Raw genomic sequence first — 144179 nt, forward strand, 5'->3', positions numbered from 1 at the left:
TGACCATGAATCGCCTCTAACTTCACCCCTCAACACACACACAAACACACAATTATTTTAGATTTTCAAAAAGAAGACCAGAGGCAGGCATTGGTACAACAGATGTACAAAGCAGGATCTTTGCATCTATGGTTTACTGCAGACTTGGTCACGACCTTGCACTGTGCTGGGCATATGACAAGTGAAAAGAATGAACCTTCTCACGGGTGAGGGGGCTACCCTACCACCAGTTTATGGGCTGCAGAAGCTCACGTTCTGCCAAGTTCTTGTAATTCAGAAAAGGGAGGGGGGTTTCATTTTGCCATGGTTTTCAGGTTTTGAACCAAAATCTTACTGGCATTTCTACCAAATCACAACCCATGACCTGTAGTGTAGTTTTTTGGTGGAAGCTGTAATGCGTGTGCATGCTCACCCAGTCCTGTCCGACTCCTTGTGATCCCATGGACTGTAGCCCGTCAAGCTCCTCTGTCTGTGGAATTTTCCAGGCAAGAACACTGCAGTGGGCTGCCATGCTCTCCTCCAGGGGATCTTCCCAAACCAGGAATCGAATCCATGTCTCCTGTGTCACCTGCTCTAACCAGCAATACAATTGCAGCCAAACAAAAAATCAAAAGGAGAGAAATAGTGTTTAGATTTCCTGTTGCAAGAATATTCAGCTTCTGAAAAATGGGGTGTCAACTCTGAGCCTTCCTTCCCAGAGTCAGCATTTTCTCCTTGGAAATCAGATCTGATTGTTCAGGGGGTCTAAAGGATTATTAACCTGCTCTCCTAGGTTTAGGGGATACATGATAGGCATGGAATAAGTGACAGGCTAACTTCTGGATGCCAAAATTCTTGGCATGTAAACGAGAATGTACAGAAAACACAGACTCCACATACTCAAAGAATCTGCAGAAGCAAGTCCTGCCAAGAGCCCAGAGAACTCGGAGAACCTATAAAGACTGTGCTGGAAGCCCAAGCCAGCACTGCAGAGGTTATGGCTTCTTGCTCTGCGTTGAGTCCTCTGCCTTGTCTAATGTACCTAAGGGAAGAAAACAGTGGCTGGGTCATTTCTTAACAACATTAAAAAAACAAATAAGCTACAGGGTATCAATTCTGAGGATCTAATTAGTTTACCTGCAATAAAATGCCCAGGAGGTGCCATTGGTAGCAGTCCAAAGGTTCCCTGGACTTTCACACCCAGAGCGATCTCAAACTTAACACCTAGCCTGGAGCACAGGTGTATAAAGATGATTCAAGTGCTAACACAAATGCTGTTTTACACAGGGTCGTTGCTCAGCGGACAACAGTGTGATAATGCAAACATGGCATCTGCCACAGGAAGAAAGTGCAGTGCTTTGAGGACAAGAAAAGGCAGTTCAATTCACGGCCTTGTGTTTCAGGGGTATCAGGACCTTGTGGAGGACCGATTTTCCTACATACAGGAGCAAACTGAATACTGTCCCTTGTGGCTTTATTCTCCTTTCTAGTATTTTTTCATCCCTGCAGTAAATGCCTTCTCTATGAAGAACCGCTGGCTGATGGGGGTCAAAGGCCATCAGTAAGCTAGTGGCATTTCTTACACATATTCTGAGCGGGTTCGAGGGGCCCACTGCTGCTGCTACTGCTAAGTCGCTCAGTCGTGTCTGACTCTTAGCGACCCCATGGACTGCGGCCCACCAGGCTCCTCCGTCCATGGGATTTTCCAGGCAAGAGTGCTGGAGTGGGGTGCCATTGCCTTCTCTGAGGGGCCCACAGCGACCTCCAAAGGCAGGCTATCCAGGGAGATAGCCAGGCCGTGAGCAAGGAAGGTTGTCCATTAACCCATTAACGTTGCTCAGTGCCCATAAGGTTGTACCTTTATTAGATTAGATAACAGTATATATTATAGGCTAGGCTGTTAAGCAAATAAATACGGGTAAGGAAACGACAACCCACAAAATTACATACCTAGTTTTAACCACCACTCACCACTCTGAGTGAGTCGATTTTCATCCGCTTATGCAGGGGCAAACCAGTTACTCTGGCGCTGTCGGTTGGGGGTAATGACCCCCTTTACTCTTGCAAAGCAAGTAAGAGACAAACAGCAAGGAACAGCCACCCTCGGGGCCCAGAAACACTTCGGGAAGAGCCACTTGTTGGGGGTGGCGGTTTCCAAACCGATTTGTCGGTCCCACACCTCGAGTTCTGGAAACGGTACTCCGGCCTCGGGCTCCAGGTGGGGAGGCAGGACGTCTCGGGGAGAGAGACGCGAGGTGCCCCCGCCGCCCAGCCGAGGGGGCCGAGCCGCGGACAAGGGGAGTCGGGTCTCACGGGAGGACGAGGACGCCGCCCGGGGGCCCGGGAGACCCCGCGCCGGGACGTCCCCGAGGCGCCCCCGCCGCGGGCTTCCGCGCACGTGGCCGCGGGGCGGGCCGCGCTCCCCCTCCTCGCGGGCTCCCCAAGCGGCTCTGGGCGCGCGGCGGCGGCGGGCGGGGGCGGACCCGCGAGCAGGGCTCCTGGCGGCTTTCCAGGTCGGCGCACTAATACGGGCGATGAGGCTTCGCGGCTCCAGTCTGACTGACGCCGGCTGGGGCCGCCGCCGCCGCCGCCGCTGCAGCCGCTGTCTCGGTCCCCGCCGCCGCCGCTGCCGCCGGGCCCTGCAGGCGCTGGGCGCGCGCAGCCAGGCAGTGAGTGCAGCTGCTCCGAGCGGGCGGCCGGGGGACCCACCTCGGGGCGGGGGGCGGCCAGACCTCCGTGGGTGGGTGGGTGAGGGGGGGCGATGAGTAGCTGCGCGGGGACAGGTAAGAGATGCCCTCCCCGGCGCGCGCCGGGCGTGTGAGTGTCTGGACGCGTGTGCAGCGAAGTTTTTCTTCCACAGGGAAGGGTCTGGCGTGTGGCCGGGGCTCTTTGTGCTCCCCGTCCCTGTGTCTCCTTGGTGGGGCCTGTCTGAGGTGGGGCGGGAGGGGACGGCTCCGGGGAGACGGCCGCGCGGGCCGCCGGCACCTGGGACCTGTCAGCGAAGGCTCGGCCCGCCGGCGTGCGGGGCTGTGGCCCGGGGAGCGGGCAGAGGTGCGCGCTAGCCGTCCGTCCCCTCCACCCCTTCCCGCCCCCGGCCCGGGGACAGGCTCCGTGGAGACCCAGACTCGCAGCTGAGTAACCGTTTGCCGTGGCCGGAGGGCTTGGAGAGGACACTGGAGAAATCGGGGTGCATGCAGGGCAGCGAATGTGACTCAGCTGGCCTCCTCGGCCTCCTGTTTCATACCGTTTTTACTCTGCTTACCTTTGAGGCGCGCGAAATGAGCAAGGGAAAAAAAAGTTAGGAATGTTGTTCAAGTGTCTCTAGGCTAACGCTTGGATTGTGTTGGGAGCCGGGGTGTTTGTCTTTTTCCTTCGCCTGCCATTCGGTGCCAAGTCTCCGCAGAGGGGAGGGGGGCGAGGTGGGGAACAGATACAGGAGACGAAGTGACGCCAGCATTGTGATGGGAAGGAGGGGAGTGCGTTTTTATGTTTGGCTAATCGCTGACAAGTCTTCCCGTTACTATTCCTTCCTCCTCCCACCCTTGACAGTGGAAATTGGAAATGATGGTTTAGAAATACTCCGTTGACTTGTTTCTGGGCGGGAACTGGGTACTCGTGAGAAATAAGCTACAAATGAGGTAAAATCGAGTTTGGGAATGAAATTGCACGTAAATTCTTTACCCAGTAATTCACAGTCGGATACACACCCACAGGTCACTGTGGATGGCTTTGAACGGATCCAGTTTACAAGTACCATTTTCAGTGGCTTGCCAGATTTCTCGGATGATCTTTTGGAAGCGTTGCTGAACAGGAATGATAGAGGATAGCTGTAAATTCATAAGGCACTTAATAATGCTAGCTCCTTGGCCATAACTGAGCCAGACATTTGAGGCATCCTTCTGGGTGGGTGATAAATTAATCCTACAGCGTATCTTCTGCCTTGGGATTCCTGTCGCTGTGAGGGAATGCCATTGAATGTTTACATTGTAGAAATAGTGATCTATATTTAAAAAGGAAGTAAAAGTAAAACCCAAACACATTCTTCTAACTCCAGATAGACAGTTCAATTAGTAAGTGCCCCTATGTTTGTAGGAAACCATGAGCAAGATTTTGGACCGCTTTCAAGTTTGTGGTTATCCAAGAAGGACGCTGCAGATAAGAAAATGATGTAATCATTTATAAATAAGGAGTGTTTAAAATATATTATGATAGAAGTTGCAAATAACATATCAGAAAAGTAACTTTTAGTGACAATGATCGCCTTCATTGATGGCAAGACAACTGTCTTTAGCAGATAGCCTTCAGCCTGTTAATCTATTCTGACACAACCAACTCCCATTTTTATGCTTGACTGGCCATCTTTGTCAGAGCTGTTTTTTGCTTGGGCTCTGTGGTTTCAAGCTATGTTTAAGAAAATGCCAACATACTCTTGATCTGAGCAAACTCATTTTTATCAGTACAGCGTTTGCTAAAAATCAAAGATACAAACAAATTTTAGGCTAAACCTCTAAATACTTTGTAATTCTCACATCTTTGTTATTTGTTAAAGTCAGCATGAGCTATTTGACTTTGCTTCTTTTAAAATTTTCTTCTTTTTTGATGTATTTCCATTTAATGAGTAATCAGAAAATATTCACAGATGTCAACTACTACTCTCTGATTGCCCAAGACCATGCATGGGATGAGACAGAAAGGTTTTTGTTGTTAATGAAACATTGCTAAGGATTCTAGAAGTAATAAACAACTGGTAAATTTGTTTATCCTTTCTAATCATGTGGTCAGTTGGAGGAAAAAACTCTGTCCAGAAATTATTTCATAAAGATTAAAATAGTCAATTTCAATTTTACAAACAGTTTCATTCTTCTTAAAGAGAGTACAATTTTCCTTTGCTGTATTTGAAGAGTTGGTATTTAATAAGTGGTCACCATAGCACTTAGGCAACTAACTAGTTTATATCTGACATCCCCTCTGCAATAAATAAAACAGCAATTTCATCATGTTTGGCTTAAGTATGTTGGAAATAATACTTATACACAAAATGTACTCTGATATAAGGAAAGCTAAAAGTTATGAAAATGAAGAAGTGGTTTTTCTTAAATTTGGAAAACATACTACCTTGAATTTTAAAGCTCTAACGAGGCATAGTGCAGATTTTCTGCTCATCACATCTAACATTTAGTGATAAATTCAGAAGCGGGAAATAGTCTGGAATGAAACTATAAATGTAACAGTACATCGAAAGCATGAGTCTCTTCAAATAGTTGTAATTCTAGGCTGTTGGATTTATATTTCCTTGGTTACTGTTGCCAGTGAGTTGAAAAGTTATTCTAAAAGGGGGAAAAAAGCAAACAGTAAATTTGTGAGTGAATTTAATGGTATGAGCACGTTAGAACATTGACCTAGTGAACTGTCCATGACAAGAGTAGGGGCATAACAACAAGAAAAAAATAAATATCTTTTGGATATAAACTAACCTTTAAAAATAGTCCTATAAAATTATGTCTCTCAAGAAACGTGGGCTAACTAGAGTTAAGATTTCAAGATGTTTGTTAGTGTTAGAAACCATCAGACCCATAGAAGCTGAGTGTTCTTGCCAGTGGCCCACAGCCTGACACTTGCCACCCCAAACCACCTGAACAGCACCCACTGCTCTCTGTGTCGGCCTTGAGCTGACCCCAGACCAATTTCCAGGCTTATCTTCTCACTTCTTCCATATTTTATGCTGCAATTAAAATAAAGAATTGTGATTTCCCCTGCTCATTGCCCTGGCTTTCCGCTCCTCTGCACGTGTCCTCACGCCAAGGCCTAGATCGCCTCCCTCTGCCTCCTCACCTCTCGCCAGATCTACAGACCTGCCAGCACCTTCCTCATCTTTTACAGTCCTGTCCAGGTGCGTCTTCCTTTGACACCTAATGGCCCTTGGCATTTTGCACCCTTGTATCTTGCCTCTTGGTGAATTCCTCATTTGCTAATTTCGTTCTCCTCAGACAGTCCTGTCAAAACTTTATGAAGGAAGGGACCTTGTTTTATCTATCTTTTCCATTTGTTTCATGCCAACTACAGTGCCCTGTCTAATGCTTTGTCAATAAATATTAATTCAATGGCACGTCTTTCACTGAACCCATGGTCTGAAATAAAATCTGTAAAGGAGTTTCCTCTAAATGATAGGTGTTAACGGTCCATCTTTACGAAGCCAGTGTTGAGCTGGGGCTGAGGACTGAGGACCTGTGGAGAGACTGTGGAAAGTGACCCCACCCCCTACCCCTGGCCAGTGGAGCCTCTTTCTCCTGAAAATTGTGGTTGAGTGTTAGAGTCAGGAAAGCTTCTATGATACTCTTATTGCATTAGCAATTTTCCATATCAGATTCACTACACACACAATGGAAACCATTTAGCAAAGAAAAACCCAGATTTTTAATGTGATACGGCTACCACAATGAAACCCTAATTCGATTCCACAGAAAATTGCTAACACAATATGCTGACCCCCTTCCCCCACCAGCAGTAGCCACAGAAAAACTGTTTTTAGTGTATATGTTTCAAACTCTGCTCACAAAAGAAGCTGACTGCTGCTGAGATGAGCTTCTATTTTGATCAGGTTGGATGTAGAAGGGGTCTCATCAGGCTTGTCAGAAGACCTGAATCCCCCTTCTGTCTATTACTCATTACGTTACCAAAAGATACTAAACCCCGTCTTAACATGCATCACGTTCTGTTTAGTGGTTCGAATTAATAGAGTTAACATAATGTAAAAAATACAATTTGTATATAAATATCATGCCTGTATAATATAGTTGATTATACAGTTTTAATTGGGAAGTCTAATGAACTCAAAACCAGTTTTCTAAACTCAAGAGACCTGAAATAAAGTTTAAATGCAAAATTTAAAGTGAAAAATGCATGAATATTAAGATACAGATGATAAATGTGGATGTGCAGAGCTGTATCATGTCAGAAGTCCTAACCACCAAAGAGCTGTCGGTTCTCGTGCTTCATTCCCTAAACCATTTTTAATTCAAAGACAAAACTTTAATCCATGAAATCAGTGTAAAGGAGTTCTCCAAAGTCCTGATTTTTCCAAAAAGACAGCTTTTATTTTCTTTTTTGGTGGGGGCTAAATACTATCAAAATCGTTCTCTCTCTCCCTTCTGATTATCTGATATCACTGGTGGGGATTATTTTTATATATAAATTTCTCTTAGGGAAATTTAATATTTCATATCCGATGACTTCCTTCTTCCCCGTTTGTCACATTGCCTTTGAGGAACTGTACATAGGAAACATGTATTCTTCAATCACACAGTGGGTTTAGGGCTGCAGTTGTACAAAGCTGTCTCTGTTTACAAACACTGGGATTATCGGGGATGGCCATCTAGTTTCCTTCGCACTAGACAGATAAGAGTTCACATGTGCTCTAGGGGCCACCCAGATGTGTTGATGGCCTTGGGGATTCGTCCTGAAGCAAATGAGAAGGTTTGGAAGTGGTGGAGGTGTCAACACTCTGAATGAGCAACGGCTTCACCTGATCAATTCTGAGAGCACCTCCCCAGCCGGGTGGGCAGTGGGGGGCTCCTGCCTTCATAAACCCTTCTTAACCCATGAGATATCTTCTTCCGTGTAGCCTAATATTTTTCATTTTTTAATCTGTTAAACTGCTTGGAAGCTGATCGATTGTAGATTTGCTCTAGTTAATGTGTGTGTGTGTGTTTGTTTTTAGAAACTACAGTCCATTGTGAAATAGGTATTTGAGGCAGTTTATCAAAAGCCTGGAAGGACTTTGTCCTAAGCACTTATGGGCTTTGGAAGGTTTAGAGCAGATTTGCAGATTTTTTTTCTTAAGGAGAGGGTGATGGATAGTAGAGTTCATCTGAAGTGGTACAAGTTGCTTTCTGAGTTGTTTAGTTGCTAAGTCATGTCCAACTCTTTATGACCCCATGGACTATAGCCCGCCAGGCTCTTCTGTCCATAGGTTTTCCCAGGCAAGAATACTGGAGTGGGTTGCCATTTCCTTCTTCAGGGGATCTTCCTGACCCAGGGATCGAACCCATGTCTCCTATATTGGCTGGCTGGCTGGCAGATTCTTCACTGCTGAGCCACCAGGGAAGCCCTGCTTTCTGAATACTTGTATCTAATTTAATTGACTTGGTAGTACCACATTTCAGAAAACAACTCGGATAAAGATGACAAATTCCATCAGAATTCTCCATCTCTTGGTAGAATATTTAATATCTCCTGTTAATCACACTTCATTATAAATCCATTCATTCATCTTACCTTTTTATTTACTAAGACTCACACTTGACAGAATTGGAGTTCTGTAGGAAGAGTAGGTCATTTAAAAGCTGGTGCATTAGGACAGGTGCAAGGATTGGAGGCACCTGAGCTTGAGAGCAGAGAAGGCAATGGCACCCCACTCCAGTACTCTTGCCTGGAAAATCCTATGGATGGAGGAGCCTGGTAGGCTGCAGTCCATGGGGTCGCTAAGAGTCGGACACGACTGAGCGACTTCACTTCCACTTTTCACTTTCATGCATTGGAGAAGGAAATGGCAACCCACTCCAGTATTCTTGCCTGGAGAATCCCAGGGATGGTGGAGCCTGTTGGGCTGCCGTCTATGGGGTCGCACAGAGTCAGACACGACTGAAGCGACTTAGCAGCAGCAGCAGCAGAGCTTGAGAGGGTGCAGCAGAAAGCAGGTCGGCAGATGCCAAAGGTGGACATCACCTATTTGGGTTAGTTTTAGCAATATTAGAGGCCACCTGTACCAAGAGTACAGGTTGGAAGGACTGATGCTGAAGCTGAAACTCCAATCGTTTGGCCACCTGATGCGAAAAACTGGCTCATTGGAAAAGACCCTGATGCTGGGCAAGATTGAAGACAGGAGGAGAAGGGGACAACAGAGGATGAGATGGTTGGATGGCATCACCGACTTGATGGACATGAGTTTTACCAAGCTGTGGAGTTGGTGATGGACAGGGAAGCCTGGTGTGCTGTAGTCCATGGGGTCGCAAAGAGTTGGACACAACTGAGCGACTGAACTGAATCGTACCAGGAGTGGAGAGCCTCTTGGTGGGTTGGCCAGCGAATTTATCATCTCTCAGGACATCGTTTCTCTGGGGAAAGGAATTCCAATTTTCCGATGACCACACAGAAATGAATATGACTTGTTTGTAAAGTGGGACCGCCAGGGGTTAAAGACATGAGTGATTATTATTAATGATATGAGTGATTATTAGAAGCCAGTGAGTGTGAAAAATGAGAAAATGTGTTACGTTAAAAAGATATGCTGCCCCAAATGCTTTTCTTTCCCTTGTTGACACCTTTATATCATTCTTGCCCTATCTCCTAGTGAAGTGAAGTGCAAGTCGCTTAGTCGTGTCCAACTCTTTGTGACCCCGTGGACTACATAGTCCATGGAATTCTCCAGGCCAGAATACTGGAGTGGGTACCTTTTCCCTTCTCCAGGGGATCTTCCTGACCCAGGAATCAGACTGGGGTCTTCTGCATTGCAAGCGGATTCTTTCCCAGCTGAATTACCAGGGAAGAATCCATTTCTATTTCCTAGGAGTAGTTGGATTTCATTTTTAGGAGCAAAAGTTGAATGTGATGTTTGTCAAAGACAAACCTTTGTGTACATATATGCTTTCCTTAGGATTTATTATTTATTTTGTGTTTCCCAAGGCAGTTGTTAGGTGTTGGATGCTTGCAAACAGTGACAGATTGGTGCCTGGGTGTTATTTCAAAGGAGTGTTACCTTCTTTGTGTGATAATTGAACTACATTGACTGCAAACAGTCATTTAAAAAATGTTTTTAAATACTGTATTGATTATGTTTTGGGGTCTTCTTAAAATGTGATTTGTGGCTGTAAAAGTTGCTCTGGAAAGTGGGACTGACACATTTGGTCTTTCATTGAGTGTTATTTACTCTATGTCTCTTGTACCTATACTGCCTGTGAGGCCCCAAACCAGGCCCTCGGGACCATATAAAAAGGTGACCACATACAGTAACATAACAAAGTAAAACTCTGGTCTCCAGGACTTCTTAGCCTAATGAAGAGAGAGAGAGGTCAGGAAAGCAAATATCAAAATGTTTACCCAAGACCTTTTATACCAAAAATTGTCATCTGATTTTTGTATTCTGATTTCTCGCCTCTTTTTCTGGCTAAAATTCCATTGTAACTGTGTGTGAATTTTGAGTCATTCTTGACAAGGATAATTAGGACCACAGTATGGTCCTTACAGTCCAAAGCCCCATATAAATAAAGAAGGCTGAGTGCCGAAGAATTGATGCTTTTGAACTGTGTAGTGTTGGAGAAGACTCTTGAGAGTCCCTTGGACTGCAAGGAGATCCAACCAGTCCATCCTAAAGGAAATCAGTCCTGAATATTCATTGGAAGGACTGATGATGAAGCTGAAACTCCCATATTTTGGCCACCTGATGTGAAGAACTGACTTATTGGAAAAGACCCTGCTGCTGGGAAAGATTGAAGGCAGGAGGAGAAGGGGACGACAGAGGACGAGATGGTTGGATGGCATCACCGACTCCATGGACATAAGTTTCAGCAAGCTCCGGGAGACGGTGAAGAACAGGGAAACCTGGCATGCTGCAGTCCATGGGGTCACAAAGGGTCGGACATGACTGAGCAACTGAACAGCAACAGAGGACCGTAAGCAGAGATGAAACAGAAGGCATCATGGGAGTAGTGATGCTGTCAGCAAGTCCCTGTGAAAATCTAAGGATGCTGAGGGCATCCCTGGGCCTGGAATTGCACCCCTGTGTCTTTCAGGAAAAGGACACTTTACCACTCTGATTTCCCCCGTTATCCTCTGCTGTCTCAAGAGGGAGTTTGCATGGCCCCTCCTATAGGAAACCTTCCTCAGCCCTTTTAGTAACAGTTATAATAATGCGCCTGTCACCTGTCTGATGACAATGTGTTTAGATTTCTGTCTCCCTCTGAATACTGTAATGTCTAGAGGAAAGGTACCACGTTTTTATTTTGAGATACTCAGCGCCTGGCACCATGTCTGGTTCCTTATCACTATTTGATGAATTTAGTTCTTCCTTTGACCTTGTCCTTTTCTTTTCCCCTAAGATAGATTGGTGTTTTGTAGAGTAAAGGAAGAAAGCGTTTGGATTTTAATCTCCAGGCACAAGAGAACGATTCCATTTTAACCTTTGGTCAAAAGAGAAGTACTTAAGTGTTTGAACAGCTGAATCGCATACTCAAAGGGGTTTGAAGGAAGGTGAAGACCAGTTGTAGAGGCATGGTGCATGTGAATTAGCCCACATTAGGACCCGTGAAGCTGGTGAGTTGGTTGATACACCATGAATGCCTTGGGCCATTAAAAATCTGCCTTTCCCCAAACTTCAATGCATAACACACCTCATTAGTGATTCTCCTCTATTGGTTTTTAATCTCATCCTTCAGGCAGCCTGTGGCCAGGAAACTCAACCTCCCACAATACGCACACATCAATAAAACGTTTTAAATTTCCCACGCATCATTATTAAAAACACTTGAAATGATCTTCACAGACACTGAACACTTTGTGAGTATTCAAGTACAGGTTGATGTTCTCTGTAATGTCACCTTAAGTAGACAGATGATTAACCAGAACAGGAAGGAGGGAGTGCATTCTATAACTCTGCCTTTTGGAAGAATTTATTGTATCACATCAACAAAGCAGTTGGAGAAGGCAATGGCAACCCACTGCAATACTCTTGCCTGGAAAATCCCATGGATGGAGGAGCCTGGTAGGCTATAGTCCATGGGGTCACAGAGTCAGACACTGAGCGACTTCACTTTCACTTTCAGCAGTTAGACTAATAGTATACGGCCTAATAATAAAATAGTTACTATTAGTGATAAAACTAGAATTTACCTTCACTCATGCAACATTTATTGTAGTACAGACCTGGTGTGAAGCTGTCCAGACCACAGCCTGTGCCCTTTAGAAGGAGCTTGGCATCTCTGGGGAAAACAAGCAACAAATAAGGTGTCAGGAGTGAAGGTCAGTGTCAGGTGATGGGGAAGCCCAGGGGCGCTGTGGAGGCTGATCCATGTTAGTGCCCAGGCCTCAGGGATGGTTTCCAGGAAATCTTCCAGCTCGGTTTTTAGTGAGCAGAAGGCAGCTGCATACAGGCCTCCTGGGGAGAGGGAAGGGAGTCAAGGGCAAAGGGCACGAGGATTGTTGAGGCTGGAACATATAGTTGGGGAGGCCAGATTGTGACGAGCCTGATTTGAAACAGTGCCAAAAGCATCAAATCATACCCCACTCCACAGTAATATTTACTGTTATGTTTTTATATAAAATAAGTAAATACTTAGAGGAGAAATTTGGATAAAACTCTTTTTAAGAGCCAACTCACTGAAAAAGACTGATGTTGGGAAAGATTGAGGGCAGGAGGAGAAGAGGTCAACAGAGGATGAGGTGATTGGATGGCATCACCGACTCAATGGACATGAGTTTCAGCAGACTTCAGGAGGAGATAGTGAAGGACAGGGAAGCCTGTCCTTCAGCCATGCTGCAGTCCACGGGGTTGCAGAGTCGGGCACGACTGAGCGACTGAACAAGAAATTTTAAAGCACAAACAAAGCAGTTTTAATCCCCACTGCTGTAAACAGTTCCTGGCCATTTGGCTGCAGACTCACAGCAGGGTGTCACTCAGGACTGGGAAGGACATCCCATGAGAGCCCCAATGGGGAGGAGGCTGTCACGGGGGTGGGTTGCTGGGGGCGGGGAGGCACAGTCCATGACAGCTGCCTGGAGTGATTCGGACTCACTGAGGACGTCTAGGACGGGACATACTCAGTAGGGCGTGGCAGGGCCCAGCTCAGGATCTGGTGACCTGTGGATTCAGGAAGACGAAGGGATAGAATTTCTGTAGGACTGTTCAGGGTCAAGGGTGGCTCCTGGTTCCTAGTCTAGACTAGTGGTTAGAGAGTGGTGCTCCCAGCAGGGAGAAGAACAGGGCTTTAAGAGACCTGCTGCTGCTGCTGCTAAGTTGCTTCAGTCGTGTCTGACTCCCTGCGACCCCAGAGACGGCAGCCCACCAGGCTCCTCCGTCCATGGGATTTTCCGGGCAAGCGTACTGGAGTGGGCTGCCATTGCCTTCTCCGTTAAGTGACATAAGAGGGTCTAATTCTCTCTCTCTCTTTTTTTAAACATTAACTTTATTTTTAGAGCAGTTTTAGATTTAGTCGCTAACTCATGTCCGACTCTTGTGATGCCATGGACTGTAGCCCGCCAAGCTCCTCTGTCCATGGGATTTCCCAGGCAAGAATACTGGAGTGAGTTGCCATTTCCTTCTCCAGGGGATCTTCCCAACCCAGCAATCAAACCAGGGTCACCTGCACTGCAGGCAGATTCTTTACCAACTGAGCTATCAAGGAAGCCCAGGAGCAGTTTTAGGTTCACAGCAAAACTGAGTGAAAATTGCAGAGATTTACCATATATATCTGCTTGCACAGCCTCCACGCTGCTGATATCCTGCACTGGAGTGGGTACATTATCACCGCAAGACCACAGTTTACATCCAGGTTCACGCTTAGTGTTGTGCATTCTATGTGTTTAGACAAAAGTGTAATGACCTGCCTCCACCACTGTCCTACCCTACTGAACAGTCTCACTGCCCTGAAAATCGTCTGTGTTCTGCTTGTCACTTCCTCTCTCCAGCACCTGGAATAGATCCCATTTCTGCATTTGGATGTACTGCTCTGGGGGATTCTGGAATTAGCAGTGTGTGTGTGTGTGAAAGTGGTTCAGTCGTGTCCAACTCTTTGCGACCCCGCGGACTGTAGCCTGCCAGGCTCCTCTGTCCGTGGGATTCTCCAGGCAAGAATACCGAATACCAGAGCTGGTTGCCATTTCCTTCTCCAGGGGATCTTCCCAACCCAGAGATCAAACCTAGGTCTCTTGCATTGCAGGCAGATTCTTTACCTTCTGAGACACCAGAGAGTTAGTGGTAGTCATGTATTAATTTTTTTAAAACTCGTTTTTGAGTCAGCAGGCCCTTTCATCATGGAAGCCTCAGGAAGTAAAGGCAAGTGAAGCAGGCCTGCTCTGGTGGAAGGTGGTGTCCACCCGGGGCGGGGCAGGGGACAGAGAATCCTGCATGCCCCCCTCCCTCCCCTGGTGTCTAGCTCCTACCACTCCCCCTCCCCCCTTGTTGCTGTGTCCGAGGCTCCTTCCAGTCTCCAGAATCCTGAGGAACCCCCCTTGGAAACTGCACGTAAGCAGCTCTGCAGCTCAGAGGGAGGGGCTGGTCGTTCCCAGACACACTGACCTCAAACTCTTGGGCTTTTAGAGATCTGATGTCTGTTTCTTGATACATTTTTTTGCTTTGTTTTTTGTTGTTTTAGTTTTCGATTGTTTGCTTGTTTGCTTTGGTCCCCTTCCTCGGGGTCATGCTGCCAGCTTTGATGTCACTTTGCTGTCCTACCTGCTGGTAGCACCTCCTCTTATCCATTTGCAGTTCTGATTCGCTGTAAGCTTGCGAGTCCTAGAAACATGCTCATTTAAACCGGGTCGAGAATAGTAGCGAATAGGTCCTGCATGATCTTTTTTTGTGCAGGCTTGATAACACATGTGTTTTGGCAGGCAGGCCTCTTTTTCGCTTGTTGCTGCTTCTCAGTTATGTTTTGTACAAAAGCAATTACTGGATAGTCAGATTTTGTGCAGATTTCACTCCGTCTCTGTCAGCGTCCGTCTGTCTTCTCACCTTCCCTCTCCGTCTGATCCTGGAATTATATAAAAAGTATATATTATGGGCTCAAGAATTTCTAGACACCAACTTCCCTGGGTGAATAGTAGCAGTTGAAGCTGATTAGGAAGGAAATGATGTCATAATTTTGGGGGGAGGGGGGCTGTGTTGGGTCTTAGTCGCTGCATATGAGATCTTTAGTTGCAGCATGTGGGATCTAGTTCCCTGATCAGGGGATCAAACCTGGGCCCTCTTCATTGGGAGCACAAAGTCTTAACCACTGGATTACCAAGGAAGTCCAAATGCCATACATTTAATTCCTAATGAAATCCTGATATGAGATAGTAGAGATAGTATTTTTTTTAATGTGAACATTTATCTTCCTTTCTACTTTTTTCCATTTCTTTGTCTCAGATCCATTTCTTAGATTGTTTTTCTTTCCTTTCCCCCCATCTTTTGGACACCTTTTATTTCTATAATGAGGTATGCAGAAAAAATAAGCATAACTGTTAATGTAATAATAAAAAGAGTGTCCTTATATAGTTTGCAGTTTTCAAATTGCTTTTGTTCACACATCCTGTTAGTATGAAAGGTAAGGCTTACTGTTTCAGTTTTACAGAGGAGAAAAATGAGATCAAAGTGGTTAATTATTTAAAGGTCTCAGTTAGCTAGCAGTGGAGCTAGCATTCAGATTCAAGCGTTCTCCCACTAATTCCTGTGTTTTCAATTGCTTACATCATGTAGCCTCTTGTTCGTGGAACCACTGGTTAAATTGTGGGCCCTTCCAAACTTGAATAATAAGGTATCACACTTGTGGGATGGTGTACTTTATTTCCAACTATATGTGGACAGTGTAAAGGATATAGGTTGGAATGCTAGAAACTTATGCCATCATCTTCCCAAAGTAGTGTTGACATTCTCTTATAAATGTTGAGAATTGCTTGCTCTTAAAAGTGTTTGATCTTGCTCTTAATGTTCAGAATACTACCTAAAAAATGGATAGCATTCTAACTCTACCTTAAAAGTGACCTAGCCATTAGGTATGTTCTTTAGATTCCTTCTCTTAACCTTTAAAACAAAAAGGTAGTAAGTAACTTAGCCAGAAAAATCAAGTTTGTTCAGGAATAGCAGAAGAATTGCAATTAAGGACAAACAAACTATAGAAAATTGTAGGCAAGTCTGGAGACCAAAAGAGAGGAGCATTCTTTTATTGAGGAAATGAGGAAGTTGGGAGGGGCTGTTTTGAATGAAAGTTCATTGGAGGAGAGCAAGAGTTTGGGGTTGTGGCAACTTCTCATTGGCTGAGTTACAGCAGTTTCTCATTGGTTGGTTTGTTGCTGGCCAAAGAGAAAATCTTCCTTTTTCCTCCTGGGATATATAAACTAAGCTGCTTGCTGGTATGTATAAAGTAAGCTGCTCAGACTTCCTGACTCCATTGTGAATGAGGTTTTCTTTTACTCGTTTTCACGCCTCTTTGATGCTCTAATGCCTGTTCCACTTCCCTTTTATTTTATTTGGCATCAATAAAACACCAAATAGGTCATGGAATAATAATTCCATCTCCAAAGGAAATGACAATGAGCATCAATAAAAATGTATCTTGTCCCTTTAAAAAGTATATAATTCTAAATCTCCAACAATTCTAATTCCAAAATAATTCTGAGACTGAAATTTAGGAAATGATGTCTAACCAACATTGACATTCTAGCTGAAAAACCAGACTTTGAATACCAAGAGAGCTGTGTCTCAGGGATTTAAGTGAACATAGATCAAGACTTCTCAAAGGCTTATTATTAAGCTTAGGTTCAAATGACATCAGCTTACCTGAGTACTTTCCATCATGACTACAAGGCTGCCTGGTATAACCAACATCTTGGTTTAAGCGAGATACAGCACTTTTTGTTAGGACCTTTGTTTTGTGTGAAATTCAGTATTAATATCAAAAGAAACCAAGCTACTGTTGGAGTTCTATTTTAAAGTAAGATTGTTTGTATGCTTTATGCATTATTAGGTTTTGATATATTTGTGGGCTTTTATCAGATGAGGCTCAAGCAATCATTATGTCACTTCCTCTGAGCCACACTATACCCGATGATGATTAAAAATACATATATTTAAGTTAACTTCAAATATTCTTATTCTTAGGTGTGGTGTTTGTTGTGGTTTAGTCGCTAAGTCACGTCAGACTCTTTTGCGACCCCAAGGACTATAGTCCACCAGGGTCCTCTGTCCATGGTGTTCTCCAGGCAAGAATGCTGGATTGGGTAGCCATTTCCTTTTCCAGGGGATCTTCCCAACCCAGGGATCAAACCCACGTCACCTGCACTGACAGGTAGGTACTTTACCATTGAACCACCAGGGAAGCCCACTTAGGTGTGTAGTATAAGATAAATTTGTTTAACCCAATAGTCTTCCCATGCAGTAGATTCTATTATAGTTCTATTCCAGGAAGGATTATAAAGTCAATTTATGGAAGAATGAATTTCAAATCGTGTGAACCTCCCAATAGATTTGAAGTCATAGAGTTTCTGGAATATTAGTAGGTTTTAATACAACTTTACACATCAGACGTGATAGTGCATGAAAAGGAATTCATATTTCTGCTTTCTTTCAAAATGCTTACAGTTGTTGAATCTGTGAATGCTTGTATAATTTATTATGAGTGAAGAAGTTTTATGGTTTTCACTATGAGAATAACTGATTCCAAGAAAATAAAGCTCAGTAATACCAATTAAGGGAGTCCCAGGTGTCGCTAGCTATAAAGAACCCACCTGCCAATGCAGGAGACATAAGAGACATGAGTTCAATCCTTGAGTCAGGAAGATCCCTTGGAAGAGGGCATGGGAACCCACTCCAGCTTTCTTGCTTGGAGAATCTCATGGACAGAGGAGTCTGGTGGACTGCAATCCATAGGGTCTGAGAGTCAGACACGATGGAAGTGACTTAGCACACACACACACAGTATAAATTAGTGGTAAGTAAACTTGCCCTTGGTTGGTTTTGAGAAGGTAGATCTCGTTTTAAAAAAATAATCTCTCTAGAGATAGTTCCATATTTTCCTCTTATTCTTAGCATAGAAGGAAATGTTATTTTTAAAACAGTACTTTCCTCTCCCTGGGCCCAACTGCCACTGTCAGAGAAAAATTGATATGTTTATATGATTCAGCATTAAGTGGAAGAAAGGATCTGAAAGGCAGGCAGAATGCCAGGACTGCACAAAACTACAGCTGTCCTGCAGTGAGTGTGGCTATTGAAAGGTGAGGAACCTCCACAGTTGGGCCTGGGCTGTATATGAATATTTTCCAGCATTTTATGTTACCAGGAACCCTAGTTTCTTTCAAGGCTTCTATATACCAATGGCACATTATTTTTCATCTCAAAATTAGAGTTTTAAGAAACCGTCTAATTTTGGACTTTATTTGTAAAATCCCTTAAAGGTAGTGATGAAGCAAACTATCATAACATTTTGAGTAAGATTTTTCTTCTGATAAAATATACATAAAATTGACCATTCTGACCATTTCTAAGTATGCAGTTTAGTGGCGTTAAGTGCGTCTACATTGTGCCGTCACCACCACTCTCCATCTCCAGGACTTTGCCATCCTTCCAAACTGGAGTTTATTTAGTACTCTTCCCATTAAACAGAAACTCCCCTTTCCCCTTCCTCTTAGTCCTTGTAACTTCTGCGAGCTTGCCTATTTTATTTACCTCGTGTAAGTGGAATCACAAAATTTACTTTTTGTGCCTGGCTCATTTCATTAGCATAACATCTGTAAGTTTCATTCATGTTGTCGTGTATGTCAGAATTCCCTTCCTTTTAAAGGTCGAATATTCCATCATACACACACACACACACACACACATATACCACAGTTTGTCCATTCATCTGTTGATGGACACTTAGGTTCTTTCCACCTTTTGAATACTGTTAATAATGCTGCTACAAGCAATAGTTTGAGTACCAATACGTGTCTGAGTACCTGTTTTCAGTTCCTTTGTGTATGTACCTGGATTGCAATTACTGGCTCATATGGTAACTCTACGTTTAATTTTTGAGGAGCTGCCAACTGTTTTCCGTAGCAGCTGAGCCATTTTCCATTCCCATCAACAGTGCACAAAGTTTCTATTTTTTTCACATTCTTGCTAATGCCTGTTAGTTTCTGTTTTGTTGGTAATGTCTATCCTAAAGGGTATGAAGTGCTATCTCATTGTGGTTTAGATTTGAGTTTCCTTAATGACGAATGATGTTGAGCATCTTATCGTGGTGCTCATTAAGTAGCACCTTATTGGCCACTTCTATATTTTCTTTGGAGAAAGAAAATATTTGAGTGCTTTTCCCACTTTGAATTAAGTTGTTTGGTTTTTTATTGTTGTGTTCTTTATATATTCTGGATATGAATTCCTAATCAGATATATGATTTTCATGGAACATGATTTTTAATGGAAAGAGTCTAAAGAACTACATATATGTAACTTCTCCCTATTGTGTATATACTTTTCATATTTAAAATTCTGTGGAGTTTCATAACATACAGTCATAGAAGTAACAGAAATCAGATATTTTAAAAAATTCTTTGTTTCTAAAACCCACTAGTCTTAGATCTTAACTTCAAATGAATCATAATTAGTTTCTGGCAAGTATGCGAGATAACAGTCTGAGGTGTGATTGACATTCAGTGACACAGCATTTGTCCTGCAAATGAAATTTGAAGGGCCATTTGGTCTTTGTAGCTCTAGAAATTTGGATCACTGAAGAAAAACTAGCTGCCACCCCCTAAGTCTGTTTTTTTCCCCCTCAGTGTTCTCAAAAGCTTTCATCTGAAGCAAGAGAGCTGTCAAGTAGGTGCATTAGAAATAAGAATTTCAAAAACTTGGTTCTGGTTCTGCTTTTGACATAATTATATGTTGACAATTATTTTAAACCAAGTTATTGAAAATCCAGCAAAACTCTTAATTGAAAAATAAAGATTTTTTAAATATGTAAGACCTTTTGAACAGGATAAGGACGATAGTTTTAGTCTTACTTACATGAGGAATCAAAGGAAAAAACAAACAAACCCAAAACAAAAAGGCAAGCTCATAGATACAGAGAACAGATTGATGGTTGCCAGAAGTGGGGTGAGGGGCAAAATAGGTGAAGGAGGTTAAAGGTATAAGTTATAAAATAAATGTCATGAGATGTGATGTATGGCATGGTGACACATGATCATACTGTATTTTACTACATATTTGCAAGTTGCTAAGAGAGTTCAAGTTTTCATCGCATGAAAAAAATTATGTGACTATATGGTAACTAGACTTACTGTGTTGATTATTTTGCAATATGGACAAATACAAAATCATTATATTGCTCTCCCAAAACTAATATAATGTTATATTTCAGTTATACTTCAATTAGAAAAAAAAGGGATATTTTTGGAAGAACAGAGGAGAGAAAGGGGTAGGAATAGAGTAGAATGATCAGGAGTCAATGTCAAGAAATGAAAGTCTAGGTCAGCATTTCTCGGCCTTCTCTCTACTGCCTTTTGGGCTTGAATAATTCTTTGTTTATGGGGTGCCGTCCTCTGCTTATAGGATGTTTAGATCACCCTTGGCCTCTACCTACTAGATGCCCGTGGCACCTGCTCCCTCCTGTCTGGTCATGACAGCCAAAAATGCCTCCAGATATTTCCAGATGTCCTGTGGTGGCAAAATTCCCCCACCCCCTCCTTGAGAACTACTAGTCTAGGGTAGTAAGAGCCTGAGTTGAGTTCTAACAGCAGGATGTGATAAAAAGAGGAAAACAAATGGAATTTTTAGTAAACAAAATTTCCAAAAAAAAAAAAATTTCCAGTAATTAATATTTATTAAGCAGCTACTATTTCCCAGGTGCCAGCACTAGGTGACACAGTCGTTTAACACAAATACTAATAAAGTGTGTATTCAATGCAGATTTTATGCAAGGGATTGGAACTACAGAGAACAAGAAGATAGTTGCTGTCCTTAAAAGACTTCTTTAATAGAGAGACAGATGAACAAATACATTACAATCCCAAGTGAAAATACTAATGTGCACAAGCAACTGAGAAGAGAATTCTCTCAGGGAAGTCACATGGGCTGAATTTGAGGGATGAACAACAGTATTGCCTCCTGGAGTGGGTTTTGCAAATGAGGCAGTGAATTGCCTGTGGTCTTTTAGTCGCTAAATTGAAGACCAAGTGGACGCAAAGCTCTCTCCAGACTGTTACCTCTGTCCAGGGAATAAAGCTCCCGGAACATAATTAAACCTGGGATGACTGCCCAGGGCAATTGTACACTTTCTCTGAGGCTTTGAATAGAGCAATTAGCACCTGGCAAATCCCAGAGCTGTGCCATTTTAGTGACAGTTTATATACTTCACATATTGTTTTAAATCATTAACAGATAAAGAGGTGTGTATCTCACTCCCTTCATAAATCAGACACACTGCCAAATTATATCAACAACACCTTGTTGATTTTGAAAAAGTTAAATAAGAGGCATGTTTGCATCCTCTGGTTAATAGGTTCTTTATTAACTGGTAGGTGTGCTGTCTTGGAACCTGGAAACAGATGGGGCCGTATGGCTTAATTTTTTAGAATGGCAGTATGTTGCTTCATCTCATAGCAGCAGTATTTGCTGTTAGGTAGGAAAGATGCAATTATTCAGTGGCAATTTACATAATATATATTCAACAGTAGTGGTGGCTCTTCATACTTCCTTAATTATTTACATTTAAAAAATTTTACACAGCAAAAGGAAGCAATGAGCATCAAAGAAAATTGCCAAAGCGTTTATCTTAAACTGCACCACATATTTCAGCTCTGCTTTTTCTTCACTGGCTTCTGTCCCATTAGTCACAATAGTGTTCAGACTTGCTGATGTCACTGCCCACTTATTTAATTTAACTAAATGTGATAAATGTGTTTACTAAAGATTTTGTTCGGAATTTTTTTTAAAGGTCAATACGGTCCTTTTGCATTGCGGTGTATGTTTTCCGATATGATTGTAAAATTACATTAACTTATCAAAAATAATTATTTATGTACACTAAAAGCTATGGAGACAGCTGAGATAAGATGCAAAAGCTCTTTTTTCCTCTCAGTTCAGAGAGAGCAATTCATGGTTATTCTACTTCATCTTATCTGATGTCTTGTTTTTGAAAAATATAAAATGTTAATGTGATAGTAACAAAATGATTTTTAGCTTTAGTACATTTGAATTACCAAAGACTGACACATGCACCACGATGGCTGCAGCTCCTTGCGAGCCCTGGCAGTATGGTTTTGAAGGGGTTCCTCGTCACTGCATCCCAAGCTTCAACCACCCACCTTCCTGCCGTCTCAAGTCTGACAGGGCTTGTTCAACCATATTTTCTTCCTCTCTCCTCACACCCCCAGCATTTTCTCTGAGCTGTGGATGATTCTGTCTTCTCAAGACCGCAGTCATCCATTTAGCACATATTAAGCACCTGCGATGGGCTTCCCTGGTGGCTCAGTGGCAAAGAATCTGCCTGCATTGAAGAAAACCTGGGTTCGATTCCTGGGTGGGGAAGATCCCCTGGAGAAGGGCATGGCAACCCACTCCAGTATCCTTGCCTGGAGAATCCCACGGACAAAGGAGCCCTGGTGGGCTACAGTCCATGGGGTAGCAGGGAGTCAGATACAACTGAAGAGACTTAGCAGCAGCATCTAGCACCTGCTACATGCTAAGCCCCATTCTAGGAGTAGGGGGTACAGTTGGGAACAAAATGGACAAAAATCCACATCCTAGTATAGCCTGCGTCGTGGTGGGAGAAATGAGACAATAAACAATAAAAATCAATAATATACAAAACAATCTTGAAAGAGGTCAGCAAAGTTGGAGGACTCACACTTCCCAGTTTCAAACTTATTACAAAGCTACAGAAATCAAAATAGTGTGGTATTAGCATAAGGATAGTTAGAACAATGGAACAGAAATTGAAAGCCCTGAAATAAAACCAACCGTCTGTGGATTTATGGCTGGCTGAGTTTTTGACAATGGTGTTAACAGACCACTCCATGGGGAAAGAATAATCTCTTCAACAAATGGTGCTGAGATAACTGGGTATACACATGCAAAAGAATGAAGTTAGACTCCTGTCCCACACTACACAGAATTAACTGAAAATGATCAAAGACCCAAATTAAAAAGCTAACACCACAAAACTCTTAGGAAAAAAATGTAAGGGTAAATAATTATGACCTTGAATTTGGCAACAAGTTCTTAGATAGGACACCAGAAGCACAAGTAATAAAAGAAAAAGTAAATGAAGGGGATGTCATCAAAATAAAAAACTGTGCGTCAAAGAGCATTATCATGAAAGTAAGAAGACAATATACATAAAGGGAGAAATATTTGCATATCATGTAATCTTGATATCTGTATATCCAGGTTATATAAAGAATTCTTACAGGGCTACACAAAAAGACTCACAGTGCAGTTTTAAAATGGGCAAAAGTCTACAAGCAATAAATGCTGGAGAGGGTGTGGAGAAAAGGGAACCCTCTTACACTGTTGGTGGGAATGCAAACTAGTACAGCCACTATGGAGAATAGTGTGGAGATTCCTTAAAAAACTGGAAATAGAACTGCCTTATGATCCAGCAATCCCACTGCTGGGCATACACACCAAGGAAACCAGAATTGAAAGAGACAACGTGTACCCCAATGTTCATTGCAGCACTGTTTATAATAGCCAGGACATGGAAGCAACCTAGATGTCCATCAGCAGATGAATGGATAAGAAAGCTATGGTACATATACACAATGGAGTGTTACTCAGCCATTAAAAAGAATACATTTGAATCAGTTCTAATGAGGTGGATGAAACTGGAGCCTATTATACAGAGTGAAGTAAGCCAGAAAGAAAAACACCAGTACAGTATACTAATGCATATATATGGAATTTAGAAAGATGGTAACAGTAACCCTGTATATGAGACAGCAAAAGAGACACTGATGTATAGAACAGTCTTTTGGACTCTGTGGGAGAGGGAGAGGGTGGGATGATTTGGGAGAATGGCATTGAAATATGTATAATATCATGTATGAAACGAGTCGCCAGTCCAGGTTCGATGCACGATACTGGATGCTTGGGGCTGGTGCACTGGGACGACCCAGAGGGATGGTATGGTGGGGAGGAGGGAGGAGGGTTCAGGATGGGGAACACACGTATACCTGTGGTGGATTCCTTTCGATATATGGCAAAACCAATACAATATTGTAAAGTTAAAAAATAAATTAAAAAAAAAATGGGCAAAGGCCTTGAGCAGTCTTTTCCCCAAAGAAGATATATAGATGGCCATCAAGCATGTGAAAAGATGCTCAGCATCATTAATTGTTAGGGAAATGCCAATCAAACCACAGTGAGACAACACTTCACGTCCTCTCAAGATACACCGCATTCTTTAAGTTGATGCCAGTTTTTGAGCAGATAAACATGAATATATTTTAGATTTCCCACACTGTCGTAGATTTTTTTGAATGAGAAGTTGAACCTAAACAGGAAAAGGCTTTGTCGTAATATGGAATACTGTATGCAGCACTTTAAAAGAATGAAGTAGATTTACATAATGCTCACATAGAAAATGGGCTTCCCTGGTGGTTCAAAGGTAAAGAGTCCACCTGCCAATGCAGGAGACGTGGCTTCGGTCCCTGGGTTGGGAACAGCCCCCGGAGAGGGTGATGGCAACCCACTCCAGTATTCTTGTCTGGGAAATTCCATGGACAGAGGAGACCAGCAGGCTGCAGTCCATGGGGTCGCAGAGTCAAACACGCCTTAGTGACTAAATAAGAACAACAACATAGAAAAGACCCTTAAGTTGCAGAATGATTAAATGTTTTTAAAAATTAAAACGAATACTGTATTTTTTTTTTGTGAGGATCTGTCTGTATGTGCACATGCAGAGGAAAATATTAAAAAATAAGCCCAAAGGGGTAATAGTAGTTATACCAGGAAGGGCATGAGGATTTGGAAATTGTAGTTGATGGCCAAATGAAATTTAACCTTGTCCATGTTTTAACTTTTGTAAGAATAATAGCTTAATGAGGAACTTATATAATTAGAGCTGTAAAGTGCCTTGACTTGTTTATGTATGACTAGAAATAAAATGCCTCTGGGTTTATTTTGCTTTCGTTTTAGCAATTACTCTGAAACTGTTGACAACCAGCTGTAAAAATCTGTACAAGGAGTGCTCAAAATCTGTTTTTTTTCCTCTTTTCCTTCAAACTATGGAACAAGAAAGTATTGTAAGTGAAATAAACATGCAACTTAGAATTAAAATTGAAAGCTTAGTATTACTCTGACTACCACAAAACTTTAAAAACAAAATATTTACCAACATGAAAATGCTTATAATATTTCATTCATTGAAATAGGCAAAATATAAGACATATCTGTGAACTAATCCTATTTTAAAATATGTTTATTTAGAACAAAGATTTTTAAATTCTTAAAAATGTTTGCAAGTGATTGGCATTTCTCTGTGAATGAGCAAGGGTTTTGGGGGTTTTCTTTTTAGGAAATTTCTTTGTGTGTGTTTTTAGGTTGTTGTTTGTTTTTGTTTTTCTTTTTCATGAACGTAAAGTGTTTTTAAAATCAAAATGCCCTATCTTAATTAAAATCAAAAGGAAGGAAGAGAGAAGGGAGGAGGAGACACAGGGCAGGGCAAGGCAGTGCAGATGGGAAATTCTTATGCTGGTCCGCTGCCTCAAGTATGAGTATCATGAGTGTTGTGTTTTCACTGCTTTGATGTTTAAAATACAGATCGACAACATGTGTGTATCTCCATGATATTTAATTTTGTTCATTTGTTTTTCAACTTTATAAAAATGATTTAACCCTCCGTGTAGTCTTTTAGGGTCTAATTTGTTTTTCCATTTAACATGGAAGATTAATCTTTGTCAGTATAGTTAGTATATTTTGATGACTATATGATATTTCACTGTGAGGTTATTCCATTGTTTATCTGTTCATTCCCTAGCTGATGGATGGGTTGTTTCCAGATTGGTGCTATCTTGAATAGTGCTACTATAAATGTTACAGTATATGCAATAGTGTCACTTAGGACGTGCGTGCTGCGTGTGTGCTACATCGCTTCAGTCGTTTCCAACTCTTTGCAACCCCACAGACTGTAGCCTGCCAGCCTTCCCTGTCCCTGGGATTCTCCAGGCAAGAATACTGGAGTGGGTTGCCATGCCCTCCTCCAGGGGATCTTCCTGACCCAGGGATCGAACCTGCATCTCATGTCTCCTGCATTGGCAGGTAGATTCTTTACCACTAGCACCACCTGGAAAGCCCGTTACTTAGAGTGGTGCCTCCCAAATGGTTTTCACTATAACTCAATAGGAAATACAGATAGCTCTGTCTCTCTCTTACTTCTCTCTGTGTATTTGTATACCTAACTATCACTTCAAACTTCTAGATATAATATTTTTCCCTACTCTGAGCAACGGAGAAGGCAATGGCACCCCACTCCAGTACTCTTGCCTGGAAAATCCCATGGATGGAGGAGCCTGGTAGGCTGCAGTCCATGGGGTCGCTGAGTCGGACACGACTGAGTGACTTCACTTTCACTTTTCACTTTCATGCATTGGAGGAGGAAATGGCAACCCACTCCAGTGTTCTTGCCTGGAGAATCCCGGGGACGGGGGAGCCTGGTGGGCTGCCGTCTATGGGGTCGCACAGAGTCGGACACGACTGAAGTGACTTAGCATAGCATAGCATACTCTGAGCAATGGTTCTGATAAAAATCCAGTATATTTTTTTAGAATCCTGATAGAAATCCAGTGAACTGATTTTATTAACCATTTCTATCTGAGGTTTGAAAACTAGTCTAGGACATATACCAGGTTGTGGAGTTGCTAGGTCTAAAGATATGCAACTTTCAGCTTCACAAGATGATAGCAAATTGTTCCCAAAGTGCTGATCAGCCTATTCCTATCAATTTTTGTTAATCACGTTTCTTTTTTAACTTTTTATTTTGTATTAGGGTACAGCCAGTTAACGTGTTAATCACATTCTTATCAACACTTGGTATTTCAAACAAAATTAGGTTTTCAACAAGAAGTCTATTAACTTAATGAACAAGTGAGAACATGTTAAGAATTTTGACTTATGTTCTAATCTTATGACTAAAAATTTCTAGCCAAATAAAGTGCCAGAACTTCTAGAAGACTGAACTACACTGAGTTGTTCTGTATTCTTTTTGAGATCTTGCTTGGCAAATGCTTCACATATTCTTTGCTTGAAAGTACATCTTGCTGTTACTCTATTTGCTTTGCTGCTCAAGTATGCAAACAGTAATCTCTCTCAGTTGTGGTCTCAGTGCTTGATTATTTTAAGGTTCAGCATCCCTGAGATATTATCTGCTAAGTAACAGTTTAACTGACTGAGAAAACAGATACGTTGTCCTTGATATAGTATGACACGCTTCATTTGAAAAAGATGAATTTTTATCGGTAGTTTTGATATCAGTTTAAAGCTCAGAGGCTCAGTGAAATAAAAGCAGGCTGTTTGATGAGAATAAAGCAGGCTGTTTGATGAGAAGTTTCGGTTGATTATGTCAAAATGTGTCCTTTTGTAGAACCAACCTGACATCTAAGGCTTCTATTAAGAACCTAGTTTAGCTAGTTTGTGGGTCTTGTCATCACTTGTAAGGTTGAGAATGTCTTTCCTGCTGTTTTTACACTTGCCAGGGGAGTGCCTCTTTTCGTCGGGGCACTTTCCCTTGGCTCCTGCTGTGTTTCATGACTCCTTGGCACATAAAAATCTACTTATTAGTCTAGATTCAGTGACTAAATCTACAAACGGAGAATTTTTGCTCTGCACAGTGATTGACTTCATTATTCACAGCTATCCTCTTGGTTAATGGGCCATCACCTGTCATCCTGTAAGGCACCTTCCTTATGTCTGTCTGGACTAGGTGACCCCAACAGGAGGTAAACTTCCTCCAGTTTAATCTTTCAAGTCAGTGGTCCAGTTAAGCCTAATCACCCAATAATGCCATGTTGTATACATTGCAGTGATACTGTCCTCATCATTGACAGAATCTTTCCCAGCACTGCTTTGCACCTTCTCATTCTTCTGGGTGTGAGTTTTTCTAGCTTGAAAATGAACAGGGCTTGTTACAGTGGGTGAGCTCACTTTGACTCCAGCACAGATTCCATTTTTTGTTTTGTTTTTAATTTCTGGAATTCTTCCTCATTGGCGAGGATCCAAGCTGTAGACTTAAAGAAGCCCTTGCTTGTAAGGTGGGAGTTTACAGATGCCCGATGGAGTGGAAGGAGAAATTGACAACGCAGAACTGTTAGGACTCCTAACATTGTTACACCACCGCCATGGAAGTGGTGTCGTTTGCTCAGTTACATCATAGCTACCTTTTCAGAGATTCCACCTGGAGGAAAATGTAACAGGTTGGAGCAGTTCAAGTTCACGCCTCACGGTCCATCCACAGGTCTTGCAATAGGGAAACTGCCCCAGGGGTGCCAGTTACAGATGGTGGGTCTCCCTGGCCCTGGTTCACTGAAGCAAATAGACTGCTTCTGGGCTGACCCAGAGCTTTAGACTCTCTATGATAAAATCACTCTTTTGTCACCTATGTTTAAAACGAAAATAAAGCAAAACCTTCCCATAAACCATTTGGCAAAGCCAAAAATATCCCCTTCCCCTCCTTGTATTTTTAAGACTCTAAATATTTTGAAATAGTTTAATGGGATGGTTTCCTGACTTAGATTCTTTTAATTCCTTAGGTAATGAAGACTTTAAATCTGGGAAGCTGTATATGGTTTTAGCACAGCACAGCACCCATCACACAGTAGAGACTCAATAAAGATGTGTTGACTGATTCAAAGAATGAATGAAAATGTACAAACTACCTACCATTCATAAAATAAATAAATCACATGGATATAATGTACAGCACAGGGAATGTAGTCAGTGGTATTATAACAACTTTGTATGGTGTATAATCTATAAAAATATTGGATCATTATTGCACACCTGAAACTAATATAGTATCGTATGTCACCTGTACCTCATAGGAAGGAAGGAAGGAAGAGAGAAAGAAAATGTTGAGAATTATTTCAGGATGGCTTCACAGCATATATTTTAGAGGGCTTTTGGGAAATAATCCCTACTTCTAGCAATGCACCTAAGCACAAGGGAGGGTAGTAACTTGCTTTTGGTCCTACAGGGCAAAGGGCCATTCATTCTGTCGATTTGCGTTTCTCAGAGGAACAGAGTGGGAAGAGGAAAAGGGAAGGTGACTTGTGTGTTTACCGTAATTACAGGCTGGAGTTTTGGAAATGAACTTAAAAATCTTTTTTCGATTAAGCTCCTTGCACGTTACTTGTGTGTTGACATATGAAACCTTCTGAATGAAAAATAGGGAAAGTTTTGGAGAACCATGTCTCTGTGCTGTGCGTGGTGTGGCTGTCATGCATTGTTCCTGCTGTTTCACCGCACCACATCCCCTATATTTGGGCCAAACTGCGTTTATTGAGAAACAATAAAAGAGGGAGGGAGGGAGGGAGAAAAAGAGGATGCATGTTTTGGATTTCTATTCCTAAACACTCATCAGGGTTAAAAAATGAATGAGATCCAGGGTGTCCTGGGGTGACTTTATAACAATGAGAAGGTAGAAATATACTTCTTACCTACAAAAACAATTTCAAAACATCTATTTAGAAAAAGGGAAATATCTGTTTTCTGAGTTTGAACTAAGCTATTCTACATGGATATCATCTGATAGAATAACAGAGTTTTCTGAAGGATACACTGGGAACATTTTTTAAAAGTGGTTTATTAACTGCATCAGTAAAATAATACCATATTGCTTACCCAAAAAGCTGGCACAGTTGTAAAATTCTTAAAGTTTTAAAGATGTTTGGTGTTTTGATGGGCGATGTGTTTAGAAGATAAAGCCTCCCCAAAGCTAATTTGATTTGTTCTGCAGTTTGCTAACAATGGTGTTCTTTAGTGCCTAACCAAAGTGTTCCGATGATGAGATGGCCAGAATACATTTTTAAAGTTAGACTTGCATTTTAAAAGTAGCAATGTAATGTGAGATCTCTTAATTTTACTAAGGTGTCTAGATTGTTACTATCAGATATACTTACAAAAGTAAAGTTTAACAGTTCATTCAAGGAACTGCAACATAGACAACTTGGTAAGTATTTATTGACTGATAGGATATTTTTCCTGAAAAAGCTGTATGTGAATCAGATTTTTGTCCATTGCATCATAATTTTACATTTAGTATGATTCGTCTTGTAAGAAAAGGAATCTCCCAAATTTATATTTGCATCAAACCCAAATTTTCGTAGATCAGAACTGCTTGGAGTAAGGGCCCCTTTAAGATGCCTTGTGTTGTGTAAGGTCTCGTTTATTCTTTTTGAGGTTGCTAAGGTACAGAAAGTTTGACTTTTTTTAAAGGGCAATAGTTATTCACCAGTTTATAAACAGTTAAGTAAAAATAGATTTCTAAGGATCTTCAATTTGTAAGTAATAAATCATCCACGTTGAAATAGTTGACCTGGATTCTATTTTACTTAAGAATGTGGAATGTTTTATAAACACACCAAGAGTTACAAATATAGAAGAGAGGAAATAAAGAATTGCACTCTCAGTACTATGCAATATACATTGTGCCTATATGAAATTTTAGTCAAAGCATTCTATTACATAACAGTAAAGCATGTTAGAATTGGGTCTAAATTAAGACTAGGCTCTGAATAACACAAAGTCTACTTTGTTGCAACCCTATTTGGTCCTGTGAGTTGTTGTTGTTCAATCACTCAGTCTGTCTGACTCTTGGGACCCCATGGACTGCAGCACGCCAGGCTTCCCTGTCCTTCACTATCTCCTGGAGTTTGCTCAAACTCATGTCCGTTGAGTCAGTGATGCCATCCAACCATCTCATCCTCTGTCATCCCCTTCTCCTCTTGCCCTCAATCTTTCCCAGCTTCAGGGTCTTTTCCAATGAGCTGGTTCTTTGCATCTCGTGGCCAAAGTATTGGAGCTTCATTTTCAGCGTTAGTCCTTTCCAGTAACTATTCAGTGTTGATTTTCTTTAGTATTAACTGGTTTGGTCTCCTTTCTGTCCAAAGGACTCTAGAGTCTTCTCCAGCACCACAGTTTGAAAGCATCAGTTCTTCAGGGCTCAGCCTTCTTTATAGTCCAACTCTCGCATCCATACAGGACTACTGGAAAAACCATAGCTTTTGACTGACTTCACCTGCAGTTGCAAGCCTTGAATTGACCAGAGTTCCGAAATAATTACGAGACAGGTTCTGCTAGTGTAATAGTTGTCTGGGTGGGGAGACAGTTTCTTGGTGCTTCATACTCTGCCATCTTTTAGAATCCTCTTCCTTTAGTCTTTTTAAAGACTGTCCCCCATGCCTCTGCCACCACCACCTAATCTAGTTTGAATAGTCAGCTATTTAGTCTCTTCAGCTTTTTCCCCTTCTCTCTCATACTTTCTCCTTCTCCTCTTTCTTCTAATTCAATGGGTCTGTTTTTTTTTGTTTTAATAAAATCTTTTGGTGGTCACAAGTTCTTTTAAGAATTTGAAGAAAATTACCTATGGATTGATTGCCTTGAAAAATCCATATATCTCCCAGTAAGAGCCGATAGTTGAGACCCATTGTTATTATTGCTTAGTCACTCAGTCATGTCTGATTCTTTTGAGACCCCATGGACTGTAGCCTACCAGGCTTCTCCATTCATCAAACTTCCCAGGCAAAAATACTGGAGTGGGTTGCTATTTTCTTCTCCAGGGGATCTTCCCGACCCAGGGATCGAACCTGTGTCTCCTGCATTGGTAGGTGAGTTGTTTACCACTGAGCCACCTGGAGGCTCCTCAGAGGTCCATTATTGTTATTGTTTAGTCACTAAGTCATGTCTGACTCTGTCCAACCCCGTGGACTGTAGCCCATCAGGCTCCTCTGTCCATGGGATTTCCCCGCAAGAATACTGGAGTGGGTTGCCATTTCCTTTTCCAGGGGATCTTCCCGACCTAGAGATCAAACCCTTATCTCCTGCATTGGCAGGCAGGTTCTTTACTGCAGAGACACCAGGGATGCCCTTCAGAGGTGCCCTGAAATCCCACCATGGGAGCCCTTGTTATAACGATGCATGTCTGTCAACTTCCCTTGACACTCTGGGCAGGAGGTATTCTACCCGAGGCTCAGGATGCTCACTAAGGGACTGGTGAATGGAAACTTCCCTCTCATAGACGTGTAGGAAGTCTTTGAATGTTGTTAGAAAAACCTCTTTACCAGAGTGTGAAATCATGACACCATTTCCATATTTATCCACCAACTGGCATGTTTATCCAATGACATTAAACTGGTATGTGTATGAGGTAGTTACTTATACCTTACAAGACAAACCTGTGACTGCCATTCATTTGGAGCATGTAGGGATGACAGGCTAGTTTAAGTGAGGACTGATCTGAATACGTCTGTGTATTTGTGTATGTGTGTGTTTTAAGTCTGGTTTCTCTTCAATAATATGACATGATATATATGTGATAATAGTAATAATAACAGCCAACTATTTTCTAGATAGATGTTCTTTGGGGTCTCTTTTTACCTTTCAAAGCCATATTAATTACTGATATACGAAAGAGTGATAGAGAAGTAGTCAAGAAAAAGTCTGTTCCTTTAAGGGGGTTAAATGTTCTTTTGGAAAGTGTGTTCAGATTCTAAATTTCTATAGTAAACTGTTCTATGGAGGGGATACCAAGCTGTACTTCATGCTGGCTATGGATCAGAGGATCAGAATTGACAAGGTTACTCAGTACTCTGTGATGACCTGGATGGGTAGGATGGTGGGGATGGGAGGGAGGTCCAAGAGGGAGGGGATATATGCGTACATTTAGCTGACTCACTTCATTGTACAGCAGAAATGGACACAACAATTGTAAAGCAATTATACCTCAATTTTTAGAAAATAAAATGAGGCTTCTTCAAAACCCCTAAAAATTGATGAGGTTGAGAAATTAAAAAACAAAACAAATAATGAAATAACAGTGTTCTGTCCTGGATGTTTCCAGAGTGGCCCTTGCAGAGCCTGGTTGGTGATGGAGACTTTTCTTGTCTGGGTTGACCAAGAAGCAGTGCCCTTGAGGGACTGTTCAGTGGTTCCATATGCTCCAGAGCAGACAACCAAGGTATCCACCTTAAGCAGTAATTTTTGAATTTTATCTTCTTCAGGATTGAATTCACCAGTTGGATCTTCCAGTGAGGCCAAGTAAGTGGAAATAAGATTGAGTAACTGGTAACAGAAGTTCAGTTTAAACTAACAACTTAAAGTCTCATTTCTCTCACACTTTTATCCAGCCAAATTAGATCTGAGTGTGGAATAATGTACAGTTAAATCATGGTGAGTACACATGGTTAGTTCTGCTTTATTCCCACCCCCTTTTTTTAAATTTATTTTTTAATTGGAGAAAATTTGCTTTACAACGTTGTGTTGATTTCTGCTGTACAACAACGCAGTCAGCCATGTGAAATGTTAGTTGCTCATTCATGTTGTGACCCCTTGGTCTTAACCCGCCAGGCTCCTCTGTCCATGGAATTCTCCAGGCAGGAATACTGGAGTGGGTTGCCATTCCCTTCTGCAGGGGATCTTCCTGACCCAGGAATTGAACCCAGGTCTCCTGCACTGCAGGCTAACTCTTTACCATCTTAGCTGCCAGGGAAAGCTGTTCCCTCCCTCTCTTAAGCCTTCCTCTCCTTCCCTGACTCCACCCCTCTGTCATCTGGGAGCACCAGTGGGCTGCCTGTGTTACAGAGCAGCTTCTCACCGGCTGTCTGTTTCACACGTGGGTAGTGGGTCTATATTGATGCTACTTTGTCCATTCATCCCACTCTCTCCTTCTCCCGCTGTGTCCACAGGTCCGTTTCCTACATCTACGTCTCCATTCCTTCCCTCAAATAGGTTCATCAGTACCATTTTTCTAGATTTTGTATGTATGCGTTAATATATGAAATTTGTTTTTCTCTTTCTGACTTACTTCACTCTGTATAACAGGCTCTAGGTTCATCCACCTCACTAGAGGTGACTCAAATTGATTCTTTTTATGGCTGAGTAATATTCCATTACTCATTATTCCACACACCACATCTTTCTTTTTTTTTTTTTTCTAATTTTATTTTATTTTTAAATTTTACATAATTGTATTAGTTTTGCCAAATATCAAAATGAATCCGCCACAGGTATACACGTGTTCCCCATCCTGAACCCTCCTCCCTCCTCCCTCCCCATACCATCCCTCTGGGTCGTCCCAGTGCACTAGCCCCAAGCATCCAGTATCGTGCATCGAACCTGGACTGGCAACTCGTTTCTTACATGATATTTTACATGTTTCAATGCCATTCTCCCAAATCTTCCCACCCTCTCCCTCTCCCACAGAGTCCATAAGACTGTTCTATACATCAGTGTCTCTTTTGCTGTCTCGTACACCGGGTTATTGTTACCATCTTTCTAAATTCCATATATATGCGTTAGTATACTGTATTTATGTTTTTCCTTCTGGCTTACTTCATTCTGTATAATAGGCTCCAGTTTCATCCACCTCATTAGAACTGATTCAAATGTATTCTTTTTAATGGCTGAGTAATACTCCATTGTGTATATGTACCACAGCTTTCTTATCCATTCATCTGCTGATGGACATCTAGGTTGCTTCCATGTGCTGGCTATTATAAACAGTGCTGCAATGAACATTGGGGTACACGTGTCTCTTTCCCTTCTGGTTTCCTCAGTGTGTATGCCCAGCAGTGGGATTGCTGGATCATAAGGCAGTTCTATTTCCAGTTTTTAAGGAATCTCCACACTGTTCTCCATAGTGGCTGTACTAGTTTGCATTCCCACCAACAGTGTAAGAGGGTTCCTTTTCTCTACACCCTCTCCAGCATTTATTATTTGTAGACTTTTGGATCGCAGCCATTCTGACTGGTGTGAAATGGTACCTCATAGTGGTTTTGATTTGCATTTCTCTGATAAAGAGTGATGTTGAGCATCTTTTCATGTGTTTGTTAGCCATCTGTATGTCTTCTTTGGAGAAATGTCTATTTAGTTCTTTGGCCCATTTTTTGATTGGGTCATTTATTTTTCTGGAGTTGAGCTGTAGGAGTTGCTTGTATATTTTTGAGATTAGTTGTTTGTCGGTTGCTTCATTTGCTATTATTTTCTCCCATTCTGAAGGCTGTCTTTTCACCTTGCTAATAGTTTCCTTTGATGTGCAGAAGCTTTTAAGGTTAATTAGGTCCCATTTGTTTATTTTTGCTTTTATTTCCAATATTCTGGGAGGTGGGTCATAGAGGATCCTGCTGTGATGTATGTCAGAGAGTGTTTTGCCTATGTTCTCCTCTAGGAGTTTTATAGTTTCTGGTCTTACGTTTAGATCTTTAATCCATTTTGAGTTTATTTTTGTGAATCACACCACATCTTTCTTATCCATTTATCTATAGATATACATCTAGGTCGCTTCTGTGTCCTGGCTACTGTAAAGAGTGCTGCAGTGAACATTGCGGGTACATAGGTCTTTTAGAATTGTGGCTTCCTCAGGGTATGTTCCCAGTAGTGGAATTTCTGGGTCATATGGTAGATATATTCCTTTTTTTTTTTTTTTTTTTTTTTTAAGAAATCTACATTCTGTTCTCCATAATGGCTGGATCTGTTTAATTCCTACCAACAGTGTAGGAGAGTTAGTTCCCTTTCCTCCACATCCTCTCCAGCCTTTGTAGATTTTTTGATGATGTCCATTCTGACTGGTGTGAGTTGATACCTCATTGTAGTTCTGATTTGCTTTTCTCTAATAATTAGTGATATTGAGCATCTTTTCCTGTGTTTATTGGCTGTCCATAGTGCTGTTTCCTTTTAAGTGGTTCTGTTTATTTAAAAAACTTGAAAATGAGAAGTTGTTTTGCTCACTCAGTTCGGGTTTATTGTAAAACTCAGTTGCCAGAAAAAGAGAGTACAGTACTGTTTTTGTGCTGTGAGTGCGTGAAGTGGACCACGAGTGAACCGGAGAAGGCATGGCCCTGCTGCTTCTTTCCTTCCACCCACAGAAGGAAAGCTCTAATGGTCAACAGATGGCGTTTGTGGATGTCTGGCCCCATGAACCCCCGGATGCAGGCGCCAAAAATGGTGGTAGACCCAATCACACCACGCGTATGTTTTCACTCTTATTCCCTGGGGCTGATAAAAATAATGCTGGAAAGAAACAGAAAGCTGGAGAGAAAAGTGGGCACTGTGCTATAATTGGTAGATGACATTTGTCATACAAAGGACCGGTTTGACAGCCATGGAGAGAAGTTGTTTTGCCCCGGTCCATGTGATATATCTTCATGGGTGAAAAGCTTTACTTTCAGACTCCCCAGTGGTAGCAGCATAGCACCAACAGCTGAGAGAAAAGTACTGTTTCCCCTTTGCACTCATACTTACGCTCCCCTGAAACAGAATTTGAACAAATATTTAAAGGTGCAAAATACTATTTGAAATGAACGTTGTAGTAATATCTTGGCATAATGGCCACAAAATACTTCATTGCTTGGCAGAAGAGAGGTGTAGAGGCAAGTGGCCATTAGCATCGAGGAAGGCTTGTTTCACTCAGTAAAAGCAAGTGCAGTGGACAAAGAAGTATATTCTTCATGCTATTGGAAACGTGTCGTGGAAATGTGGTGTTTCCATTCCTTTAGCACAAACAAATCGTTCGGTTTCACTTTAAAGTGGGAGAAAAACAAGCCATGTGGGGGATTACGTGTGGTGGTTGTGTAATCGCTTGTGACACCACAGCCATGGGATCATGGACCCAGCGCCCAGACCCTCCCCATGAGGCTGAGCCCTTCTTGATCCACAGATGAGGAAATGAGGGGCCCTGGAGAGAATGCAAGACTAGTTCAGGATCACACAGTTGGTCCATGGCAGGGTTACAGTTTCCTGACAGAAGTGAGAGTTTAACCACAAAAAGCTTATTAGAAAGTTGTCCTCACCTGCCTAGCTAGGTTATCTTTTAACTGTGACTTAAAGCCTTCCTCGTGCAGCTCAGAGATCTTCTTTGGAACCTTCCAGAACCCCCTGAGTTGGGCCAAGGGTTCTTCCTCCTACGCCACTTATTGCCTCTCTTCTGTAGCTCTTGTTATATTTTGTAGATGTCATCTGGTTGTTTTTGTGTATCAATCCTGCGTGTACATTCATCTTCATAGTTTATTCTGTTTCATTCTTCTTTGTACTTTATAGGAATGGAGTACGGACAAGCTTTAGTAACGCCCCCCACCCCCCGGCTCCTATTTGTGTGACAGTTTTTTAATGACTCCCCGGGATGCTATGTGTTAATTACTAAAATTATTATGTGTCTGACCAGTGGTATTTTCAGGAGGTTAGAGCTTGCTCTTGGTTAGAGCATATAGTCTATGCGAACCTAAATTATCTGACAGAAGAAAGCCATTTTGAGTCAGATTGATGCTACTGGACAGACTTGGGCAGGGTGGGGGTGGCCTGCACAGTGGATGTCAGTGATGACCAGCTGGAGATAAGTGAGGACCCTTTGTTCTACTAGTGGCTACAGTATTACAGGAATGAGAATGGGATAACCTTTAGGAACCCTAAACTGCACCCCTGGACAAATGGGAACTATTAACATTGACAGGAACCTGAAGCCTTAGTGTTACTGAGAGTCCAAGTTTGATATGTTTTTTTGCACTTAGTTTTCCTATTAAAAATATATACATCAAACAAGTGTAGAGAATCATATTTTGAACATCTTTGGACCCACCAATCAGCTTTATTAGACCTTAACTTTTCTTAAACAGAACCTGCTGCTGCTGCTGCTAAGTCGCTTCAGTCGTGTCTGACTCTGTGCGACCCCATAGATGGCAGCCCACCAGGCTCCCCCGTCCCCGGGATTCTCCAGGCAAGAACACTGGAGTGGGTTGCCCTTTCCTTCTCCACTGCATGAAAGTGAAAAGTGAAAGTGAAGTCGCTCAGTCGTGTCCAACTCTTAGCAACCCCATGGACTGTAGGCCACCAGGCTCCTCCATCCATGGGATTTTCCAGGCAAGAGTACTGGAGTGGGGTGCCATTAAACAGAACCTAAATTTATGTATTTTCAATTTAATTTGTTTTTATTAAAAATTTTTATTAAAGTTTGATTCACAATGTTGTGTTAGTTTCAGGTATATAGCAGAGTGATTCGGTTATACACATATATGTGTATATGTATCAGAGAAGGAGATGGCAGCTTATAGTGTTCTTGCCTGGAGAATCCCAGGGACGGGGGAGCCTGGTGGGCTGCTGTCTTTGTGGTCGCACAGAGTCAGACACGACTGAAGTGACTTAGCAGCAGCAGCAGCAGTGTATATGTACGTGTGTGTGTGTGTGTGTGTATACACACACATACATACATACATGTACATATGGGCTTCCCCAATGGCTCAGCAGTAAAGAATCCACCTGCCAGTTCAGGAGACGAAGGTTCGATCCCTATGTCTGGAAGATCTCCTGGAGAAGGAAATGGCAGCCCACGCCAGTATTCTTGCCTGGGAAACACCATGGCCAGAAGAGCCTGGCAGGCTACAATCCATGGGGTCACAGAGTCAGACCCAGCTTAGTGACTAAACAACAACTATTTTTATATATTCTTTTCCAGATTCTTTTCCCTTACAGGTTTTTGCGAGATATTAAATTTAATTCCTTAACTATAACCTTTTGGTATTTTGTATTCTTTTCCTTCCCTATCCAGAGGTCACTATTATGAATTTGGCGTTTGTTACTCAGAGATTCTAAAGTTGATTCTTTGGGGCCTCCCCACTAAGGCAAGGGTCTGTGTGATGGAACAGGAGCTGTGTCTTGTGCCAATAAAACCATAGTTTTGGAGCCATGGTGAGACTCATAAAGATTTGAAATGTGGCAGTGAAATCAGACTGCAGAACCAGGGTTCTCAGACCCTAGATTCTTGACTAGTTGGAATTTCCCCAGGGGACAAGGAGGGACAGTGGACCCCGAAAGTCACTCATCAGGGTACAGCTCACACAGACATGGCTTGAGGAAATGTATCATTTAGGAGTAATGCTTTTCAAACATTTTTCTACTGTAACCCACAATAACAAATTTTGCAAAGTGACCTTCGATACTTGGCGCACATGCACACACACACACACACACACACACACGGAACACGTACCTCCAAATGAAGCTTTTACATGAAATAATACCTATTGTTTCTTAGCTGCACTGAAATAGGGTCTGTTTTTTTTTTTTCCACAAAAGCAATTTGTTCCAATAAATTGATTTCCCAGGCCATTAGTAGATTGGAGCAGTTAAAACAATAGCAGCAAACCCGGGTTTGCAGAACTGTGATTTGTTTCCTGGAGCAAAAGTTTTTCTAAAGGGTCTTTTAGTTTAACTCTACTGAACATCTTTATAAGCAGCTGTTTTCTACTGATGGCCTAAGCTTCAAGAGTTATGCCACGATTTACTAATAAAAAATTCTGTGTAAAACTAAGCAGAATTCAGAGCTCTTTTGAGGTTCAGGTTATTCTGTGTCATGTTGCTTCTCCTCCTCAGAGCCCTTCATCCTCTTCAACGATTGCTTTAAGGCAGCCTGTCTCAATTAAGTAAACAGAGCTTGAACACAGTGACTTAACTATACTTTATAAATTCATGATTGTTAAGCCACAAAATCAACCTTTCCAAATAAAACTGAGTGTAAGTCAAACTGCCAGGAGAAAAAGAACAGCTATGGAGTCTTTAACTCTCCTTTCACCATAGTTTACCCTCTCTCTGTATACAGGGCTAACTAAAGTCTACACAAGGAATAAAGCGAAGTATGTGTTGCTTCATGTTTATTGAATGTCACCCATTTTTGTGTAATCAGACTGCCATCCTCTTCACACAGCTCTGTTATTGTTGTTTAGTTGCTAAGTCATGTCCTACTCTTTTGAGACCCCATGAACAATAGCCCACCAGGCTCATTTGTCCATGGGATTTCCCAGGCAAGAACACTGGAGCGAGTTGCCATTTCCTTCTCCAGGGGATCTTCCTGACCCAGGGATTGAACCCGTGTCTCCTGCATTGGCAGGCCGGTTCTTTACCGTCTGAGCCACCAATAACCCTTCTTCACAGAGCTGCCTGATGATCATCATAAGAGCAGGAGTTGTGACAGCACCTCTGTCCAAAGACGTGTATGTAATTGAACCCAGAAAGGTGCAACTCCAGGGAGGCAAAGGGGAAAATTACGTCTCATGCGTATTAAACGCGCAGTTGTTGGAGATGATGAACTAGATTGATTCCAAGATGCTAAAATGAGTCAGCTTTCTCCAAAATCCTACCAGCAACCATTTTACAAGGGAAACAAGGGAGCTGGTTTCTAAAATCTGGAAGAAGCAGAGGGTTTTGTTTAAGCCAGCTATTTTTTCACAGAAGAGGAAATGCAGAGCTACCTCAGGAAATTTAAATGGGACTGTTAAGAAACTGGGGAGGAATGTCTCCTTGGGATGAGAAGGCAAAGAAAAGTTCAGCTGATTTTAAGGGAGAATAACAAAAGTGATGGTGTGTGACTGTGTGTAACTTCTAGAACGTTCTGGTCTTATGACCCCTTTCTACTTTTAAGAATTATTGAGAACTCCAAAGAACCTTTGTTGATGTGGCTCATTTTTTTTTTTTTTTTTTGCACCATTTTAGGAATTAAGACTGAAAAGCTTAGAACGTTTACTGAGTTATTAAAGACAATGATAAACTCATTATATATTATGAATAACAAACATTTTTACTTTTTAAAAATCAGCTTTTACCCCCCAATAGTGAAGAGTGTTATTGTTTTGTATTTTTGCAAGTCTCCTTAATGCCTGGTTGACTATGACACTTGGATTCTCATTACTGCTCCTGCAAACAATCTGTTGTGATCTGTTGTTTGGGTTCAAGTACATGGGGGAAGGTTTAGGGCACCCAGATGTCTTAGTTGGAAAAGAGAGGCTCTCACAGTCCCCTAAAGGGGACTCTGGGACTCCCAGGGGCCCTTGGGTCACATTTTGAGAACCACTATCCTATAAAGTAGTTTGGAAGCATAAACGAGAGTGGTGAGATTACTGTGTTAATCCCTCCGCTGTGTCCAGCTCTTTACGACCCGGTGGACTGTAGTCTGCCAGGCTCCTCTATCCATGGATTAGAATTGGAAGAGAGGAGCTCCTTCAGAAGTGTTGCAGTGATCAAAGGGAGAGGTCAGGTGGGGCGAGGCTTAGATGTTGGCAGAAATGGAGAGAAACCTCCCAAACTTGAAAGACGTTTTGAAGGCAGAATTACCAAGACTTGGAATAGGGCATAAAACAGAAGGAAGAGTCAAGATGACTAATAAGAGTTTTCTTTCTTTTTTTTTTTGGTATCTGCCTTTATTATTTTTAATTAATTAATTTCTGGCTGTCCTGGGTCTTTGTTGCTGCACACGGGCTTTCTTAATTGCATCGAGCCCAAGCTACTCTTTGTGGCGTGCAGGCTTCCGCACTGTGAAGGCTTCTCTTGCCGTGGAGCGTGGGTTCTAGGGCACTTGGGCTTCAGTAGTTGCAGTTCACAGGCTCTGTAGCTGTGGCTATCATATGGGTTCAGTAGCTGTGGTGCATGATTTGGCCTGTGGCTGATTTGCCCTGTGGCATGTGGGATCTTCCCAGGGCAGGGATTGAACCCATGTCTCCTGCATTGACAGGTGGATTCTTAATCACTGGACCACCAGGGAAATCCTAAGTGTTTTCAAATATAGAACATCTGAAAAATATTTTCTCTCTTACACCCAACCTTTACCCTTTTCTGAAAATTATCCCAATGAAATTCAATGAAGTCTTTTTTTTTTTTTTCCTCCCCCAGAGTTGTCCTGCCCACCCCAGGGCTTTGGAGAAAGTCAACTGCTTCTCAGCCTGCATTGGTCACAGTCACTTCCAGAAGAAAGGGAAGACCTATGACGTCCCTGGGGACTTGGGACCTATGACCTCCCAAGGGGCGTCCTTGGTCACTTTGCTCGGTCCCTGCAGGCAGTGAAGGGCTGTGGGTCCAGCTCCTGTGTGCACCGGACGCCTGCAGTTCCCCCCTCTTATGCACTCCAGCACCCCCATAAGCTCCCTCTTCTCCTTCACCAGCCCGGCAGTGAAGAGACTGCTCGGCTGGAAGCAAGGAGATGAAGAGGAAAAGTGGGCGGAGAAGGCAGTGGACTCTCTAGTGAAGAAGTTAAAGAAGAAGAAAGGAGCCATGGATGAGCTGGAGAGGGCGCTCAGCTGCCCGGGGCAGCCCAGCAAGTGCGTGACCATCCCCCGCTCCCTGGACGGGCGGCTTCAAGTGTCCCACCGCAAGGGGCTGCCCCACGTCATCTACTGCCGGGTGTGGCGCTGGCCGGACCTGCAGTCCCACCACGAGCTGAAGCCGCTGGAGTGCTGCGAGTTCCCATTCGGCTCCAAGCAGAAAGAGGTGTGCATCAACCCCTACCACTACCGCCGCGTGGAGACGCCAGGTGGGTTTCCTTCATGGTTTAACCGTGACAGGTAAGAGGGCGCATCCCGGTTAGTGGAGAGCCATGGGCCACCGTCAGGAGAAGGAACCCCCTACCACCACTGCAAGAGAGACAGAACGAGGGAGGTTCAGTTTGGAGAGGCCGATCCAAAATTTTGTAGTCAGAATAACCTAGACAGAAGATCTTTCATTTCAGTATAGATGTAAGCTTTGTGTGATTTTGGAAAACGGCATTTTATTTTGATATATTTTCGAGTCATCGTCCAGTTCTTGAAAGGTCTAAATATGGCCTTGACGTGATCAACTGTTTAAAAAAGAAATCTTTCTCCCCGTTTCCTCCCCTTGAACTCAGCTGTACTGAACTAAACCAGCTGCACTCTCCCCACGCTAAAGTAAGCAGAGGTGTCCTCTAAACTAAGCAGATGATGGCAGAGTTGCTGGAAACCCTTCCAAGACTGAAAACAATGGCAGTGAGGGGAGATTGGCAGCTCTTCTTAAATATGACTTTAAATATAGGAAAGTATTAATCCTAAAACGTTTCAGGCACGCACGTGTGTGTTAAGTCCGGTGTTCATCTTTGTTCCTTCACACTGGTGTAACAGTTGGACTGCTTTTCTCTTTGAGTGGAGGGTTCTGCAGCTACAGGGATGCAGTTTTTGAGGGAGCTTCCTCTCCCCGTTCCTGGAGGGGCCGGCTCATGCGCTCTGGGAAGCAGCCCATGTCCATCAGGAGGCGGCTCTGTCTAGGAACACAGGTGGTGGGGGAGTCCAGCCTGCCGCCTGGCTCCCTCCTGGATTCAGTTAACCTTGTAGCCATCCCTGTTAAGTCCTGCCCAGCCTAGCGCAATCTTAGTGAGGTGACCTTTCAGGCTCCTGAATCTTGCCATCATGCTGTTACACTGATGTCAAGGATGTTACCCGCCTGAGCGTGGACGCTTCTCACAGTCATGTCACTCAGGATACATTATGAGACCATGATGAGAAAGGCCCACCTTCCTGGTGAATCCAGTGTGTTTTCCCCTACATCATATACCTCTTTGCTTTCTTCTCTTTCTTGCTTCTCTCTGGGCTTTCTTCATCTACTTTAAGAACATGTCATTAAGGAGTTTATGACAGAAACGACTTCTTTTTTGTTTCTAAGATTTGAGTTATAGTAAGCATTCAGAATATATCCCATGAAAAATGTTCATCAGGAAATCATTTTTCTCTTCCTCAGTAATGTAGTTATTAGATGTGTTTGTAAGATGTATCAGGCATTCCTTTTGAACACTCGAAACCCTGATTTTAGAGGATTATTTGATGTTTTCATTTTTCATATTATGTGAGGTTCTTTCAGAAATAACAGAATGAATGTTTTTACATATGGCAGGTTTCATATCTTGGTATTTTAGGTTTGAGTTTCCAAGATGAAAGATGGCTAAATATGGTGTTAATTTTAAGGTGATGTTTAAGCTGTCTTTTTTTATTCCTTTGATTTTTTAAATAAAAAGACAAATTTTATATCTAGCTTTCTGTCCAGGCTTAAAGTCAATATTTGGAGAACAATGAAAGATGCTAATGTTCAGCAAGTGTGCTGGGTCCCTAATTACCATAAAACAACTGAAGTTTTGCCTTTGAAATCTCTCATCTTTTGACCACCCATGCTTGGAACCTTGAAGGCTGCATTCTAGATTTTTTTTTTCCTTCTCACAAACTATTAAAATAATCTATTTTAGTGCTTTTCAAACTATCTGCAGTGAAGCACCAGTTTTAAAAAAGCTTCCAATCCGTCAAATATCAATATTTTTACAATACAAATAAATTACTGGGCAGATGAAATTTTTAAAAGACTTAAAAATGAAAGCTTGATTTAAAAAAATACAACCTCAATTTTTTTCTTACTATTCATTTCAACAGATATAAAATTACTCTGTCAAGTGGCTATTAAGTTTCTAAACACAAACTTTCAGTTTGAATACTTGTATCTGGATGGACTGGCACCCAACAGCTGGTAAAGTCTCACCAGTCCTCAGACCTCACTTTGTGTGGCTTGTGTCTCGTAGAAGCCGTGCAAAAATGTTTTTGGGGCTCATAACAATTTTTCTTCATGCAGCCGGAAGTGATTTCAGTATAATTTCTCCTCTGTGTTAAATTCCTACACTTTATCAAAACCACATGACTTCTGAAAAAGATACAAAAGCTTTTTTCAGCTTTGCTCTGCAGTCCCTTATAAGACAGTTAACTCCTTCCGTGATCTGCCCCCAGGTCATGCTTAGATGATGTGGTATTTAAAAGGTAGCATTATGTTGAGGGGCTTCCCAGGTGGTTCAGTGGTAAAGAATCCACCTGCTAGTGGAGGAGATGCCAGAGACTCAGGTTCGATCCCTGGGTTGAGAAGATCCTCTGGAGGAGGAAATGGTGACCCATTCCAGCATTCTCGCCTGGGACATCCCATGGACAGAGGAGCCTGGCAGGCTACAGTCCATGGAGTCACAAAGAATCAGATGCGACTGAGCACATGTTGAGACCAATGTCTGTAAGCTCACTAGGTCTTATTTGCAAGCAGCAGTTGTCACACAGAAATAGAACTGAGTGATTAAGAATAGCTATTGCTCTAGATTAAATATCTGTGTCCCCCCAAATTCATATATTGAGAACCTCATGCCCAAGGATGATATCATATTAAGAGGCAGTGCCTTTAGATGGCTAGATCATGAAGCCAGACCCCCATGAGTGGGATTAGTGTCCTTATAAACGGGTCCCCAGAGAGAACCCTTGTCCCATCCTGTATGAGGACACAGAGAGAAGGCAGCCTACAGCCCTTCTGTAGAGGCTCTGCCCGGAATCTGACCAGGCTGCACCCCCTTCTTGGACTGTCCAGCCTCTGGGACTGTGAGAAAGAAATTTCTGTTGTATATAAGCTTCCCAGTCTATGGTCTATATGTTCTAGTAGTCCACAGGGGCTAAGACAGCTGTGCTTTGAGTGAAAGTATTTACAAATATGATCAGTGCAATCCTAAGGTTAACGGATCTTGTCAGGCTGAATTACAACTCTGATGATACTATCAGCTTTCCTTACAAATCTCCACTGCCTTTAGTTTTACTCAGATGATAGAAATACATTATCAAGATGTTTATCTCAATAAAGACAAATTCATCTTCTCTTTTGGTGCGTCAGATCTGCAGGCCATGGAGGAATGAAGGTCTCTGCTTTCAGATATGAGGACTTCTGTTTATCAATGTTAAGGATACCCTGTAGGTATATTAGAACTGAAGTCACAGAGAGTATTCAAATTCTTCATCCAAAAAAGAAAAGTGAGTATTTATTTGATCATTGTTAACACTGTGCTCAAGAAGCATCATTGAAAAATAAGCCCTATGTCATTTAGTGTGTCAGCCCCTCACTTTCAGACTATTCATGAGGCAAGACATCTTTTTATTCCTCTATATTCATCTCACACGCTAGTAAAATAATGCTCAAAATTCTCCAAGCCAGGCTCACCAATATGTGAACTGTGAACTTCCTGATGTTCAAGCTGGTTTTAGAAAAGGCAGAGGAACCAGAGATCAAATTGCCAACATCCGCTGGATCATAGAAAAAGCAAGAGAGTTCCAGAAAAACATCTATTTCTGCTTTATTGACTATGCCAAAGCCTTTGACTGTGTGGATCACAATAAACTGTGGAAAATTCTGAAAGAGATGGGAATACCAGACCACTTGATCTGCCTCTTGAGAAATTTGTATGCAGGTCAGGAAGCAACAGTTAGAACTGGACATGGAACAACAGACTGGTTCCAAAGAGGAAAAGGAGTACGTCAAGGCTGTATATTGTCACCCTGCTGATTTAGCTTATATGCAGAGTACATCATGAGAAACGCTGGACTGGAAGAAACACAAACTGGAATGAAGATTGCCAGGAGAAATATCAATAACCTCAGATATGCAGATGACACCACCCTTATGGCAGAAAGTGAAGAGGAACTCAAAAGCCTCTTGATGAAAGTGAAAGAGGAGAGTGAAAAAGTTGGCTTAAAGCTCAACATTCAGAAAACGAAGATCATGGCATCCGTCCCATCACTTCATGGGAAATAGATGGGGAAACAGTGGAAACAGTGTCAGATTTTATTTTTCTGGGCTCCAAAATCACTGCAGATGGTGACTGCAGCCATGAAATTAAAAGACGCTTACTCCTTGGAAGGAAGATTGTGACCAACCTAGATAGCATATTCAAAAGCAGAGACGTTACTTTGCCAACAAAGGTCTGTCTAGTCAAGGCTATGGCTTTTCCTGTGGTCATGTATGGATGTGGGAGTTGGACTGTGAAGAAGGCTGAGCACCGAAGAATTGATACTTTTGAACTGTGGTGTTGGAGAAGACTCTTGAGAGTCCCTTGGACTGCAAGGAGATCCAACCAGTCCATTCTGAAGGAGATCAGCCCTGGGATTTCTTTGGAAGGAATGATGCTAAAGCTGAAACTCCAGTACTTTGGCCACCTCATGTGAAGAGTTGACTCATTGGAAAAGACTCTGATGCTGGGAGGGATTGGGGGCAGGAGGAGAAGGGGACGACAGAGGATGAGATGGCTGGATGGCATCACTGACTGGATGGACGTGAGTCTGAGTGAACTCCGGGAGTTGGTGATGGACAGGGAGGCCTGGCGTGCTGCGATTCATGGGGTCGCAAAGAGTCGGACACAACTGAGCGACTGATCTGATCTGATATTCATGGAATAAGTAAAAGGAGATTGAATGGCTTATCATCTGTGTCATTTTTGCATCATGATATTGAGGATTGTTCTATAATCTCATAAGGCAATATATGCAAATACTGGCTTTTAAAGGAGGAAGAAATCACTGTTTCCCTGCCACCCTCATTTGTGGTGGTTTAGCTTAAAACTGTTCATCTGCCTCTTGGAGTTTATATTCTATCTGTAGAACTGAAAATTATTACTTGTTAAGAAGAGATAGTTTGCATGGTGGCTCAGAGGTTAAAGCATCTGCCTCCAATGCAGGAGACCCAGGTTTGATCCCTGGGTCGGGAAGATCCCCTGGAGAAGGAAATGGCAACCCACTCCAGTATTCTTGCCTGGACAGTCCCATGGATGGAGAAGCCTGGTGGGCTACAGTCCACGGGGCTGCAAAGAGTTGGACACGACTGAGCGACTTCACTTTCAAGAAGAGATAAATGTATGATAGTGGGTAAATGGTGAAATTTGTGATGGATATGATTATTACCATACTGTTCTTATTGTCTGTTTACTCCAAAATATTTACTTTTTATGAGAGTTTTTATAGATACTTGCATGTGATGGAAATCCATAGAGTGATTTGAAACAAGTGCTACCTCAGCTATCTCCAGGAACAATTTCTTTTAATCATTCTTGCTTGGTTCTTCTGCTAGCTCTCTCCATTATTACTAAAAAAATAGATAATTCTAAATAATATGCTTATACATCTGTTTCCAAATTTATCACTTTTAGCTAATTTCATTGACTCTAACATAAAAGGTGAAGATTTAGTTAATTTATATCACCTTTATCGTTTCTTCCTTTTCTCAATCTATATTTTGGTTTATATTATATTATTATTTAAGTTAATATAACATTGTTATTTTTTGCTATTATATATTTCCATTGTGGGATTTGGGGGTTCAAATTATTTCCCTTTAGAAGATTATTAGTCCATTGCCTTTTAAAAACCAGATCTTCGTTGCAGTGCAAGGCTTCTTATTGCAGAGGCTTCCCTTGTTGCAGAGCATGGGTTCTAGAGCTGGGGCTTCAGGAGCCTTGGCACATGGTCTTAGTTGTTCACATCATGTGGGATCTAGTTGCTGGCTCAAGGATCGAACCCATGTCCCCTGCATCGGCAGGCAGATTGTTAACCACTGGACCGGCAGAGAAATCCAGTCTGCTGTCCAGCATTGATGACGGGATGTCATAAATCAGTTTCTCATGTCCTTGTGGTGACTTTGAGGTAATCCTCTGGGGGCTTTTCAGTTTGTCCTTAGATGTTTGAAATTCAAGATGGTATGACTATGATGGATCTTTTTTTCACTCATTGGGCTGTATACTCTGTGGCTGTTTTCAATCTGATGACATAGATCCTTCTTCAGGCTCTGAGACATTTTCCCCTGTTGTTTCTTTGATCACTTCCTCTGTCTGTTTCCCCTGCTTCTCCTTCTGCAACTTAGGTTGGTCCCAGCTCACCCCTCAACAACACTCCATGGAATAACTTCTTTCTGCCAAGCCTGGGGACACTTCAGAAGCCAGTGGGCACTAGGGATGTCTGGACAATGCTTGCCTTTGAGAATTGCATCTGGCCTTGTTTTTGTGTTGAGTCAGGAGCAAAAACACTCATGTTCTTTTTAAAGTAGGGAACCCAGAGGGAAACTTACTAAAATGAACAGATAAGTTCTTATTACTGCTTCATCTTCTACTTCTTCACTTTTATTATTATTCACTGTTTATCTTTTACTTTATAATTTTTAGTTACCTTTAAATCTTTCTGGTAAAGACAAGTAGAATATTTTTACTTAACCAGCACCACGGAGCCTAAAAAATTTAGGCTAGTCATCTAAATAATTCAACACAGTTCCTGAGATATTAATATCTGAATAAAAATATCCAGGGCATGACTTGGGGTTTCATCATGAGCAATAGAAACGGATTTTGATTAAAAGAAAAAAGAAAGAAAGAAAGAAAAAACACTTTAATGGCAGAATCAGAGGAAGAGGTGAACGATTAGATCCCCACAAGGTCAGGTAACAGGGCTGGCAGCTCTAGTCATTTCTGCTGTGGGAATGAATAGGCAGTTCTTAGACTACTGACATCAGGAGGATTCTCCTCTAAACTTTTCCTAAATTGGCTGCGAGGAGTGAAACCATTGCTTTAGCTTGATTGCCAAGCTCCCTTTTGGAGAAGAGATGGGACCATCTTGGACAGTGCTAGGAGGAGCACACAGAATGATGAACAGGTTGTGGCCCGAGTGGACAGACAGCAGCAGCCCGCGTCCACTCTGTATTTGGGGGCGCCGAGCGGAGGATCTAACGCGTGGGTTCTTCCTCCCCCAGTGCTGCCGCCCGTGCTGGTACCCCGACACAGCGAGTACAACCCGCAGCTCAGCCTCCTGGCCAAGTTCCGCAGCGCGTCCCTGCACAGCGAGCCTCTCATGCCGCACAACGCCACCTACCCCGACTCCTTCCAGCAGCCTCCGTGCCCCACCTTCCCGCCGTCGCCCGGGGCCCCGTTCCCGCCGTCCCCGTGCGCGGCCGGCTACCCCCACTCCCCGGGCAGCCCCTCCGAGCCGGAGAGCCCCTTCCAGCACTCAGGTCAGTGCCGGCCGCGGTCTCCTGGGATGCGATCCAACGCGGTTGTGTGGGCGGGGCCATCGTGAGCATCATTTGTCACTTGCAGTTCAAACCACAGGCTCTAGGGGGCCCTTGGACCCTGCCCACCCTCTTGATCAGGACTCAATCCATTTTGGAGCAGTTATCAGTTTTTTTTCTTTTTAAAAAATTTTTATTGGGGTGTAGTTGATTTACAGTGTTGGTTAATTTCAAGTGTATTGCAAAGTGAATCCCTTACACATATACATATTCCACTCTTTTTTAGATTCTTCCCCCATATAGGTCATTATAGTGTATTGAGTAGAGTTCCTTGTGCTATACAGTAGGTCCTTGTTAATTAGCTATTTTATATATAGTCAGTCAGTCAGTCAGTTCAGTCGCTCAGTCATGTCCGACTCTTTGCGACCCCATGAATCGCAGCACGGCCAGGCCTCCCTGTCCATCACCAACTCCCGGAGTTCACTCAGACTCACGTCCATCCAGTCAGTGATGCCATCCAGCCATCTCATCCTCTGTCGTCCCCTTCTCCTCCTGCCCCCAATCCCTCCCAGCATCAGAGTCTTTTCCAATGAGTCAACTCTTTGCATGAGGTGGCCAAAGTACTGGAGTTTCAGCTTTAGCATCATTCCTTCCAAAGAAATCCCAGGGCTGATCTCCTTCAGAATGGACTGGTTGGATCTCCTTGCAGTCCAAGGGACTCTCAAGAGTCTTCTCCAACACCACAGTTCAAAAGCATCAATTCTTCGGTGCTCAGCCTCCTTCACAGTCCAACTCTCACATCCATACATGACCACAGGAAAAACCATAGCCTTGACTAGACGGACCTTTGTTGGCAAAGTAATGTCTCTGCTTTTCAATATGCTATCTAGTAGTGTGTATGTATGTATGTATCAATCCCAATCTTCCCATTTATCCCTCCCCTCTCTGCCCCCAATAACCATAAGTTTTTTCCCATAGGTTTATTTTTTACATATGTGACTCTATTTCTGTTCTATAGATGAGTTCCTTTGGAGCCTTTTTTTAGATGCCACATATAAGCAATATCATATGATATTTGTCTTTCTCTGACTTGCTTCACTTGGTATGAGTTATCAGTTTCTTCTAGTAAAATAAGGAATATCAGGAGCTGACAAGTTCCTGCAGACATGCATGAATGCATTTGGTGCTGGCTGCTGTCATCCACCTCATTCAGGTCTTCCTATGCTCATTTATTTAACAGATATTTTGAGCTCTTTTTATCTGCAAGCCTTGCCTGGGGTGCAGGAGCTCTGAGAAACTAGATGGATTTGAACATCATCCTTGGGAATTTCCAGGGATTTTTCTTTTTTAATTTAAGGAATTAGAAGTAAGATTGTAAAATACTTAACCAGGAAGACGTGGCCTGAGGGCAGGCAGTGTAGCGGAATCAGTGGTAGGTCTCTTCTCTGACTGCCTTTCTCGGCAATCCAAGGGAGTCCTTTCCTTCGAAAGGTGGATCTAAGTCAGGTAATGAAGGAGAGATTTACATACCTTGTGAGAGTGAGATAAAGAATACCCCCAGCTCACAAGTTCCTAAGGGTGTTGTTATTTGGTTGCTCAGCCGCATCCGACTCTTTGTGACCCCGTGGACTGTAGCCCACCAGGTTCCTCTGCCCATGGGATTTCCCAGGCAAGAATCCTGGAGTGGGTTGCCATTTCCTTCTCCAAGGGACCTTCTCGACACGGGGATTGAACCCATGTCTCCTGCACTGTCAGGCGGATTCTTCACCACTGCGCCACCTGAGAAGCCCTTTTAAGGGTGTGCACAAATGCATTTGGTGCCAGATGCTGCAACCTGCCTCTCATGTCTTCCCATAGTCATTGGGTTGGCCAAAAAGTTAGTTCAGGTTTTTCCTTAAGATGTTACAGAAAAACCCCAACAAACTTTTTGGCCAACCCACTATTTGACAGTTATTTGTCAAGCTCTTATTGTGTGCAAGCATTGCCTTAGGGTTCAGAAAGGAGAATTAAAATGTTAATTGAAATTATTCCCGTCCTCAGAAAACTTATAAAACGTGGGAAGATAAGGGCTTTGTCCCTCCTCTTCCCTTCTGACTTACACCATCAGTCTTTCCTTTTGCCCTTCAGCAGCACAGCTGCTATTTTCCATGTGTATCTACTGTCATATCTATCACACTGAGTTACACCGTCAGTCACTCCTTTTGCCCTTCAATAGCACAGCTGCTATTTTCCATGTGTATCTACTGTCACATCTGGCACACTGTGTCTTGTCAACCACTCTGAGATCAGTCGCCTTCTCTTTTGTGCGTCCAGCACAAAGAATCTACCTGTGATGCAGGAGACCCCAGTTTGATTCCTGGGTCGGGAAGATCCCCGAGAGAAGGGGTAGGCTACCCACTCCAGGATTCATGGGCTTCCCTGGTGGCTCAGACAGTAAAGAATCCACCTACACAACTGAGCGACTGAACAACAACAACAACAAAGGTTTGTGGTGGATTTCCTTCCAGTTTGTGTCCTTGTAATAAGCTAGGTAAATGTTGCTCAGCTTTAAGGTTCACACAGACCGTGTGGCGATCTTTTATAAATGCAAATTTTGATTCCCTGCATCTGGAGTGGCTTCTAAGAATCTGCATTCCTAAGAAGTTCCTAGGTTGCTGCAGGGGCTGTGGTCCCAGGAACCACACCAAGAAGGGAGGGTCTAAAGGACTTTACTATTCAACATATCTCAGGGGGAATTCTTTCATAAGTGAAGGTCCATTTGGAAACCAAATAACAACCCCCTAATTTATCTGTTTTGTAAGTTTATATTTTAGTGCTTATAAGAACACACTCTAGATACAAGAATTACTAGGATACGCAAAGAAAAGAAAGATACTATAATCAGTAGAAAGGCAGAAAAAGAACGTGAGTGGCAAAGAAAGAAAGAACTCTGAAATTGGGTTTCTGAATTTACTGGCAACTTACTTTGAAAAATTTGGGGTGAAAACATAACATTCATCAATTTCCTAATGAATTAGATCTCTCCCTTTAAAGTATATTTATGGCATGAAATAATAATCCCATATATACACAAAGAAGAATGTGAGTCTATATGGAATTTTTTTTCTTTCTTAACAATTTTAAATCATATGCAGTATTTTTGCTTTGATTTTTTTATCATATCTGAACAATTATTTTTCATCTTTAGTTCTTTAGAAAAGGATACTCTTTGCTATAGGAATTCAGTTTGGCAGTAAAATGCTGTCTCTCAGCTGTAAAGGTGACATGACCTTCTAACTTCCTTTTAGCCGTGTTTCCTTTGGGTAGGGGGATGAAGTTTACACAGATCCAATCATACCAACGTTGCCTGGCCCCTCAAAAATAATAAACTTATTTACAAAGATTCCAGCCTTGGGAGAGTCATCAGGACATTGGCCCCTGTTCCCAGGTACGTGGACCAGGTGAGCAGCCTGCAAGCAGCTTCCGTGAAAGAGGCAAGTTTGAAAACAACGCACAGCAGTCCAGTGGCTCTCACAGCCAGCCTTTGGGGGACAGCGGTCACCTCGGTTTCCTGGTGGAGCCGTGGGCTGGGAGGCCCCGGGCACGGTGGTGGTGATGTCCTGTCTGATTCACTTCTGTTTCAGATTTTCGGCCCGTTTGCTATGAGGAGCCGCAGCACTGGTGCTCCGTCGCCTACTACGAACTGAACAACCGCGTCGGGGAGACATTCCAGGCTTCCTCCCGAAGCGTGCTGATCGATGGATTCACAGATCCTTCAAATAACAGGAACAGATTCTGTCTCGGACTTCTTTCTAATGTAAACAGAAACTCAACGATAGAAAATACCAGAAGACACATAGGAAAGGGTAAAGGCAAATGTGTAATCCACTGCATATGTTCTTCTGAGCTAACAAACACGGCAACAGAAACGAGCCACGGATTGGCTGCGTGGCCCAGTGGGATGTTCCCAGGGCTGGGAGCTGGGAGACTGCTGGGGATTCTGTTGGGGAGAGCGTGAGAGCTTTTGGGGTCTTTTAGTGTCTCCACCTCTGAGGTAGACACAGCATCTTCTGGGGGATGGCGTAGGGTGGGTGTTAGAAGATGAACAAGACGAGAAATACAAAGACAGGATGAAATGATTGAAGAGATGTAGCAAGAATTATTTTTGAGTTGCCTCAAATGCTAAATAGGATGACTTCTGAAGAGGAGGAATCTGTATCAGGTAAAGTTACTTTTAGAGACTGAGAAGGGAGCTCATTAAAAATCCGATGACTTGTTTGTTTAGAAGCCTTTGGTAGGGGATTGGGGTTTTCTTGTGTCTAGGTACTTTTACAACAGCTGAACCAGCACAGGCCTCACTCGGGTCTGGAAATGACGCCTTTGGAACCCACCTCATCGGTGTGATTGTCTCAGCCTAGCTTGAGGCCTGGTTGAGGATCTTTAGTTATTTCTGTTTAGTTTTGACTGTGCTGAGTCTCTGTTGCTGCGCGCGCTTTTCTCTAGCTGTGGCGAACAGGGGCTGCTCACTAGTTTCGGTCCACAGGTCTCTGGTTATGGAGCACGGGCTCTAGGTTGCGAGGGCTTCAGTAGTTGTGGCTCCCAGGCTCTAGAGAACAGGCTGAGTAGTTGTGGAGCACAGGCTTAGTTGCTCCTTGGCGTGTGGAATCTTCCCAGACTAAGGATGGAACCTGTGCCTCCTGCATTGTCAGGAAGGAAGCCACCAGGGAAGCCCTCATATTTTCTTTCCTATCCGAAGAGTTGGCAATCTGAATGATGCCTGGTTGTCCACTGAAATCACAGGTGTAAAGAGGCTTCAGGGCCATTTGATCTTTTCTCTCCCCGTCCAGCACTTACCACCTTGGGAAGTAGCCACAAGACTTTTCTTTCAAGTTTCCAGGGAAGACCATTATTTCATGTGTGATGCAATCTGTGTTTTTCCTAACTATCTCCCAAACGTCTCCTGTTGTCAACCTACAGACCGTCGATTAGAGGCAGGCCGAATTTGTTCACTGATGTTAACCCTTAATGGTGACAGTTACTTTATTTTATCCTGTATCTTCCCATAGTGGCTCTGTGGTGGCTTACGAGAAGCCTTTATAGAGAAATGATAAATCAAAAAGAGAAAGTCAGAAGCTGAGAGTGGGTCGAGGAGATGAGTACAAGTATGTCATCCCTCAGAATTAGCACTGTGATTATGACTGTGGTTAAAATTTTCCCCTAGGCTCCCAGAGAGTTCAGAAAACGGAAACTTAATCTGTAACTTCTATCCCAAGGGGAAAACATAGTCAGTCCTCACAGGAAGTGATACTTTTGACTTCTTAAATTTCTCAGGATGGTTTTACTTTGGAATGATTTTTATAAGAATCGTCAGGTGATCTAAAGATAGAATGTTAAAATGTGCTGCTGTAGAGCCATTTGCTGCAGGGCTTTGCAGATTGGTCCGCAAGAGAGACTTCTACTTAAGCCACTTGATCTAAAAATAGAATTAAAATATGCAGAGAGTGTTGAATACCTTCTGGGAAGCTTTCTGAAAGCAGTTTGTTCAAGGTGCTGCTGATGTGGACGGATAGACGTGGAGGGCTGGTGTCATGTTACTAACTGAGAGATAATCTACAGGGTTAAAAAAACATCAGAGCAAGATCCAGAGAGCCTAGGAAGCACTCACCTGGATGGAAGGACACCCCAGCCTCAACAGGGTACCCAAGGCAAAGGCACAGTTTTCTCAGAAAGCTGCTTTGGAATTGCCTTGATGTGTGGGGTTTGGGGGGCATCATCGACTCGATGGACATGAGTTTGAGTGAACTCCGGGAGTTGATGATGGACAGGGAGGACTGGCGTGCTGTGGCAATTCATGGGGTCGCAAAGAGTCGGACACGATGGAGCAACTGAACTGAACTGGGGGAAAAAAAGGCGGGGTGGAGGGTGGCTACAAGACATGCCATAAAGCATGGCATGGAATATTTCCAAAGCAAGAGTGATTGGTCTTATGTGAGGTCAGGGGGACCTCTCTCAGGGGCTCCTGTGGCTTCCCTGGTTCTTAGCTGCATGGCTTTCTGGAGCACCAGCCTGAGTAAGTTTGCAGCCAAACGCATCCCAAGGTTAGGGAGCAAGTTAGCTTGTTAGTTAACTAACTAATTCCGTTAACTGCGGAGTTAGTTACAGGAGATGCTCAAACTTCAGAGATACACATTCATCTCACAAATATTTATTGAGCATCCACTCTGGGCCAAGCAGTTCTGCCACTTGGGATATAGCAATGGGAAACAAGCAAAACAAAACAAAAAACTCCTGGCTTTGTGGATTATCTACTACTAAAGAAAGACAAACAAGAAATTATACACACACACACACACACACACACATACATACATGGGGGCTTCCCAGGAGGCACTAGTGGTAAAGAGCTTGCCACCCAATGCTGGAGATGTAAGAAACATGCATTTGATCCGTGGGTCAGGAAGATCCCCTGGAGGAGGGCGTGGCAACCCACTCCAGTATTCTTGCCTGGAGAATCCCGTGGACAGAGGAGTCTGGCTGGTTATAGTCCACAGGGTCACAAACGGTCGGATATGACATGAAGTGACTTAGTACACACGCATGCATACACATACATACATCACACACACACACACACACACACACACACAGTCAAATGGTAAGTATCTAGAGAAAAACAAAGGAGGGGAAGAGAATGGGGGAGGATGGGGGAGCTAGGCAGGCAGGCAGGCTTGCTAAGGAAGTGACATCTGAGTTGAGAGCTAAAGAGGGATTCGGCAGTGTGGGTACCTTTCTGAGCAAAGGGAGCAGCATGTGCAAGGGCCCTGGAACCTGCCTGGCACAGTGTGAGGAACAGCAGCAATGCCAGGGCGAGTGGAACAGAGTGAGCAAGGGGGCTAGGAAGTCATAGAGGAGGAGGGGACAGGACCAGGTCACATGGCCTGGGAGCCATGCGGAGTGCTTTAGCTTTGTGTGTGTGACGCAAGAAGGTGGAGTTAAGTTGGAGTTTATAGATCTGAGTTTTCACTGTAAAAGGATCCCCTGGCTATTATATCGCAATGAGCCTGTGCGTTGTGGGGGGTGAGACACCTATAAAGATTCTTTTGTTATAGTTAACAATGGGCCATTTCTCCCCTCAGTAGTTATCAGTGGCTTCGAGGTCACTTCTGGCACGTGTTTCTTGCCACTTATGGAAGATGGCGGTCCACTGAAGAGATCCGTGCTGCCGCCCTGTCAGCAGTGCGTGTACTTTGAGCTTTTGTCTGTGGTGGTGATGGTTCACGGGCTGACTCACCATGCTCTTTCATCCTGTTCTCCATCTAATGCCATGCACCGTGAGGCAGAGGGGTTGGCACGAAGCCTTTCTCTGTAACCTTGCAACAGTTAACACATCTATTGCTTTGACCTCTCTGGCCAAGAGCTTTAAATAGCCATTAGCAAGTTAGCACTAGAATCTCAGAGGCTGCAGCTTCAGTATCAGAGGCAGGACCTCAAAGAACCTGGAACACTGCCTTCTAAGCCGAGGTCTGTCCATACTCCTCCTTAAAAACCAGGCAAACTGCCTGACCTCTCCTGAATGATTCAGCTACCCCCACAGATCCCAGATCCGAGAGGCACCCTGCAGGCACTTACACATATTACTGCTCTGTAGTCACTCTACACGTTAGGATTTCTTCGTCCCATTTTACAGGTGAGGCAGCAGAAGCTCAGAAGAGTCCAGTAGCTTACCCATGGTCCCACAAGGGATAGATTTTGCACCCATGGCTCTGTCTCTCAGGCCCAGTTGCTCCCTTCTGCTGGAGGGGAGGGACCCTCCTGGTTTTTCATCTCAGCACCCCTCTTGGTTCAGTGCTTGAGGAATTGAATCTTTTGATATGGAATGAAAATGGTTGTCGTATGCCACAGCCACAGTATGTCATAATCAACTCTGAGATGTGGAAATAAGGCCCTCGTAGTACTGCAGTGTTGAAATTGTACAACCATTTACTTTAAAAATGTAAACCAGAAAAGATTTTGTGTTTTCCCCCCAAGAATACTTCAGAAAAGCAGTCCCACACTGAGTTACACTGAGCTCCATGGGAGGATTATTAGCATCATTATTGGGGAAAAGGATGAAGAACTGCTGACATGTCATACCTGTCTGTGATTGCCCAAAATAAAGCCAAGGTTATTTCCTGAGGTTTGGGGAATGATGGAATAGCCAGTTTGGGTCACTGGAGTATACAGCGTGCCTGATTTTTTAGAGTGGCTTTTAAGATGGCCCTGATTTCCAAACACTGAGGAAAGCCGCAGTTTTGAAAGGACTGCGTGGGCATACATGTGCTCTTAAGGTCATCGAGGTCGGGTTATATTTCTTAGACATGCACAACGTAATATAATCCTAATCAATAGCAGTGTCTGTTCTGAGCACCTCTGGTTGCGCTGTCACTGCCCACAGTGCCACTGACCCACATGAGGAGCCTGCTCCCAGCTCTTGGTGTGAAAGAACACTTGGGCAGGACGGACACGTTTCTTCTTTGCAGCTGTAGACGAGCTGCGTGTGTCCTGGCTGCTGGCTGTTCTTCCTCCCGTGGGAGAAGGGAGGGGTGACTGATAGTTCCTGAGGCATTAGCCCCACGTATTGAACTTACCGGGGCTTCCCAGGTGGCACTAGTGGTCAACAACCTGCCTGCCAGTGCAGGAGACCTAAGAGATGTGGGTTTGATCCCTGGGTCAGGAAGATCCCCTGGAGAAGGAAATGGCAGCCCACTCCAGTGTTCTTGCCTGGAGAATCCCATGGACAGAGGAGCCTGGTGGGCTACAGTCCGTTGGATTGAAGAGAGTCAGACACGGCTGAAATGACCTAGCACTCATACGCACCCACTGAATGAGGCAAACCTGGACCTTCCCAGACATAATATCATAGATTTCAAATCATGGAATTGCTTTGAGAAGCAGTTTTTCACTTTTTTATGAAACTTTATTTTCTTGTACATCTCAAGTTGTTCTGTGGAGATCTAGTAATGCTTCCCTTTTTCGTGTAAGGAATTATCCTGAGACAAGGGTTTACTTTGTCAGTTCCTTAGAAGCAGGGTCTGTACTTCGAGGTGATTTTTTTTTTCATTTTTTAAAAAATTATTTTTGGGGCTATGCTGGGTCTTAGTTATAGCACGAGGGATTTAGTTCCCTGACCAGGGATTGAACCTGGACACCGGGATTGGGAGTGTGGAGTCTTAGCCACTGGATCACCAGGCAAGTCCCTCAAGGTGATTTTTGGATCCCTTCTTTCCCAGTGGATTTAGTTTCCTGGTCTCAAAACATCCTTTCCATTCTGCCTTTGAATGTGTGTGAAGTTTCTCATCCCTGAAAAAGCAAATCCTAAAAAATATTTAACACAGAACATCATACTGTTGCAGTAATTACACAGGATACTGAAGAATACTTAATATCATGAGAAAATGTTGTCAGTATTTTAATAGTGAAAAAAGGTTATAAAAAAGCCTATAGAGTATGATCCCAATTTTATTTAAAATGTACACATGAAAGACTAAAAGTATATGACAGATGTTAGTACTGATTATTTCTAGGTTGTGGATTTGTGGCTGATCTGTATTCTTTGCATCTCAGTATTTTCAACATTTCTTCTAGTGGGCTTTCCTGCTCCTGTGAGGATGGGGTGGGACCTGGTATGTCCAGGCGAGCTGGGGTTGCTGCAGTCAAGAGTGGTAGTGAGAGAGTAGAGAGAGAGAAAGTAGTGCCAAGGGGCACCCACCTTGGCAGAATCACTGAGTGTGTGCATGCACAGTGGGGCGTTCACTGGGGCTCAGTGCTGTGCTTAGTCACTCAGTCGTGTCTGACTCTTTGCGACCCCATGGACTATAGCCAGCCAGGCTCCTCTGTCCATGGGATTCTCCAGGCAAGAATACTGGAGTGGGTTGCCATTACCTCCTCCTGGGGATCTTCCCAATCCAGGGATTGAACCCAGGTTTTTGGAATTGCAGGCAGATTCTTTACTATCTGAGTAACCAGGGAAGCCCAAGAATACTGGTGTGGGTAGCCTATCCCTTCTCCAAGGAATCTTCCCCACCCAGGTATCAAACTGGGGTCTCTTGCATTACAAGTGGATTCTTTACCAGCTGAGCTACCAGGGAAGCCCCTGGTAGTGTAGTTCATTTGGGCCCAAATCTGCTTGCTTGTTCATCCTATTTGTCCAGAGATGTCTTCAAGTAATAGCTTGAGGGGACTGACTTTGTACCAGCCCAGAGGCGGCTCTGTGTGAATTGAAAGGAGCCCCTGCTGCCATCTGCTGGAGGAGTCTTGTAATAACCATACAAATCTCGGAAGTCTGAGGCACACCCTGGGTTTGTGTAGTGCACAGCTGAGGTCACAGTCTTGGGCAGGCCCACCTCCATCCTCTGGCCCAAAGCCCTGCTGTAGGTCTGGAAACCTTTACTTTTATATTATTTTTATAATTTATTTATTTATTATTTACTTTAGTTTTGTGTTTTCTTGTCAAACTGTGCTGAGTCTTCGTTGCTGTGCTGGGCTTTCTCTAACTGCAGCAAGCAGAGGCTACTCTCTAGTTGCCATGCGCAGGCTACTCATTAAGTGGCTTCTCTTACTGCAGGGCACCTGCTCTAGAGCTTCAGTAGTTGTAGCATGTGGGCTCACGAGTTGTGGCACCTTCTTTGGGTGTTTATCTGCTCACTGTTCTCCGTGGCAATTTAGCACCTCGCAGATGTGGTTTAAAGCCAGGCTTCTGGCCTGTCAAATGGATGCGAATAAAATCCCTTGCTTACTTGACTCTTTAGATGCTGCTGTCTCTAGCCTTCTTCATCATGGGGTTGAATATCCCTCCTTGTTCCGGTGACCAGGGCCGGCTCAGGGCTTCTCCGGGCACATCCCATCCGCTCTGCCCCTTCTTCTCACTCAGGATGCTGAACTGCTGCCTCCCCATCCAGGCTCTTCTCTGCTTTCTGTGCTCCGCCAGGATGTCTGTGGTTGCAGATAAGACTTTTAACAGGATTGAAAATCATCCCCTAAATAAAGACCAGAGTCAGATAGCAAAAAAATCTTATCTGTTCTTAGTAAGCTCTAGGAGGATTATGTATTTGAAGGGCATTCAACTCAAAGACATACTGAACACTTAGCAGCCTCATGCTCTGGCAATTTGATGACCTGCTCTCCAGCCACCCCAGAGGCAGGCCTTCCCCTGGGAGTTTTTAATGAAGTCTGGTTGGATTTGCCCCTGTCTCACCTCCCAGTATGTGGGTCCAGCCAAGTAAGTCTGGGCTTCCCAGGTGGCTCAGATGGTAAAGAATATGCCTGCAATGCAGGAGACTCTTGTTTAGTCCCCGGGTCCAGAAGATTCCCTTGGAGGAGGGCATGGCAACCCACTCCCAATATTCTTGCCTGGAGAATCCCATGGACAGAGAAGCCTGATGGGCTACATACAGTCCATGGGGTCGCAAAGAGTCAGACGAGACTGAGCAACTAATAACACACACCTCCCACATGTGGGTCCAGCACTGTGTCCCAGCCAATTAGGACCATCCTTCTGCCTAATCCTCAGGCCCAGGGCCATGGGGATCAGACCCCAGGGCGTTCAGGAGAGAGAATCATGGAGGTGAGGCAGAAAAGGAAGGCTGAGCAGAGGAGGGGACCTGGTCTGACTGAGGCAGTGAGAGGGGAACCTTGACCCGAGTATCAAGAGCTTTATCATTGTGACCCTGAATCAGTTTCTTCAGACTGTGTTGGAGTCTGTGGTTTGCATACATGACCCTGAAAGCCATTCTTTTCTAAAATTGTATTAAGGGAAAGGAGATGGGAAAAGGAAACCATAAAGCTGGCAGGAAGTAGTTACATAATAGTGCAAAAATTGCCTCCATTGCTACTTAGATCCTGACAAAGAAACTGAGTGGCTATGTCGGTCAAGTTTCCTAAATGCAGGTCTGAGAAGCCCTGGAAGTCTTTCAGTTGTATTATTTAAAAGTGTGTGTTTGGTTTTTTTTAAGTACTGAAATCTGTCCCTATAAGTAGATTCAAGATCATTTCTACAATCCCCTTGCCACTGCATGGAGATTGTATTTACAACCATGTTGACACCTGGAGATAAGAGATTTTGTTTCTGCTAAAAGGTTGGGGAACAGTTGTTCTGGTATTTAATATTCCCTAGACTAGAACATCTTCACCTCACCTAACTCCAGTCCCTTGTTACAAATTTATGTTGAGTCTTAAACCCAGAATTTGGAGGAAGAGCATCAACTAAAATGTACTTTGAGCAACAACATTCTCAAGCCCCTCTTCACCTTTTAGTTCTAAGAACATGAGATAAAATAGCATAAACTACATTTTGATTGAGTCTTTATATTTTATCTGAAAATGTGGCATGAATTTCACTGTAGGTAAAAATAGGCATTATTTCTATGACCTGTAAATGTAGGTGATAAGCTTTAAAATGGAATAGGTCTCTTTGAGGTACTAAGAGAAAAGGATTTATAATTGTTAGTAAAATAAAATGTAGACTTCATTTATCATGTCCTCTGAAGTGGATTTAGTATATTCATGTAAGTAACATTACCGTGGTACTTACTGTGTCAAGTTCTTTACTTCTACATGTCCTGAAGGACTATTTGATGTTTTCTGCATTATGTTGTTATTTTGCCTCTAATAGTATGAGATCTGACTTTTAGAATGAACAAGCATGAGGCTGCAAGTGACAGGAGCAGTATTAATACATGCCAGCCTCCTTCTTTGTTCTTGGCTATGCAAACCTGAGTTGCAATATACTTTTAAATGCACTCATGGAGAAAATACAGATGATAATTAAAGCAGGTCAACCTTGGGGGCACTCGTGGTACTAATCAATGATTGGTGATATTAAAATTAACCTCACAGTTGATAGTCACGTCTCTTTAGGTGACAGAGGCGGATGAGATGGGAAGGGGGCTAAGTCTAAGTGGAATTCAGTGCTGGTGTTGGAAGACTGTTTTTGCCTCACAGGCGTGCACCTGTACTACGTCGGGGGAGAGGTCTATGCCGAGTGTGTGAGTGACAGCAGCATCTTCGTGCAGAGCCGGAACTGCAACTATCAGCACGGCTTCCACCCAGCCACTGTCTGCAAGATCCCCAGCGGCTGCAGCCTCAAGATCTTCAACAACCAGCTGTTCGCTCAGCTGCTCGCCCAGTCTGTGCACCATGGATTTGAAGTTGTCTACGAGCTGACCAAGATGTGCACCATCAGGATGAGTTTTGTCAAGGTAAGGAGTGCTCACTTCCCGAGTATAAGAAAGAGACCAAGAGCACAGGACTTCCGGAGCAGTCCAGTGGCTAAGACTCCCTGCTCTCAGTGCAGGGGCCCCACGTTCGATCCCTGGTCAGGGAACTAGATCCCACGTGGGTCAACTAAATATCCTGTGTGCCACAACTAAGACCCAGTACAGCCAAATAAGAAAATAAATAAGTAAAAAATATATATATATTTTAAACAGTCTTCGACTGATGTGACAGTTGGACAGCCAGGGCAAGTAGACAGCATTTTGGGAGGAAAACTCTCAATTGTTTTTCAGAAGAGCTCCTCCGTGAGTATGACATCTCTTGTTTAGCAATTTTAAGAAAATTCGTAAGTATATTACTTTTGGAGGAAATCCAAGTTAAGACAGTTACCTGATTTTTCTTTAAATAAAGAAGATAAAGTGACTATGATGGTTGTATAGGACTTAATGCTACAGAGATTTTTTTTTTCTTCCCTCAAATTGCTGAGCACTATGGTCACTCAGTAAATGGTGAATTTACCTGAAATTGAATAAGACGCTCTCCTTACTCTTACAAAGCAGACAGGCAAACAGAGGCGATTGTATTTATAAATAAGCTACAAAACAGGACTGGGTCTAATACAAGGGAGTATGAATTAAGTGCTGTTTACAAAGGAATAAACAGGTTGGGATAAAAACATTATGGGGCTCATGATTAATTCTCATGCAGTAGTAGATGTTCTGCTTATGAATATTTGTGAATTTCTCAATTAGTTCTTTAATTAAAGTTGATGTGAAGGTTGGAGAATGGAGGGAGTTAACTTAGTGGGAAGGAAAAACTGGATTTGCGCGTTGAAGCTAAGCCCTCAGCTTATCATCTGTTTCATTCCTCACAAAGCACTTGCAAATAATTCTAGTATTTCCAAATCTGAGCTTGTTTGTCAAACTGAGTATATGTGACAGTTTTCCCATGGTGACCTATCTATTCAAGGGGTATCAGTATGGCTTGTTCCAGATTTTTTCAAAGAAAAAATTTATTTATTAATTCTGTAAAATTACCATTTTACAGAATTACAGAAAAATGTATTTATTAGTTCTGTAAAATTACCATTTTACAGAATTACAGAAAAATGTGTCCCATTTTTCAACACTCTTATTTATAATTTCAGTAATTATTTAAAAAATGAGAATCAAGAATAGAGTTTCCAGTTTAGAAAATGACTTCTTGAATTCATTTTTTTCATGGTGACAAAACAGTTTCATTCAAATTTGCATGCGTGCTAAGTTGTTTCAGTTGTGTCCGACTCTTTGTGACCCCTTGGACTGTAGCCCCCCAGGCTCCTCTGTCCATGGAATTCTCCAGGCAAGAATACTGGAGTGGGTAGCCATTCCTTTCTCCAGGGATCTTCCTGACCCAGGGATCGAACCCAGATCCCCTGCATTGCAGGCAGATTCTTTACCATCTAAGGGCCACCAGGGAAGCCCTTATTCAAATTTACTGTTAAGCTTTAAAAGCATTTTTACACCGTCAGGCAATTAACAAATACCTGAAAGTCTTTTCAAACATTCTGATGCTTTAGAGCCAGCAGAGGGCAATAATAAGCAACCATTTGACGTACTTTTTTCTAGGCCTGTTTTAAAAATTGGGATGAGATGGCCAATGTCTCAGACATAATAATTTCACTGTATTATAAACTTGTATAGTAATTTGACTTTCCTAAGATCAACTAGATGTACTTCTCATATATGTAGCCTTTAAATTCATAAAACCACATAATTCACAAAATAAACTGTTACTAATATTGCAGGGACTTAAAAGATTCCTAGCAAATATAACTATAGGTGATCAGTGTAAAAGAAATTGGTAAGTTCTCACCACAATAAAAAATTGCAACCATGTGAGGTCATGGATGTTAACAAAACTTATTTTTTGTGATCTTTCCTGGGGATGGTCACCAAAGGCAAATTGCCATAAGTGAGCCAGCATGGGAGAGGGGAAACAAGCTTTCTTCATCAACCCTGAGTAACAGAGAGCGCCTTCAGCTCTCACTTAACAACTTTCAGATCCAGCCATTGTTCTGTTTCATGCAAAACACGGACTTCAGCATTAAGGGGGTGAACATGCATTCAAGCTCCCTTCCCTGGGGAAGACAGCATGATTTCCCAGTGTCTCTGATGTGGCTGGAACCCAGGCCCTCTCTAGGTCCGTGGATTTAGTTGCGAGCCCAGGAGGATACCTGGGATGGGGACTCATCTTAGGGTGTCTGGCTGATGAAAAGGTTGTCTTGTACTTGCAGGAATGCAGAGTTCATGTTCTCAGGTCCCAGAAGCTGCCCTGGTGGGTGGGCTGTGTCCAGCAGGCCTGTTTCGTGCCCCTGGAGGCTGCCTGGAAATCTGGCACAATCACGTGGCTCCGTTTTTGCTTTTCAGGGCTGGGGAGCCGAGTACCATCGCCAGGATGTCACAAGCACGCCCTGCTGGATTGAGATCCACCTTCATGGACCGCTGCAGTGGCTGGACAAAGTTCTGACTCAGATGGGCTCCCCACACAACCCGATTTCTTCGGTGTCTTAACAGTCCTGTCTCAACACACATTTCTATAGGGTAGATGCTGTTGCAGGCAGTGGCTTATATCATTTCAGATTCATGACTAACTGAAGTTTCTAAGTACACATGTAAATACATTTAATATATACTCTTCATATTTTGTATCATCATCTTGGTTTGTGCTTTCTAGTTAACCTGATGCCACTACAACGCAATGATAAAAGCAGGTTTTTCGCGCCTACGCTCTAATAAGCAGCAGCTTCTTTTGTGGGAGAGAACAAATGAGAGGCAAGTCTGTGGACAGTGTTTGAAGGGTGCTGGCAGAACAAAGGCAGCTTCCGTCTGCCGTGTCACATAAGGCATATTGTGTGGCCAGTCCAGAAAAATACTAAAACTGTTTACGTAGCAAAAATCAGGTACTAGCAGCACTAGGGCAAATAACACTTTGGACAAAACAAACCTGTAACATTTAAATAACCTCACTTCAAATGCTGACAAAAAAAGAAAATCAAGCTTGTAAAATCAGTTATGTAAAACAAGTCATATAAGCTTTATTTCTGAAGTTGAAATACCTGTAGGTAGACTGTTGTGCTGATATGAATGGTACCTTTTAAACAAATTAAAACTGTGATTGGAAAAGAAAGAAACTGTGAAGCTGAGAGCCAGGTTGCCTCATTATCTTACCACTGTACAGAAAAAATAGAATAAATAACTCTAATATGGGAAGATATTATAAATATGAAAATAGCATGAAATGAGCTATATCCCCCAACTGCAAAATAAGACCAGCACTTTCTTAATCCATGCATCACCCACAGAGATGCCTGCCTTCCACGTAGGAAATCACATTAAGTTCCACCTAAGTTCTCCTGGTGGTGACTCAGGGCAGGCAGCTCTGCAGATCTTAGTCTGCACAGCATGCTTGCTGGCCTCGTGTTTAAGTCCCGTGTGTGTGTGTAGAAGCAGCAGTAGAATAAGAGCATCGGACAAAAACACCCTGTGTTTACTTATTCCTTCTCACATTCCCACGTTCACAGTCTCTAGGCGAGGGCACATTTTGCCGCATGTTCCTCACACATTGGTAAATACTAACTCTTCACAGATGACTCAACGTTCACTGAAGCCTCTGAGAAAACCTAGACACGTTGCTGCAATCCATGTGAGTTCTTTAACTTAGTGTCTCTACTGATTAAGTGACCTGCTGGTCGTAGGTGGTAGCCTCTTATAAAACTAAAGCCTCATACCTGGAAATAAGTTCCCAAATAAGAGTAATTCCATAATCCCTATCATTTCTGACGAACAGTGGTCCTGAATAACAGGACATTTTAAAAAATGCACACAAAATACCAAAACCTGTTATTTACCCTTGGATGATAAAGAGAGGGCCATTTACCAAATTTCTAGGTACTTTGATATATATATATATTTCTGACCCACTAAACACTGCATTGCTTGGAAAATTATTTCACACCCTCTTTAAAATGTATAATTTAAGAAGGTAATTATGCTTGTTAACAGCCGGTACTTCAGTGATCCAGGTTTCTTCATTTATACATTCTGTCTCAACTCTTTCTAGCATTAGTATATAGTAGCTGTTTCTCATTAAATTGTATTCAAGGTAGGAATGATCATATGAAAACAATGTATGCGTGAGCTACTGCCGTCACCTCTTGTAATGACTAGTGTTACCTAGAAGCTTTCATATATACAATAGAAAATATCACATTTTACAGTAAAGTTAGGTGGTCCGTTTAGTGTTTAGAGAATGCTGTAGTTTGTTGGTTCACCAACTATGTATGTGCCTGGCACAGTGTTAGGTACTGTGGAGTCAATGTGCACAAGAAACCATCCCAGCCCTCTGGAGCTGAGAGTCTACACGGAAATCTGTAGAATCATCCTCATGTTTCAAGAACTATTAAAACAAAACATGCGCTCTTTCTTATGCTTGAAAAAAGTGTAATTGCTTTCCTAATTCTCTATTTTGAAACTGATTTTCTTTCTCTTCTGAGCAATCAAGTCATGGATGAAGACATCCTTGGATAAATGAGGCTTTTCTTCTGTCTCAAAGCTGGATTTTTCTCCTCTTGCTTCCCTGTTTTCCAGTAATTCCCTATGTCCCCTTTCCTTGGAAAAGGCATTAGTGTGGTGAAGTCTTCCTCAAACAAGTCCTGCTGCACAAAACAGCATGAGGTACATGTGGTCTGGGCTCCAGGCATCAAACATCGCTTTATCCGTCAGTGGTCAGACTCCTCCTCTGGTAATCTTACACCTTTACAGAATTAATCGGTACTAGTTGCTTATAAGTGACATGAAAAGATACACTGGCTTTCCACGCAGCTTTGGGAAACCAGGACAGAACGTTCCAGTGAATTGGAATTGTGTCTTCAAAAAATAAATGATTAAAGTGGTACGTATGCATCACTACCAGGTCTATCTCACCAAAAGCCTTTATCAAGATACTGTGAAATTCAGAGAATTTAGAAGTGATGGGAAATTAACCCTTAAGTCATTGTAACATAGTCACATTTTAGATCAGGCTTTTACATTTTTTTCTGCTAAGAATTGTTAAAAATTGTAATGCAAGGATTTGATTTCTGACTTCTAAATGTGCTTATTTAACATTCAATCCTTGAGGTAGACAGTCCAAACGATGTCTTCACATTCTTTTATAGGCTCATGAGCAAAGTGGACATGCTGAGCCATTAATTGCATCAGCAATTGCCAAACATGTTTAAGGTTGCCGTAGACAAGGCAATAGAGAACAGTAACATCTGGCCTGCTGACAAGACTCAGAACATTTATAGTGCTGTTCAAGTCTGGGTTTTGTTTTTTCTCCTGTTAAAAATTTGAGATGTAAAAATTTTTAGTTAGATGATATTTTAATACCTACCAGTGCTTTGGAACTATTAAGATGTCAATTCTCAATACATTTACTTTATGTTATATTTTTTTTTACACTCAGTTTAAATCAGAAAAGATTGGACAACCACCTAGCATTTAGAATCTCCTTTTCATTGTCTTCTTAGGAAGTGAATACCCTGTCACAGCAACAAAAACATTTTTTAGGTATTGCCTGTTAAGACTTCAAGCACCGGCTTAACTTTGAGTATGTCCTGAATATTCGGTATACGTAGTCAACAAATAAAGCAAAATGGAACATGCATTCCAAATTTTATCTGCTCTTGTTAACGATTTAATGGCCGAACTATATGACAAATTACATGATCTTGGCATACGTTAAGTTCAAATTAATGTAAAACAAACTAACAAAAAAGAAACTATTTCTATTTAAGTCATGTTTTTTATTATAGCTAGGCCTCAATTATCCTTCAAATGCACACTTACACTGTTATCTGATTGTTTATAATAAAGAATACTGTACCTAAATGTCTTTTGGCTCATTATTCCCTACAAACCTCATAGAAGGATTCGTTGTATATGGGTCCTTAAGATGATCTTATACAATCCTGTTTTGAAAATTGGATTTTTTTGAAATCCAACATCCTATAGAGAAATTAGATAACAGTTTTGAATTAAGCATCTTAGAATAACTGGCATTAAATATAGAACCTTGGAAGGGGAGGGATAAATTAGATTTGGATTAACATATACACTACTGTAGATAAAGTAGAAAAAAATATAGAACCTTGAAGATATTTTGCAGTAATTTTAGAAAGGATATGCGTAGGAGCTTTTTTTTTTCCTGTGTATTGGCAAATATTAAGTGATATTACAGTATATGGGAATGAACAATTACTGTAAATATCTGTACATTGCTATATAATACATGTTAGAAAAGTGTTAAAGGCAACTCAGGACAAATGAAGATGGAATCCAGGAGGAATATGAAAATATCTAAAAATGTAAATTTTCTGTTCTCTCCATTAAATTTCCTTCCAGTCTAAATGCGGTGGGGGGGGGGTAGAATATGTAAGTATTTTGAGAAAACTTGGTCTTTTATTGATTAAAGTTTTCTTTTTTTTAAAAAAATGGAGCCCTTTATTCAAAATGTAAACAGATGAAAGACAAGCTATTCTGGGTGCACAGAGGAGGGCTCAGTCAGTTTAGTCGCTTAGTCATGTCCGACTCTGCGACCCCGTGGACTGCAGCACGCCAGGCATCCCTGTCCATCACCAACTCCCAGAGCTCGCTCACACTCATGTCCATTGAGTCAATGATGCCATCCAACCATCTCATCTTACTTAAGCTGGAAGTTTATGGAGAGCAGTGATTGTGTCTTGCTTGTCTTTGCATCTCCTATTTTTCCTGACCCTGTTCTTGCATCCAAAATTTGGTATTGGCACTTCAACCACAAACTAGTACATATTTTTAAATATACCATTGTATAGACATAAAATATTTTCTTTAAACATTAGCTTAAGAGACAGAATATTTTCATTAGCCTAGAAACTTCCACATATTCACTTATTAGATGATTCTTGATCATCAGTTACTACCAGGCAGGCACTGCAGATAACAATGACAGATGACAGTTTCTGCCTTAAAGAAACTTCCAAGTTTGTGGAGAAAGATGAACAAGTAAACTGATAAAGGTCAATGTGCTATCAGCTGGGACAGGCTGCTGGAGGGCCTAGCAATGAGCTCTCCACCAGGCCTGGGTGTGTACCCTCTGGGCTGATCCACCTTGCCTTCCTTCCCATTGGTTCCCATTAGCAAGGCTCCCAGACATTTCTAGACCAGCTTAGGTGCCCAGTCTCTGTGCCCCCATCGTAATTTGTGCTCATCAACGATCTACTATCAATCCCTATACCATAATGTCTTCTTGTCCATTCATCTCTACAAGGCCGGGAACTTTTTAAAGGCAAGGATTCTGTGTTCAGCATTTTCCAGCTGTTGTTTGTTTAGAAAGGCATTTGGGGTTCCCATTATGAAGGCAGAAATGGTATTTGTTTCTGATTCCTTTTTTAAAATCAGCAATTATTTAATTTCTTCCCAAAATAAAAATAATCACAAGCTTCCAACTGCATGTCTGGTGACCATGCTGCAGCTGGTGGGGAAGACAGAAGCATGCTTATGACTTAGTTTGCAAATACTCAGCTGTACAGTAGTAGCAAGGAAAGGCAGCTTTGACAGTTAAAACTGTTAAAATTATTTCTATTCTAAGCATTTATTTTCAGAATGTGAATTTGAGTAAAGAAGCATAAGAATTCTCATAGAATAAGTCAACACGGCATATAAAGAAGATAACACTTCTGAATGTTTATCTCTGTATGATCATCATAGATGATTCTATTATTTGCATACATCTGATAAAAATGTTAACTGTGGCCTCAGATTTACTCCAGTAATCTGAAAGATGATGTTAAGATGGAGTAAATATAATGAAAATTATATTCACGGTTGTTTTAAGCCCCAAATTACTCACACCTGCACGCAGTACATTATTTGGAGATAATGCTTGCAAGTGACAAGCTGGATTCTCTCTGGCCTCTATCATTTAGAAAGAAAAAAACTAAACATTCTCAAAATAACCCACTGATGGTTAATGAAGTTGTCTGTAGAGAGACACTTAGGAGTAGGGGTCAGAAGACTTTCCATCCAGGGCCAGACAGTAAAAATTTTCCGCTTGTAACTACACAATTCTGCCACCACAGTGCAAAAGCCGCCATAAACTATGTATGTGGCCAGGGGTGGCTCTGTGCCAGTGAAATCTTACAGATGTCGAAATGTGAATTTCATGTAATTTTCACATGTCATGAGATGATTTTTCTTTTGGTTTTCCAACCGTTTAAAAATGTAAAAACTATTCTTAGCCTGTGGCAGTACAGAAATGAACTGTGGGTTGGATTTGGCCTGGAGTGGGCCCCCAGTTCGCTGAGACCTGAGGATAAAGCGTCTTGAATGTTACCAACCACAGCTGTGCCCTCACCTGAATCCCTCCTCAAGGAGATACTCTTGAGCCTGACCACCAGAAGCCTTCTAGTAAGCTCAGCCAACCCTTAACACTATTGCAGGGGAGGTGATTATTGTGAGCCACTATGCTTCGGGGTGGTGTGCTAGATAACTGACACAGTCGCCATCAACGTGCGGAAAGCTCATGCAGCTCTGTCTCTGGTTCGTCCTGAACCCTCAGGTGGGAAGAGCGGCTTCTTGTCACAAAGTGCAGGCAAGCCTGTTTGGAAGCACCTGTAATTTGTGATACAACTGCTATTTTGGTTCTGAACACTACCCTGGCTCCATCTGCTCTGCCAGTGCAACAGCTGTTTAAGAGATCTGTGTTCAAAATACTCCTCTTTTTCAGGCTCTGTGGGAAGGCTTGCCAGTTTGGTTGCTAGAGGTTAAGCATTCAATTCCTGGCTCCTGTTACTAACGCCAGAGGTGAGCCCTGGCATTGTCCAGTGAGGGCACAGTGCAGGCAGTTAGGCAGCACTGGCCTCTGAGGACCCACGTGGTGGGGAACACCACGGTGATCCCAGGCTTCATCTTGTGGCTGGAGAAGAGGCTAGAGCCCAGCACTCTGCTGGCCCCAAAACACCCAGCCCTCCTCTCCAAACTGGGTACCTGTGAGTTACTCAGTGAGTTTTGGTCTTAAATTCTCATTGCCCTTCAGAATAGACAGTGCCTGGCCTGGGCAGGGGCTGTGGTCATTTTCCAATTGCTAACAAAGCAGGAAATGTTCAAGGTCTTAGATGGACTTTATACACCATTTAAAGGTAGTGAATGTCTGCGACTAGGGAGCAAAGGGCAATTCTGATGGTTGCTGGTGCTAAAGGGGTGAATAGGAAAAAGAAGAGACACAGGAAACATGGCCACGGAGCATTTGGGCATGAAGAAAGAAAGGTACCTGGATAAGGGAGGGAGGCTTGGCTTTTCTCACATCGGCAGACCCCTGACCCCAGGAGGGTCCACTCACTGGCACAAAAAGCAGGGTGTCAGAGCCCTGAAGGGTCTTTTAGAAAGGAAAGGCCAGCTCTGCAAGCATCACAGGAGCCTGGAAACAGGGTCCCTGAGTACGACATGGAGCTTCCATACTGGCAGACAACTTTGGGTGACCTTAGAAATATATGGCTTTCTCTAAGACTCATTTTCTGAAAGAAAATAATGCTGTCACAATTAACCCTCACCTGCCACCCACAGAGATGATCCTAATCAACATGATGGTGAAGTACACCTAAGTATGTGTATTTTACTTAATATATTACCTCAATAAACAGTAATATAATTTTGTGCAAATATCTGATGTTAATATACCCTGCTCCTTATTAGATTTTCAAAGGCAACCACTATAAAATCTTAACAGTGGACAGTGGTCTCCAACCAAAGACAGTAAACGACCCAGACTGCAATTATAAGAGAGGAAAACAGATAGAAAATCTCACTAGTTGTTACTTCTTTTATGCTTGTTTTCCTTAGCTCTCTGATTTTGCTTTCCTGCTGCATATACTCTTGGGCCCTTTTAAGCCCAAACTACAAACAGCTAATGAAAATCAGTATCTGTGCTCAATGACTACATTGTAAGAAAGGCTGCATGCATTTCTGTATTACTAGGGTAAAGCTATGAATAGAAAGCATCATTTAATTTGCTGCAGTTTATAATAATAAAAGCTTACCTTTGCTGCATTAGAATAATACAAATGATTATTTGGAGGGTGGAGCAATATAACATAAGGAGAACAGGGAAAAGCAGCCCATGTCCTGATTAGAAGATGAGATCAACTCAATTATTAAACATGTCAAGTATTTTCACTAAAAAGTTCTGAAAATATTCAGTTTAAACTCAGTAAAAGCAGCATTTTAATTAGTATTTTAATAATAATTTTTTTCTACAGTGAAACAAGTCTGCTCAACAAATGAGAGTTCAGCCCATCTCTAAATCATAAGCTAGACTATCTGAATGCAGTCTTAATGCATGCACCATTCAACAACATCTGTAATCATGATTATAATACTCATTTTCATAGCTACATAAAGTTAGAAACTGAGGGGGTAATGATAGGAATACTAAAATTTCCATGTCAATTAGTTACACAAAGGAAATCAAGACTACCTGCCAACAGCTGTACTAATTACATTTTCTAATTCTAGAAAAAGAAACAGGAAGTTTTAAATCAACAATCACGTCAAAGATCCCAAATTGAGACCTTTTAAAACAAAAGCCATAAAAGAAGTGTCAGATATGTCCAAATATTCAAAATTTGAAAACCTACATGGGCAAGAGATACCATAAAAAGGTAAATACACCAATGTTAGACATGAGAAAAGAAAAATGACATAGGGTTCATTTTTGTAACAGTCACCAGACTTTTTGCACATTTTAGGAAAAAAGGAGGCTAATGGAAAAAAATAGACAAAAGACAGGACTAGCTAATGGAGCGAAGAGCCAAATCTAAGTAGCCAATAAGCATAGGAAAAGGTTCTCAAATTTACCAGGATTCATGGAAATGCTAGTAAATGCAACAGTCAGCAGTAATATAGCTATCAGAAAGGCAAGAGGTAAAAAAAAAAAAAAAAGAACAGCAATTCCTACTGCTGGTAGAAATGCGAGGAAAAGAAATTCTACCAGGGACTTCCCTGGGTAAGCCTCCATGCTCCCAATGCAGGGGGCCAGAGTTCAATCCCTGATCAGGAAACTAAGATCTCACATGGATGGGAAGAAACTCTCAGAGGGGACTCTCACAATAAATAAGTGCTACATATTCAGAAATACAGATTTGGCAGTAAAAACATATTTCTTTCTATAAACTGAACTAGAAAGCCAAGGAAAAAGCATAGCCTATCTACTGTTTTCACTTTGTAATAGGACTTCAGTTTGTAATAACAAAAACACTTTGGAAAGAGTCATCTGTGCGTGGTAAAAATTTAAGCGTTCAAAGGATTATTTTGATAAAAGATCTCCCAACCACTGAACACCCCATTCTTCTACCCCATGACACCAGTGACCCAATTTTCCTTTACTACTTCCAATTTTGCATATGAGCTTGCATGAGCATTTAATTATACATTTACATATAATTTTGGTAACATTATTTATGATCTTTTGTATTTGCCTATTCAAAACTAACTGTAGTCCCCTCACAATTTTTGATTAATACAATCTTTGATGGACACCTCTTTTGAAGACCATCTTGTTTGGATTAACTACTTCTGATGCAAAACATGTTTCATCATTTTCTTTCTTTCCCTTTCCTTTTCTGATTGCTTGTCAACAAGTTTTGGTGGTGCACTAGAGCTGCTGGTTGATGAGCTGAAGCAAAGCCCTGTGGGTTTCTCCCTGAGTTGAGAGCCATCCCTGAGTTATTTACTTGCCACTAAATCCTACAGGCTTGTTTATTCAATCCCTCCAAATCCCACTCTTCAAGTGGAAGTCTGGGAATGGTCTTAGAACCAAGGCATAAAGAAGCTTGAGTTATTGATATACTCACTGTTACAGAGTGTTATAAAGACTGGGGCAGTTGCTAACTCATTGTAATGAGTACTGCTAGTTTCCTAGATGAAGTACCCCGTGTTCTCGGATTCTTCCTACACTTGCTCTGCAATGTCATAGTAAACTCCACTTCCTGTTGGCCTCATTTCTTCTCTGTTCAGCAAGAACTCTAGCTCCCATTACTGAGTACTCTCACAAAAGCAACCTAACTTCCTCCACTTCTTCCACTAAATGAATTTGAGCTCAGGCTTGCAATTTATCGTTCTTCCTCTATGTCTGTTGGAGCCCTATGAAACTGTCACCTGATTGCAGATTGCCATATTGGTTCCTGGTTTCCAGACCAAATCTTCAATGCTGCTCATCAACCCTCTTACATACAGTATTACTGAGGATAATACTAATATTATTGAGGATATTGGTTTGGCTGGATGTCACAGAACACCTGAATAACCATGGCAGATACAAGAAATACAAGATCTACTGCCTCTCACACAGCAGTCCAAAACAGGGGGTCCCAGGCTAGGATGGTGTCTCTGCTCCCTGAGGCCATCCAAGGATACACACACAAGGCCAGTTCTCCAGATTTAAAGGATAAATAAACTCAACCCCTCAGTGGGAAGAACAGTGAAGCCACATTACAAAAGTTACACATACATGGAGGGGTAAAACAAAGTTGGGGGCAAACTGCAATAAACCTACCCCAAATAAGTAAAAACTTTATTGTTTTTTATATATTAAGTAGTTCCTTTCTTTTAATATATTTTAAGTTCCTTCAGCTTTTACTGACCTATTACTTTCTAATTTCCTCATCCTGTTTCATTTGAAGAAGGATAAGCTGCTTTTTAACTACAGATGTTAACTTATACTCTAGGGATTCAAAAAAAGCTCCCAGCTCCACAATTAAGAAAACAAGCGAACAGTGGATAACAAATGTAAATGAATTCCTCTGCATCTGGTGTAGAGCAACTGAAGAAGAGAATTAGTGAATCAGACAACTCAAAGGTCGATAATGACTTTAATGAGTAATTCTGGTAAAAGTGTTTCTGCACAGATATGCAGGTATAAAAACAGATATAAAAAGTCAACAAAAAGATTCCTTCTCTCCTTAAGGTTATCTTAGAACATTCATGACTAAATTTCAACTTGATATATATTTCATAGCTTAAAACTCAAGAGACTGTAACAACTTTCTGCACAGTTTTAACTTTCAGGCCTATGCACTTATTATTCTAACACTAGAAATACTTTCTTGACATTTGATTTGGCACTCTTATTGGTAAGCTTTGCCTTTTAAAAGTTTTACTAGGAGAAAATACAAGAAAAAAGTATCTATCCAGATTGCCCATCACTCTCTGAACATTATCTAGGAATAATACGATCTTCTGACAAAAATGCTGGAGTGTTATTTTGGGGATCTCTTTTTGAAAAAGAAATGAGTATAAAAAAGTAGTTTTGTTCTGACACTGGTAAGAGGACATACGTTTGTACTGTTCACAAATTCAGTACACAAAAGTTGTTTGCTTTAAAAGAGAACACTGATAGAAGCAGAGAGGCCGACTCTAGGAGGCGCACTCATTCCAGGGTACTTAGTTAATCCCTCCTGGGTTTTACCAGCACGTCTTTGAGAAGAGGTGCACATCCTACTCTCTCAGATATTTAATAATGATCCCTTTCTTTACACATAAAAAATATGCTTACCACCTTGACAGCTCCAGTCTTAACCGGAAAGAAAAGGTTATTATGAGAACCCAACTCCAGGTGCCCTAACTACATTTTATCAACACAAATAGCTCTCAGTGTTTCTTAAGAGGAGGGTTATTGGCACCGAGTGTAAGATAATTCTGAACTGTGGGGGACCATTTCAGACACTTAGCATTCCTGGCCCACTCACTAAAAAACAGCAAGTTTTCAAGGTCACCGTGACAAAACATACCCATCCATTTCCAACTGGATGGCTGGCTGGCCCTTGTACTGCCATGGATTGCCCCTTGATGAGAACCACTGAGTTAGATGATCCAAGATTAATATCTATTAACTTCATGACTTCCACAGAAAGCAACTGCTGTATTACCTTCAGTAACAATGACTGAAGAGAAACTTAGTTTTTTTAAAAAAAACCTTGTATTTAAATACTACCCTGGAAAGATAAGCTGATTTCCTCAAATCCATGGTGATCTGAAAGGACTAGACGCACAATGTGCAATGCTTATTTGTCTCCAAATGCACACATACATTCACAGGAAAATGACTGTTTACCATCTGCTGGCATGTCTTACTCCATTTATCTGTAGTATAAAAATATGTCCGTCTGTCTACTACAATAAGATAAAAAACGTGTAGATCTTAATAAATTTCCTCACACCGATGTTCCTGGAAACTGCTGTTGTCTTTGTTCCAAAACTTGCTGATTTAATAGCTGCTGCTGTTTCTGTAAAAACTGCACCACTTCTGGACTTCTTAGTAATGACTTAAAAAGGAGAAAGAGAAAATATGTTTATTAATAGCAGTATTCTTATGAGATTGTATTCATGCTGTAAAATTACTCTGCTATATCCTTATACCCGATATAATATACTTACAAAAAAAATTCCTGAACTGAATTCATTTCTTCATTTGAAGTACTGCAGTTAAACTTCAAACTAATAATAATAAAATCTGGTATCATGCATCAAATACTAAAATCTAAAACTCATGTGGGAAGCCTGATTTTATTGGTGACTTTGCACACAAAGGAAATGCTTTTATGATATGCCAGCATGTATACTCTTTATGAAACCTAAGGGCCAAGAAGAGCGCTGGCCCAGGATTACAGCAAGGGGAAAAAAAAAAAGGAAATGAAAAGATACCCCATGTAAACATGGCAGTTAAAATTCCAGTTTAGAAACATATACATTTTTGACAAGTACTGGAGCTCAAGTTCCTCTCACTAGCTCACTAAGTCTTTTGGAAGAAATTAAAAATGATGTATGATTGTGTGTATAGGTATGTGTGTGTAAATATAGGTATACATGTATAATAAAACTAATATTAGCACACTACTAAAAGTTCAGAAAAGAAATACAACTGCTCTAAAAGAACTAATAAGTTTTATACACTGACCATTTTTAAATATAGTTATACTCACATAACAAATATAAGACTGTTTTTATTAAAGTATTTATATAAATTGATAAGGAAGAAAAACCTTGAGCCTAATATACTGAACTCTTTGCGACCCCATGAATCACAACATGCCAGGAACTGAACCGAATATACTGAACAAGATAAACCAAATAAGATGGAAGTACCATCATTAAATACTGATTTTAAAATTTAACATTACAGCATAGTATATTTCCTATTTATTAAATGCTTTTGTTTAAAATTTATTCGTAAAGACTGCTGCTGCTGCTGCTAAGTCGCTTCAGTCCTGTCTGACTCTGTGCGACCCCACAGACGGCAGCCCACCAGGCTCCTCTGTCCCTGGGATTCTCCAGGCAATACTGGAGTGGGTTGCCATTTCCTTCTCCAATGCATGCATGCCCACTAAGTCACTTCAGTCGTGTCCAACTCTTATAAAGACTGCCCAACCTTTATTAAGTAAATGTACAACAGTCTACTTAGCTGTTATGAGGCTACTGAACAATGAAGTTGTTTAAATTACTATTTTACTATTTGTGATAAATACATTTCTGGGAATGTCCTTACGCTTAACTTTATCTATACTTAGGATTCATTTCCTGCGTATGTCTTCACAGTAAAATGATTTCTGAGTGAAGGAATGACCATTTTAAGGACTCTTGATACAGACTGTCCAACTGCTTTCTTTTATTAATATTATAATAAATATTATATTAGTGTTGTACTAATGTAAGATGCCATCAGAATGAGAGTCCCTTTCATGGGAGTCCTCAACATCACTGTGTTTTATCATTTAAATAATTTTCACTTACTGAACTGTTTATTATGTGATTTTTTTTACTGATATGAAATACATTTCCATATCATATAAGGGAAGCATTTCTGCTTTTTTCCATTTATATTTTTTTTGCAATGTATTCAGGGCAAAATTCATCAATCTGTATGAGAAAAATGTCAACCGTATCAAACATCATCTTTTATATATTTATTGCAACTCTTTTTCCTGTTATTTTCAAGTTTGCATTTTTATTTTTATGCTGCCATTTTTTTACTACAGTATTCATTTTTATGTAGCTAAAAGTCATGTATGGATATGAGAATTGGACTGTAAAGACGGCTGAGTGCTGAAGAATTGATGCTTTTGAACTGTGGTGTTGGAGAAGACTCTTGAGAGTCCCATGGACTCCAAGGAGATCCAACCAGTCCACCCTAAAGCAGATCAGTCCTGGGTGTTCATTGGAAAAGACTGATGTTGAAGCTGAAACTCCAATACTTTGGCCACCTCATGCGAAGAGCTGAATCATGTGAAAAGACCCTGATGCTGGGAAAGACTGAGGGCAGGAGGAGAAGGGGACGACAAAGGATGAGATGGCTGGATGGCATCACCAACTCGATGGACACGGGTTTGGGTGGACTCTGGGAGTTGGTGATGGACAGGAAGGCCTGGCGTGCTGCAATTCATGGGGTTGCAAAGAGTTGGACACGACTGAGCGACTGAACTGAACTGAAATTATATTTTCTCTGTAATTTTGTCTTTATGAGATTCCAATGTATACTGGCAGAGGCACAGTTATAACTGTGATAACCAGCTTAAAAATCTCAAAAGTTGAACAGTTTCATTTATAACAAACAAATGTGTCAGGTTTGGAACTACTGTACAAACAGATATTTACCAGTCTTTTTTGATTTAACACTTGTTCTAAAAGGGTAGGTCTTGCAGGTCGATCTCCAAAGGATCCCGTTTTTTGTTTTACAATGGAAAGTATGTTGTCTGCACTTTCCTGCGATAAAAGACAAAATGCAAACAGGATTAAGAGTTGATATAATAATCCATGATTACAGGCATTTCAATGATGCTTTGCTTCTCTTCCTTATTGCCCAGTTCCTGGGAGCCTTTGGGAAAGTCCCTCTTTAAGTCACTAGGCAAAGTATTGACATTACATAACACGCCTCACTCCCTCACCCTCCAGAATTTCCAATCTGGGATCTTCAGTCTCCAGAAGTTCTCAAAAATCAACAGAGGGGCAGGGGTAGAGGAAGGGGACCTATTTTAATAGCTGTGAGCGATTTTCAACATTACAAAACAATGCCAAGTGGAAACGGAACACTGTCTTCAGATAAAGCTATCTAGGTCAAATTGCCTGCCTGCCTTTGGATGGAGTATGTGAACGCAAAGGCCATTTATATAGTGCTAATGAAACACTCTTCACTGCTTTTTTTGCCCAACAAACAACAAACACCACCAACCAAAAAATGGGGTGGGCAGTAAAATATTACTTAAAGAAAAGCAATTGATATACAAAGATTTCAAAATTTGGAAGTCACCAGGAGAAAAATGACAAACTGGCTTTGAAAAGACTGGGAAGCACTGGTGTAAGTAATCTCTTGCCACTGGTATAGACAAAACAGGTAGTCCTGAAATCACACCATACCCTGAGGCATCCTTACTCAAAATCAGCAGCACTTACTACCAATTATGTTCCCCCAGTTACCTGGTAGGATCTTAAATACTTACAATTTTCCTGGCCAACAAAATGTTAAGTTTACTGAAACATTCTGACTCTTATAAAATGCTGACTATATACAAAAATTCTGACAAATATAAAGTCACATAAGCCATGCCTTGTATAAATTTACTCTTATTCTGCTCTTCATCTAAAGATTATTTAGATGTTAAGCTGTTTTTTTCTCTTGATCTTTTTTTTAAAACGTTTCCAATTTTATTTTATTTATTTTTGGCCATGCCATGTGGGATCTTAGTTCCCCAGCCAGGGATCAAATCCATGCTCCCTGCATTGGAAGTGCAGAGTCTTAACGACTGCACCACCAGGGAAATCCTTTGACTTTCTTTCTACTGGTTTCTGAGTTATCTATTAGACTATTCGCCTTATCTCTTTCACTATGAGAAGTTTATCAATTTAATGTTAAAAAAAATTCAATCCCTAAACATTTTAAGCCTCACAAATACACACACACACACACACCTGTAAAAAGGAGACTCTAATACTCAGAGAAAACAAAAATAATTTCTTTCTCTCTCCCCACAAGATTAACTACTTATGGGACTGATTGATTCTTATGTGCACTAGAAATGGGATGTTGAAATTGACGTGGAGTTCCCGTATTCTCACCACCTCACACACATCACTGTGCATTAATACATTCAGAATGTTAGTAAGACAAAATCATAGAAGCTTGTAGTGAAAATAACCTTCAGTCATCCAGTCCTAACTTCTGCAGGTGCTGGAATTATAGAAATCTTCAACACTTTTTGTTCTAAGGAGTTACCAATTTTTGAGGCTACCCATCCTGAATATTCATTGGAAGGACTGATGCTAAAGCTGTAACTCCAATACTTTGGCCACTTAATGCGAAGAACTGACTCATTGGAAAAGACCCTGATGCTGGGAAAGACTGAAGGCGGGAGGAGAAGGGGACGACACAGGATGAGATGGTTGGATGGCATCACCGATTCAAAGGACAACGAGTCTGAGTAAACTCCAGAATTTGGTGATGGACAGGGAGGCCTGGTGTGCTGCAGTCCATGGGGTCGCAGAGTCAGACACGACTATTTGAAAACATTCAATCAGGTTTCAGAATAGATTTTTACTTTGATGAAAACCCTTACTTTGAAAACAAAATTCTCTCCAACGAATTTCATCTGAATGAGAGTGGTGACCCATCTTCAAAGTCCACTGAAATCAAATGGAAATCTGAAAAGGATTTGATGAAACAATCAGGTCAAACACAGAATAAAGCCAGCAGGAAGAGACAGCATCAGGAACCAGAAAGCTTCTTCACCTGGTTTACTGATCATTCTGATGCAGGTGCAGATGAGTTAGGAGAGGTCATCAAAGATGATATTTGCCAAATCCATTACAGTACTACTTGGTTCCTGACATGGATGATGAGGAAGGGGAAGGAGAAGAAGACAACAATGATAAAGAGGATGAAGGATTGGAAGATACTGATGAAGAAGGGAATGAGAATGAAGGTGAAGAAGATGAGGGGGAGGAAGGAGAGGAAGATGAAGGAGATAGATGACTAATGAAAGGAACGATGATGGATTCCAACCTTTTTTATTTTCTCCAGTCCCTGAGAGCAAGTAGCAGTCTTTTTTATTCTCTCCTCTTGTTCTCAGAGCCCTGCTTTTGAAGTCTCTTTTCTCCTTTATACCATGGCTTAAAACTTATTTGGGGGGTGAAGTGGGGGAATACCTTGAGCAGAATTCAGTGATGCTAGAAGAATACTAGATTCTTCAGTAAAGAATCTCTACCCATTTCTGTTCCAAATTCATTTTTATCCCTTCCTGTCTCAACAAAAATTTTATGGAATCAACACCACCATGCTCTGTAGAGAAAAAAAAGAAAAACCTTCTGCTCCCTTAGCTCTGCTGGAAACTGGAGGGTGCTAGGCCCCTGTGTAGTAGTGCATAGAATTCTAGCTTTTTTCCTCTCTTCTCTGTATATTGGGCTCAGAGAGTACACTGTGTCTCTATATGAATATGGACAGTTAGCATTTACCAACATGTATCTGTCTACTTTCTCTTGTTTAAAAAAAAGAAAAAATACTTTTAAAAATGGGGTTTATAGAAGGTTAGCAAAGGGTGGGTTTCAGATGTTTGGGTGGGTTAAGTGGGCATTTTGACAACATGGCTTCTCCTTTGGCATGTTTAATTGTGATGTTTAATGGAAATCCTTGCAGTTTAAGATGACATTTTAAAATAAAATTCTCTCCTAATGATGACTTGAGCCCTGCCGCTTGCTGGGAGAATCAGCAGAACCTGTAGGATCTTATTTGCTATCAAAGTTCTCTATTGTAATTTTGCTCCTGTTTATTCTTAAACTTTTCTTTTTGTTTCACTGGAAAGGAAAGATAATGCTCAGTTTTAAACGTTAAAAAAATGTGTACACAAAGAAAAAAATAAATAAATAAACATTATGGTTACAATTTAAAACTAAATGTGAATACCACACAGATACTCCACTTTAGTCTTCCGAAAAGTAGCTCCTGTATTTCCACTTCTCCTTCCTTTACTAAGACGTGCTTCTCTTTCTTTTTACCACCAAAATTCTAGGGAAGCAGGATAGCATGGGGATAAGACTGAAGGTTCTAGAACCAGACTGCTTGGGTTTGAGTACTTGCTGGCTGCATGATCTGGGCCAAGTTACTTAACCTCTCTTTGCCTCAGCTTCCACTTATGGAAAGTAAAGTATCTATCTCACTGCTGAAGGGGGTGAGACTCCATTTATAGCTGAGCACTGTGCCTGGCATATAAGAAACTGAGCTGATAAACACAAACTATTAGCCGTCCTTTCTAGCTTATACTGAGTTGCATTTTCTCTGCAAAGCCTTTCTAGAATATCTCAGCCTACAGTGATCTATCCTCTCCACTACTAAAGAAAGCAGCACTTACAGTTGGCCCTTATTGTATCCTGACTGTTGCTGTTAGTTCTTTTCTTTCCACTCAGTTCAACAAAGACTTAGAGCTTCTGATTCTTCAAACTGATAGTGTCCTTTAAGTAAATGACTATTATTTGTTGAGTATAGAAATTCTCTTTCGTAAGAAATCACGCAAGTTATTTCAGAATAGGAAAAAATTTAAGTTTCTTTTTGTAGGGATTGGATGGAGAGATTCTAATTCAGGTATCTACTTGCCTTTTATGTATTTTCCTCAAACTGTAGGTGTAAATGCTTGACAATTAAAAAAAGAAAGAAAGGAAAAGAAAGTGGTTACAGGTAAAACATTTCCTTCCTGAAAAGAAGTGTATCATCTTCTCAGTCTGTAAAGAATTCTGAAGTGAATGAGTACCTTTGGAACAAACAGAGGGTCAAACGACTACCCTTACTTTCATTCTTGAATAAGAGAGATGCTTATTTACTGAGAACTGGAGTATTAAAAATAAAGTTAACTGAGAGAAAGACACTGAGAACAGAACTAAGCACTATTAATAAGAACAGAGTACTGAGATAAGATTAAGAATATAACACAAAGAATACTAACCAAAGTACTCTTTTTTCCACTTTAGCTAGTGGAAAGGTGCTGAGAACAGGGTATTAAGATTAGGTATACTCAAGAAAAGGATACTGAGAATAGGGTAGTGAAAAAAGGAAGAGATTACCTTCTCTAAAGGACCGATTTCAGTTGGGTTCCTAATGCTCTTTGCCTACTCCTCCAGTGATGAATCAGCTCAATTTACTACCTGCCCTTCCAGCCCATATCCCAGATCTTTGAAATTACAGCTTTGCTACCATGTCACACCATTTTCATCGAGATTTACTCATCTCTACAAGGGTGTACCAAAACTGTTCAGGCTTGCCTACGTCTGCATAAACTTTTTGAGGGCAAGCACTCGCTAACTTTCAGCCACAAGTCCAGCCACGGAAACCCGGCCCCTTTGGGAGCCGGTGGGCAGGCGCTGAAGCTGCGGTCTGCGGCAGGAGTTGGGTCTCTTTTTTCACCTCCCACTCCCCCAGACCCCAGGCCATACCTCCAGTTTGACGTTTCCTGAGCTGCCAGCCGCGGCGGCCCCACCGCAGTTCAGGGCCTGGTCGCTTTTCTTCTTCTTGTACTTGTCCTTGTACATCTTGTTGCGGTGTTTCTTGCACATCCACGGTTTGCGCTGCTTGGCCACCTGGCTCGTGGTCTCGCTGCAGCCCTCGTACGTGCATGTCTTGCTCAGGCCGCCGCCGCCGCCACCACCACCGCTGCCCCGTCTCCGGGCTCCCCCGCCGCCGCCCTCGCCCCCCGAGTGGGTCTCCTCGTCCTCCAGATCCTCCAAACTGGCTGTGCTCTCGCCTCCTCCCGGGGGGTCCGAGGTGTCCAGCAGGTCGGCCTCGTCCTCCCCCGCCTCCTCCTCGCCATCCCCCGCCACTTCGCACAGGTACCGAACGGGCTTGCCGGGCCCGCCGCTGCCCCCCAGAGCCGGAGCCGGCCGCAGGACGCCCTCGGCCGCGGCTTCGTCCTGCCCTCCACAGGGGTGCATCACCAGAAGCGCGAACTGCGAGGCCGAGGCGCCCGGGACGGGGGCTGGAGTCAGGGCCTGGCCCGGTGCAGCGGCGGGGGCTCCGGGGCGGAGCGCGCCGCTGGCGGCGCCCGGCCCCGCGCCTTCGGTGACACCCTGAACCTCCGTGCTGCTGAGACTTAGGTGTTGGGGATCCACGAGCCCGGCCTTTCAGCACCTGACGGGCCCAACTGCACCTAGCAAACCAGCTTCCCTGGACCGCGAGAAACACCCGAGAGGGCTCCGCGATAGCGCCCCACTGCGCCTGCGCGTCTGCCGCCGGCGCGTGAGCGTCTCTACGCTCCGTGGCTTCAGGAAACCCTGCGTCTCTGAGGGGTGGGGCTGAGCAGTCGCCAGAGGGGCTGACTGCGCATGTGCGATTCGCGGTGGCGGGAGATTGCTGCGTGGCGCTCTGTACCGCGTCTGGTGCTGCCTGCCCTTGAGGTTTTGAGGAGCTGGGCCTGGCCGCGCTTTTTGACTGGAACCGACTCTGCCTAAATGTTTCGAAGCACTTTTTTTTTTTTACTGAAACTCCACAGTGTAAATTCACATTGTTCATGAGCCTTCTTATGCGGCATCAGGACTGCATTATAATATTTCACCCCACTCTGACAGGAATGGGAGCTGAGAGGCTGAGCAGTGGCCGTGTCACGACCAGGCCCCACTAGGTAGCAGTCAGTGAAGGCAGAGGCGGCCGATGTGAAAATGGTACCACGGAGGAGAAGGAGTGAACCAGACCCGGGCCGGGATGTATTTCTGTGGAGAACTAAATGGTTTACTCTTGAAACCTTTTTCTTTCTTGGAAATTGGTTAAAATACATGGTCTTTGGGTTTCCCAGGCGGCTCAGTGGTAAAGAATCCGCCTGCCAATGCAGGAGACAAAGGAGACTTGGGTTGGGAAGATCCTCTGGAGGAGGAAATGGCAGCCCAGTCCAATATTTTTGCCTGGAAGATCCAGGAAACAGAGAAGCCTGATGGGCTAGTCCAGGGGGTCGCAAAGAGTCGTTGGTGACTGAGGACGCACAGCACGTGGCCTTTGCTAAGACCTCTAAGGTAAGTCTTCAGTACAGTTTTCACGAACTATAGTGACGGGAATGTGTGAATAGGATTATCAAATGGCAAACGTTAGAAAGACAATGATCTATCATTCCTACCAGTTGTTATGCAATTGCTGGTCACTGAATCTGGACTCAGTCAAATCGGATCCTTCCTTGCCCTTAGCAAAACTGTCAGGTAGATGTGCTCTCTCCTTTTTTTTCTTCCTCCTTCTCTAGTCAGAGTTCCCATTCCACCCATTGGAAAGGAAAGCAGTGGTTACCCAACAAATGATAAATCTGTTCACAGGAAAGTGTTTGGATGTTGCTCTGTGGGTAGGTCTTAATTACATTAAAATTTTTTTTTAAAAAACATTTTATTTCTAAAAAAATTATTAACTATCATCTGAGCCTTCAGCAAGTTAGTCTTTTCATGTGACTAGAGGTAGTTGATGGAAGCCGGCTGTGGTGGAGGGTCTTGCCCCAGTGTTGATGGCTACTGGTTGATGCCTGTAGTAGTTGCTAAAACCAGCTACATTTTAAGGAGAGGAAGAAGGTTTGAAATAGACCGACCTGGGTGGCACTGTCCTGTGTGACCAGGGCTAGTTAGTGACAATCTCTGTGAGCTTCAGTTTTCTTGCTGGAAAAATGGGCAGTTGGTTGTGTGTTAGAACCAGTGGATGGAAGCTCATTGTTATACTTTATACTATTAATTGTTACATTAAATTACATAAATATATTTAATATATTAAATTACATAAATTTACAATTAATTTATGTTAAAAACAAAGATCACAGAACTCAAAACTCATCTCTTCATAATTGTTTTACTCTTAGCTACGCTGATAAGATAAATTATGTTGGTTGTATCTGTATGTGGAAATACTGTTTACTGGTCTGATACTGCCTATCTCTTCTCAGCTCTGCATTAAGAGATGTGGTGGTAGCTTGAAACCAGCCATTGTGGAAGTATTAACACCATGGAAATTGTCAAATGCTACAAAGCAGGGCTTAAATTTATTGTTGGTTGTCTCTAGATTTAAGAAAGTGATAGCAAAAATGTTAATGAAGATTAAAGTTAAAATGTTTCATGTCTGTGGCTGTCATATAGTCAATACCACCCATCCATAATTGAGAAAATATTCTTTCATTCTTTGACAACTGTCATGATTGATTTCAGCAAAGAAGCTTCTTACCTCAGTGAAGAACAAGTGAAGTTCTGGCATACATCTTCATTGTTTCACTTTTCTCCTGAAAGTAAATAAAAATATCAGTCAACATTCTTGTCAGAACTACACTGTTGGTCAATAATGTGCACAGCTTCTTTGCTGTATTAGCCAGATATCAAGCATTTATTTATTGTTTGAATTTGTGACGCTATTGTTGGTGAAATAATTTTAAAAACTGATATGGGTTTTGCAAGAAATGGCAAGTCACACCGAAGTATAAGTGTTTGGAGTTTACAATTAAGAGTCATGTATTGTATTATTGATTGTAAATTGTGTGCTAAGCATTCTTTATATCAGTTAACTGGTTTAAAAAAATACTAGCACATCACTGAGGGAAGTACTATTTAAATCCTAGTACAAATTCCTTTTATATAGTATTCAATAAATGACATCAGATTGGTTTTTTTTAAAGTTTTATTGAGACATAATTTACACACCATTAAAGAACCTATTATGATACCACCCTTATGGCAGAAAGTGAAGAGGAACTAAAAAGCCTATTGATGAAAGTGAAAGTGGAGAGTGAAAAAGCTGGCTTAAACCTCAACATTCAGAAAACGAAGATCATGGCATCTGGTCCCATCACTTCATGGGAAATAGATGGGGAAACAGTGGAAACAGTGTCAGACTTTATTTTTTGGGCTCCCAAATCACTGCAGATGGTGACTGCAGCCATGAAATTAAAAGACGCTTACTCCTTGGAAGGAAAGTTATGACCAACCTAGACAGCATATTCAAAAGCAGAGACATTATTTTGCTAACAAAGGTCCGTCTAGTCAAGGCTCTGGTTTTTCCTGTGGTCATGTATGGATGAGAGAGTTGGACTATAAAGAAAGCTGAGTGCTGAAGAATTGATGCTTTTGAACTGTGGTGAACAAAGACTCTTGGGAGTCCCTTGGACTGCAAGGAAATCCAACCAGTCCATCCTACAGGAGATCAGTCCCAGGTGTTCATTGGAGGGACTGACGTTGAAGCTGAAACTCCAATACTTTGGCTACCTGATGTGGAGAGCTGACTCATTTGAAAAGACCCTGATGCTGGGAAAGACTGAGAGTGAGAGAAGGGGACGACAGAGGATGAGATGGTTGGATGGCGTCACTGACACAATGGACATGGGTTTGGGTGGACTCTGGGAGTTGGTGATGGACAGGGAGGCCAGGCATGCTGCTGTTCATGGGGTCGCAAAGAGTCGGACACAACTGAGCGACTGAATCATATAATACATGGTCTTTTGTACCTGGCTTCTTTCACTTAGCATAAATGTTTTTAAAATTCATCTACTTTGTTAATTGTATCAGTAGTTTGTTTCTTTTTATTGCAGAGTGTTATTTCATTGCCTTGTTTGTCTGTTCACCATTGGAGGACATTTGGATTCTTTTCAGCAATGTTCCATAATAGCAACAAGTTTTTTATCTAAGATTTAGCCTAGAATGGGCTCTCAAACTATTTCCTGAATGAATATATTAAGAAGTGAATGAGTCAAGGTGAAAGAAGAAACCTGGATGGACACAAGACTTTTGGGCTCTAGGCCTGGCTCTGTCCCTAAGTGTTAGTGCGACTGACCTGGTGGGGACCTGGACTCTCTGGGCTCTGGGTCTCTGGGCTTTTGTTTCTCAGCTATAAAATGATCAAGTTGGTCTAAATGATCTGTAAGCTCTGTCCTGAGTTTAGATTATAATATACTGTAACAGTCAGTGTTTAGGCCCACTCCTTGGGATCCTGATTCTATTGGTCTGGTGTGGGACTGGGCATGTATACTTTTAGAAAGCTCTCTAAGTAATTCTAATCAGTAGTCAAGAGTGAGAGCCACTGATTTATCTGCTAAAGCTAAAATGTAATCTAATAATTTATGTATGCAAACATAATCCTTGCTATGAGATTCATTAACATAGTATATTTGTCACCAACCAATAAGATTTTGCATATATAGTACTTTAAAATGGTAGAAACTCAGATTATAGTCAAAGTAAAATTTTAACAATATTTCTATCCATTTATCTTCTTTGAAAAACTTACTACTAAAGACAAGGCATTGTATAAATTCTGAGGGGCTTTTTCATTTCCTCTGTTGATTGCTTTACTATTTCTCCATAACCGTGTACATTCTTTCTTCTGTGTTTTTGAAAAAATGCTTATCTGTGATCAAGAGAGTTCCTTTAAATGGGAAACTGAGATGAAGATGTGAAGGTTTTCTTACATGGTATTTGGTATCTATGGGCTTTTTGGCTGCCTGTTAAAGGGGATTCACGCTCTGAGAGGGAATATACTGCCTGTTAGGAGGATCTGCTGAAACATAGAAGAAGGTAGTGAACATGAGGATTCCAAGAGGGAAGCTGAGCCTATGAAGCTGGATTGGAGACATAGCTTGAACAAGTTAAACTGGGAACAGGGACCTTCTGCCTAAAAATAATTGATTGCATATGGAGGTAGACATGAACCAAAGGAAAGTTTGAAATACAGTATTCAGAAGACTCCCAGGAGACTTGAGTGTGAGAGGATAATATTGTATAAAGTGATTGAAGAGCAATTACAAAAATATGTCAGGGACCTGGGTACAAACAGCTCCAATGAAGGTTAGAGAGAGTGCAACATGTCTTCATTGTTAGCAAGTATTTAAATGAAGTTTCCTACTTTATATAAGTGATTTGAGGATCATGGCAATGATCCATAGAAGTATGCCCTACAGTCTTTGGTGTTTGTCCTCGAAGTGTGTTTTGGCACCCCTCAGTCTCACTGCTGTGACAGGTGAGCCCACGAACCACCTATTTCGCATGGGAATGACTCATCACATGGCGAATCTAGGTCATCCCAGGAGCCTTGACAGACTGTGAGAGGCTCTTTGATGTCCAGCAACTCCTTACCTGTGCCCTCAGCCCATCTTACTGGCTGACTTTGTCCTTTAAAGTGCTCAGAATGCAGTACACAGAGAACAGTAGTCCATTTCTTCTAGAATAGAATCACCAGTGCTTTATGGACACTTTGCAGATCAGTGTGCTTAAATCGGAGAAGGAAATGGCAACCCACTCCAGTGTTCTTGCCTGGAGAATCCCAGGGACGGGGGAGCCTGGTGGGCTGCCGTCTATGGGGTCTCACAGAGTTAGACACGACTGAAGCGACTTAGCAGCAGTAGCAGTAGCAGTGCTTAAATCATTTCTAAAGCTGTAGTGTACAACTTATGAATATACTTTTTCTTAAATTATGGAACACTAGTTCTATGCCTAGCCAAAAAGGTTTTATCTGCATAAGGTTATTTTAGGTTTGCTAGTCTGAGCTTGATTGACATTTATGGTCAGTGAAAATCTACTTATTCTATAGGTATCCCCTTCTGTGTGGCTAACTTCAGCTTCTGTCTCAGGAGGGCCATCTAGACCTGTTGTAATGTAACCCCAGGGAACACGACTTCTTAAAAAAAAAAAACAGGTTGAATCAATTCAGGAGTCATGCAAATAAAGTTAAAAAATACAAGGAGAATTGTTGATAGAAGTGCCTTTTTCAAATAAGGTAAAAAACAGAGCTAGATTTCACACCATCTGTATTATGTATATTCACCACTGCTTTTAATGAACCGCTGTGTAACATTTTAAGATTAGAAGACAAAAACTATACTAAATTCAAGGCTGTATCCTCTGGGAGAGCAATAAAAATACTTTTGAGTTGAGAATACAACTTTAAGTGCTAGTGAAATTCAGCAGAAAAATTAAGTCAAAGTGCCAGGCTTATTAACCAAGTATTATAACAGAAGTATTTAATTATTTCCAAAAGGAAACAAAAAAAGGAAAAGTAATTGTCAGGTAACTTCTAGCTGGGCAGTAACTCCAAGGTGATGTTTAACACTACATACATTCATACTAAATGCATTCATAACACTCAGTACATCTGTATTTACTCAATATGGTAAGGGACTATCTTGGATTTTTCTTTTCTTTAACAAAGTAAATATTAAAAACTAACTGAATATACAAACTAATATACATAAAATAGATAAGCAACAAGGATTTACTGTATAGCACAGGGAGCTATAGTATCTTGTAATAATCTTAAAAGGAAAATAATCTGAAAAAATATGTATATATATAACTGGATCATTTTGCTATATACCTGAAACTAACACAATACTGTGATTTAAAAAATTGAACAGTATTTAAAATCTTTTCCCCTTCCAGCCTTAGTAATACATATAGGACAAATAAAGAGTATACTAATGGTATGTCAATATAGCAAAGGACCAAGCTGGAAAGGCAGCAAGCCTTCTGGAACAGTGATGAGCTGGGCATGGGTTGCAACAGTATTTCTGTCATTCCCCTGTTGTCCACTGCCTTCTGAGGCTCAGATGTTAGGTTCTGGGAGAGGAATCCAACTGAGGCCCTTGGGCTATGGAGCTTTAAACTGCAAGCATAGGGTAGCATCAGCCCCTCCTCTGGCATGGTAAGGAACTAAGATCCAAAAGCAGAACCTTGACTGCAGCCCTAATCTGCCAGCTCAGCTAGGGAAGCACTAGCTATTTCCCAGGTGAGATCAGGTGCCAGGGTCCAATCCTTGATACTGACCAGGGTTTATTCCTTATATAGTTGGCTGACATATGTTCTATGAAGCTCTGCCTGCAAGGGATCCACCTTGCAGGTGGATCTAAGGTATCATTTGCTTGTTTAATTGAGCTTAATGTGAGTTGCCAATATAGGAAGAAATATCAGTATTTCCCTTCTTTTGAATTTACACTATACTGCTGATTTGGAGCCTGGTAGGCCACAGTCCATGGGGTTACAAAGAGTAGGACACGATTTAGCAAACAAACAATAACAAAGCTGAGTTGGTGTCTTGAATAAAAATTGTTCTGATGGTTAAATAAAATAGTAACTTTTGTTTTGGATATAAAATGCATTTGTATATCTGATATTCTGAAAATACCTAGCATTTCAAAGGAAAGTATAAAATCAAAATTGGCTGAACATTTGATAAAGGCCTATGATTTGTCAAGGATGGGAACTATGAATTTTAAGATTTATTCAATCAATCCATCATTCTTTAAAAAAAAAAAAACTGTATTGAGATAGTTCATGTATGGATGTGAGAGTTGGACTATAAAGAAAGCTGAGCGCTGAAGAATTGATGCTTTTGAACTGTGGTGTTGGAGAAAACTCTTTAGAGTCCCTTGGACTGCAAGGAGATCCAACCAGTCCATCCTAAAGGAGATCAGTGCCGGGTGTTCATTGGAGGGACTGATGTTGAAGCTGAAACTCTAATACTTTGGCCACCTCATGCAAAGAGCTGACTCATTTGAAAAGACCCTGATGCTGGAAAAGATTGAAGGCAGGAAGAGAAGGGGATGACAGAGGAAGAGATGGCTGGATGGCATCACCGACTCCATGGACATGGGTTTGGGTGCACTCCGGGAATTGGTGATTGACAGGGAGGCCTGACGTGCTGTGGTTCATGGGGTCGCAAAGAGTCGGACACGACTGAGTGACTGAACTGAACTAAACTGAGATAGTTCCATATTATAAAGTTCACCTACTTAAAGTATACAATTCAGAGTTTTAAAATATATCTATGGAGTTGTGCAACCATCACAATTATATAATTTTAGAGCATATTCAACTCAAAAAAAAACCCTTACACTTATTAACAATCATCCCCCATTCTCTGTTTTCCCTCCCCCAGCCCTTGGTAACCACTAGTTTCTATGTCTATTCATTTGTGTATTTTTGACAGTTCATTAAATAGTATTATAAAATATGTATTATTTTCTGAGTTTTTCCTCTCCAATCCATTTCATTTAGCATATCATTCTTTTTTTTCAATAAACATTTGTTGAGCTTCTATTATTACATAGTGCTATATATAGGCCCTGGAAATAGCAAAATAAATAAAACACTCTTCTTTCAAGTAGCTTAGAGTAGTGGTCCTTGACACTGTTATTAAGTCAGGATTCTCCAGAGAAACAGAACTAATAGGATACATATATATAGTGAGAACAAAAAAGAATAAAGAGTGTCACTCGTTATCCATTTCTAGAAGAGTAAGTCACAATCCATTGTCACTACCCACCAACACTGCACCCTAAGGGGAATTCAGGATGATAAAAAGGATGAGGCATTCTGTGCTTGGAATAATTATATATATGTATCTCAGGAAGAATTTCAGTGACCTCATTCTTTCCCCTCCTCATACACAGAAAAGCACTGAAATTATTAACTTGAGATATTTGTTCTTTGTGATCAGCAATAATTTTTACCAAGTTGTGTGTTTGACTATATGTATTTCCCAGCTAAACAATTCAGATATATGCTGGCTCCTCCCCTACCTCTGGGGAGTAGTTCCTCAGAACTGTCTCCCAGGTTAGAGTCTTCACTAAGCCCCTGAGTAAAACTTGAAGGCACAATTCTCCTGGTGTGCATTCTTCTTTAAGTCAACTATATATATATATATATAAAGAGATTTATTATAGAAATTGGCTCACCCAGTTGTGGAGGCTGAGAAGTCCCATGATAATCTACAAAGTCGAGAAATCAGGTGGTGTATGCAGTCCAAACCCAGAGGCCTGAGAACCAAGAGTGCTGACCTAGAGCAGAAGAAGATGGATGTCCCAGCTTGAGCAGAGGGCAAATTCGCCCTCCCTCAGCCTTTCTATGCTATTCAGTCCCTCAATAGATGTTGTGATGCCCACCCACATCAGTGAAAGCAGTCTTCTTTACTCAGTTGATTTAAATGCTGATTTCGTCTAGAAACGTTCTCACAGACACATCCAGAAACAATGTTTTTCCAGCTATCTGGGCATCTCTTAGCCTAGTTCAGTTAACACATAAAAATAATTATCACATATCAGATCCAAAGGTCCCTCGTATTTTATCAAATATTTTATAAAATCCCTTATCCAAAAATAAAGTTCACATTTAATATAATATACTTATGCACATAATTGAAGAATCAACATTGTCCTGAGAAGCTGGAGACAGGGAAGAATGGGAATTGTTGTTTAATGAGTATGGACTTTTAGTTTTGGAAGATAGAAATGTTCGGGAAATTTGTTGGACAACAATGTGAATGTATTTAACACTACTGAAACAGATGGTCAATACGAAATCAGATTGATTGTATTCTTTGCAGCCAAAGATGGAGAAGTTCTATACGGTCAGCAAAAACAAGACTGGGAGCTGACTGTGGCTCAGATCATGAACTCCTTATTGCCAAATTCAGACTTCAATTGAAGAAAGTAGGGAAAACCACTAGACCATTCAGGTATGACCTAAATCAAACCCTTACGATTATACAGTGGAAATGAGAAATTGATTCAAGGGGTTAGATCTGATAGAGTGCCTGAAGAATCATGGATGGAGGTTCTTGACATTGTATGGGAGGCAGGGATCAAGACGATCCCCAAGGGAAAAAAGTGCAAAAAAGCAAAATGGCTGTCTGAAGAGGCCTTACAAATAGCTGTGAAAAGAAGAGAAGTGAAAAGCAAAGGAGAAAAACAAAGAAATACCCATTTGAATGCAGACTTCCAAAGAATAGGAAGGAGAGATAAGAAAGCCTTCCTCAAAGATCAGTGCAAAGAAATAGAGGAAAACAATACAATGGGGAAGGCTGGAGATCTCTTCAAGAAAATCAGAGATACCAAGGGAACATTTCATGCAAAGATGGGCTTAATAAAGGAAAGAAATGGTATGGACCTAACAGAAGCAGTAGATACTAAGAAGAGGTGGCAAGAATACACAGAAGAACTATTCAAAAAAGATCTTCATGACCCAGATAATCGTGATGGCATGATCACTAACCTAGAGCCAGACATCCTGGAATGCGAAGTTAAGTTGGCCTTAGGAAGCATCAATACGAACAAAGCTAGTGGAGGTGATGGAATTCCAATTGAGCTATTTCAAATCCTAAAAGATGATGCTGTGAAAGTGCTGCACTCAGTATGCCAGCAAATCTGGAACACTCAGCAGTGGCCACAGGACTGGAAAAGGTATTCCAACCCCAAAGAAAGGCAATGCCAAAGAATGCTCAAACTACCGCACAATTGCACTCATCTCACACTCTAGTAAAGTAATGCTCAAAATTCTCCAAGCCAGGCTTCAACAATACGTGAACCGTGAACTTCCTGATGTTCAAGCTGGTTTTAGAAAAGGCAGAGAAACCAAAGATCAAATTGTCAACATCTGTTGAATTATCGAAAAGCAAGAGAGTTCCGGAAAAACATCTGTGTCTGCATTATTGACTGTGCCAAAGCCTTTGACTGTGTGGATCACCACAAACTGGAAAATTCTTTACGAGATGGGAATACCAGACCACCTGAACTGCCTCTTGAGAAATCTGTATGCAGATCAGGAAGCCACAGTTAGAACTGAACATGGAACAACAGACTGGTTCCAAATCGGGAAAAGAGTACGTAAAGGCTGTATATTGTCAACCTGCTTATTTAACTTATATGCAGAGTACATCATGAGAAGCGCTGGGCTGAATGAAGCACAAGCTGGAATCAAGATTGCCAGGAGAAATATCCATAACCTCAGATATACAGATGAAAACATCCTTATGGCAGAAAGTGAAGAACAGAAGAGCCTCTTGATGAAAGTGAAAGAGGCGAGTGAAAAAGTTGACTTAAAACTCAGCGTTCAAAAAACTAAGATCATGGCATCTGGTCCCATCACTACATGGCAAGTAGATGGGGAAACAGTGGAAACAGTGACAGACTTAATTTTGGGGGGCTCCAAAATCACTGCAGATGGTGACTACAACCATGAAATTAAAAGACACTTCCTCCTTGGAAGGAAAGTTATGAACAACCTAGACAGCATATTAAAAAGCAGAGATATTATTTTGTCAACAAAGTTCCGTCTAGTCAAGGCTATGATTTTTCTGGTAGTCATGTATGAATGTTAGAGTTGGACTATAAAGAAACCTGAGCACCGAAGAATTGATGCTTTTAACTGTGGTGTTGAGAAGACTCTTGAGAGTCCCTTGGACTGCAAGGAGATCCAACTAGTCAATCCTAAAGGAAATAAGTCCTGAATATTCATTGGCAGGACTTATGCTGAAGCTGAAACTCCAGTATTTTGGCCACCTGATGCGAAGAACTGACTCGTTGGAAAAGACCCTGATACTGGGAAAGATTGACAGCAGGAGGAGAAGGGGACTACAGAGGATGAGATGGTTGGATGACATCACCGACTCGATGGACATGAGTTTGAGTAAACTCTAGGAGTTGGTGATGGATAGGGAGACCTGGTGTGCTGTAGTCCATGGGGTCGCAAAGAGTCAGACACGACTGAGGGACTGAACTGAACTGAACTGAACCTGTACATTTAGATAGGGCATGCCATATTTTTAAATGTGTAAGGTGGAAATTTCTTACGTGTATTTTAGCACATTTTTTGGAAAAAATCAACATTGCCCTAAAGGTAATATAAAGGAAACATAAAAAGTTGTTTATAATCAAATAATGTGTGTACCTAACAGGTTAGTTTTCAGGCAGTTAGGCTGGAAAATAAAATGATCTAGTCAGATGTCTTCATCTGTTAAAAATGGACAAGAACATTAGAAGTCTTTTGTTCAAAGGGTACAGGACAGAGAAAGAACAGAGGCATTGGAGGACACCAGAATAGAAATAATTTAGGATAAGTTAAAACAGATAATTTCATGTGATAAGAAAGAGGGGAAAACATTTCATTGAAGTAGGGAAAATACTCAAAGACAAATTATGGACTGCCAAAGGAAGGAAGCAATGAAGAATAAGTTGGACATTATTTATAAATGAAAGGCAAAATTTTTTTTTATATTATGACATGGGATACAGATAAGATTATCTCAGATAACATTTCTTCTATCTAAAAATCCTACAATTTATTGGGTGCTGCATCTAGCCTCTAGAACTTAAAAACATGTGAAAGAACATCCTCTAATAAGTAATGAAGAATAAAAAATGGGAAAAAAAACCAGCCATGAAAAGGCTATGGAGAGATTATGCTAGATCTCTTGGGAGTCTTGAGTATCAGAAATATATAGAAAAAAACCCAAGTAACCAAAAAATAAATGCATAGCTTCAAAATGTAAGTTTCATAACATAAATATCAAAATACTTAGAAATTTTTTGTTATATAAAAAATGAAATATTTGAAAAAAATCTTTCATTAAAATTCAGTGACATGTTTTCCTATGTCTATGTTTTAACATTTTTATACTACTAAATTAGTTTAAAACATCCTGTAGACTTTTACAATAAGTGCACAGGCTGAAACCATTCTCAACTATATAGATGGGAGGAAATGCTGCCATAACTTTGATTCTTTTCAAACAAGTGGGTGTGAAAGTCTTAACTGGATCCCAAACATCTTTAATTAGACTGATTAAATCATGCTTTGTCCTCAAAGTTCTTTTGAAGCTCGATTAATTTTTCTTGAAAATTCTGGCTAACATGTTCCACATCTGCTTAAAACCACCCCATCTGGTGTTGTAAAATGTTAACTGATCTTTAAATCTAATCATCACAGCTTCCACATGAGAGCAATGTATTTCTGAGTATCCTTTTATCTCTCTTCATGTTAGATTGACTATAGTGCAAAGCTGGAAACTATTAAAATCCTTAGTGAACACGGTTATTTTAAAATATTTGATTTGTTGAAAAAGTCAAGATAATTCCTTGCACTGTAATAAGATTGATTCCCTTTCTTCTAAGAGGGACCTAATAATTTGGGACTTCCCCAGTGGCTCAGTATTCTTGCCTGGAGAATCCCATGAACAGAGAAGCCTGGTAGGCTACAGTCCATAGGGTCACAAAGAGTTGGACATGACTGAAGTCACTTAGTGCTGTCAGTCAGTTCAGTCACTCAGTCGTGTCCAACTCTGTGACCCCGTGAATCACAGCATGCCAGGCCTCCCTGTCCATCACCAACTCCCAGAGTTTGCTCAAACTTGTGTCCATCAAGTCAGTGATGCCATCCAACCATCTCATCCTCTGTCGTCCCCTTCTCCTCCCGCCTTCAATCTTTCCCAGCATCAGGGTCTTTTCCAGTGAGTCAGTTCTTTGCATCAGGTGGCCAAAGTATTGGAGCTTCAGCTTCAGCATCAGTCCTTCCAATGAATATTCAGGACTGATTTCCTTTAGGATTGACTGGTTTGATCTCCTTGCAGTCCAGGGGACTCTCAAGAGTCTTCTCCAACACCACAGTTCAAAAGCATCAATTCTTTGGCGCACAGCTTTCTTTATGGTCCAGCTCTCACATCCATACATGACTATTGGAAAAAGCTCAGTGGTAAAGAACCTGCCTGCCAATACAGGAGACACAGGAGATGTGGGTTTGATCCCTGGTTGGGAAGATCCCCTGGAAGAGGAGCCTGGTGGGCTACAGACCATTGGGTTGCAAAAAGTGTGACACAACTGAGCACAAAGCACACACAATTTACACTGTAAATGTACATATACATTGGGGACATCTGACTGCTCCTCCTTAACCACATTGCTGTATTAGTAATGAGGAGAGAGTAGACCTCTCAGGCCTCCTACATGAGTGAATAGAAAGTGCCAACATCACACAGGATGTATTCTTACCAAAAGTATTTAACGTGAATCAAATGAAGCTTATAATTTTCAATTTATAGGAGAGGAAGCAAGGAATAAGTTAAAGTACACAATGAGGAGACACTTGGAAACATCTAGAAAATGGAAATTCTAAAAGATGACTGGTCTGGTGGAAAATCAATGTAAAAAAAATTTTTTTAAAAGATAGTGTCGAAGATTTTTTTGCATTTAAAGAGTCATACAGAAAACAAATGCAGTGTGTGAAACAATTAGATGACCACTGAAAACAACAACAAAAATCAATAATAAAAGGTGTCTGGGGGACAACTGGAAACATTTGAATGTGGACTATTAGATGATGTTAATTATTTCAGTATTTTTTGGATGTGATAATGACATTGTGGTTATGTATGGGAATATATATTTAGGAGATTTATGCTTGAGAATACAGGGATGAAGTAGCATGATATGTATATTTTATTTTGAAATGTTTTAGCCAAAATGTACATACATATAAGAAGCAATTATGGCAAAATAAATTATTGAATCTAGGTAGTGAAAATAAAGATGCTTATTGTCCTAGTCTTTCTGTATAATTAAAAATAGGCATGTTGCTACTGCTGTCTAGTCACTCATTCATGTCTAACTCTTTGCAACTGCATGGACTGTAGCCTGCCAGGCTCCTCTGTCCATGGGATTTCCCAGGAAAGAATACTGGAGTGCCATTTTCCTATTCCAGGAGATCATTCTGACCCAGGGACTGAACTCACATCTCCTGCTTGGCAGACAGATTCTTTGCCATAGAGCCACCTGGGAAGCCAAAAATATGCATAGTAATATACAAAATATAAAATATTTATTAATTGAATAAAGAGAAATATCATCTTTAGCTTAAAAGATAAACCTGTTTTGCAGTATTTCAAATTTGATATTTATTTTTTCATTGATTATATAAAAAATTCCACAAAAGTCCATAATGTAAGGCAAATCTTTACAAAACAAAATCTTGAACCATTTTATTTGGACAAGACATTCATACTCTTCACTGACATTTGGTAAATTATGGGTAATCTATCACTGAAGGTATTACTTTTAAACATTCATTGATCTATGGTGTTTTTCTCTGAGATTCTTGGTTTTGTAAGTATTGTTGATGAATAATGAAGTGACTTTAAAAACATTTGGTGCTTCTTTTTTAAATTGGCTCTGAACTAACATTACTGATGCTTCATCTGTTAAATAAGCAATGGTGAGGATTTCAAATATTGAAAATTCTCTTGTATTCATTGTCAGTCATTTCAAAAATAACATTTTTTCTACAATTTTTTTCTGGCCTTGGAAACTTTCTATATGCAAATAGTAAAGCTTCTTTATCATAAAGGATGCTTTCATCTACTTGTTTACGTTATGCAGTTGATTTCAATGTCTTTTGTATCCTTTTTAAAGCAACATTGCAGTGGAATAAAGGAAATGATTTAATTTGATTTTTTCATCCTTTTTGTAGTTATCGTTTTTATAGCTAAGACTAATTTTTCTTGAGTACTGTGTGGCATGCCATATTTCATGATCATTAATGTTGTTCTGTAGAAAACAATGAGACTCGTCTCCTTCTGCGTAGAACACTGTCAAACAGTCCAGTGACAGTATTGCGGTTTTTAGTATTCTTTAAATATCGGAAATATATATATATGTATGTATCATTTCCAATTTGATCAACATGTTCCTTTATAAAATGTTCGCTTAATCTTGGTGTGTTCATTGGCTTAATTAGAAAAAGTGCGTTGGCAGAGTCAGCACACTGGTGACTGTTCATTTGTACAAAACCCTGTAAAACCCAGCTTCAAATATTTAACTGAATATTTGCCGACATTTAAAATTTATATTTGACATTTTGAAAGAAGAGCTAAATGAGGAAATCTGTACCTTTACTTTTAGAATCACTATGATTATATAGGTACAAATGCAGACCAATGCAGTTGTGTTCCCTAGACACAGTATTTTTAAATGATCAGCCTTTTTATTTGCCTTGGGTCAGCAACAGTTTATTTCAGCTATTTCACTAGTGTAAACTAAGAAGATGGATTTTTTTTTCACTGCAGATACTCATTTATTCTTGTTGTAAATCTACCAGCCTTTAATGGTTGAATCTATGATTTTAGTCTGAAATCTAAAGCCTTGATTTGAATTTATGGAATTAACAAATTCAAGCCAACTTGAGTTTGCACAATTGAAGGTGACTCACTGGAGAAGGAAATGGCACCCCACTCCAGTGTTCTTGCCTGGAGAATCCCAGGGACGGGGGAGCCTGGTGGGCTGCCGTCTATGGGGTTGCACAGAGTCAGACACGACTAAAGCAACTCAGCAGCAGCAGCAGCAGCAAGACTGTTGACATGTCACATGAATTTAAGATTAATCCCTCTGGCTCTGATTAAAGAATAGAATTTGGGCAATAAAATCTGATACTACCTACCTGAGCTTAATGTTAACTATTTAAAGCTAGAATCTTACATGCTATTTCTCAGTGACTCATGAGGAACTTAACATCTTTGCTGACCTGGATGAAAACCGCAGTAGAAGCAGGAAAATATGCTGCTGAAACTGACTCTTAAGGCATAAACTTCACCTTACCTTGAAGATTCAAGGCTCTCTCTTGATGGTTTAATCCCCATATAAGCCCTATCTTTGGGCACAGACCTTCCTGGACATGTGTTGTTCAAGGTCATCTGTAGCTGCCCAGAGAGTAAATTTTACCTCAACCCAGGTTTGCTTGTTAAGACCTATATGGGTAACGTTATAGGCCACCAAGATCACCTGAAGTGATCTGTACCTGCAGTTCAGGCAATATAGAGAGAGCCCCTTGCCTGTATACAAAGTCACCAGATCAAGATCTTTATGCAGCTGAGGCTTAATCTCACTCACACAGGCTGAAGCAACTAAGAACCAACTTCATGAAAAACCAAGCACCAAATATTAGCTGTGAAAAAACTTTTCAATGATTTAAAATCCCCGCAGGTCCTGAGCTGTATAGTCCTCTCAAAACTGAAATTATCCCAATCAATTCCTCCAGCCTTCAGAAGCCTCACTTTCCACATGTTTTAGTTTTGGTCTTCAAATTGATTCAGTTGTGTGGCAGCAATAGAATTCCTGATACCAAACCCTGGGGCTAGATCTGGGCTTGCCCATCCTGAATAGCCCCAGCACTCCACTTTTCTCTTACCTTCCCCAGGCACAAGGCCTCTAAAACAAGCTTATGCCAAGGCTAAGAGAGGCCCAGAGCGCATGTTTTCAGCAGGCAGGCAGACCAAGGAGAATGCTGGGGGGGAAAGAGGCTGAGCTCCAGCTCCCAAATCTACCACTTGGATTATTCACTCATCTCCTCACTCCATGAGTGAGAAGCCAGGGGTATCTGGGACCTGGGAAGAAATATGAAGCAAAGTAGACCCTCACACCCCACTCATATGTGCACTCAATTTAGAAGATTCTATGTTCATAGCTTTTTTATAGTATAATATACTGAGAGGAAATCTTTAATGCTAGAATGGTTTGAGCTTAATTTATTAGCTCTGGTGCATCATTAGAGTTTTACAGCAGGAAAGTAAAACTAATCAGAATTTAGTATGGAAATGATACAGAGTCAGAAGATGTGAAGAAACTGGGTAGAAGGCTGATGGAATTTTTAAGCAAGAGGAAAAGATTAAACTCATAGCAAGAATGAAAAGTAGGGAACTAACCGACTTAAAAAATTCTTCATGTGTAGATAATCTGATTATGAGCAACTCAGGAGAAATGGCAGGGGAGAGTCACTGCTAGTTGATGAGATCTGAAAGCTGCCACAGTTAAACCTTTGGATCAGGGATTGGCCAACTGACTCCCCACGCCAACCAGCCTGCTACCTATTTTTGTAAATAAAGCTGTCCTGGGGTACAGCCACAACCATTTGTACATGTATTATCCATGGCTGCTTTTGCCCCTTCATAGCAGAGTTGAGTAGTTGCAACAAAAACTGTGCGGCCCACAGAATTGACAATATTTGTTACCTGGCCTTCAGAGGAAAAGATTGCAGACCACTGCTGCCATTTTAACTGCAACCTCATGGGACAGAAACACCCACTAAACAGATTGCCGGTCTACCCAAACTGTGTGAAACAGTAAGTGTTTCTCTTGTTTTGAGGTAGTTTGTCGTGCAGCCATAGATAACAAATACATTGCCCTTATATCATTGTGGCAGCTGACTAGAAAGTCTAAGTTGATGTTTCTGTACCTGGTGCTGGGGCTTGGCATGCAGGGGGCAGGGGGCCGGAAAGGGAAGATGGATGTGAACTGGAACCTGCAAGGCTCAACTGAAGCCCCCAGGGAAGGGCTAGGATGCATATTGGTCACTTCCTGCCTCCAAGCCTCCACCCCTGATGACGAGGCCATCCTGTAGGAGGTGATGGTGTCCTTTGTCAAGAAGGAAGAACATGCACCTGGCTTGAAAGTTGGAGAAGCTGAGGAAGGATCCTATGGGCGCTGAATGTTGTGGGCCCCACTCTGGCCCCCATCAGCCAGGTGAGATGATGTGCTTGAGTGCCCAGTTCTCTGCCCCAACCTTTTGAGCATAAAAAGATGGCCCCTACTTCACTTCTGCCTTGTGAATCTCTGGCAAAGTGTCCCTTATTGCCTGTGCTGACATAGAACAAGGCAGGGAAGAGAATGTAGGGAATAAAAGCTCCAGCATACCCATCCTCTGTACAGTCTTATCTTCAAAAGGTCAACACTTTTATTTAATTAACATCATTACTAGGTGATATGGACTTTCCCAGGTGGTGCTAGTGGTAAAGAATCTTCCTGCCAGTGCAGGAGACACAAGAGACCCGGGGCCCATCCCTGGGTCAGGAAGATCCCATGGACGAGGAAATGGCAATCCACTCCAGTATTGCCTGGTGGGCTACAGTTCTTGGGACTGCAAAGAGCGACTTAGCATACACACATTAGGTGATGTATCTTTCTGCCCTCTCCACTCCCAATTACAAGTGGTTTGAGAAGCTGTGTGCCAAAGGTCTGACCCAGTTTGCAGTTCTTTAAGGGCTTCAGAAGACTTAACACACAGTCCCTCTACTCACTGGCTCTGGCATTACTATGTGAGAGTCTACTGTGTAGAGACTGAAATGTTTTCAGTATTGTGGGCTGGCTCCACCCTTCTAGAATGAAGAAATAAAAAAAAACATTAGATACAGCTGTGTGCCAAGGTCTTAGAACCTCAGATACCTGAGCCAAGATCATGGGGTCCGTGTTGCACAAGGTAGGAGAAAGTTGCCACAATGACCCTCGAATTGTTCATGATTCCCTCTGTCTACACCCTCAGGTAGTCTTCTCTCACACGGGCTCTGACCTCTGTGCAACTTGCTATCTCCAATGAGACAGTAGCAAACATGACACAATCATAAACCTGAAAAGTGCTGGTAAACTAGTTTTTTATGCTGCTGAGAAAATACTGCCAGGCTTTAATGTGAAGTAAACAAGGCAAAGAAAAGATGGGTATGTATAGGTTACTAATAGCATAACAAGGAGAGCAAATACTGTACTAATTTATTTACAAGAAATGCACAAGTAAATTTAAAAATGCAGGTATCCCTCAAATTGCTTTTTGAATCTTACATTCTCTCTTTTTGAAGTTTACCCTTTAAAAAAGTATCTTTTTAGTGAGAGTAGGTTGAAAACATTCTCAGTTGTTGTTTGTTTCAACTGTTCTTGTTTCATTCTTGTTCTTAAAGTATGCTTTAGTTGGGTGTATGTTTTAGATTGGCAGTTACTTTCTCTCAGAACTCTGAGGGTGTTATTCCACTGTTTCTGGATTCTGACATTGCTGTTGAGAAGTCAGTTGTCAGCCTAACAGTTGTCCTTTTGTAAATAGTTTGTCTTCTCTCTCCAGCTGCTTTTAAAACTTCCTGCTTGTCTTCAGTGTTCTGCAGTTTCCCTGTGAAATCTCTTAGTGTGCATTTCCTTGATTTGTCTTGCTTAAGGATCTTTGTACTTCTAGAACCTAAGGATTTATATCTTCCATCAACTCTGGAAAAGTCTCAGTCATAAATGCTTCAAATATGTACTTACTCCCACATAATTTGTCTGCTCAGTTAATAAATCTTGAAAAATTCTACCACTTTTTGGACAGTTACTCCTTTTTTTTTTTCCTGACTTATGTGTTTTTACCCAATAGCACAGTAAATGCAGTTAATTTTAAATCCATTTCAGGCAAAAACACATTCATCAATTGACACAACAGTTCATAGTCAGAGGATATCAAAAGAACAAGTGTGAACTTCACACTTTTGATGAATTCAAAACTGTTCCCTGTAAGAGAATTGAGGTGGAAGGATCTTGCTTTACATGTGCACCATCTTTGCATTTTGACGCACTACTAAGTTTACCCATAATTTTGCACTAAAGATATTTTTCTGTGCTATATTCAGTACAAAATAATCACAAACTCTCCGAAAGGTGAAGGAAATGTTGTAGAGAGAATAATGCACCATCCAAAGTGTACCTTTCTTAGGAACTTCCCTGACAGTCCGGCGGTTAAGACTCCACTGGCATGCATGTTCAGCCTCTGGTTGGAGAACAAGATCCAGCAGGCTGCGTGGTATGACAAAAAGTAAAATGAAGCAAAGTGTGCCTTTCTTGCACTCCTCTGCCATCAACTGCCACCTCCTCAAAAGTCTTCTCCCGTTAGCAGATATAAATGCAAATAGTTGATGAGCAGACTGTTTTTGTTTCCTTTTAAATTATAGTTTGTCATGTATAAAAACTTGTTTTCACTAACAGTATAGATGCCAGGTGAAAGCAGCTTGTTTTTTTTTTTTTTTTTACTTTGAAATCTCTGCCTCTGAGGACTAGGTAGGTGGAGAGTAGGTGGTGACCATTCTTGGTGCTGGAGAAAAGCCTGTCTGAGGCTGAAGCTACACGCAGAGGAAAGCAGGGCTGAGGAAGGAAAGAGATAGTCTAGATAATATTGTTTGAACTTCTGACTTCAACCTGCCACGTGTGCCTCTTGACTTTTCACTTTTGTGAGCCAATAAGGTTGATTTTTTCAAAATCTAGCATGTTAGGTTAACACCAATGGAATCCTGACAAATGCATAGCATGACTTCTTGCCTGATGTCAATCATGTCTTTTTCAGTGAAGACCCATGGTGTGCACACAAAGGGCTGGGAATTGGGAATATAGCTGGTGGGGGCTTTTCCATTTCTTTGACAATTTCCTAAGGTTTATCAATTTCCTAAGCCCACACTATGTGACAGCAATACCTATCTATAAGGGGATGGCCATCTTCACTCTTTAGGTTAACTCTCCATGTTAATACTTATATCATTTTAACTAGATCTTTTTTAAAAAATTACCCTTTTTAAAAAAGTTAATGGGTCAAATGTTGAAGATATCAAAATATAAGTAACAAAATATTATGTATATGTCTTAATTTTTATTTATATATAAACGTAAAATATTTAAAACATGATTTTGCACTACAGGAAGCAAATGACCACAGTCATTTCAGGCATTTAAATATTCAAAATATGAAATAACTAGAAAAAAATCAGGAAGTTGCACTATGCAAGCTTTATTTTTTTGAAGGGTAGAGATGCTTCTAGTTTCCTGACAATTCATTTTATTTCACAGCTTGATTGGTCCTTCCAGGAGAACATCTGTTAGAGGAGAAATAAGATTAGACTTTTCAAGAGTGTGAGGGCCTTTTTATAACCTGAGTCAGGTGTGCACGGCTGCTGTGGGGGCTGTGATAGAAATTCCAGAACCGAGCAAGGCAAGTGCAGGTGGGAGAGCTGAAATGTGCTGAGCGCAGTTCCTATCATCTCAGGTGCTGAAGTTCCAGAGCAGCGACCTATTGTTGGGGAGAGAGCTGGCTTGAAAATTCAGGTTGTTCGCTGTAGTGATAATCTTTCTCCAAGAGGTACAACACCAGAAAGCCCAAGAACATTAAACAGTCAGCTCTGTTTGATGATACACATCAAAACAAAAACAATGTAAGTGGAGGATGATGTGGGCTCCCACATCATACCAGGGGTTCATCCCCCAAGAGTCACTTCGTGTATGCCACACCCATTTGCAGCAGATTTTAATTCATCTAGAATATGATCCACATGTGGCAGAGAAGAAAAGGCTAAAGCAAAATTAAGATGTCTAGAAGAGAACTGCCTGATTGTGAATGTATGATTTTTAACTGCAGCAGCATGAATATCCCTTTTTTAAAAATTATGTTTTCTGATCACCTTCTCCAGAGGCAGAAGCATCCATATTAATGGCCAGATCATCAGACTTTTGCACTTTTATAATAGCAGACTAAGGCCACAGTCTCTCAACAACTTCTATCCATATATGTTTATTCTAGAATACCACAAGGTGGTTCTTCCTTCTCTTGTGGAGCATTCAGATATGTCTGTGAATGACATCAGATTTAGGAGATTTATACTTTCAGCACACTGAGAAGCCTCCACTTGCCCTTAGGGAGTTCTTCCTTTTGAAAGCCAGATATATTGCTGAACATTAAAAATTGAAACGTATTGAGAATTACAGAACTGAAAAATCACCTTACTCCAATCACTATTGTTGTAATTGATACAGACAAGAATCATCATTTGAGGCTAAAACTATCAGGAGAAAAGTTGCGGGAAAACAAGATATTCATAGTCTCAAAACATCATCCCACAAACTGCTTAAAAAAAAATAATGAGGTATGACTGACACACAAAAAGCTGTACATATTTGATATATACAGCTTGAGGAGCTTGGAGATAAGTATACATCCGTGAAACCAGCACCATAACCTATGCCATAAACACATCAATCTCCTCCAGATACTTCCTCCTGTCTCCTTTTGTTTATTATTACTGTTTTAATATATTCATGATAAGAAAGCAACATAAAATCTACCCTGTCAGCCCATTTTTCAGTATACAGTACACTAAGGTTAACTATAGGCACTGGGCTATACAGTGGATGTCTAGGACTTACTGATTTTTCCTAACTTGAACTTTGTGGCCTGCGACTAATATCTTCCAGTACCTTCCTCCTTCTCCAGCCTCTGGCTACCACCATTCTACTGTCTGCTTCTAGAAGTTAGGCAATTTCATATTTATCTTCTGAGGTAATTTTTTAACTTAATGTGTTATGACAAAGATGTGCTGATCTTTAATCAAGCACTACTATGTTAATGCTGTAATATCAAAATACCATTGCATTGTGTAAACAATTCAAATTGAACACATTAAAAGGAAGTTTTTTGTTTTTTATTTAATGGTGCAGTTGCTGTGGAAAACAGTATGGTGGTTCCTCAAACCCATAGGGTTGTTGTGAGGATTAAATGAATTAATATACATATAATGGCAACCACTGTTCATACTATAAAGCTAATATTCAATGCCTGTTAGCAGTCATTTCTCTTATTTAAATAAATGCAGATCCTTCATAAGTTACTTTAAGAGTAGTGTCTGCTTATGCTGTTATCGATGCAATTCATTTTACTTCATACCTCACCATCTTATGTTAATGGTTTCTCACATGAAGGTGTTTTTAAAGACGTTCACGTTTTCTGACAGATTTGTGCCTGCGTTTTTGCACCCATGATTCACAAGTATGAATAAGGAGTGCTTAAGCAATTCAGAGAAAATGCCTTTCTTGGACTGGAATCAGCATTCCTTTATAAAAAAAACTGAAACAAAAGTTCAGCTTATAAAACAGTAATGGAGTTGGCTTTTACTGGCAAGTGTGAAAACTTGCTGCAATTCAAAAATAAAAATTATTCATGTATTCAGATTTGGGGGTTGGAAGGAATGGTATAGAGGGTTTTAAGATAGCAATACATGAAAAAAAGTTCAGCTCTCACAATGACATTTATATGGTCACCATCAAAAGTTCTTGGAGGATAAAGATAGACAAGATTATCCTATCTCTATGGGAAGTTTCTGTTTATCTAGCCCATGATTCCATACATAAAATTACTTATTTGAATCTTGCCTGTTTAAACTGTTTACTAAAAATAAAAAATAAATATCTGTGACTGAAGCTCCAATACTTTGGCCATCTGATGCAAAAAGCCAACTCATTGGAAAATACCCTGGTGCTGGGAAGGATTGAAGACAGTAGGAGAAGAGGGCAACAGAGGATAAGATGGCTGGATGGCATCACCAATTCCATGGACATGAACTTGGGCAAACTCCAGAAGATGGTGAGGGTCAGAGAGTCCTGGCATGCCGCAGTCCATGGGTCACAAAGAGTTGGACACAACTTGGCAACTGAACAACAACAACATTTGTGACTTACAATTTTAGCTTGCAAAATACCACCAAGCAGACTGTTGGCCTACTTTACCTGAGAAGAAATTCTGGGACTGTTTACGTGGAACTGTGATTTATGTCTGTTATAAATAGTAAAAGCATAAGGAAAGTATCAGCTGTAACATGAGGTGGGGGTGTACTCTCTCCTGTGAATATCCAAACCACTCTATTGGGACCTTTCTCACTCTAATTACCATATTCCATCATATGGAGTCTTATCATTTCAAAGGCACTTTGACATATCTTGTCTAATTTTCATAAAATGTTTTTGAAGAAACTATTATTATCTCCATTAGATAGGTGATCAGGTTAGGTATATTGTCCAACTTCACAAAATTTGCTGAATGGCATAGCTAGGGCTCGCACCCAGGCCTTCTTACTCCATCTCCAGGGCTCTCTTTCCCCTTTGCCCTCAGCTGTCATTGTCCCTTTACATGAAGAACATTTTGATATGCTCCCTTGGCATTGAACTCAGGGCTTTGCTCAAGCACATATACTCTGAATATGAAAGTGGTGCATGAAGGAAGGGAGATAGTGGAGGAGACTTTTGATGGTTCTGGAAGAAGGTGGCTGGTAAGAAAGAGCAAATGGGACACCAAGAGTAGTTAGATCTCTTTCTTGACCCTTGTTGTACTGTTGCAAATTTTTGAAAAATTGGAATGAAGGAAAAAACCAAGCACCTCCTCTAATGATGACACCTCCCCATGTAAGCCACCCTCTTAGGCATCCACTGACCTCCCCTCCTCTCCACCCCTATCAATTACCATTCCTTGGCTTCTGGGGCATCAAGATGGGATTCTTGATCTATCTTCAAAGAAGCCAAGTTGGCAAAGGCAAGTTGGTTTTATAAAACAGGAGCTGTGATAGTGATTCAAAGGGAAAAAGGAACCCTGAGGGGACAGAAAGGATGTGCAAATGCTGAAATGGACTCCTAGTGTCTGTAGCATTCTTCACCTAACCATCTGTTGACTTAAAAACATGTGCAATGTAAAAGCCATGTGTCCAGTTTACTCAGTGTCAGGTTAAGGACTGTAGCCTGAGAGACAGCCTCTGAGAGAACTCTGAGGAACTGTTTCAGCGGGTAAGGGAGGAGGTCAGTGTGTGTGTGTGTGTGTGTGTGTGTGTGTATATATATATATATATATGATTTTGGTGAAGGAGGTACATGCAACCAAATACAGATCTCAATAGAAGGTTGCTACTAGTTACTGAGGAACAATGATCTTTGTTAATGATTTTAATGCTTTTCTAAAAATGGAGAGATGCAAGCATATAGGTTCATAAAAAAAAAATTCTCCTGAAAATATCCAGCTATCTGAAGCTCTGTTCTGCCAGTTTTCCCAGAGGACGGAGTATCTCATTCTGATCTTCACCATGAACTCCTTTCAGGATGTACTGAAGGTCAGTGGCTGCAGTGTCTTATAACTCAGTCCCTATAGAGCAAGATGGCAAGCAGAGTTTTAGTTATCATGTCCTAAGGACAAAATTCTCTCAATTATCAAATCTCACTTCTAACCATTTTCTCTGAGCAAACAAAGACACCCAGCCAGGAAGCTATGAGTACGGCCCATCCCTCCCACTGCATCCAGGTCCCAGAATGCCAGGTCCATTCAGACACCCAAACAGCCTGTGCCTGAGTCTGGGTATTGAGGTCAGTCAGTTCCATCTCTGTGCTCTCCACCTCTCATCCCCACCACCTACCATCTCCTCCATGGGTACCCTCTACTCTTCAGCTCAGTGTCTTCCCTCTGACTTTTACACTTTTTTGACCCACAGTCTTTGTGACTCAGTACTAGAGAATCATAATATATTTTAAGGAACCCCCTCTTTTGCTTTAACACCTTCATAGAGCATTCACTTCACCCTTCTTTCCTACAAGATACCATATCTCTTTCAGCCCTTTCCAACTGGGGGAACTTGTTCTCCCACACCCAGTATTTCAGGTCTGCTGCTGGTGGTGGGGAGTGGGATTGTTCAGCATCAGCCAGGCTCCCCGCTTGCTGATGTCCATTATCTTACCCATCCCCTCAAGTCAGTGGCTGTCCTCTTTTAAGGCTTAGAAAGTGTTACCACACCACCTTCTATGCCTCCCTCCCAACTTTTTTTTTTTTTTTTTTGGCCATTCTGCAGGGCATGTGGGATCTTAGTTTGCTGACCAGGGGTGGACCCCTGCCCCTGCAGTGGAATCTCAGAGTCCTAACCACTGGATCACAGGGGAGTCCCCTCCCTCCTAAATATTAGTAGGTGGGCCAGGCATCTGCAACATCCCCTGGAGATTTTGATACTTCATTCAGTGATTCCCACTGACATAAACAGCCATCTGGGTATATTTCTTTTTTTATGTTTATTTATAGGTTTATTTATTTGGCTGTGCTAGGTCTTAGGTGCAGCATATGGGTTTTTGTTTTGTTTTGTTTTTCAGTTGCAGTACATGGAATATTTACTTGCGGCATGCGCGATCTAGTTCCCAGGGATGGAACCCAGGACCCCAGCATTGGGAGCTCAGAGTCTTAGCCACTTGACCACCAGGGAAGTACCCATCCTGGAATATTTCAACCACACATTTAGTTTTATGTTCTGTGACCTTAACTCTATTGATCTCGACTTTCTGTTTTAGCACCCTACTCCTTAGGCATGACCCTCTCTCCACTGGATTTTATTATCATTGGAGTTTTCTACTTCAAATATCTTAAATTCTAACTTTCCACACAGTCTATCAATCTGCCCTGGGTTGGTTTCCCAAGGACTTCTTAGTTGCTAAGTTCAAAGGATTCTTTTAAGTCCTCTGCTTATCAGTCCTCTCTGTGGAATGTGAATTTCTTCTTCTTGAAATTCTGTTTTCCCTCATACCACTTAGTTGGTTTTCTAATGTCTCTGGCCTCCTTTATCATTTGTGTTGTGGGCCTTTCCATGGTATTCCCCAGAATTCTACCCATGACCTTCTTCTTGTCTCATGTCCATACTCTCTGGTTGCTGTCTTCTGCTCTCATAGATCTAATATACACTCGGAGGCTGGTGACTCCAAATACCTTCAACTCAGCTAGGCCTTTTTTAAAATTAATTTTTATTGGAGTATATTTTATTTACAGTGTTGCATTTGTTTCTCCTAAAGTGGATCAGTTATAACATATATGTATATCTACTCTGTTTTAGATTCTTCTCTCGTGTAGGCCATTACAGAGTATTGAGTAGAGTTCCCTGTTCTATACAGCATGTCCTTATTAGTTATCTATTTTATGTTTAGTAGTGTGTATGTATGCCAGTCTCAATATCCCAACTTATCCCTCTCCTCCCTTTCCCCTTGGTAACTATAAGTTTGTTTTCTACATCTGTGACTCCATTTCTGCTTTGTAAATAAGTTCATTTGTACCAGTTTTTTAGATTCCACGTATAAGTGATATCATATGATATTTGTCTTTCTCTGTCTTGAGTTATTTCACTCAGTATGACAATCTCTAGGTCCATCCAGGTTGCTGCTAATGGCATTATTTCATTCTTTTTTATGGATGAGTAGTATTCCATGGCAGAGAAGGCAATGGCACCCCACTCCAGTACTCTTGCCTGGAAGATCCCATGGACGGAGGAGCCTGGTAGGCTGCAGTCCATGAGGTTGCTAAGAGTCCGACACGACTGAGTGACTTCACTTTCACTTTTCACATTCATGCATTGGAGAAGGAAATGGCAGCCCACTCTGGTGTTCTTGCCTGGAGAATGCCAGGGACAGAGGAGCCTGGTAGGAGGCCGTCTCTGGGGTCGCACAGAGTCGGACACGACTGAAGCGACTTAGCAGCAGCAGCAGCAGCAGTATTCCATGGTATGTATGTACCACATCTTCTTTATCCATTCATCTGTTGATGAACATTTAGGTTGCTTCCATGTCCTGGCTATGGTAAATAATGCTTCAGTGAACACTGGGGAAGACCTTTCCTTCACATATCAAACTCATACACCCTACTGTCAGATCTACATCCTTCCATGAATATCCCACAGCCACTCAATCATATTCCAAACTAAATTCTTCATCTTCTCCTGCAAACTCACTTCTGCTCTTTATTCTCTACCTCAGCTATTGGCAGATACCTCATCCATGGAACTAAAAACCTGGAAATCATTACTCTGTTCCGTTTTCTTTCCTTCTCACTCCCATAAACAATAAATCGGAAAGCCATACTATATTACTTCTTCATATATTTCTCTATTCTTTTCTTTAATTCTCTTCCTTTTCATTAATTCTCTGCACTGTCTCCACTTTACCTCTATTGCCCGAACTCCAGCCTACATGTTCCCTGCACTTGCCATCTTTCCCTTAACCCACTGCGTAGTTTTTGGTCCATAGCTGCCTTCTGTCTGCTTCGTCTGCTCTGTTCAGCAGCTGAGCTCTCACCCATCATCTACTGCATTACTTCAGCACCAACTTCCTCAGAGACCAGAACCAGTCCTAACTCCTTCCATTTGTTTCACTTCATCCTGTCTATTCCTGTGAAGCTTAGGAATCATACGAAGCAAGGGGTCTCGCTTTTAATCTGGGCTTTTATTTAGAAACTTGGAGATGCTAAACATAGAAGCAGAGACTTTGGGATGAGGGGAGGAGGTAAGTGACCACAAACTAATTTACCACCATGGAGAATTAGTTACTGATGGTAGGTAATTTGGTCTTGATAATGGTGTATTGGAATGATACAGACACACCTCTAGATTCATGGTCCATACTCCTTCACACATACCTCTTCTTCAAAACTTTCTGGTACAACTTGCAATCTAATCCAAGCTATACTAAGGATCCCTTTTGGGAAAGGGAACTCAGGCTGGACATATATTCAAAAGGAGTGACAAGTGTATTCAGTATATTTAAAAGGAGTGACAAGATACCAAAGACTTGGAACTGAACAAATGAACCATGTGAGCATATCTATAGAGATTACAGCAATAGAAATGTCCTCCTCCACATACTGCAAGGTTTTAAAGTATGGGAAGATGCTCATCAGTGTTTCCAAGCTTTGTGGTGGGAGGTGTAAAATCAATGCACAAACAGACAGCTAGAAATTCTGAATAGAATAGAACATAGAATGCATTATAATGAACATGTTGATGAGACAATGTATCAGACAACATAATACTTTATTATGTCAAATTTCTACAGTCTTCATTATGTGTACTTATATTTTCCGTTCTTTTATCTCAGGACTTGGCAGTTCTATTTTGTCTCAAAAAATATGACATGTGCAGTCACAACTTTCCATCTCATATGTTGTGCTAAACATCCCACAAGACAGACTCAAAATGTACCCACAGTATTCAAAGCAATAACAGTTCTTTCTGCTTAGTAAGACCCCTAAATTTATGGTTCATTCTGTCCTCAGATTTTTCAAAGTGGGAAATAGCTGTTAGTTGGTCAAAGGTCTTGATGTTTTCAGTCCAAGTTTGACACTAAAGAGTTTGAATAATCATATGAGAAATTGGTCCCATATTTTCCCTTCAAATATAACTTTCAAAGCTTTTCACCTGACAGCTGACCTTGACCTTGGAAGGATGACTTTTTACTAGTAATAATTTGCTTTTGGAGGCAATGACACCTTTAAGGACCCAATCACTGCCTCTTATTGCATCTTTATATTTCATATCATGGCAGGTAAGTTTTTCATTGACAAGCACATGGGAGGTTTGGTGGGAAAAAACGTAACCGTTTCTTTTTATTATATAAGTCTGATAAGAAAAATAGAATGAAAACCTCCAAAAATATTTTTAAGAAACTTTTTTTTTGAGAAACTGGAGTTTGCTTCTGTGAATATAACTTCTTTAGAACATGTTTAATGCTTGAGTGGCTTGCATTCAGTTCCTAGTCAAGACTTTAAAATGGCAGTCTCTTCAAATTCTTGGTGGCCACCATGGAACAGTGCAGGTTCTACAGGGAACTTCATGAGATCTCACTTCACTTTAGAGTTCAGACTGAAGCTGCCCATGCCTGGAGGTGACTTAGGAACTCTGACCACTCAAGAGCCTTGCAGGATCAGTTTCTCACAACAGACCTGCAGCCCATTGAAGGCACAGTGTTGTGGGGATGCTGGTTGGAAAGCTGAATCTATACCATTTCCTCTCTGCCTTGTTTCTCTTCCACACACCCAAGGGTTGCAGCAGTGACATGATGAATCACAAAGCCATATCTTTGAAAAATCCTTCTGACTAATTCTGTGATAGTCCCCAAGGACTATCTTTTAAGAACCTGTTTTATCGCCTTTCTTAGAAGTCTGGAATTTCTTTGAGAGAAAACTACATCCTGGGTTTCTGTGGCTGCTGTAACAAATGACCGCAAACTTGGTGACTTAAAACAATAGAAATTTACTATTCTCTCAAAGTTCTGGAGGCTAGAGGTCTGAAATCATAGTGTTGGCAAGGCCATGCTCCCTCTGGAGACTAGAGAAGACCCCTCTCTCGCCTTTTCTAGCAGGAGCCAGCATTCCTTGGCTCATGGCTGCATCACTCCAGTCTCTGCTCCATCTTTACATTACTTTTCTCTCCAAGTGTCTGTCTCTAATCTCTCTCTCTTAAGGATACATTTAAGTCTTACTGGGATGTGATATCAGTTAGTGCCCAACTACATAATCCAGGATAACCTCCCTATCTCCAAGTTCTTAACTTAATCACATCTGCAAAGACCTTTTGTTCCTAAATAAGATAACATTCATAAATTCTAGGCATGGGGACTTGAACATCTCTTAAGAAGTCATTTTTCAACCTACCATAACATCTTTGAGGAAATCATCTTAAGAGCCACAAGGGGTGTTTTCAAGAAACGAGTTGCCAGTCCAGGTTCGATGCAAGATACTGGATGCTTGGGGCTGGTGCACTGGGATGACCCAGAGGGAGGGTATGGGGAGGGAGGAGGGTTCAGGATGGGGAACACAGGTATACCTGTGGTGGATTCATTTCGATATTTGGCAAAACTAATACAATATTGTCAAGTTTAAAAATAAAATAAAATTAAAAAAAAATAAAATGTTTGAAACATGAAAAAAAAAAAAAAAAGAAATACTTTGGTTTGCCTCAGGATTGGTAATATAGAGAGAACTAGTGTTAAGTCAACATATACAAAGCAAAAGCCATACCTAATCAATGATCTGTTCAGTAACTATTACAATTTAGAGATATGATGTCAGACAGGGCTTCCCTGGTGGCTCAGATGGTAAAGAATCTACCTGTAATGCAGGAGACCTGGGTTTGATCCCTGGGTTGGGAAGATCCCTTAGAGAAGGGAATGGCCATGCGCTCCAGCATTCTTGCCTGGAGACTTCTGTGGACAGAGGAGCCTGGCAGGCTACAGTCTGTGGGTTCCCAAAGAATTGGACACGACTAAACAACTAACACTTTCACTTTTCACATGATGTCAGACAAACGAATTCGAGGACTGTCTGTATGTTCAGAGCAGACTCAAACCCAGCCTGCTGCTTTTCCTGCAGTTTGTCTGCATCATTGCAGGATCAGGACACATTCACCTCATTATTCTGGAACCATCTTTCTAAGCCACAGTGAATCAAAATTTCTGACATGTTTATTACCCATTAATTCTATCTTTTGCGGAAAACTTCTGATTTTGCTTTATTTTGTTTTTAAAATATTTAATTCTTATCACTGTCAAGGATATTGATTTATTCAATTTGCCAAACACTTATGGAGTGCTTAGATTTGTGAAAGATTAAATAGGCAGGCAAAAATGAATTATGTGTGTTAAACAAAAGTATGAAGTAAAGTATTTGTGGGTGTAGATTTATTTTTCCAAAACAGTTTGACCCTTTAGGTATTTAGTTCTTTCAGAGTGGGCAAATATATATGAGTCAAATATTATTTTAATATAAAGCACTGTATTACATAAGGCCACACTGACAGACTTCTTCAGAAAGACAAACTTTATCTTAGACTCTAGCTCTCAATTTTTCAGGCTTTCAAAAGAGGTAGTAGTGGTATTAGTTTTGAGAAGGGAAGCATACCCCATAGGTGGTCTGAATAAATAGATAATTACTTTAGGCATGAATACAGCCCTGCTTCTGATGACCACAATTCATATAAATAGAAAGACATGTCTTAAATTTGACTCTGAGACTATATTAAACTGAAGAAGGAAACCAAAACAGGATGAGAAAGTGGGAAGAAAATGTCTTAGTTTATTATTTCAGAAAATTAACGTGCATTTTATTTTTTCCTTCCCTCTAACTAATTGGAAGTTTTAGTGCCTGGTCTGTCCTTTGTACTTGAGCAGAGAAGCGGGCAAAGCCATTGGCAGTTCTGCAGTGGTATCAGCAGCGTGGTGAGACCGCCACTCTAAGGCTGCCGGAGGGCAATGAGAGAGCTGAGCCAAGTGAGGAGTCACTGATCATCGGTGATATTAGCTCGTTTACATAGAGCAATATCACAGCTCCTAAGTCCTTAACCCTGAATACTCATTTAGATCTGTATGTCTGACTTCATAAAATGTACCACTCTACAATGGTCTGATACTTATTTAAAAATCAATATTTTTTTTCTTTCCCTAAAAAAATAATACTGGAAAAAAAAAATCAGCTTCTTGCTAATTAGTCTTCAAGGGTCAAGAAAGAGAATCTAGTAATAGAGAAGTAGAATCGTAAAAGAGTGACTCACCAGTGGGTGGAAGAATATGTGTGTAGATTTCATACTGTGTGATGTTTATATATCTAATAGAGTTAAAAATAAAAGTGAAATTTTCTTTATACCTTAATTGGGTGTTTGGCCAGTTCCTGGGTGATTCAAATATCATATGGAAAACCAGGTGTTGATTACCAGTATTCTGTAACATCTTGTTGACATTAAACTCCTCCCTTCCCACTCTGTATCACTTCTGTTACATGAAAACTCTTCATTCATCCATCAGTTTCTTCAACAAGTATTTATAGGGTACCTCCTATGCAGAAAGCCTTGTGAAAGACACAAGTGAAGTGTGGGGAGAGCTGAAGCACCAAAGCCCAAGCACCAAGAACCTAGACCCCAGGGCAGGCAGTGACGTCACCCAGGCCAGGGAGCCCAGAGGGGCCTTTCCCAGGCCGGCCAGTGGCTCTGCCTCAGAGGCTTGACTGCGAAGGCGCAGAGAGCGAGCTAGGCACTCTCTAGGGGCTTAATTCCAGGGAAGTAAGGGAAGAAACTGCAGATTTAGACAGGAACCATTTTTACAAGCCCAAGTCAGAATTTGGTATTGTGTCCTTCAGTTCAGTTCAGTTCAGTTCAGTTGCTCAGTCGTGTCTGACTCTTTGCGACCCCATTAATTGCAGCACACCAGGCCTCCCTGTCCATCACCAACTCCCAGAGTTCACTCAAACTCACGTCCATTAAGTCGGTGATGCCATCCAGCCATTTCATACTCTGTTGTCCCCTTCTCCTCCTGCCCCCAATCCCTCCCAGCACCAGAGTCTTTTCCAATGAGTCAACTCTTTGCATGAGGTGGCCAAAGTACTGGAGTTTCAGCTTTAGCATCATTCCTTCCAAAGAACACCCAGGGCTGATCTCCTTTAGAATGGATTGGTTGGATCTCCTTGCAGTCCAAGGGACTCTCAAGAGTCTTCTCCAACACCACAGTTCAAAAGCATCAATTCTTCGGTGCTCAGCCTTCTTCACAGTCCAACTCTCACATCCATACATGACCACAGGAAAAACCATAGCCTTGACTAGACAGACCTTTGTTGGCAAAGTAATGTCTCTTAAAATACCCTAAAATATTTTAAAACTGCTGACAGATTTTGATTAGGGAAGTAATATGATAATTGATTTCCACTAAGGTGATTCTTGTTTAGTTGCTAAGTCCCATCCGACTCTCGTGCAACCCCATGGACTGTAGCCCTCCAGGCTTCTCTGTCTATGGGATTCTCCAGGCAAGAATAATGGAGTGGAGCCATTTCCTTCAGGGGATCTTCCCCACCCAGGGATTGAACCTGCATCTATCTGCTTTGGCAGGTGGATTCTTTACCACTGAGCCATCAGGGAAGCCCTTCCACTAAGGAGTTAGAGCTAAGAAGGGCTTGAGTTGCCTTTTCTGACACAGGTGGAGAGGGAAGTACATCCCCTTCCCATGGTACTTTGAAGTGAAAAAATGCCCCAAATTTTGGAAAACATTTCTTTTTAGATCACCTTCTTGGAGATTCTCTATTTACATTAGCACATTAAAGGAGTCTGAAAAACTGGTGTCAAAGAAACCATTCTAATTTTCTTTCAGCCAGGGTCTTTCACACTTTATAATTACAGATTTTGTTTTGCTTGTAGCACCTATTAACATTCTTTGTTAGATAGACTTTGAGAAGGATCAGCCAGCACCACAGCCTCTGCTGTATAGAAAGAGAATCTGAACCAAATACCCCTGGTGAGGAAAATAACAAAACGCACTTGTTGAGTGTATGTTGGGAGGATGGCACCCCATCTTTGTATCGAATAGGCTGCAAGGCCCTTGTTTCCTTGGGAACAGTTCTCATTTTCACTAACAACCCTCCCTACCCCCATAAAGATTACTGTGAAGACTAAATACTTGCAATATAAAAGAAAAGTACCATTGTATTCTTCCCTCATGCCTGAACTCTGTGCTTATTTTCATGACTGAATTAGCAAATCTTGCATCCCAGATGACTCAGTGATAAAGAATCCGCCTACAATCCAGGAGCTGCAGGAGACATGGGTTCAGTCCCTGGGTCTGGAAGATCCCCTGCAGAAGGAAATAGCAACCCACTCTAGTATTCTTGCCTGGAAAATTCCATGGACAGAGGAGCCTGGCGGGTTACAGTCCATGGGGTCACAAAGAGTTGGACACGACTAAGTGACTGAGCATGCCATCTGCTGCTGATAAATCTCAACATTAGCTCTATAAACACTGAAGAGATGGCAGAAGAACGGAGATAGTTTTTCTGCCATGCACACCTACCAGAGCTTTCTAACTAGATCATCGCTTTTTATAATTCATTTAAAAACACATTCTTCCTCTTTTCTGGATCTAAGTATTATTGTGTTTTAGAATTGTTTTTTCCCCCTCTTCCATGTTTTTGAGCAACTTTGGAAACTTATTTTTTTCTGTTCAGTAAAGTTAAACTTTTGTGTGTGTGTGTGTGTGTGTGTGTGTGTGGTCAGTTGTGTCTGATTCTTTTGCAACAAAGTAAAAGTTGCTTAGTCTTTTTAGAAAGCCTTAGACTGTTTCCTAAAAAAACTGTAGTTGGAAGACAAATCCTAATTTTATGAAGCATTATTTTTGGCTTGGTGTATAGCAGTGCATGTGCTTAAGGCTCAATAATATGGTATGCATTTGATACAGAAAAAAATACTTAGGATTGTATTCAGTTCTTTGGTATTGAAAGTTAGTACTAAGAGGGACCCCGTAGAATGTTAAATCAGAGTGGATGAAACAAATTGTGAAATCGGTGGTGAATCCCCAGATCAGATAAGGATGTCTCCCTGTACCCGCCTCTTCTTCTTCCTTGCTGTTTCAGGATCTGCTACCTCTTCTGTTGAAGTTTTCCCTTTTCCATTCTTCCTAGTGGGAGAGGAGATCTGGGGGCTCCATCCTCCACTTTCCAATTTTCTGTCTCAGCTGTTGGGCAATTGCTACCGAAGAGCTTGATATCACAGTATAAAGGATCAGGCTGCACTTGGCCCTCGTTAAGTTTAAGTGACTTTAGCACCAATTTCAGGGGAGAGGAATGCAGAGACTAGTCTAAATTTAGACTTTGCCACTAACTAGTCATGGTCCAAGCATGTCCTTCTAGTGAGATGGAGTTTCAGTTGTGCAACTAAACAACTTTTCAGCCTATTTTGAGAATTTTCCTTTGAAATGCGATTAATGGATGCCTAACTTTGTTCTTTTATTTATCCACTTAACAATAATGATGAAATACCTACCATGTGCCAGGCATTGTTGAAAGGTTCTGAGGATATGGAAATGAGCAAAAATGATAGAATCCCTGCCCTATGGAATTACTTTCTAATGAGAGAAATTTAAAATAATGGTAAAACAAGGATTCTTCAACCCCATATTCCCGTGACATTTTATTTCCTCCCTGTGCAATTAAATTTTGTATCCTAGCTAGCAGAGCTGCTTGACATCAGTTTTTATTTTTTGTAAAATAAAAGGCATTAATATTTATATAAGAATGTACTGTCATAATATCCTTTTTTAAAAAGGATTCTACTAACTTCTATATCTGGAGATTAGCTTGCTGTTTTGATGAATGATGTTTTATTGGTTTTTCAGTGTTTAAACACTGAGATACCACAGATTCTAACAGCAGCCTTTTGATATTTTTTCTTTGTAGATTTACCATCACACATACTAAATATTATCTGTCTTCTGAATGATCTTTAACAAAAGGAGACTGTTGTTTTTGACTCTTACCCTAGGCATAGAATGATATTTTAAGCTGAAAGCATTACAGGGTTGTAAATATCATTCTCTTTTAGAAGAATTACCCCATATTGTATATGACACTGTTAGTAACATTTAGGTCCAAAGATTTCCATTAAAGTAAGTTCCCAAACTGTTCATGGGATTAGGCAAGAGTACTGAAGTGGTTTGCCATTCCCTTTTCCAGTGGACCGCATTTTGTCAGAACTCTCCACCATGACTCGTCCATCTTGGGTGGCCCTACATGGCATGGCTCGTAGTTTCATCGAGTTAGACAAGGCTGTGGTCCATGTGATCAGACTGGTTAGTTTCCCGTGATTGTGGTTTTCAGTCTGTCTTCCCTCTGATGGAGAAGGATAAGAGGCTTATGGAAGCTTCCTGATGGGAGAGACTGACTGAGGGGGAAAACTGGGTCTTGTTCTGATGGGCAGAGCCATGCTCAGTAAATCTTTAATCCAATTTTCTGTTGATGGTCAGGGGGCTGTGTTCCCTCCCTGTTATTTGACCTGAGGCCGAACTACGATAGAGGTAATGAAGATAATAGCGACTTCCTTCAAAAGGTTCCATGCACACACTGCTACACTTAGTGCCCCCAGCCCTGCAACAGGCCACCGCCAACTCACACCTCCGCCGGAGACTCCTGGACACTCTCGGGCAAGTCTGGGTCAGTCTCTTATGGGGTCATTGCTCCTTTCTCCTGGTCCTGGTGTCCACAAGGGTCTCTTTGTGCCCTCCCTTAGTCTGTTTCCCAGTCCTGTGTAAGTTCTGGCAGCTCTATGGTGGAGTTCATGGCAACCTCCTCCAAGAGGGCTTGTGCCATGCCCAGGTCTGCTGCACCCAGAGCCCCTGCCCCTGCAGCAGTCCACTGCTGACTCGTACCTCCTTAGGAGACACCCAGAGTTCTGTCTCAGTCTCTGTGGAGTCTCTGGGTCCTGGTGCGCACAAGGTATGTTTGAACCTTCTGAGCATCTCTGGCGAGTATGGGCTGTGCTTCTAAATGTGATTTTTCCCCTCCTACTTCCTTGCTGGGGTTTCTCTGCCCTTAGATATGGGGTATCTCCTCAGATTCGCTCCAGCACCATGGCTATGTGGATCACAACAAACTGTGGAAAGTTCTTAAAGAGATGGGAATACCAGACCACCTGACCTGCCTCCTGAGAAATCTATATGCAGGTCAAGAAGCAACAGTTAGAACTGGACATGAAACAACAGACTGGTTCCAAATCAGGAAAAGAGTACATCAAGGCTGTATACTGTCACCCTGCTTATTTAACTTATATGCAGAGTACATCATGAGAAATGCTGGACTGGATGAAGCACAAGCTGGAATCAAGATTTCCAAGAGAAATACCAATAACCTCAGATATGCAGATGACACCACGCTTATGGCAGAAAGTGAATAAGAACTAAAGAACCTCTTGATGAAAGTGAAAGAGGAGAGTGAAAAAAATGGCTTAAAACTCAACATTCAGAAAACTAAGATCATGGCATCTGGTCTCATCACTTCATAGCAAATAGATGGGGAAATAGTGACAGACTGTATTTTTTGGGGCTCCAAAAATCACTGCAGATGGTGACTGCAGCCATGAAATTAAAAGACACCTGCTCCTTGAAAGAAAAGTTATGACCAAACTAGACAGCATGTTAAAAAGCAGAAACAAAGGTCTGTCTAGTCAAAGCTATGGTTTTTCCATTGGTCATGTATGAATGTGAGAGTTGGACTATAAAAAAAGCTGAGCACCGAAGAATTGATGCTTTTGAACTGTGGTGATGGAGAAGACTCTTGAGAGTCCCTTGGACAGCAAGGAGATCCAACCAGTCCATCCTAAAGGAAATCAGTCCTGAGTGTTCACTGGAAGGACTGATGTTGAAACTGAAACTCCAATACTTTGGCCACCTGATGCGAAGAACTGACTGATTTGAAAAGACCCTGATTCTGGGAAAAATTGAAGGTGGGAGAAGGGGATGACAGAGGATGAGATGGTTGGATGGCATCACCGACTCAATGGATGTGAGTTTGAGTAAATTCCGGGAGTTGGTGATGGACAAGGAAGCCTGGCGTGCTGTAGTCCATGGAGTCACAAAGAGTCAGACACGACTGAACGACTAAACTGAACTGAAAGTCCCAAACATAGGCCTTGGCGGACGAAAACTGAGCAAGCAAAATTTGCTCGTGGTATTTCATCATAACCAGGCTCTGGGCCTTGGTTTAGCAGACTTACTTCATTGAGCCTGATGGTCATTGTGACGCGGTGTTAGGCACACGGATAGACTTTTCTTTTACATATGAGTTCCATGGGAGACTTTTACCTGAATGTAGCTCCTTTTGCGTGCTTAGGAAAGATGGCACAGGTTTCTCCTACCACACTCACTGCTGCGTGCTTGTCAGTTATCAGAAGTTCCACTTAGCATTTGCAAGTTTGACAGCTGCTGTGAAGTTGAAAACACTGTGGGGACAGCATTTGGCAAGGAGAAGGGCAGGATAGATGGAGAAGAGTCTCTGTGTACTAGGAGAATATGTGACTGGTATCGCCCAGGGTGCCCAGCAGTCGTTTCTTTCAAAGACACACACAGGAAATAAGCCTCCATGTCTTATTTCCAAGCCAGACTTCTTTCTCTCTCCTGTCTTCCTTCCAAAAGAACTAATTGAACAGGTGTTGTGCTGAGGATGAAGTCATCTGCATTGTTTTCCCTTAATGTCTATCTGTCTTTCAGATATACATACATTTTTGTCCTGGACTCTTCTTTTATTTTCATATAGCACAAAAGGTATCATTTTAAGTGTACAGTTCAGTGACTTTAAGAGCATTTCTATTGTTCAGCCAACTCTTCCCAAGCTGAACTTAAACAGTAACTTCCCCTTCTCTCCTACCTCAGCTCTGGACAACCACCGTCTTCTTTCTGTCTGTATAAATCTGACTGCTCTAGGTACCTGAGATAAGTGGAATCATACAGTATTTGTCCTTCTGTGTCTGACTTATTTCACTTTGCATAATGTACTCAAGGTTCATTCATATCGTAGCATGTCTCAGAATATCTAATTGAAGCCTGAATAGTATTGCATTGTTTGTATATATCATATTTATCTATTCATCCATCAGTGGACATTTGGGTTCTTTCTCCCTTTTGGCTATTGTGAATAATGCTTCCATGGATATTGGTGTACAGGTATTGCTCAAGTCCCTGTTTTCAACTTCTCTGGGTATATATCTAGGAATGGGATTGCTGGGTCATATGATCATTCTATATTTAAATTTCTGAGGAGCTTCCATACTGTTTTTCACAGTGGTTGTACCATTTTACATTCCCATCAGCAATGTATGAGGGTTCCAATTTCTCTATATTCTCAAAAACACCTGTTATTTTCCATTTATTTGTTTTTTTCTAATAATAATCATCTTAATGGATATGAAGTGACATCTCATTGTGGTTGTGATTTACATTTCCCTAATGACTAGGGCTGTTGAGCATCTTTTCATGTGTTTATTGGCCATTTGTGTGTTTTCTTTGGAGAAATATTTATCCACATATTTTACCCATTTTTAAATTGCATTCTTTGGGTTTTTTTGTTGTTGTTGTTGTTGGGTTACAGAAGTTAAAAAAATTATTCTGGCTCTTCATTCCTTATATATGATTTGCAAATATTCTTTCTCATTCCATAGGTTGCCTTTTCACTCTTTTGATATAGTCTCTTTTTTTGGCCGTGCTGCCTACCCTGGGAAATTTACCAGGGATTGAACCTGGACCCATGGCAGTGAAAGCACTGAGCCCTAACCACTGAACCACCAGGGCACCCTGTCGATATTGTCTACTGATACACAAAAGTTTGTTGTTTGGTGAAGTCCAGTTTAATCTCTTTTTTCCCTTTTGTTTCCTGTGCTTTTGGTGTCACATCCAAGAAATTGTTGCCTAATAGTCATGTATATTTATTTATTACATACATGACTTATCTACCAAACAGGAAAAAATTGAAATTTTGGAAGGATAAGACAAAGATGAAAAAAGCAATTATGTTAGATGATTTTCACTGCATATCCCTGTGATTGAATATGCTACATTGTTTTTGAAAAACGTGGTTTTAACTTCTGGTTCTAAATTCATTTTCTTTCCATAGTTGCTTCTAGTGGTGGTCCTAGTGAAAAAGTTACCTTACAAAGATATATGTGTCCAAATTGGAGATGTTCATTGTTGGTTGTGCCTTCTAGGTCGTTATGCTGGTTTTTCAATTCCATTCACAGATTATGCAAAGATTTTAGTTGAAAATCCTCCACCAGGTGTCCATCTTCCCTGATATTAGTCAGGTTTTTGTTCAAAGTTATCAAAAGTTTCTGAATTTTGTATTTTTATAAACAGATGTCGGTTCACTGAAATCTCACATGTGGATGATTTCAAAAGTAGGTTTGAAATATTTATTTCAACTTTTTAAAAGTGAGCACATAAGAGAATTGTTACAGGTGGCACATATTGTTTTTAGTTGTCTCATCATGTAATGAATGATGTGAAATCATTTCAAACATCTGTTTTTCAAAATATCCTCTGCTGAGTATGTGTCTTTCAAGAACCAGTTATTTTCTCACTCATCACTGAAATAGAAATTATCAAAATGGCAGCTCTGCCTTGAAGGGAGTGATTAAGGGTGTTTATGTCTTTGAAAATATCTTCCAAACAGCATATATCCTGATAGCCATTCATCATCCCAGAGAAAGACAGCAGATCTGTAGCATGGTGTTTTGTAGAGATGTATAATATAATACCTTTATAGTCAACAGGTCTTTTATGTCTTTTGCTGCAAATAGCTCCCTAAAACTCTGTCATTTAAAAGATGACCATGGTTATTCCCCACATCACTGCAAAGTACTGTGAGTCTACTCTATTTTAGAGGTCTTGTCTTCATAGAAAGTAGCTACATTTTTGACATCTAGCACTTGATGCACTTCTGGCTTCAGCTTCTTTGCTGTAACATTTTGACTATGAATGAAGCAGTGCAGAATTTCATATGTGGAAATGTCTCTGTGACTTTATCCCAGAATATATTTTATTCCTTTAAAGTAGCTATTCCATTAAGCATATTTTTCCATAAATCATTGTTTTTATTAAAGAAATTACTGTTGAGAATATATCTTCTTTAGTACATGTTTTTCTTTAGTTGTTCATAAGAAAATGAGTTATTTGTGTATTTTTTTTTTTGAACCAGACTAGAAGTCTCATACATTGACATGTCAGGAATATCTTTACTGTTTTTTATCTATACAAAAAACCTCTTGTAGTGTACAATTTAATTTTTTATTTCTTTACATTTTCAATGTTTGTTGAGAATCTTTTAGTGATATTTGCTGATAGATAAATGTGTTTTGGATTCTCTCCACATTTGTTTCCTTGTTTTTCAAGTATTTTTACCATGATAGGAGAAGTGTTTATCCAGTCATATGTGGTTTGTTGTCTTTTTCATCTTTCAATATAAAGCAAGTGTACTCAAAAGAGGCTTCTAAATATTCTCATTCATTTTAATGATGTTATTTGAAGTACTGGACTGACTGTTATCTGACTCGACTCATGGCATGATTGGAAGTTCACAGAGGGAGTGGCTAGGGGAGCACTATTCAGGCAGAGGAAAGAGCAGATGCAGTCAGATGATGCTGTGAAAAAAGGAGCAGCTCAGAAACCCTCAGTTATTCTGCCTGGTTTACCAAGGGATGGGAGTAGGGGAACATCAGGTAATGAGACTGAAAGTGTCAGCAGGAGCCGGACCTGAGGTTTTCTTTAGGTAGAGTAAAGCTGTTCAATGAGACTTAGTCCAGGTTCTTTTCCATACAGAACCCAATGCAAGGATTAAGTGCTGATGCGATCCTGGGAAGGGTAATCTCAGGGAGTGAGACAGAGAGACAGTGAAATGAGTCACAGGCAGATGGGAGGTCGCACAAGGTCTGACATCATGGTGCTGACTGTTGCTTCATGAAGAGATGGCCAGTTTCTTAGCCACATGAAACACCCCCAGATGGGCTGACCCAAAAACCCACACTTCAGAGTCTTCCATAAGAGGGTGTATGGAGAGGGAATTCACCTGCTGGCACCTTCCCTTCTGTTGTCTCTCACTGAACAGAGTTCACCCACAGAGTGTTAACGCCCTGCCCTTCTGGCTTGCGTCACCAGGCACCTTCCAGAGAGCCAGACTCCATGCATCATATTTGTAGTGCTTCATCTGGGTCTAGGAATAGAAAGAGGGGCCAGAGACTCCAGGGGTCAGCCTCAACAGCGGGACTGCATGGGCCCACATGGAACTGGTCATTGTGGCAGAACAAACGGCCCAGGGTTGGTTGACAGGTGAGGCTGAGAGAATCTGAGGCTCTGCCCATTACAGGTGAGCTCGTGTGCTCTCAGAGCTGCTTGTGGTCGTCCATTGCGTGTGGCTCCTAAATCCGCGACAGGGCTTCCACTGCTGTCTTCCTGCTTCCCCAAGTCTCCCACTCAGTGTGGTTACTGTTTAGAGTAACTGGGAAGATGTTTGTTTGTTTGTTTGTTTTTAAATAAAGCCTTTCTGGGGATTCCCTGACAATTCAGTGGTTAGAACTCTGCCCTCTCACTGCCAGGGAACCACGTTCAATCCCAGTTCAGGGTACAAAGATCCCACTAGTGCTAAGTGCCTAGCCTCTCAGTTGTAACCCCATGGACTGTAGCCCCCCAGGCTCTTCTGTTCATGGGGTTCTCCAGACAAGAATACTGGAGTAGGTTGCCATTCCCTTCTCCTGGGGTTCTTTCCCACCCAGGAATTGAACCCACATTTCCTGCATTGCAGGTGGATTCTTTATCATCTGAGCCACTAGGGAATCTCCTTAAGATCCCACATGCATGGTCAATAAATAAATAAAGCCTTTCTGGTCACATTGAGTTTGAGGTGTCTATAGAACATCTATGTGAGGATGGATGAGGAGAGAGTTTGAATAGTGCATAACAGATTTTGGAATTCACAGCCTTAACAGGGAGGAGAAGGGGCCTTGTAATGGAAATCTGGGGCTCACTACCATTTAAAGGGAGTATTGATGAAGAGGAACAGTGAGTGGGACAGAGAGTGAGTGAGATGCAGCAAGAGAAGTGGGGTCCTTGAGGGCAAGGAACTAAAGAACCTCCAGAAGAAAGGAAGTGAGTCATCAATGGAGCTGGGTGCCCTGGAGATAGTCAGCCAGGTAAGGACTGAGACATCGCCAGCCTGTTGCTGTTGGTGATCTTGGCAAGAGGAGTATCCCAGCTGATTCCAAACAGAAGCCAGACTGCAATGGGTTTGAGAATGAAAGGGGAATGTGAAAGGGAGGATGTGGAAATGTATAACTCTTTTAGTGAGCTGAGTGTGGAGGGACAGAGTGAGAAACTTATCTCCAAGTGGATAGGCAGAATTCAAAGTGGACTTCCTTTGTTTTGTTTTTGGCTAATTCCTTTTTTGTTTGTTTGTTTGTTTTGAGATGGGAGATACATGTGTGCAGATTTAGGCTCGTGAGAGGGAGCCAGCTGAAAGGGAGAGATAGATGTTACAGGAGAGAGAGGTGAGTGAGGTGGGGGAAGGCTCAGTCACAATGTTTCTGCCTGTTTTATAAGGGTTTCTAGATGAAGAGAGTGAGAATAAAGGACTTTCTTTTGGAGGAGCTACTTGATGTAAATAAACCAATGCAATAATATCAATGTCTAGGCCTCAGCTCCCTGAGGTTGCTGAGCCCCTCTGCAGATAATAGCGATGGCTGATGGATGGGTTTTCACAGCCTCCGCTGAGCTTTCATGAATTAGTCAGGTTGAATCTGCATAACTCATCCATAAAAAATTCCTGCAGCAATCTGATCCTATTGCCATCCCAGTCCCAGTGTAAGCATCTCAATTGGACATTTTATTAATTAGAGGCAGAGTTTATCTTCTCCCGGTGTCACATTTCATCATGACAGATGTCTCATTCTGGGTTCCTATTTACATAGCACACAGACATATTGTCATTACAGATAATTAGTCTTAAAAGCACCAGCTTTTAAAACACCCAAGTCTTAAGTTTCCCATTTATCCATCAGCATTTTAAACAAAAATATGTCTCCTCTCCCATTAGGTTCTGTGTCTGGTTTTATTTCTACTCAAACTTTCTGTCCTCATGTCTGCCAGTGGAGGGGAAGCACAAAGGGGCTCAGACAAGGATATTTGGTTCCAGTATTCCCAAACTGCTGACATTCTTTCCTATGAAGATAACTAAATCACCGAACTTGATGAAATTTCATAAAAGAGATGTTCTGTGGAGTCTATGAATACAACTATTAATTTAAAAGTCAAAGATCTTGGATTTTTTTTTTTCAGCTTGGCTGTTTCTTCACTGAAAAACAATTAAAATAAATTATTGCATATTAACAAAAGATATGATAACATGGGGATCTTTTTTGTCAAAGAAACACAATAAAAAAATCTAAGTATTAATAATATAAATTGTCTTGAACATTTTCTAAGAGATTTTACTTAATATACTCTAGAGGGTCTTGATCATTCTGATTCACTTGGTCTAGTGTAGGGGCTGAGAGCTACATTTCCAACAAGCTCTCTAGACCACCCTGTAGGTGGCTGTGCTGATTAGTGAGAGAGCTGATTTTTTTGAACATCAACAACATCAACAACTGAGGTCCTAAGATGGAGAACAATATTTTCAAAACACTGAAAGAAAAGAAAAAAGATTTATCCATCTGGTAATATATGTCTAGTTAAAATTGCATTCAAGAATGAGAGCAAAATAAAGACATTTTCAACAAACAAATTTGGAGGCTTTATTACCAACAGATCCTCATTAAAGCTTCAAAAATAACTTTAGGAAGAATAAAAAATAAACTAAAGGTGTGTCTGAGATGCAGGAAGGAATGATGAGCAAAGATTAACATGGATAAATCTAAAATGCTAAGTCCCTGACAAAAATATTTAATTTTGCAGGTAAAAATATATTAAGATCAAAATGTAAATGGGGTAAGAATATCTGGCAAACAAGTGGTTTTACATAAAACTTCCTTAGATCTTTGCTTGTTAAATGAAGGTGAAAATATTAACTTTAAAGTTACATATGAAGATGAGCTTATTAAGGGTTAGATACAATAAAAATATAGTGAATAGCTTTCAAAATTTCAGAAGGAAATGAGATACATTTTAAAAATTGAATCAATCAAAAGGCAAAAAGTTAGAAAGAGAAAAAGCATCAAAATAGCAGGACAAATAGAAGACACAAAATAGGACAATAGAAATATTTTGAACTTTACTGCAGTAAAAGTGTGCATTTCCATTTGGACCAAACTTGCCAGTTAAAAAGAGAGTTCAGATTAGAAAATAAATCAGGATTCCCAATTGGGGCAGCAGCTGTGATGGACCTCATAGGGCTGGGTGTAAGCAGCCATGGTGGGGAGCTGTCCCCACTCCCAGTGGCTATGCAGGAACTTCCCCAAGGTGCTTCTCCCTGCGTGTCCAAGCTGCCACTTTGCTCACAACAAGGAGGTGCCCCAGGTCTGTACGTACAAGGCTCATGTTTGTGTGAAGATCAATGCAGCTCTCAGGACCTGCAGCCTCTAGTTGCTGGAGTGGTGCAGCTACCATTCAGAACCATGTGTCACCTTGCCAGGGTCCCAGCTGGTGCTGACCCACAGAAACTTGAGCTCACCTTCCTGCCCTCTGTGACATCAAGAATTGTGCCTTTTTTGTTGTTGTTGTTGTTGCAACACTCTTTATTATCTGTATTTTTATCTACTTTCATTTTTCTCTGTGATGATTTTCCTAAAATGTTTGCTCTAAGTTATTGGTGTATTTCTCTGTTTTATGAAACAAATGCACATTTGAAAACTGGAGATACACAGAGTACATATATCCTAATTTAGTATGGATTACTTTCAAATATTTTTAATCTCCCTATGTTTGTATCTTTGTAGCATATAACAATATCGTTATATAAAACTTTAGTGTTTACAAAATGCTTACACATTTGTTTTATTTGGTCCTTACAATAACACTAAAAAGGAGATGGGTGGGTTTTCTTTTTTTTTTTTTTTAACTATTATATATAAATTTATTTTGAAAATAAAATTTACAATGTAGTACTATGATCCAGAAATATCAGCAGTTCTAAAGCTGGACAGAGAAGAAAAAAGTTTAATCCTTTTTTCCCTCTGCCCCACCCTGTCTCACCATCTATTTGTTTTTTTTGTTTTGTTTTGGTTTTTTTTATTAATTTTTTTTTTCTAAATTTTTAAAAGAAAATCCATCCTGAACCCTCCTCCCTCCTCCCTCCCCACACCATCCCTCTGGGTCGTCCCAGTGCACCAGTCCCAAGCATCCAGCATCGGGCATTGAACCTGGACTGGCATCTCGTTTCATACATGACATTTCACATGTTTCAATGCCATTCTCCCAAATCTTCCCACCCTCTCCCTCTCCCACAGAGTCCATAAGCCTGTTCTATACATCAGTGTCTCTTTTGCTGTCTCGTATACAGGGTTATCGTTACCATCTTTCTAAATTCCAAAAAAAAAAAAAAGAAAGATCAAAGCATATGTTCATGCCAAAACTTATACATAAATAGTCAAAGCAGCATTATTCATAAGAACCAAAAAGTGGAGACAACCTCTATGTCCACCAACTGATGAATGGACAAATACTAAATTTGGTATATCCATACAATGGGATATTATTTGGCCCTACAAGGCATGAAATGCTGATACTTGCTGTAGCATGGATGAACCTTGAAAACATTATGCTAAATGACAGGAGCCAGACACAAAAAGCCACATGGATATTTTATTTACATGAAATGTCCAAAACAGGTAGAGCAAAGAGACACAGGTATAGCAGCAGTTGCTGAAACAGGAGGAAAGGGAGTTAAAGAGAATGACCACTAATGGGTATGAATCTTCCTTGGTGGGGGTGATGAAAATATTCTGGAATTGGATAATGGCGATGGTTGTACAATTTTGTAAACATACTAAAAACCACTGAATTGTATACATTAAAATGGCCAACTTTATGCTATGTGAATTATATCTCAATTTAAAAAGAACTCTAGGAATTTAAAACCTTAGAATAATTAAATAGAGCTAATTAATGGATCATTACTGGATATCTAAATTATTTCAAAGGAAGATAAACCCCTGAAACATTGATATCTAAGCATAATTTTATGTTTATATGTTTTCTTTTAATATGCTACCAATAGGCTATATCTTTCATTAATTTTTGCCATTTTCAGAGGGATATAAAATTGTAGCAAGTGTATCTTAGAAAGTTGCATTAGATGTATTTATGACTTCTTGTTGATTAAAATGCTTATTTTTGACAGACAATTCTCAATTATCCACTTAGAAATTTTTTCTATGAAATAGATGTTAGTCACTTTGGTTCAGTTTAAAGTTACAATAATACTGGTGTTTGAGACCATTCTAGGAGTAACAATGACAGAGAAAATATAACTACAAATGAACTTCTATGTTTCAAGGAAAAGATGGTTTTCCTCTAAAATACTGTTGTTTTCTGTTTTGTTGTTGTTGTTGTTGTTCTTCAGACCAATTTACACTCTTGAAACTTACTGAGGGCTCGGAAGAGTTCATTTATGGATAGGTACTGATGAATAGCTACTGATAATGACTGTATTGGAAATTGAAACTGAGAACTTCTAAAAAGGCTTATTTATTGTTTGTTTGAGGTTAGTAATGATGAAAGCATTGTATGCTAATAACATCTTCTGAAATTAAAAATTTTTAAAAAAGAAAAAAGGAAAAAAAAAAAAAGAATTGTGCCTTATACTTTGTCACACTATTCTGGTCAGTAATTTATAATGCTCAGATGTTTAAAAAATGTATGAGAAACTTCAAGTATATTAATCCAATTAAGTTTGTGCGTGCATGGTGAAAAAGAGTGGAACAAACTATCCAATGCTTTGGACACAATCTTTCTATTATACAAAAGTCATTTGGAAAGATGGCTATAGCTCTGTACATCACTCAAAACTATCTGAAAAAAATTAAATATAAATATGTATGAGTGAGCTAAGTCACTCAGTCATATCTGATCTTTGTGACCCTATGGACTGTAGCCTGCCAAGCTCCTCTGTCCATGAGATTCTCCAGGCAAGAATACTGGAGTGGGTTGCCATGCCGTCCTCCAGGGAATCTTCCCGAACCAGGGATTGAAACCACTTCTCTATGTCTCCTGCATTGGTTGGTGGGTTCTTTACCACTGGTGCCACATGGAAAGCCCTGATATAAATACAGCAGTTAACAAAGAGTATTCAAGATAAGCAGACAGATTGAACACACAGACATGTAACTGAATGCTGTGTTGTTTTTTTTTTAATTTTATTTTAGTTTTAAACTTTACATAATTGTATTAGTTTTGCCAAATATCAAAATGAATCCGCCACAGGTATACATGTGTTCCCCATCCTGAACCCTCCTCCCTCCTCCCTCCCCATACCATCCCTCTGGGTCATCCCAGTGCACCAGCCCCAAGCATCCAGTATCGTGCATCGAACCTGGACTGGCCATTCGTTTCTTACATGATATTTTACACGTTTCAGTGTCATTCTCCCAAATCTTCCCACCCTCTCCCTCTCCCACAGAGTCCATAAGACTGTTCCATACATCTGTGTCTCTTTTGCTGTCTCGCTTACAGGGTTATTGTTACCATCTTTCTAAATTCCATATATATGCGTTAGTATACTGTATTGGTGTTTTTCCTTCTGGCTTACTTCACTCTGTATAATAGGCTCCAGTTTCATCCACCTCATTAGAACTGATTCAAATGTATTCTTTTTAATGGCTGAGTAATACTCCATTGTGTATATGTACCACTGCTTTCTTATCCATTCATCTGCTGATGGACATCTAGGTTGCTTCCATGTCCTGGCTATTATAAACAGTGCTGCGATGAACACTGGAGTACACATGTCTCTTTCCCTTCTGGTTTCCTCAGTGTGTATGCCCAGCAGTGGGATTGCTGGATCATAAGGCAGTTCTATTTCCAGTTTTTTAAGGAATCTCCACACTATTCTCCATAGTGGCTGTACTAGTTTGCATTCCCACCAACAGTGTAAGAGGGTTCCCTTTTCTCCACACCCTCTCCAGCATTTATTATTTGTAGACTTTTGGATTGCAGCCATTCTGATTGGTGTGAAATGGTACCTCATAGTGGTTTTGATTTGTATTTCTCTGATAATGAGTGATGTTGAGCATCTTTTCATGTGTTTGTTAGCCATCTGTATGTCTTCTTTGGAGAAATGTCTATTTAGTTCTTTGGCCCATTTTTTGATTGGGTCATTTATTTTTCTGGAGTTGAGCTGTAGGAGTTGCTTGTATATTTTTGAGATTAGTTGTTTGTCAGTTGCTTCATTTGCTATTATTTTCTCCCATTCTGAAGGCTGTCTTTTCACCTTGCTAATAGTTTCCTTTGATGTGCAGAAGCTTTTAAGGTTAATTAGGTCCCATTTGTTTATTTTTGCTTTTATTTCCAATATTCTGGGAGGTGGGTCATAGAGGATCCTGCTGTGATGTATGTCAGAGAGTGTTTTGCCTATGTTCTCCTCTAGGAGTTTTATAGTTTCTGGTCTTACGTTTAGATCTTTAATCCATTTTGAGTTTATTTTTGTGTATGGTGTTAGAAAGTGTTCTAGTTTCATTCTTTTACAAGTGGTTGACCAGATTTCCCAGCACCACTTGTTAAAGAGATTGTCTTTAATCCATTGTATATTCTTGCCTCCTTTGTCAAAGATAAGGTGTCCATAGGTGCGTGGATTTATCTCTGGGCTTTCTATTTTGTTCCATTGATCTATATTTCTGTCTTTGTGCCAGTACCATACTGTCTTGATAACTGTGGCTTTGTAGTAGAGCCTGAAGTCAGGTAGGTTGATTCCTCCAGTTCCATTCTTCTTTCTCAAGATCGCTTTGGCTATTCGAGGTTTTTGTATTTCCATACAAATTGTGAAATTATTTGTTCTAGCTCTGTGAAGAATACTGTTGGTAGCTTGATAGGGATTGCATTGAATCTATAAATTGCTTTGGGTAGAGCCAGCCCACCTAGGGCCGACAGCAGCAGCATGAGACTCCCCTACTGTCCCACATGGAACCTTTAATAATAGGCTTTTTTAAATTATCTTAGATCTTTTGTAAGGTCTGAAGCCTTACCTGTGTGGATTGATGTCTTTAATACTTTAGTTTCTTCATTAAACAGAATTTGAGGAATAGAGGTTATGTTAAAAATTAAACTCCTTCAACTGATAATGAGCAATTACTGGTTTTGTTTTAGTTTGTTTGATTTGTGCTAAGCTGTTCTCCAGTCATCTCAAGGAGAACTTAAACTTTTATAAAGGTGACAAGTGAGATAATTAATCACTTTAGTTTGGTGTGAATGCTGTGGATTATCATTGGAAATGTCAGTGTTATTAGTCTTGAAAAGAGAAATGAGCTTTATTTTCCTCTTGTGGTTCTCTCCTGATAGTTTCTGTGAGATTTTGATTTTCTTGGAGAGGATGATTCAGATGTTTTGGGGTTCTCTCCCAGGAGTTTGGTTCATCTTTCCTGTTGTTAGGGCTGACCTGAAAGCCACGATGGTGTTGAACATACTTGACTGCTGTGCCCTAGAGTGGATGAAAGGAATCCTTGTTTGAGGTTAGTGAGGTCATTGGTCCTCAGGTAGAACAGTCTGTCCTGGAGACCTACAGCAGGAAGCTGTTGAAAGGCAGATGGGCTTTGAAGACATAGCAACCTTAAAACTGGTTTATGACCTTGTCCGGCTGGGATTCTCCCAGAAAGAGGCCATTGTTGGGAGGGACAGGGCAGAGGGGATTGTCCAGTTACTCTTGGTCAACACGTCTTTGCTTGTTTCCTTCTTTCTCAACCTCCACTGCGACATAAACTTTAGAATTGCCTTTCATTCCTGTTTATCTTATCAGATCAGATCAGTAGCTCAGTCGTGTCCGACTCTTTGCGACCCCATGAATCGCAGCTCGCCAGGCCTCCCTGTCCATCACCAACTCCCGGAGTTCACCCAGACTCACGTCCATCGAGTTAGTGATGCCATCCAGCCATCTCATCCCCTGTCGTCCCCTTTTCCTCTTGCCCTCAATTCCTCCCAGCATCAGAGTCTTTTCCAATGAGTCAACTCTTCCCATGAGGTGGCCAAAGTACTGGAGTTTCAGCTTTAGCATCATTCCTTCCAAAGAAATCCCAGGGCTGATCTCCTTCAGAATGGACTGGTTGGATCTCCTTGCAGTCCAAGGGACTCTCAAGAGTCTTCTCCAGCACCACAGTTCAAAAGCATCAATTCCTCGGCGCTCAGCCTTCTTCATAGTCCAACTCTCACATCCGTACGTGACCACTGGAAAAACCATGGCCTTGACTAGATGGACCTTTGTTGGCAAAGTAATGTCTCTTCTTTTCAATATGCTATCTAGGTTGGTCATAACCTTCCTTCCAAGGAGTAGGCGTCTTTTAATTTCATGGCTCCAATCACCATCTGCATTGATTTTGGAGCCCAGAAAAATAAAGTCAGACACTGTTTCCACTGTTTCCCCATCTATTTCCCATGAAGTGATGGGACTGGATGCCATGATCTTCATTTTCTGAATATTGAGCTTTAAGCCAACTTTTTCACTCTCCACTTTCACTTTCATCATCTTATAGAACCAAAATAACACAGCTTACATTTCCTTTACTCAAAATCTGAGACTATTTGGAAAGCAGATAGTTTGAGTAGCCTCTAGGTCAACATGAATAAAACTTAGTGCCTGAGAGATTCCTTTAAATGGAAATGGAAAATTGTTATTCACTCCTGATCAGTTTTCATTTTCATTTTTTTCATTCTCACTTTAATTACTGAGCTTCCTTTCTCTAAAATCAAGTGTCTGAAACAGACCTTAATTATCCATTTTTAACTGCAGGAAGATTTATTATTCAAAGACCAGCCTTCAATCCAGAATAGATGTTATTTTGTTCAGAGTTTAAAGGGTTGGTCAAATATTTCTTCTAATGGAAACATTTTGTACCAAAAGCCTCTAGACAAAAAGGTAGACAGCTGAAGAGATAAAGATTTAAAGCAAATCTGTAACAGAGAAAGGTGACTAAATCTTTTGAAATCTTTAGGGCATGATCCCCATGGAGTAAATGGATTAAATTAATATAATTAGAATGAAACAGTCTTTGCATTCATACAGCATCTTATTTTTCCAAGATCTCTTTTTGCATTATATCTTACATAAATGATCCCTCTGAGATAAGTACTCTTAAGCCTGTCTTGTCTTTTAAAGAATCTATCTAAGCCTCTTTATGTGCTTCCTTAGAAGGGATTTCCTTTGTAAAATAAGCCTTTTTTGATCTATAGCCTTAATATATAGAACTCTATCTACCTTAAGATGTAAAAGGATCATCATTTTTCTTCAGTTCTCTGTAGCCTGGTTTATAAAGTTTGTTTACCAGAGAAACTTAGAAAATTATCATTTTTGAAAGCCTGTAATTTCATTTTTTGGGGTGCCATGTGGCACTTGGGTTCTTAGTTCCCTGACCAGGGAACAAATCCATGCCCCCTGCAGTGGAAACAGAGTCTTAACTGCTGGACCACCAGGGGAGTCTCTTGGAAGCCTTTTAAAGTGGCAGAGATCTTTGTCTCTTGGTCATGATTCTATTGTGGTTCTTCTGGAAGGGAAATGTAAGACATAGACACAAAGGTGTCTTTGGAAAAGAAATAATGAAAAATAGCTGTAGAGATGTCATCCCAGGTGTTGATGGTATCCATAAGTAGATAGATTAGTTGGTAAAGAATCCACCTGCAATGCAGGAGACCCCAGTTTGATTCCTGGGTCAGGAAGATCCACTAGAGAAGGGATAGGCTACCCACTCCAGTATTCTTGGGCTTCCCTTGTGGCTCAGCTGGTAAAGAATCCGCCAGCAAGGCAGGAGACCTGGGTTTGATCCCTGGGTTGGGGAGATCCCCTCTAGAAGGAAAAGGCTACCCACTCCAGTATTCTGGCCTGGAGAATTCCATGGAATGTATAGTCCATGGGGTCTCAAAGAGTTGGACAGGGCTGAGTGACTTTCACTTCACTTCACTTCATAAGTGGAAGAATCCCACAGGCAGATAGAAGTCAGAAGCAGAACTTGGTAGAAAGATCAAGACTTACATATGAGACTGTTCCATACAAGAATGATGGTTAAACTTGTGAAAATAAAATATCTATTAAAGAGATGAGAGTCAAGAATGTATGTAGGGTGAAGGAGGAGGAAGAGGGAGAAATCCAGGTGAGAGTCTGAAGGATGTGCTTGGAAAACTAGGAGAACACAAGGGTGTTCTGGTGTCCTGAAAGATGAAGATGGGGAGGAGAGCATCTCAAGAGCTGGATGATCACCTATGCCAAATAGAAATTAAAGTAATTGCAGTTGGAATTTCAATTTATTTTTGCTTAGATAAACTTGAAGGAACTAGGATAAGAGTGGAAGGGGTGATAGAGGATTCTGAAAGGGGCTGTGGAGAAATACCTTAATAACAAAACAGATGACATACCAGCCGGTGTATTCCCTGCCAGAATTGCTGAGTGAGAAAGTTTAGAAATAATGATGTTAGCTAAAAGGGCACTAAGGTCAAGTGATTCAGGGTGGGGGCATCTGTGCACATTTGTATTGGATTGGCCAAAAGGTTCCTTTGGGTTTTTCCATGAGATGTTACTCAAATGAACCTTTTGGTCAATCCAGTAGCTAGACTGGAAGACTCCAATAAAGAGGGAAGGATTAATATCTTATAAGGACTAAGAGAAGCAGCTGGATGGAATGGAATCCTCAGTAAACCTTAGAAGTGAAGAAACTTCATTTCTTTTTTAGAACCTTAGGAATGAAGGAACTCCAAGTGATGGCTTAGATTTATCATTTAAATAGAGGAGGAAATAATTCTAGCAGGGAGATATTTTATTAGGAGGTAGGGAATGGGGATAGGGGAAATGAAGAAGAGGTGATATTTGGGTTATGCCTCTTCAGTAACATCATATGTATAGCTATTTCACAACCAACAATCATGAATGACAGGGATCAAGACCATCCCCATGGAAAAGAAATGCAAAAAAGCAAAATGGCTATCTGGGGAGGCCTTACAAATAGCTGTGAAAAGAAGAGAAGCGAAAAGCAAAGGAGTAAAGGTAAGATATAAACATCTGAATGCAGAGTTCCAAAGAATAGCAAGAAGAGATAAGAAAGCCTTCTTCAGCGATCAATGTAAAGAAATAGAGGAAAACAACAGAATGGGAAAGACTAGAGATCTCTTCAAGAAAATCAGAGATACCAAAGGAACATTTCATGCAAAGATGGGCTCGATAAAGGACAGTAATGGTATGGACCTAACAGAAGCAGAAGATATTAAGAAGAGATGACAAGAATACACAGAAGAACTGTACAAAAAAGATCTTCACGACCCAGATAATCACGATGGTGTGATCACTGACCTAGAGCCAGACATCCTGGAATGTGAAGTCAAGTGGGCCTTAGAAAGCATCACTACGAACAAAGCTAGTGGAGGTGATGGAATTCCAGTTGAGCTATTTCAAATCCTGAAAGATGATGCTGTGAAAGTGTTGCACTCAATATGCCAGCAAATTTGGAAAACTCAGCAGTGGCCACAGGACTGGAAAAGGTCCGTTTTCATTCCAATCCCAAAGAAAGGCAATGCCAAAGAATGCTCAAACTACCGCACAGTTGTACTCATCTCACACGCTAGTAAAGTAATGCTCAAAATTCTCCAAGCCAGGCTTCAGCAATATGTGAACTGTGAACTTCCTAATGTTCAAGGTGGTTTTAGAAAAGGTTGAGGGACCAGAGATCAAATTGCCAACATCCGCTAGATCATGGAAAAAGCAAGAGAGTTCCAGAAAAACATCTATTTCTGCTTTATTGACTATGCCAAAGCCTTTGACTGTGTGGATCACAATAAACTGTGGAAATTTCGGAAAGAGATGGGAATACCAGACCACCTGATCTGCCTCTTGAGAAATTTGTATGCAGGTCAGGAAGCAACAGTTAGAACTGGACATGGAACAACAGACTGGTTCCAAAGAGGAAAAGGAGTACGTCAAGGCTGTATATTGTCACCCTGTTTATTTAACTTATATGCAGAGTACATCATGAGAGACGCTGGACTGGAAGAAACACAAGCTGGAATCAAGATTGCTGGGAGAAATATCAATAACCTCAGATATGGAGATGACACCACCCTTATGGCAGAAAGTGAAGAGGAACTAAAAAGCCTCTTGATGAAGGTGAAAGTGGAGAGTGGAAAAGTTGGCTTAAAGCTCAACATTCAGAAAACGAAGATCATGGCATCTGGTCCCATCACTTCATGGGAAATGGATGGGGAAACAGTGGAAACTGTCAGACTTTGTTTTTCTGGGCTCCAAAATCACTGAAGATGGTGACTGCAGCCATGAAATTAAAAGACACTTAATCCTTGGAAGGAAAGTTATGTCCAACCTAGATAGCATATTCAAAAGCAGAGACATTACTTTGCCAACAAAGGTCCTTCTAGTCAAGGCTATGGGTTTACCTGTGGTCATGTATGGATGTGAGAGTTGGACTGTGAAGAAGGCTGAGCACTGAAGAATTAATACTTTTGAACTGTGGTGTTGGAGAAGACTCTTGAGAGTCCCTTGGACTGCAAGGAGATCCAACCAGTCCATTCTGAAGGAGATCAGCCCTGGGATTTCTTTGGAAGGAATGATGCTAAAGCTGAAACTCCAGTACTTTGGCCACCTCATGGGAAGAATTGACTCATTGGAAAAGACTCTGATGCTGGGAGGGATTGGGGGCAAGAGGAGAAGGGGACGACAGAGGATGAGATGGCTGGATGGCATCACTGACTCGATGGACGTGAGTCTGAGTGAACTCCGGGAGTTGGTGATGGACAGGGAGGCCTGGCGTGCTGAGATTCATGGGGTCGCAAAGAGTCGGACACGACTGAGCGACTGATCTGATCTGATCTGAGCAATAATATACTGCTAGCTCATCATTGTCAAGACATTCCCACATAGCTCTTTTTGACTTCCTTTTTGACACACTGTTACGTCAATTAGCTCAAGATTATCTATCATCTATCAGGTGGACAGAGATCGTAGAAAGAACACTCAAGACAAGGAAATAGTATTCACTAAAACAGTTGATAAAATGCAGCAAATAGGCCAGTATGACTGAAGTATAGGTTATTGGGTTGGATGAATGATGGAGGTGAGCACAGAGAAGTAATCTGAGCGCTCAATTTAGAAAGAGAATTAACATACTAAAGAGCTTGGATCTGGTTCTAAGCGGGGAACTCATGAAGACTTCTTTCCTCTGAGTGCAGTGTATGGTACTGATTGTGCTGATGGAACATGAAAAAGTAGAGTTCTTCAGGGGCTTGGGATGGGCGATGTGTTGCGGATGTTAGTTTCTCAGCATGGTGGGGGTAGAGAGTCCTTGCCTTCTTAGCAACTGAGAATTTCTCTCTACCTCAAGGCTGTTATGCTTGTTTTCCAAGGATTTCTTTCTCCTTGGAACCACATGGACCTTGAGGTCTACCACATGATTGCTGTAGCCAAATTCATACCCACAAATAAGCTTAACAAAAGGGTCATGAGGGCAGTGCCAAGCCCTGCATCAAGGTGGAGAAGTGGGCGACTCTGTTAAAATCACAGGAGACAGTCTAGTCCTCAGTGGCACCCAAGATGCTCTTTAGGAGTCCTGCTACACCACATCCTTGATGTTGTCAAATTTAGCAGGTTTTTCTCTAAAGGGCAGGTCAGATCCAGAACAGACTCTTGGTGGTAGCAGAGGTTGCAAGGAGTATGCTCTGGACAGCACCATGACCCTCACACTGTGGTTTGCCATTGGGGCCACCATTGTCTCTGGGTAGCTTTGATGACATGGACTGTGACTGTGAGTTCCTCTGTGATGTGAAAGTTTTATGGATGATCTTAGTCAGGAGGGTCAAATGGTTGGTGGTTCAGATGGCATTCCTGATGACCTTGAGAGAGTTCTTATGTTTCTCATGGTCCACGTCATTGCGCACACATGGGGGATCAGAAGAAGAGGCAAAGATGAGGACTTCTGTGGCTTCACCTTCAAGTAAACCCCAATCTTCTCAAAGATGGTGAAGATACAAGGGGAATCCACACAACATCACCCCATTTGATGATAATGGAGATAAGGCCTAAAATAGATTTTAAATTTAGCATGCATAGCACATAACTAATATGTGTCATGATGTTACAGTGATGACTCTATTGGTGTATGATGGATGAGGTGGCAAGTTTGCCTAGGGGAGTGGGTATAGAGTTGGGCTGAGACATAGGAGTCCAAGGTTACTTGGGAAGTCAACCTTCTAAGCATTCTTGCATAGTTCGAGGGACTAACAAGAAGCTCACAGGACTATCAAGATAGTCCTGTTGAAACTGAGAGCACCAGCCAGGACCAGGTCATCATTTCAACCTTATAGACTTGTAACCCCTTCTTTTCTCTGGTTCCATTCCCATCCAGACTTGCTCAGCCCTAACCAAAATACCTGACTTGATATTAAGGGAGTTCACTACCTTTCTCTTTTTTCCTTCCTTTCTTCATTGCTTTTTTTTTTTTTTTTTAAGACACCTGGACAGGTAATCCCTGCAAATTCCTGCCATTTAGTTAAGTTCCATGCAATAAAAATCCAGAAGAATTTAAGGGAACAGTTGGAAGAAAAATTTGTTTGTGCCTTATGCACTTGGAATTGTAACTATATGCCTTGATCTTTCCAGATTCTTATTTTATATTCTTAGCTGAGAGGAACAATTCTCAATAGTAAACTGATTATTATTTGGGTTAAGTCCAGTGGGCTTCCCTTGTGGCTTAGCTGATAAAGAATCTGCCTGCAATGCAGAAGACATGGGTTTGATCCCTGGGTTGGGAAGATCCCCTGGAGAAGGGAAAGGCTACCCACTCTGGTATTCTGGCCCATACAGTCCATGGGGTCGCAAAGAGTGAGACACAACTGAGCAACTTTCCCTTTCACTCAGTGATATTCTTGAGAATTTAAAGGAGCATAGGTGGAGGTGACAGCCCTCTCTATGGACTCTCTCACAATATTATAGAGATCATTTATAATGAAATTGGCAACCCACTCCAGTACTCTTGCCTAGAGAATCCCATGGAGGGAGGAGCCTGGTAGGCTACAGTCCATGGGGTCGCAAAAAGTCGGACACGACTGAATGACTTCACTTCACTTCACTATAATGAAATTCTAACCAGTAGATTATAATTCCTCATGTGGTGGTTCAGTCACTAAGTCATGTCCAACTCTTTCAACCCCATGGACTGTAGCCTGCCAGGCTCCTCTGTCCATGAGATTCTCCAGGCAAGAACACTGGAGTGGGTTGCTGTTTCCTTCTCCAGGGAATCTTCCTTACCCAGGAACTGAACCCAGGTCTCCTGCATTGCAAGCAGATTCTTTACTGACTGAGCTACAAGGGAAGCCCAATTCCTCATATAATTGATAAATAAATAAAAATTTATGTCTAGCATTTAACATTATCACTTTGAGTTCCCATACTATCTTTCTGTTTTAAGTTTAAAAGAATTACTATGACTTTTTCTCAGTTTTGAAATCAGGCTCTGATTCTTGAGGGAGATTTGTTTGCTGCAAAAAGATTTATACTTTTTATCCTAAATTGGGTGAGAAGTGATGCAGAAAGAGAACATCCTCACATCTTGTCATTAAAATATTTAAACTTTGGATTAATCCTTGTAAACAAGTTGCCCAGTACAACACTTAAATGCTACCTGAAGCTTAGATAAAGCAAAATATGAATTTGATCAGGCATAATGCATTAGCAGAATGTCACTTTGTGATATTTTTAAATGAGACAGGAAATTCATGATGGCTGATAAATTGCCTCTCATTAAAAAAAAATAAAACTAA

At 41.2% G+C, this 144179-nt stretch overlaps 2 protein-coding genes and 1 pseudogene across 4 annotated transcripts; 2 read left to right on the forward strand and 1 right to left on the reverse strand.

Moving 5' to 3' along the window:
- The first annotated feature begins 2508 nt into the window (after positions 1 to 2508).
- Positions 2509 to 73734, forward strand: SMAD9 (SMAD family member 9). Of its 3 annotated transcripts, XM_070380409.1 has the most exons (6): positions 2509 to 2648; positions 41567 to 42203; positions 49250 to 49507; positions 53128 to 53349; positions 62462 to 62718; positions 65143 to 73734. In XM_070380409.1, the coding sequence occupies exons 2-6, from the start codon at positions 41792 to 41794 to the stop codon at positions 65284 to 65286; spliced, it is 1293 nt and encodes a 430-aa protein (XP_070236510.1). In that variant the 5' UTR covers positions 2509 to 2648; positions 41567 to 41791; the 3' UTR covers positions 65287 to 73734. The 3 variants fall into 3 exon arrangements, with proteins under 3 accessions (XP_070236510.1, XP_070236511.1, XP_070236512.1); XM_070380410.1 differs by lacking the exon at positions 53128 to 53349; XM_070380411.1 differs by lacking the exon at positions 49250 to 49507.
- A 1906-nt stretch (positions 73735 to 75640) lies between these two features.
- On the reverse strand, positions 75641 to 111321 carry RFXAP (regulatory factor X associated protein). The gene is made up of 5 exons (XM_014481812.2): positions 111313 to 111321; positions 84989 to 85201; positions 84256 to 84936; positions 79438 to 79545; positions 75641 to 77111 (listed from the first exon to the last, which is right to left on the reverse strand). Exons 1-5 carry the CDS (start codon positions 111319 to 111321, stop codon positions 77001 to 77003), a joined length of 1122 nt encoding a protein of 373 aa, XP_014337298.2. The 3' UTR covers positions 75641 to 77000.
- On the forward strand, positions 81309 to 81808 carry LOC102278410 (protein SET-like; annotated as a pseudogene).
- Positions 111322 to 144179: the final 32858 nt, after the last annotated feature.

This window comes from Bos mutus, chromosome 12 (genome assembly GCF_027580195.1).
Source record: "Bos mutus isolate GX-2022 chromosome 12, NWIPB_WYAK_1.1, whole genome shotgun sequence".
Taxonomy (NCBI): domain Eukaryota; kingdom Metazoa; phylum Chordata; class Mammalia; order Artiodactyla; family Bovidae; genus Bos; species Bos mutus.

Bases quoted from the DNA above. Each gene is read 5' to 3' on its own strand.
- SMAD9 (XM_070380409.1), top strand. From the start codon at position 41,792: ATGCACTCCAGCACCCCCATAAGCTCCCTCTTCTCCTTCACCAGCCCG. The intron at 42,204-49,249 runs GTGGGTTTCCTT...TTCCTCCCCCAG, and splicing joins CCGCCGCGTGGAGACGCCAG to TGCTGCCGCCCGTGCTGGTA. The intron at 62,719-65,142 runs GTAAGGAGTGCT...TTTGCTTTTCAG, and splicing joins TCAGGATGAGTTTTGTCAAG to GGCTGGGGAGCCGAGTACCA.
- RFXAP (XM_014481812.2), bottom strand. The intron at 84,937-84,988 runs GTCCAGGGAAGC...AGGTGCTGAAAG, and splicing joins CCTCTCGGGTGTTTCTCGCG to GCCGGGCTCGTGGATCCCCA. The intron at 77,112-79,437 runs GTAAATATCTGT...CTCCTTTTTAAG, and splicing joins TGTTAAATCAAAAAAGACTG to TCATTACTAAGAAGTCCAGA.